At 40.9% G+C, this 110,518-nt stretch overlaps 4 protein-coding genes across 6 annotated transcripts; 1 reads left to right on the top strand and 3 right to left on the bottom strand.

The window, feature by feature from the left end:
• The first annotated feature begins 398 nt into the window (after positions 1-398).
• Positions 399-34,526, top strand: CP (ceruloplasmin). The gene is made up of 19 exons (XM_067554021.1): positions 399-626; positions 5,610-5,854; positions 7,793-8,005; positions 8,560-8,733; positions 9,498-9,752; positions 11,770-11,935; positions 13,018-13,157; positions 14,558-14,698; positions 14,845-15,056; positions 15,671-15,821; positions 17,392-17,604; positions 19,517-19,724; positions 22,446-22,585; positions 26,117-26,245; positions 27,316-27,422; positions 28,218-28,434; positions 29,119-29,258; positions 31,038-31,200; positions 34,240-34,526. The coding sequence occupies exons 1-19, from the start codon at positions 472-474 to the stop codon at positions 34,272-34,274; spliced, it is 3,204 nt and encodes a 1,067-aa protein (XP_067410122.1). The 5' UTR covers positions 399-471; the 3' UTR covers positions 34,275-34,526.
• A 3,999-nt stretch (positions 34,527-38,525) lies between these two features.
• HPS3 (HPS3 biogenesis of lysosomal organelles complex 2 subunit 1) lies at positions 38,526-72,560 on the bottom strand. 2 transcript variants are annotated; one of them, XM_067554144.1, is made up of 18 exons: positions 72,324-72,560; positions 71,107-72,017; positions 69,119-69,613; positions 67,815-68,001; positions 66,301-66,389; positions 65,593-65,785; positions 65,264-65,345; positions 62,139-62,293; positions 60,643-60,751; positions 60,242-60,423; positions 59,744-59,924; positions 58,822-59,052; positions 55,118-55,303; positions 53,289-53,477; positions 52,331-52,435; positions 49,178-49,384; positions 41,137-41,227; positions 38,526-39,770 (listed from the first exon to the last, which is right to left on the bottom strand). In XM_067554144.1, the coding sequence occupies exons 2-18, from the start codon at positions 71,543-71,545 to the stop codon at positions 39,643-39,645; spliced, it is 3,249 nt and encodes a 1,082-aa protein (XP_067410245.1). In that variant the 5' UTR covers positions 71,546-72,017; positions 72,324-72,560; the 3' UTR covers positions 38,526-39,642. The 2 variants fall into 2 exon arrangements, with proteins under 2 accessions (XP_067410245.1, XP_067410328.1); XM_067554227.1 differs by lacking the exons at positions 38,526-39,770; positions 41,137-41,227 and adding an exon at positions 48,207-48,698.
• A 3,165-nt stretch (positions 72,561-75,725) lies between these two features.
• Positions 75,726-85,604, bottom strand: LOC137157122 (tubulin alpha-3 chain). Of its 2 annotated transcripts, none has more exons than XM_067554357.1 (5): positions 85,345-85,604; positions 83,296-83,518; positions 80,846-80,994; positions 78,230-78,910; positions 75,726-76,124 (listed from the first exon to the last, which is right to left on the bottom strand). In XM_067554357.1, exons 1-5 carry the CDS (start codon positions 85,345-85,347, stop codon positions 75,828-75,830), a joined length of 1,353 nt encoding a protein of 450 aa, XP_067410458.1. In that variant the 5' UTR covers positions 85,348-85,604; the 3' UTR covers positions 75,726-75,827. The 2 variants fall into 2 exon arrangements, with proteins under 2 accessions (XP_067410458.1, XP_067410535.1); XM_067554434.1 differs by lacking the exon at positions 85,345-85,604 and adding an exon at positions 84,697-84,789.
• Positions 85,605-94,316: 8,712 nt separating this feature from the next.
• Positions 94,317-95,249, bottom strand: LOC137147479 (G-protein coupled receptor 55-like). Its single transcript, XM_067539647.1, has one exon. The coding sequence runs from the start codon at positions 95,247-95,249 to the stop codon at positions 94,317-94,319; it is 933 nt and encodes a 310-aa protein (XP_067395748.1).
• Between the last annotated feature and the right edge of the window lie 15,269 nt (positions 95,250-110,518).

Here is a 110,518-nt window from a genome sequence, read left to right on the forward strand (position 1 = left end):
ATAGTCAGGGACCACTGATTTTAGTTCTCTTCCAATTGCATTACTGAAGGCAAGCACAGAGTTGAAGGGGTCAAAAACTAAGAGGAAAAGCAAAGAGTTTAATTAGAAGAGATAGGAACTAAATGAGTTCAGAGTCACTGTGATCAATGAGGGGCCCTTTCAAACAGAAACACTTGAAAATGCAACCACCAAATTTATCATCTGGATTGCCCATAAACTAATTTGCATTAGTATCAGATTGGTAAGAAAATGAAGGAACTGTCTTGCCTGATCTACATTACCTGAGCTGACAGTTACTGGAATGAAAACGTCTGTTTACTGTGACAACACAGCTGAAGTATTGTGCAACCTTTTCTTTTGTTGATCAAAGCATATTGGGGACTGGGGAGAAGGGGGAACTGATCTTATAAAGGGAGACAGTGTTTGTCTCATGTTTTATTCCATCATTCCAACACAGTTTATGACTGCAAAATGAAGCTGTTCTTACTAAGCTGCTTGTTGGCTTGTTGTGGTTGCCAAGTCTGGGCAGTGAGCAGAGAATATTACGTTGGGATTACAGAGACCATTTGGAACTATGCACCTGGGAATAAAAATATAATAACTGGGAAGCTTTTTTCAGAAGAAGAGTAAGTAACACTCAATTTGTGCTAAGTACATGTAAATGCTATTGACTGTAAAATAATGGCTGGGTAGACGCTGCTGGTTTAGGGCCTGATCCAAGCCCATTGAAGTAACTGAAAAGATTCCCTATAGTGTGAATAGCCTTTGAATCATGCTCTTATTTGACTGATTTTCTGCAGGGCTTGTAAGGGGACTTCTGTTTTTCCTAACCTGTTAAAAATTCATTTGCATCTATGGAAGAAGAACCTCTCAGCTGACTAGGAACCAATTCACATGGCAAAACTCCCACTGTAATATGGTTACAACAAATGCTTTGCCTGATTACAGATGGCAGGATCAGGACCTGAATGTCTAATGAGGTGTCATTTTGATTATTGATCAATAAATAGATACATATGTGAACACACAACATCTTTAAGGTAGGATTTTTTTTTTTAAATGATGGCTGTTGGAACTCAATTTTACAGCAGTGAAGCTGTGCTATTCAGCCTTGTCTCTAAGCTCTGGCTATTTGCATTTATTTGTCACATCCATTTTAGTTAATCCCTTTTGTACTGAGATATGTATCACTGGTTTAATTTCAGATTATTTTGTTCACAATTCCTTTTACACAGTCGATGTTTCTTCTGTTGTTTTATTTTTAACATTGAGATTATCCTTTCTGTCTGCCACTACAATGGAATCTTATTCCTGTGTGGGACATCAAAATGATCCTGATCTGTTACAAGTAAGAGAAGAACTAACTGCACATCCTGCAATAAACTTTGCATGGACAGACCCTTTCATTCCTCCAGAGCTCCCCAGGGGCTCAATGTAGATGCAGAGTTCCATACACACAGGACTCACTGCAAAATCAGGGACTTAGTCTGTGCTAGTGAAAAAGATACTAGGGAAAGTGCCTTTTCAAAAATAGATACAATTCATGAGGAGGGGAAACGGAAGACATCTCAGAAGAAGAGGAAATGGAAGTAGGAGCATTTGTTAAGAAATCTATTGTAAATAGATTCTGTAGACTGTTTTAAGGAACTTGTATATTTTTGTTGGCAACCACCTGACATTTGCTGTATATTTTTTCTGGATCACCTTTTAATCCCTATATTTAATGGCTTCAGTTTTGCCGGAGGTTTTCTGCTCAGGCCATAAGAGTTTCTACACTATTCAGTTTTAGAATTATACTGTAGTGTAGTGTAGAAAAAAAAAGAGTTTGTTTCTTACATGGCACAGACACTTTGGTATCCCAATGTTATTCATGAAGTGATGAGTTAGATACTAGTATCACAAGGCATGCAATAGTTGGTAAGATGGTTATACACAGACATAAATCAACCATCGTGTGTGAAAATACATCATCTCACTCACACAACTAAATCTGGAACCAAAATTTTCTCTGAAATAAAAGAACCCACCAGCTGTAGGTCAGTAACACACCGCTTTTCTAGTAAGCTGTTTTTGCCACAGAGACATGGACTTAATATGGTTACTGCCATCCCATATTTTACAATATACATAGACCATTATGATAGATTGTTTGACACAGAACCGTTCAGAATCCCAGTATATAGGATTACAATCTACTTAAATTGTAAGCTGTATGGGGCAGGGACCATCTTTTTGTTTAGAGCCTAACAATGGGCATTACTGCCATTCAAATAATATTATTAGTATATAATACACATGCCATAGATAATGGAGTCTGTCGTAACGAGGGAAGGAATATTGGTCAGGGCATGAAAGCTTTCACCTACTTCTGCAGGTATGGAAACTTTTCACTACAGATTGTGAAACTATGTCAAATTTGTCTGTTTTTACATTTTGTTGTAAACTTGAAACCTCACTCCAAATTCATTGAGAACTTTATGAACCTTCCAAATGTAGTGGGGCAGGTTTATAGTTTTAGCCTTGAAACCGAGTGCAACTCATCAGTTTTGGCCAGGTTTTGATTTGTGTCTTTTGTTTGAACCAAAAGAGCTTAAGCTGAAGAAAGGGAGCATAAGTACAACAATGCAGCATCAGCACTGGCTAGGAGCCCAAGTCCTCACATGGGACTTAAACTGGCTCTGAACTATGCAGTGAACTGAGCCATACTGACACAAGAGCATGTGGAATGATTTAATGCTTCTAACTGATAAAGAAAAATAAATCTCAAAAAGTTGGATAGCTTAGAACTATGAGGCTGCAAACTCATGCATATTTGAAGGGTGACATCTGCAAATTTACTCCGTCACCCTCTGAGACACTCACCACCTTCATTTGTCTGAAGAACAGTACTGCACTCTGTTCCCTTCTCTCAATCCCAAGTGAGTTGAAGAGTGGGGGTGTTTGTACAAATGGAGTGAAAGGAGGGCCAAGGTGAACAAGAAGGGTGTGGAAATGAAGGAAAAATGGACAATGGTGAGGAAACATTGGGACAGGTGGAGAAAGGAAAGACAGAAAACTGAATAGAATATAGACAGTGGAAAAAATCAGAAATGAAAGTGTTTTGAATAAAGTTTTAGAGGAAAAAAACATTTTAAAAGGGTGGCAAATTAAGATGGAGGGAAAAAAATGGACAATTAAGAAGAGATGCATCAAATCATATAGAAAAAATGCATCAAAATGAAAATGAGGGAAACTTCCTTTTTTGTGGAAGGGTTAGAATTTTTAACAGCATTTAACTCTAATTTAATGATGGTTTGTCTGTTTCTAGCTTGAAAGCCAAAAATATCTTGGCCTTAGGACATCCCTTCATCAGACATAACCCTCAGGAGATGCTATTGATCAGTCTCATTCCACTGATCAGTCTCATTCTCTTTCAAAGAAGCTGTCAGGCAGGAAGCATAATGCCAGTGATCCAAACAGCCTGATGGAAATGGAATTCTAGTAAATGGTCTGGAATATGAAGAGCAAAATGCTGAGCAATGCTGTCAGATGATGCATTTGCACTCCTCTTATTCACTGTGTGACAAACCACGGAGGACCAAATCTATACCTGGTATAAGTCTACTCACCTCAGTAGAGGTGTACTAATGAATTTGGCCCATCGTATCTTACATTTCATTTTTAACTGCTCCTAAACTCGCACTCTTCTGCCTGAACCTCAGGCTATGAAGACTGGGTTTTTATGAACCCATTATCTATTAGGGGAGAGAAGGAAAAGAAGGACAATGCAATTCTCAACATGAAGTCTTACAGGTAAATATTAATGATTTATACAATCCAAGAAGAGCCATAACATACTGCCTGATTTAGTTGGTGGCTGACAAAGCTTCTTGAAATCTGACTTCCAGTAACTGACCCCTTTGCACTGAGTCTGTGCTCTCCAAGTTACACAGAGCTCCTTATCAGTCCTTTGAAGATATGTGGCTGACGACCATGAGCAAACTATGCCTACCCAGAGTTCCTCCCCACGCTAAATGCTTTGCATTTTGTGCAAGCATTAACTTGCTTCACAATACCATGCAAAGAATTTAAATCCATATTACACATAGGATTAGAAATCAGAGGAATTTTAAACAACTTTTTCCTAATTAGGGGTTCGATTCCTCCCAGAATAATCCTTACTTCAGCAATTAGTTCTCTTGAAATGAATGGAGCAATTGATGTGTGCAGTCATTACATGGATTAGTAAGAGTTGCAGGATTTGGCCCAAATATACTAGTTAACAGTGTTAGCACCATGTTGGCAAGACATGATTCAGTAGAAGCAGTTTCCCTGGTCATTGTAGACAGGGCCTTTTTTTAAACACACTTACTTCCCCTCCACCACCACACTGAAGTCTATGGCAAAACTCCTGCCAACTTCAGTGATAACAGGGTCAGGCTCAGAGTTTTCTTTCAATTGTTACACCTTCATTGTTGTGCCAAGCTCACTCTTTCTCAAGACCAGTCTACACTGAAACAAGTTAAAGTTTATCCCATCCCTCCAGTCATACAAACTTGGACGATTTTGCAAAACAAGACCTAGGGCAGCTTGGAATTGGCTCCTATGTAATATAAGCTATTAAAGCTCAAGGGGAATTAGATAAAAGGTTTTGAATCATCTCTAATAAAATGGGGAACCTACAAAGGACATCTTCCTTTTAAAACCCACAAATTCAAAGGGCACAATCCTGGAGTCTTTATTCAGTGGAGCCAACAGGAGTGAATTTAAAAGTACATACGTGCTAATACTTGCATCACATAAACAACATTAAATTGAGCCAGAATTTTCCTAAGTATAATTAATAATCCCTTCCATAAATACCTGATCCAGGCAAGGATTTAGGGAGATAGTTCTCCTTGACTGGCATAACCTATAGTGCTGTCTGTGTGCAGCCACCTCAATAAAGAATATCCTTAATGTTCTTCTATAACTGAGTAATATCTCTTCCCCTCTTTGACTACAGCCAGTGTAACCTAATAATGGAAGTAACAGTTATACCATTTTTAATGAGAATTAAAGAAGTTAAGGTTTAAATGTAATTTGTTATTTAAATAAAATGTATGCACCTTTGATATAATTTATGAGCAAGACATGCACTATATTTATGAAGACAAAAAGAGATGGAGCCAAAATCCTTGTATTTATATTCCTGCATGGGACAAGGAGATGCAGGATCTTTCTCCTTAGCCAAGTTTTGCTTTAAGGTAAAATAACTCATTTTATTTTAAGATGAAAATTAAATTTATAAGATGTATTAAAAAAGTTGAAAACCATCCATCATTCACCTTGTCTATGTCTGAAGAACTCACAATATACAAAATGACACTATCACCACCCTATGAACAGTAGGCAGAAAAATCTGCTTTAGCATTAAACGGTTTAGTCTCTCCCTTACTTGGGCTGTGAGCTCTTTGGTGCAGAAACTGTCTTTTTATTATGTATTTGTAAAGTGTTTAGCCAATGGGATCCTGATCCATGATTGGGGCTCCTGTGTGCTATCACAATACAAATAATATCCTAGGCATTTTAACAGTTTATTTTTAAAGAATCAGTGTATTCTGACAGGGCTGTATTTATTTTCTCTGCAGACAGGCGAGAGTTTTCCTCCAAAGAGGCCCAGACAGAATAGGAAGCACTTACAAGAAAGCTGTCTACACACAGTTCACTGATAACACCTTTATCACAACAGTTGAGAAGCCTTCCTGGTTGGGGTTCATAGGCCCGGTTATCAAGGCAGAGGTTGGAGATTCCATTATTGTCCATGTGAAAAACTTTGCTTCTAGAGCCTATACTCTTCATCCACATGGTGTGAAATACAGTAAAGAAAATGAAGGTAAGTTTCAGCTGATTCTATCCAGAATTTAGTCAGCACTTCAAAACTCCCATTGACTTCAGTGAGATTCCTCGTAGCAATGAGGACTGTTCAAGTAAGTAAAGGTCATAGAATTAGGATTTAAAAGAGGACTTAATCAAAAGAAGATAGGATTCAATTTAGGGACATTTCTGAGATCACATGGAAGGTTTTTCAAAGGGCAAAATTTGAAATGAATTGGAATCTAAAGTCCTATCAATCTGCAAATAGGACAATTTTTTATCCACGCTTCAACAGACAAGGCTGATAGAGACACAGGGTTACTAACATCAATTTTCTTCAAATTAACTTCACATGGAAAAAGAGATCATTAAGCAATGATAACACCGCATGCATGGACACTAAATGTAAACCCATTTAACTCCAAATAAAAAATACAATGTGAATTTTATTTTTTTAATATGTAAAGAAATAGATATATTTAAAGACATTTCTAGAAGCTACTGTACATTACATAAATTTATAGGGCAAAAATCATGCAAGAGTACTGTAGTGACTAATGTGACCAGTGCTTATTTAATATAGTGATGGGTATTCTATAAATGTCATAGATAACTCAAGAGTTGGAACTGGGCCATGGGTGTAGATCCTCAGCTGGTGTCAATTGTCACAGTTCCATTGCAGTCAATGAAGGCTATGCTTGTGATCTCTACCAGTCAATTCATTTATGCACTGATGAGTTATCACATGTTGAAAGTGAAGCACTTAAAGATGAAAAGGACTAGAGAAATTATTAGCATATATAAATGTCAGTTGTCAGAATTCAAAACATTTGCCTGTAGGAAACATGAACGTTTTTTTTAGGATAATGTTTAGCCCCTAATCTGACTTCCTTCTTGTAAAGCTACTTCTAAAAGGTAGCATGCTAGAGATGGGTTTGAAATTAAGCAAAATGAGTTCCCCCAACCCTACTGTGTGCCAAAGTACTGTGTTGCTGTCATTTATTAAAATAGATTACATCGCATACGGTCTCTCGGAAAATGGAATCTTCTGTTTTTTCAGCACCAGATAAAGGCTAGATTCTGCTTAATTCCTTACTTTGAGTGCTCTCAGTCTCTTCAGGGGGGTTACTGGAGTTAAGTACTATTCAACGTGAGCAAGGGAGCATTATCTAGCGTCAGATTCTCAGTGAACACTGAGAATAAATTAGGTGGGAAGCTATAAATGAATATGCTGTTCTCTCTCAGGTTTCTTTTAAATATTTCATTCAAAAGTACTAATGAAATTCCCTTCAGCCATAACTTTTTATTATGTGAAATTTCTCATTAAATATATAGACATATATATTTTAGACATATCCCAGATGAGCAGAACAGTGAATTATATAAAACATTATGGGTCCTTTTCAAAGCAATGTTTACTTGTTCTAATTTCTACTGTTGTCTCATTTTAGATGTAGTTTTGTGACTTGTAGTCAAGTTATGGGGGGGGGGCAAATGTGATGTAATTTGTAGTAGCCATATCAATTCATATGTAACAGATGTCCAACAAGTCTTTGAGCTGTTATCTTTCCAACAAGAGAACATGTTGCCCCTCTAATAAACTTAGAGCTAGTCCCTGGTCAGATTGAAGTCAATGGCAAAACTCCAATTGACTTCAAAGGGAAGAGGATTAGACCCTTAATCAACAAAGGGAAAAAGATGTATTCATCTGCTCTTTGGAGAATTATTTATTTGGAAGTTTGGGCTACGTTACTGCCAGTTTGTCAACTTCAAAACATTACAGGTGCATGATTACCAACTTTTTATATCATGTAAATTCTCCATTTTACAGAGTCTAAGTCATCTACAGTAGCTTTACCTTAAGCACACACAATCCTACTTGTAGCCTGTCAATCTCATTCCAAACCATGAAGGAGATGTATTACTATTGACTGTATTGCATGTTTATGTTCCCTAGGTGCTTTTTATCCTGACAATACAAACGATTCGCTAAAGAGAGATGATGCTGTGAAGCCTGGAGAACAGTATATTTACAAATGGGAAGTTACAGAAGATCATGGTCCAGCAGAGGGAGATAATAATTGTGTGACAAGGGTTTATCACTCCCACACAGATGCCCCAAAGGATGTTGCCTCTGGACTTGTTGGACCTTTGATAACTTGCAGGAAAGGTAAAAGATATAAAGTATGTGCACAGAAGAAAACATGAAGATAGAAACCAAGTTTCACTCCTCTAAGAGAGAGAGATTATGGTGTAAAGTTGCTGTATACTTTTAAATAGTGATGGTGTTTCATCCCAGAGTTAGCTGCCTTTGAGTAGTAATCCCTGGACATGGTGTAAATTTGTGCACTTTGAATAATTGATATAGCTTGTGAAGTGCTTTGGAATGAAAGGCAGGATATGAATATAAGGTATTGTAGAGTGTGTGTGTTTATACATGTAGCTTTCAAAAGTATATCAGTTACACGTTTTGATATTTTTTAAAGCAAAATCTGGTGAAAGGTGTTTCCTGTCATATTGGGCCTTAGTCAGTAATGAGCAATAACTTTTTAAAATCAAAACACTGTCGTTTCACTCTACATTATATTCCTCTTAGAAAAATCTATAAGAGACAGACATATTTGAAGGCAACCATTAAAAACATTTACCTTAATATTACTATAGCTAAGATTTAAGGAAAAGGAGCATTTCACCAGCCAGTCTATAATAATGACTATTTTTCAGGCACACTGGATGGGGAAAGAGAGAAACATATTGATGCTGAATTTATCCTTATGTTCTCGGTGATGGATGAAAATCTCAGCTGGTATCTGGATGACAATATTGAGAAATATTGCTCTGAACCTGCCAACGTTGACAAGGAGAATGAGGACTTCCAGGAGAGCAATAAAATGCACTGTAAGAATTTTTTTTAAGAACTATTCATCATTGTTGTATCCCATTAACATTCCTCTTTAGAGCAGATAAAGGTGAACTATAGGTAGGTTTTTGAAATGCTTAATTTTTTTTGGATATTTTTATATAAGTGTTCAAAGTGAAGGTTTAGGGCCTGTCTGCTCCTATTGAAATCAATGGGAGTTTTGCCACCGATTTTAGAGTGATCAGGACTGGGGCAATACTTATTAATGCTAGAAACAAAAGAAGTGTAAGTATCTGGCTGGACCAGCAGTATGGGAAAACCAAAACTGTGTAATTGTGACAAAGTGAATATACAGTGGGTCTGATTCACTGGCAAGGCTGCTCCTATTGCTGTTGAATCTGTGCTACATAGGTTTCCCAGACCACTTTTGGCAAAAGTTTATTTCCCCCCCCCTCAGCACTGTGCTCTGTTATTTCAGACTAACAAAACACAGTGTGTGCTTCTTAGTGTCACCACAGAGGCTAGCCTTAAATCTGGCCTGGACTAAATAATCATGGGAAGGACTGATGACCACTTTACAAGTACTAGCCATGTAGATCAGATATGGATTCAGGTTTTGGAACCCTATGACCTGACTTGAAGGATGCTCAGATACAGAATATTGGTTAGGGCTCATCTGTGCATTGTAGTATAGTGGCAGTGATTTTAGCATTACATGGTTGGCAGGGTAACAAGTTTTTGCACAAAGGTCTGAGACCTGTGATGGGGAGTATATAATAAATAACATTTCTTAATTTTTTAGCAATCAATGGATACATGTATGGATATCTTCCCAATCTCACCATGTGTGCAGAAGATAAAGTGAAATGGTACCTTTTCGGCATGGGCAACGAAGCTGATGTCCACTCAGCCTATTTCCATGGACAGGTTTTTACAGAAAAGAATCACCGCATTGACTCCATCAGCCTCTTCCCTGCTACATTTGTTGATGCTCTTATGGTACCGAAGAACCCTGGGGAATGGCTGCTTAGCTGCCAAGTCAACGATCATGTAGAAGGTGTGAAATAAGTTACTATTTAGAATATCTTATAACCTACAAGCGAGTGAGGCATACCTGAGTGCTTTATTTGGCATGCCATGATCATGATAACACCCTCCCACCCCACAAGAATCCCAGTAAATATTATGTAAGTAGATACAAGACCCCAGCCAGAATTGGAATGATCTGACTATTTGAATGAATTGTGCCTGAGCTTACCCTTTACTGACAGTCACTTTTCTGCACGAATGTTGCCATTAGGAAGAACATCATCCGATATGTCAGTATAGTTAAACGCCATTTCCCATTCTCAGCAGCTCATCTAGGAATGCATTACACAAAGGCTGCACCAAAGCCCATTGAAGTCAGTGGACATATTGTCAGTACTTGGATTCAGTAATATGAGGGCAGGAACTGGTACAGCTGAACTGATGCAAATTCCAAATGTAGATGAGCAAAGCCATGATTTACATAGGATAAGTTTACCTCTGCTTGCAAACAGGGCAAACTCAACTAGTGTGAATTGTACCTTCTTTTATCTACATTGATTGCTGGTCCCCAATGGCTGAATTGGGGCTTATTCTAAGTTCAGGCAAGGCCATAATAATTTATTCCCAAGGAGTAGAGGGGAGTCAGGTAAATTCACATTTTAACTTTAAACCTAATGAACTTTTCAGGTTATCAGAAAGAAGGTTTATACTTCCCTTCTCTCTCTCTAGTCCTATAGCTTCCATCATCATTTGTTAACTATATCATGACATCCTATTTATTTCAGCCCACCGCTTTGCGTGGCTCTTTCCACTTCTCTGACTAGGAATTTCCAAAATAAATCACGGATCAAAAAATCCCTGATTAGAATCAGAGTTAATCATGTCCCACTAATAGTTTAGCATGATATTTGGTACCAAGAACCAGCCTACACTGCAGATTCAACTATGCTGTGGAATCAAGTTTCAGTGTGGCTGTCCTGACATAGTTAAAACACAATGACCAAGTTTTTTAAAGATAGAATCCTAAAACGTAGGCTCCTATATTAACATTAGTCACCTAAATAAGTGGCCTGATTTTCAAAAGTGCTGAGCATCCAGCTGGTCTATGGGAGCAGTTTGGTTGCTCAGCATTTTGCAGTATAAACAGGACCTAATTGTAATTTTAAGAACCATTCTGATCTATCAGTGCCTACTGAATTAGAAAGAGACTCCCATTAATGTCAGTGGGCTTTGGATCAGGCCTTTATATATATACTTAGGGCAAAGTACGGAAAAGTATCAGGTGATAAATATATTGACAGAATTGATACCGTACCTCAATGACCATTGTGTGGCTTCTTCACCTCTCCCATCTAAGACCTGGGTCTACACTTAAATATTTTGCTAACATAACTACATCATTTAGTAGTGAGAAGAAAAACAACCAACCAATTCTTCCCTCATCAGACTTCTTACTGACATAACAATGCCAGTAAAAGCTCTACAGTAGATGCAGTTATAACAGCAAAGTCCTTTTTCCAGTATAGTTTATTTCCCGTAGGGAACTGGTCTTTTGCTGGTATAAGATCCATCTCCACTTAGAGATTTTGCTGGTACAGTTATACCCACAAACTGTTTCTAGTTTAGACAAAGCCTAGGAATTTCCCAAATGAGTCACTGACTCTGTTTTCATTCAGAACTTAATCTAATAGCATTTTGGCTAGGCCGAAGCATATCTGGGTTTGTGAGGCTGTTTTCACTCAATCCTAATCTTGTTTGTCACTAATATGAACTGCACCTTCACAAAACAAAGACATCCTTTATCACTACATATCAGCCTACATTGCATATTATACATACTGCTCATTAATTTGGCTTGGATGTGGTGTTCCTTTTAGTTTGCTTTTGTCTGTGATTTATATATCCTACAGTGAAGAGTCCCATGATTTGTCAGAGCGAGGAAACAGACAATTAGAAATGAGAGAAGAAAAAATAGGGCTCACGTAAAATCCCATACCTCCGCTTAAGTAATGCTGTATCTTCCTTTCCCCTCTTCCCCCTCCCAGGTGGCATGCAGGCCCTTTTTGAAGTAAAAGACTGTAAAAAACCTACAACAGATCACAATGAGTATACAAATATAAGACATTACTACATTGCAGCTGAGGAAATTATTTGGAACTATGGCCCGTCTGCAATAAACCATTTTACAGGACAACCATTGATTATTGACAGGTAAATGCCTCCTAGTAAGTAAGAAAACAGCTATAAAATATAGCCACAAATGAACAAGCTTTGTTTACTAAAGCAGATTTGGTTTGAAAATGCTAAAATATACACAGCCATAAGGTGCCATTGTTTTTAAGGAAAAATCTCCCTTATTTTCAGTGCTCCTTAAATACTGATTGCGAGAAACAGCTCACAACAATTATGTCTGTTATTTCCTTTGAGACAGGGAAGTAAGTTTCACTGTAGCATTAATTACTACATTGGAATGAAGAAATGTTGTTGTATCACCATATATAGACAACAACCAGGGTCCCTGAAAATTTCGGGACTGGTCATCCATTAGTCTAAAGGGGTAAGAGAATGGGAATCAAAGGCCAGATCCTCAGCTGAGGTCAGTTTATTGAAATCAGCAGACAACATATATTAGCAGAGGTTCTATCCCTAGTTCTCTACCTGATTCTGCTAACTAAGACCTAGTCAAGTCATTTTCTTCATCTATCAGTTGCGATTAATACTTTGTTACCTCCCTGAGGCTTTTTCAATATCTCTGAAGTGCTGGGAGGTCATGAATGAAAAGGGCAATTAAAAAAAAAAAAATCGCAAAGTAAGCTTTCATGTAATCTGCAAACTGTTTACTTTTTTTTTTTTTTTTTTTTTTTTTTACAGTCTTATTTCTCTTCATGTTCTTGTATAACTCATAATAAAAATATCTTTTTCCTAAAACCAGAATAAAGACTAAGCACTAGCCACCTAATGCAGTATGTGAGAGTGACAAGCTGTGGAGAATTTAATGTATAGATCTGTGAGGCTTTTTCCACATACCCATGATTCCTTTCATTGCAGTATCTGGCTATAATATGACCTAAAGGATAGAGCACTCAAGTGAGACTCAGAAAACCTGGGTTCTATTTCCAGCTCTGGCCCTGGCCTGTGGGTGATCTTGGGCAAGTCACTTCATTGCCCTGTGCCTCAGTTTTCCCAGCTGTAAAATGGGGAGGTTACTGACCTCCTTTGTAAAGCACTTGGAGATCTACTGATGAAAGCACTGTATAAGTTGTTTTTTCCACCATGAAATTTCTTCTGCACAGTGAATCTCAAACATTTTTTGAACAAAATGAAAAAAGAATTGGCGGCTCTTACAAAAAAGTGGTTTATAATGAGTACACCGATGATACCTTCACAAAGCATAAGATGAGGCTCCCCGAGGAACAGCATCTTGGACTCTTAGGTGAGACTGTTTAAAACAATTTAAGGCAAAGCTGGAGTTTGTGAACTCTCTAGGATGAGCCAGCAGCATTTGTAAGCTCCTTGAACATGACTGGTTTGACTGGTAGAGCTTATAAATGCCTCAGGCTTCATATAGGAGAAAGGATGGAAGTGCCAATTTATACTTGCACCGAGTTGGTTAAGTCAGCTCCATGAATGAGGAGGGAGGTGGTGCATGGGATCTGCCTCAGAGCAAAAGAATGAATGGCTGGAGGGCAGCTGATGCCTTCATTGACGGGTTTACTTCTGTTGAGGGGTAAATGAAGATGTACATGAACTAAATTGGAGGAGGCAGAGGTAGAGCTGTAGCAGGTGTCTGTGATGGGCATGGTATGAGGACAAGACAGAGGATGTGCTTTGGCAACAAAAGGATTATGCCTCCTGGGAAGCTAATGGGCTGGGGTTATATGCAGGGATGAATTACACCTGCTGGGAATTAAATGGAGGGGGTTCAGACTGTACCTCTATCATTCTCGGTACTCTCTAGGGCTATGGTTAGCTGAAGAGAAGAGTCTCCACAACCCTTCTAGTCACTGCACCTATTTTCCCTTCAGTTTCCTCTGCCTTCCTTTCCTCCCTATCTAGCCTCTCTTTGCCTCCCACACTCATCCAGTGCCCATAGCTTCTCCCTTAGTGAAGGCTGAAGCCCAACTGCCAGCGAGGCACGACTACAGGCCTCCTGCCCCTGCAGCTATACACGCAGCAATGCATTCATAAGTGTGCACAGCACATTTCATTAGGGTGTGCACCCAGGGAATTTTCATTTTCATCTTTATCAGGGGTGTCAAACTCAATTCCACCAGCGGGCCACATTTGAATCGCCCGCCGGCGGAGTTCTCGCCGCATCCTAGTCTCTGCCACGAAACGTCGCAAGGAATGGTATTTCGGTGGCGGATCGCGGCATGTTCCCATCCTCCACAAAATCTCGCAGCTCCTTCTTTTTTGGCGGCAGCTCACTGTGTCCATCCACCGACAAATTGCACGCCCTTCACTCTTTTGGCAGCAGCTCTACCCTTCAGCATTAGCTGGAAACCACGATATGGTGCCGCGAACCACATCAAAAAGGAACGCCGGCTGGATAAAAAAGGTTCACGGTCCGAATCCGGCCCGCGGGCCATATGTTTGACACCCCTACATTAGGTTGTGCCTAGGCACACCCGGCACACCCTGTCCGCATGCCTATGAATGCATTCTGGATTCCAAAGCACCCTGATCTGAGCCAATTGGCAAAGTGAGTTTGTTAAAGGGCTCAAGAAGGTAAAAGATTCTGTCGTCTTCCACGATCCCTGTGAGAGTCCTTTTGTTTTATGCCCCCACCTGGATCAAAACAGTCTGATCATTAAAATCTGCCCTCTTTACTAGGCCCTGTCATCAAAGCAGAAGTGGGCGACCTCATCAGGGTGACCTTCAAGAATAATGGCAGCCACCCATTCAGCATTCAGCCTCACGGCGTGAGCTACACCAAGGGCAATGAGGGTGCACTGTACCATAGCATCTCTGGAGGTGAATATGGAAGCCAGGAGATCCCTGCAACTTACAGAGGATCAAGCAATTGTATATCTTGATGCATTTGTGATGATAAAAATAGTTGTGTTTATGACCAGGAGGTTAGCTATTGGGCTTGACTTTTAATGCTGATTTTATAACAGGCACTGAAGCTCCTGCTTCACATGTGAGTCCCGGTGCTACATTTACATATGAGTGGAAGGTGTCAGACAATGTGGGTCCCACCCAGGAAGATCCAGACTGCTTAACCTGGCTTTACTATTCAGCTACAGATTCAGTCAAAGACACCAACTCTGGTCTTGTGGGCCCTCTCTTAGTATGCAGGAAAGGAACTCTGCTTCGCTCTGGGAAACAGGTAAATCAAGTGAAAGTGTGTCCATCACTCTAACCCAATCTGCTTTCCCTTCCTGAACCGTGACTTTAAAAGCCTGCTAGACTAAACACACTTGTTTTGGGTGCAAGGTTCGGGAGGGTGGGGAGGCGTGTTTTGTCTTTTTGGGGTGGTGGGATTATTCAGTAGAGGACTGGGAACGGGCTATTTCTAGATCACAGTAAGCAGAAGGTGTATCGCTAGTTAATGGGTGTTTGTTGGACAGTATGAAATGAGTGTCGCAGTCCACTTCCTGGTGGACTGACACACCTCACAATCTACCACTACAGCAGTATCCTGGCTGGCAAATCTCAGAGAGACCAGGAACTTGAATAGATCTAGATACTGAGCCTCTCATTTCCAGAGTTGGCTCCTGTGGGTCAGTAATGAGACACACTGGCAGGATAGTATGGATAGCTACAGATCAGGTTGGGTAGCTAGAGAGTTTTGAGTTCCTCAGATAAAAGGTTCTATCCATCCATATGTATGTCTCTCTTATAGTAAGTTATGGTCATAAAGTAATTTACAAATAGAAGCCCTTTGCTGTCCTTCAGTTTACTCATTTGTATTTTTCTGTTTGTGCTGGTTCTTATCCACAGAAAAATGTAGACAAGGAGTTTTTCCTACTTGTTACAGTGTTTGATGAGAATCTGAGCTGGTACTTGGATGACAATATTGAGACATTTCTAATAAATCCTAATGACATTGACAAGGAAGATGAGGACTTCCAGGAGTCCAACAAGATGCACTGTGAGGACTTTTTTATTATAACTAAATAGGCAAATACTGACAACATGTTGTATAAAGTATCATACACATCCATCTCGGTTCATATTCAAGCAAACTATAACGTGCAGAATTACATTTCTACATGCTTCTCTATATAGAAAATTTAGAAGCTGCGTTGAGATCATTTTGAAAATGTGGCTTAATGATTTTTATGGAATTGCTTGTAAAAAGCTCTTTACACTACAACAGTGTATAAATACAATTTAAAATGTCTCCCTAGCAGATTGCAGCAAAGGAGAAGATTATACTTGATACAGTTTAACCAACTGGTGTAGATGTAGGGAGATTATTATTGTATACTAATTAATGCAAACTGAACATTAAGCATTCATTGAGGATTAACATCTTTATAATGGATCCATTGGGTGACTGATAAAGGTCACTTAAGTAACAGTTTGAGGATGTGTTTGTACTCAGTTATAGTCTGCAACTTCCCTAATATACAGTATAACATACATACAGCTTCCCTTAGGCAATCGCTTAACAATTCACTCCTACCTGACAGTTGCTCAGTGTCTCATGTCAAGTCCATGGTCTCTAGACAGGCGTCTACACCACTGTTAGCACTGATGTGCACCCCTCCTGGCAATCTCAGTAGAGAGAGAGGACTGAATGGGTATGAAGCATTAACTGCACTCAGGGGTGTTCCTTCAAGGGTGGGTTGAAGTACCTGGGCTGGGCACTGTGAGAAAGCTCTCCACCACTGCTGTATGTGTTACGTGGCTGAATGAAGCATCTTCATTTCTAAACTGATTCTAGCACCTTCCATCAGCATTAAATTCACCTTAAAGTGAAGGCAAACTGAGTCTGTAACAACAGCACGATGGAGCTTCGTGCTTATTGTACCTCAATAGCTTCTAGATAAAATACATTCAGATTTCAAGATTTTTTAAAGACGCAAGCTTATTAGCCCTGCAACCTCAACCTAGGACCTGCGCATCAAGCATTCGTTTCTTTTTTGTGCCTCATCACCAAATTCAGAACAGATTTTGCTCGGATTGATACCTATGCAACGCCCATTGCCTTGAAATTAGGCCCCCAGTGACACTTGTGCAGCTCCATTGCCTTCGCTAGGTTTGCACAGGTGTAGCTAATTGGCACCTAAACAATTACATTTAATGCCCAAGAGGAGGTAGAATCTATCTTCTTCTGTCTTAGCATTATTAGCCCTGAAATGATAGGAGGATTAAAACGCAGTGAAAATGTATATTAGTCAGTAACATCTGCACGTGTTCCTGAATACAGAGAGGAAGCTGATCTGTTGAGTAGAAAAGTCCCGTTTTCCCAGTGGCTCATTTCAGAATCATTCTTTCAAAGAAAAGTACAGTACATAATTCAATGTTACTGAATATTTATAAAACACTAGATTTTAAAAGTTGCTTTGTTCTGACTAAATGATAGACGACATTAGTGATACATTTGCCAGGCTAGAAAAACCACATTATCTGATATGTTACTAAAAATGGATGCAACAGAGAATGTGTTACATGCACTAATCAGAATACTTTTGGCTTTCACAACTTTCCTGCAGCCATTAATGGATATATGTATGGAAACCAGCCTGGCCTTGAGATGTGTAAAGGAAACACTGTTTCTTGGCATTTGATTGGCTTGGGATCGGAGGTGGACATCCATGGGATATACTTTTCAGAAAATACTTTCCTAACTAAAGGAACAAGAAGGGACACAGCAAACCTGTTTCCGCATACCTCTCTTACAGTTATCATGAAACCGGACTCTGAAGGTGAATAATGACCATCTTTACTATGCTTCTCTTTTAGCCTGGGCACTTAGGTCTTTGTGGCATTCTCTCTGATATAGACATATAGCATAGCAAAAGTAATATTAGTTTAGACCAGGAAATTCAGTGATCATTTTATGGCAGAATTTTTTCAACAAACCATGTAACACCAGTAGCCAGTGGAGCCCTCCCAGTGCTTCGCAAAGGACAGATTTTAGCGCTCGATTGTTCTTTTACAGTATGCCCTGTGAAAGGTGTGTGTAGCTTTGTTGCTTAGAAGCAGCACAGGGAAGGAATCATAATCCAGGAAGATACACGTCTTTCCCTGTTCCCCATTGGCCATTACTAGTAGTAGATTACTAGAACCCTGCAAATCTACAGATCTCCACGGACCATGTTTGCAGATCAGATGCAGATACAAATTTATCCATGCAGGGCTCTATAGATTACTACCCCCACCCCTGCCCCCCCATGCACCAACTCAGCTGCGTGCTGGCCAGCACACAGGTGGAACCAAAACTCTACCTTTCCTTGCCCCCTTGCTTGGAGGGAGGTGGTGGGTGTGCAGGTCCTGCTGACCCCAGACCCCAGGTGTTGGGAGATTATACAGCGGCACAGAAGAGCTAGAAGTGGAGTCTCCTTGCATCCCTGCATGGCTGGGGGTCACAATCTAGCCGAACTGAACCAAGCAATGAGTTCCAGGGCAAAGAGAAGGGTCTGCAGGTGATTCTAGTTCTGAAGTGGTCCCCAGAATGAAAGCGTGGACCACTATTTTACGGAGTATTGCTTACTGCAAAACACGTTGACAAAGGTGTAACACTGAGAACAGTTTTAGATGTTGGCCCACATCCCCAAAGGCACAGATTTAGGCACTTAAATCCCAGTTTTGGCTCCACAAAACTCCACTGAACGCTGTAGACTCAAAGTCACTCTGTGACTAAGTTTTCAGGATAAAAGTTCCCTCACTATCTTTCTGTCTCTGGGCATGAACACCAGTCCCTCCCTCCAGGCATTGCCCACCTAAGCCACAGAGCAATCCATAAACCAGGGGAAGACAGGCATTCTGTTTCAGTTGCAGGTGGGGCCAGATCTAGTAGGCAGCCTCTGATTATTAAGTACTTATTCACAGTGGAACACTCATGGGGTCTCAGAGAGAGAGAGAGAGAGAGAATGACTCTGTAGCATGTGGTTAGGAAAGTCACCTGGGAAGTGGGAGATCCTGGCTCCAGGACCCCTGCTCCAATCACTCTATCATCATTATTTAACCACAGGAGAACAGCTTCACCAGAACCAGTTGGGAGAGCCCCACATCAGAATATCCCATAGCTCAGTGGTTAGTGTACTTTCCTGAAAGGTCAGAGACCCCTGCTCAAATCCTTTCCCCCAACCATTGGCCGGGGGGGAGGGGGGAAACCAAACCCGGATCTCCCACATCCTAGGCAACCAGCTCTAATCCATGGGCAAAGAATTACAAGGTGGGCACCACTACCACTTATGGCTGTTTTGTGTGGAATGAGGTGGGCACTTAAATCATTCCCACAAGAAACTACTCAGGTACCCAAGTTGCCTGACTCCAGAAGAAGGGTTCCTGTTTGTGGATTGCTAAACCAAGATTGGCACCTTCCTGCAGCCCACATTTTGGTGCCTATTTCTGTGAGAGTGGTGTGGCTTAGCACAATCTAAGGCACCAAGTCTGCAAATATTGACACGTGGTCAATGGTATTACTCACACCAGTAAACTTAGACAAGCACCTTGCATTATACAAGGGCTTATATTCTGTGCTTCAAGGAGTTTATAATCTAAATCAGCACAGATGATATAGCACAGACAGAGATGACACATAGGTAGAGGTTCAATCTCCTAACTGTACAGATTTTCTTTTAATCTCTTTGCTTATTATGTGTCTCTCTGCAGGGGTTTTTGATGTGGAGTGCTTGACAACAGATCACTTCACCGGGGGCATGAAACAGAAATACAAGGTGAAAAAATGCAGTTTGTGGAATTTGATTCCATCGCTATATTTGCATGAAAAGACTTACTATATTGCAGCAGTGGAAGTTGAATGGGACTATTCTCCCAACAGGACATGGGAACAGGAGAAGCATCAATTCCATGAGGAAAGGTAATGATGAATATCCAAAAATACCAACATATGTGAGATTAACTTTTCTTTCAGTTGTCCAGGAGGAGGTGGGGGGAGAAGAAGGGAGAGAAAGTGAGTGAAACAGTGATGGAGGGAAATCTAAATTTGTGATTATTCCACAGTAAGGTGATCAGGGAACTAGTAGATCAGCATTGTCTGCCTCACAGAAGTGCCATAGTCCTTCAGGAAACTTCTTACTGGACAATTGCACTTCATTGTAGCCCCCAGGCTTTGTGCATACGTTATTTATATATACTTGCTATACAGTGCTATAATGATAAACTTTGTTTTATATGTGGTGACTACATGTCCTGTTTTATCCTGATATTGCAACACATATAAAGAGCTTACCTAGTTGCTTGGAGAACCCCATGCAGGGTTCAAAATGGTAAACATTTACCAAGGAAAATTACCCTTTTCTTTCTTCTTTACTTCCCACATATGTATAAATTCCTTTATTTTAACAATGAGAACTATTACCCCATTGCCAGATCTGCTTTACTACGAAGTCTTATCCTAGTTGTATTATTACGAATAAATATTATTGTCGCATTCAGCTGCTTATTTAGTTTGCCCCATTCATAAGCCCATGCCAGTGAGGTAGGGTGTTTTGTGACTACGCCTCCCAGCTGTGGTATTCACTACCTACTAAAATTTTCCAGCTTCCAATACCAGGCAAGGCTAAAGAAATAACACGTAATGGTTTATATTTACACCTGTTAGTTTGCTAATATTTCCATTCAGCTGTTTTCTTCTCACCCCTCCCACTATTCATTGTTTTCTCAATTAACTACCCTGTTCTTCAGCAATTCTCAGTCCCTGCAGAGCTCCACAGGCTTCTTCCTATCCTTAGGGACACTCAGGCCTGGGTCCACAAAGAGATATAGGTATTGTGACTTTGAGAATTGCAACCCCTAACTTTTAGGCACTTTGGGGAAGGGGGAGGGGAATCACTGGAATCCACAGAGACTGAATTATAGGTGCCTAGGTTCCTGGACAATGAATGGGGAGAGATAGGTGCCTAAGTATGGGATCCACAAAAGCCAGCATGCTAAGTGGCAGCCATCTAAGCTAGTCAATGGGAGATGCCAACAAGAGGGGTCCTAAACCCTGCTCCTCCCACAGGTTGGGACCATGATACAGAGGCCTATTGGTGCCAACAGGCAAAGATTGCATTACTCTGTCAGCAACTCTTAATCAGCCTGACAAACTCACTACACCTAACACACTGCTTTCATGGTACTCATCCATAAATAGCATCTTGTAAGGCATCAAATAAAAGCTGGTATCACTGGTTGTTGCTATTATTGTGAAAAATATGTACTGATATTTTTAAAAATTATTCACACACACACACACACACACAATATTTTAAAGTCTAACCAGGCAGAGCTGAGAAACAGTTTTTTCCCCCCAGACAGAGAAGATATGTCTCTCTTGGTCAATTGTAAATTAAGCATTGTAAGCCAAATTTGCATAACCCATAAACAGATACAAGGGAAAAAACACTAGAGAGACTAATCACAAAGGGTTCTAAACAATGAATTTTGGGGTACAAGAGAAAGGCACAAGGACCCCTCTTCTCCTGCATTTACAAGGATAGCTGTGCATTGCAGTTATACTCATGAAAACAGGATTTCAACCAACCATGGTTGAAAAACTGCAAGAAAGGACTTAGTAAGAAATTGCTTTAGACAAGGTTAGCTGGTTAGAGTTATGATTTTTAAATCTAGTAGACGGGTGTTATACTTGTTTTATTTGCAACATATTACCCTTGCTGACTTTCTTTTAAAATCTTAATCTTTGTTAACAATTTATACTTGCTGTCAGTATAAACAGATTACAGTGCTCTGTTTTACTGGAGCTGATACTCAGTTGAACCAAACAAGCTGGTGTGTGTATACTAGCAAACGTGATAATTACTGAGAGTGTCCCATGAGGGGATTAGACACTATAGGGCATAGACATTTCTGAGGTGTCCGGAGTACACCAAATGTTGATCTCCAAGGCAAAGCAAGGGCTGGCAGAGCCCTGAGGAGTTTGTTTGGGTGGCTAACAGACAGTGTCAGGGAGTGTAACACCAGCAAGTCTCTCTCACTGAGGCGGGGTGGGGTGAGGGGTGGGGTAACATGACCCCCAGTCCTGGATACCCTGAGAAAGTATCACAAGCACCTAATTGCAGGCTGCAGGAAGGCATCTACCTCTGCTTGCGATCCACAGCTGGGAACCCGCCTCCTAGAATGAGGTGGATTAGACGCCGAAGCCACTTTTGGTGAGCATGGGTTGAATATCAGCCTAAGACCTCACAAAATGACCAGGGTCTCAGTTTAGCTAGATACATAGGCAGAGATCTAATATTAAGCGCACAGGTCATTTAGATCCATTGAAGTCAAAGCTCACTTGCTTAAGTACCTTGCTGACTCTGAGCCTTTGTGGTTGTAGTCCTCCTAATCTCTGCTGGGATTCTAGCCTCTTCCCAGTGGCTCCATTTTCTTTGTGGGCCAGAGACACATCACAACAAAATATGTCTGTACAGTAGAAATAGCCAGTTCAATGGTACATTTACTGTAACATTTAGCTGTGTTTGCAGTTTTATTATAGTTAACTGTATGGGGCCCTGACAAACAGGTGTGAATCATGCTGTTGGAACACAGAAAGAGGCTTTTACTGAATTCCTGAGTTTGTCTTTTTTCCCCCTAGCCCCGGAAATCCATTTTTAAATAAAGAAGATAAGTTCATTGGCTCAAAATACAAGAAAGTTGTTTATAGGGAATACACGGACAAGACATTCAGGACTCGCAAAGAAAGGACAGAGGAGCAGAAGCATCTGGAAATTCTAGGTATGATCATTCCTGTCATGTCTAAATTCATTATGAAGACTTCATGTATCAGAATACAGTGATTTCTAGTCTACAAAACAAACTGGAGAGTAAGCTGAACAACATTTGACCTGCTTCTACTCGCACCAGCATACCTCCATAGACTTGAACATAATTACTGCTGATTTACATAGATGTGAGACTGGACCTGTGCTTGCTATAGAAGAGAGCTTCCCAGTCTATGAACACATGGATTATATTTAAGAGATATATATATAGCATTATTTTCAAACTTGGCTTAAGGTGAGACAGCTAAATCCATACTGATTACAATAAGAGCTGCAGATGCTCAGCATGTTTGAAAATTAGGCCACCTACTAAGGTGAGTCACTTCAGACACTCAACTTTGAAAGTATTGGTCAGAGTAAATAAACTAATGGATATAGCGGATGTAAGTTATCCATTAGTTTAAATGATCAATTATTTTTTAGCTGCAGTCACACACATTCAGCTATCATTACATTGTAGTCTATGCTTTATGGTACATTTATTTAAGAAAACAAAAGCCATGTTACACCTTAAAAATATACTTTCAGTTATTTTTAGAAGCAAGAGTTTGAGCTCAGTGGACCATTAATATAAAGAACATAAGACCTAAAAATGTCCTGTTTCTGCAATAATACAGGAATAAATACTTCAGGGAGTTGTGATATGGAAGATTTTAATTTCCCAGATATAGATTGGACCCTACCATTATTAGTAGCATTTGTCGTCCAGCTATTCCTGGATATGATAGCCAACAGATTTCTTCACCAAACAAACAGTCACCAAACCAACAAGAAGGGATGCCATTTAGTATTGGTAAGTACTGAGGACCCCAAAGAAGAATGGATTGTAAAGAACCACCTTGGTTCAAGAGATCATGAGAACAAACTGGATGAACAAGAATCTCAAACAGGTTAAGAGAAAGCAGAAAAATCTACAAGAAACGGAAGAAGGGCTGGATCATCAAGGAAAGTTACCTTTTGAATGTCAGAAAATGTAGGGTTAAAGTGAGACTTGCCAAAAGCCAAGCTGAGCTGGACCTTGCAAAAGAAATTAAAACCAATGATTAAAATGGTTCTTTAGTGATATAAATTAGAAGAGGGAAGAAGTGGGACTGCTAAACACAGGGTGGGGATTAAAGATAACATGAGTGTGGCCCAACACCTAAATGAATACTTTCCCTCTGTAAAGGTAATGAGGGTAATGAGGAGATTGGGGGCAGTGATAGGATGACTAATGGAAATGAGGATAAGGAAGTAGAAATGAGCATAGCCAAATGATGGTGGAAGCCAAACTCAAAAGCTTAATGGGACCAGATTGGGAGGCCCAGATAATCTCCATCAAAGATTATTAAAGGTACTGGCACATGATATTGCAAGTCTAATAGCAAAGATTTTTTAATTAATTCATAAACACCAAGTCATACCCTGGAGAACTGCAGATAAAGTACCTATATTTGAGAAAGGGAAAAAAGTGATCTGGGAAACTACAGATGAATAGTTTGACCTCAATTGTATGCAAGGTCTTAGAACAAAATCTTGAAAGACAGAGTAATTAAAGACAGATGTAAATGGTAACTGGGATAAAATACAACATGGTTTTACAAAACGTAGATCATGCCTGATTTTCTTTCTTTGAGAAGATAACCAACTTTCTAGACAAAGGAAATGCAATTTAGCTCATCTACTTGTAATTTAATAAAACTTCTGATGCAGTTCCACATGGGAAATTGTCAGTTAAATTGGAGAGGATGGGGATTAATACAAGAATGGAAAGGTGGGTAAGGAACTAGTTAAAGGGTAAAACTGCAGTGGGTCACACAGAAATATGTCAGGCTGGATGGAGGTTACTAGTGGAGTTCCACAGGGACAGGTCTGGGGGCCAATCTTTTTAACATTTTCATTAATGACCCTGGCACAAAAAGACAATAAGTGTGCTAATAAAATTTGCAGATAAAAAGTTGGGAGGTGTAGTCAATATGGAGAAGGATTGGAATATCATACAAGAAGATTTGGATGACCTTGAAAACTGGAGTGATAAGAAGGGAATGAGATTTTAATAGTGCAAAGTCACACACTTAGGGATGAACAGCAATGCTAAACTGGGACTTACCAGTTGGAAGCAACAGAGTGAGAGCATAAAGACATGGGTATACTGGTCGACCAGAGAATGACTGTGCTGCCAAAGTGATGTGGCCATGAAAGGCTAATTCAATCCTATGATGCATTAGATGGGGTATTTCCAATAGCGATAGGGAAGTGTTATTACATTTGTACGAGGCACTGGTGACACCTCACCTGGAATAATGCATGCAGATCTGGTCTCCCATGTTTAAGAAAGATGAATTCAAACTGGAACAGGTGCAGAGAAGGGCTGCTAGAATGATCAGAGGAATGGAGAACATGCCTTAGTAGAAGAGGCTTAAGGAGCCTGGCTTGTTTAGCTTAACAAAACAGAAGCTAAGAGGAGATGCAACTGCTCTTGATAAACACAAACACAGTGGAGGGAGAGGAGTTATTTAAGTTAAGGGCCAATGTTGGAATAAGAAAAAAAAAGGATATAAACTGGTAGGATTTTAAATTTGACCCCTTTTGGAGAGGCACAGAGCTCCAGCCCTAGGGCTGCTGTAGCAGGGGCACAGAGCCACAGGGCTGGAGGAATTCTGTGCCCCTGCCCATTATTGAGGGGGGCCCATGCTCCTGTTTGCCCCCCTTGTGCACACCCCTGATCAGAGGAGGGAAGCTCTGGAACAGCCTTCGAGGGGATCACTGGGTGCAAAAGGCCCTACTTGTTTCAAGGCTGAGCTTAATAAGTTTTATGGAAGGGATGGTATAAGGTTGCCTACAATGGCATATGGCCCATTTGTTTCTATTAGTAAATACCTTCAATGGCTGGAGATGGCACACTAGATGGAGAGAACTCTGAGTTATTACAGATAATTCATTCAGGGATCTGGCTGGTGGATCTTGCCCACATGTTCAAGGTCTAAATGATCACCATACTTGGGGTCAGGAAGGAATTTTCCCCCAGGTTAAACTGAAAGACTCTGGTTTTGGTTTTTGGGCATCCTCTGCAGCATGGGGCACTGGTCCCTTTCTGGTTTTAAGTAGAATAAATGGTGGATTCTCTGTAATTTCATGGTTTTAAATCAAGAGTGGAGGGTTTCAGTGACTCAGTCAGACATTATGGGGCTATTGCAGGAGGGGTGGGAGAGGTTTTGGGGCCTGTGATGTGCACGAGGTGAAACTAGGTAATCATGATGGTTCCTTCTAGCCTTTAAGTCAGAGTCTAATAACCCATCATCAATTTATAATGAACAAACACAAATTGTGTGTAAATAATAAATCTACTCTTTGCGTAATGAATAATTCACCAGTTTTGTACTCTGGGCCAGGTATTGCAGTGGAGACCTCATGGTTACTTTTGCTGCAACTTCACACACAACATCATTTGGCCTTTTACTGCTTTAGAGCTTGTAAAAATTCATCTCTCTTTTCAACCCAATAGGTCCATTGCTTCTTGCAAACGTTGGAGATAAAGTTACAATTGTTTTTAAGAATTTGGCCAACAGACCTTATTCTATACATGCCCATGGAGTGAAAACTGGCAGTTCCACTGTTGCTGTAACCGACCCAGGTAATCATATCACTTACTCCACTGTTCTCACAGCAAACATCAAGCTACTTAATGAGGCTTAGGGTTGGGGGAGGACCCCCCAAAAAAACCAAAAACTCTTCTTCCACTCAGCCACTGCAGTTTTACAATCAATTATGTTATATTTTCATAGAATGATTGGTTAATTAGTGATTAATGCTCATTTACAGTTACTATTATTGCACTGCATCTTAAGCTAGGTCTACACTTAAAATGCTGCAGTAGCATAACTGCAGCTGTGCCACTATAGTAGTTCTATGTAGACACTCGCTATAGTGATGGAACGAGTTCTCCTGTCACTGTAGTTAATCCACCTCTCAGACAAGCAGTAGCTAAATTGATGGAAGAATTTTTCTGTCAACCTAGTGCTATCTATACCAGGGGTGAGGACATTTTAACTATGATACTGAGTGTGTGGATTTCTCACAACCTGAGCAACATAGGGGTCAACTTAACTTTTTAGTGTAGACTTTGCTTTACTAGAACAGTGCCAGATCTTGCAGTCACATTTCAGTCCTTAAATAGGAGATTTGGCCATGTAAGAATAGCATGATTTGGCCTATGCAATCTGTATGTTTTAAAAGTTATTCTGGGTTCTCTGTATTCGTCATAGAATACAAAAAGTTACTTTTCTAAGTGGTAGAATTGGATAGTGCCATCACACAAAGGGATTTGAGCAAGAAGGCTCAGGAATCTGCAGAAGGGAAACAACAAGTCAGCCAGAGCTGCACTCAGGAAGAGGATGTTCACAGCAAAAATAAGCTGTAAACTAAAATACCATCTGTTTCATGACAACTTCTTAAATAACGACTTTTCCTGAAGGGCAAAGTTATTGTATCATGCTCTAGGTTGTTTAAGAGTCTTACAAACCACGATTTGACCATCCAGGGGAGGAGGGGGAAAATCAAGTAGGTCAATTGTTTTGGACCTAAAATCCTTGACAAATGATTCAAAGGATGTTGTCATCAGCGTCTTTGAATAAATATAGTTGTGGAGAAGGTGAGCACAAAGTGAATACATTTTTTAAATGTACTAATATCTACTTAATTCAGGTGAAACGGGAACATATGTCTGGAAAATCCCTGAGAGATCTGGTTCTGGGAATGGAGATCCCTCTTGTATTCCTTGGGCTTATTACTCAACTGTGGATCAAGTTAAGGTACATTTCTAATGGCAGTTAAACAAAAATACCTTTACAGAGAAAAGGAAAGGAATTTGGCACTCTTCCATTTTCTCTTCTAAAAAGCAGAGCCCCTGCTACAATTGCTATTTCGTTAGACTTGTTATTTTACAGAGCATAATACAAACCAGTAACTCAGCATGGAATTAACAAAGCACATTTCCCTGTGTTTCTGCTATTATGCCAAAACTAATATTTAGAAGCCATCCTAAAAATCCTTGAAAGTTCAAGAGTGATTCCATTAATTCTGATCAGCATCAATAGAGCAGATGTGTAATTGGTCATTTGCACAGAAGACTGCCAGAATGCTACATGCAAATTGAGCACAAGAGTGCAAAAAAAATTCTGAAAGCAGAGGCTATCGTGAATGTGTTTATTGGAATTAAATCACCCTTGAATGGAGACCAAGTACAAAAAATGTCATCTCTAAAGAATTTTGGAGAGAGAGAGGAGCAAGTTAAAACCAGATTAAAATGGAAACTGCTTTGTAACATTAACTCTAGCACCAACTACAGTATATGGAGAGAAGAAACAGGCACTGTTTATGCTCTATTGTACCTTGTGCTATCTGCTGCCCCAAGCATTAAATGAATAACTCTCCTCTTTATCTGTGACATTTCCTTGTTCAATTGTCAATTACTAAATGCCAACAAAAATTCATTCTCAGTCTCAGTAATGATATTGTTCCTAATGAGTATTCCATTCAGATATTAAAGACTATTCTGCTTAGCTAAGGCACCCATGAGAATTTTGTTCCTCCCTTTGTGTTTTCAGGATACCAACAGTGGATTAATAGGTACACTTGTCGTCTGTCTCAAGCAGTATTTGCCCAAATTTCTGTTGCAAAAGAGAGTTCAATTTGCTCTTCTTTTTATGGTTTTTGATGAAAATGAGTCTTGGTACTTGGATGAAAATATCAACATTTATTCTGCCAATCCAGACCAAGTGAACAAAGAAGAGGAGGGATTTATTGAAAGCAATAAAATGCATGGTACTTTTCCAATTTCATTTCAATCTATCTTTGAAATCCATGGCTGTCAAATTTGTCTGAAATCTGATCTTTGGTACTGGGTGTATGTGTGACTTTCCAAGATTTAATGGATGTCGTTATTGGGCCGAAGCCTTGCTCAGACAGGCAAGTACCTTTATTCCTCAGGCCAGCACTTAAGCATATGCTTAAATCCAATTTAAATGAAAAAAAATACTGAAAATAAAACCATATTTTATATCATTCTAATTTTTTACCCATAAAAAGTTATCCAGGTTGAAATCCTAATCCCTAAGATTAAAATGAATTGTTAAATAACATCTGCAAACAAATATGTTGGACCAAGTGATAATAGAAGGCCTAATCCTGAAAGGTACTGAGCATCACCTGATAGCCTCACCTTTCTGTATTCCACAGGAGTTGAAGATTTGCAAGATCTCACAGTATTAGCCCCATTCTAAAGTAGAGCACTCTCCTAGCCCCTTTTCCCACTGAGCAAATGTGGGATGTATCATATCAGATCCTATCGTCATAGATTTCCTTATTTTTGGGGCAGTATGTTCAGTCAGTGCCTTTATTTTTTAAGGAACATGTAAGAAGTTCTGATCGCCTATCACTAGCATTAAACTCTCAAAATTCCTCTGCCATTAAAGCCTAAGTAACAAAAGCAAAATGTTTCCCCCTCAGCCATTAATGGAAAACTGTTTGGAAATTTACATGGTCTTACAATGCATGTTGGAGATACAGTAAGCTGGTATCTGATGGGAATGGGGAATGAAGTAGACATGCATACAGCTCATTTCCATGGCCACAGCTTTGATTATAAGGTAAGATTCCTTTTATGTTCATTTCTTGCTATGTTCCGTCTTTTTATGAGGAATGAGGTGTTACAATATTAAGCCACAGTCTTGTAACTTGAACTTATAGTATTTATATATAAAACTAATATTTGATCAGTCCAAGGAAATTTTATGAGAGCAAGCTAAATAATATTTGATAATGGGATTCAATATAGGTAAGTGTCACATGTTGCTTTTACAATTTCTCTAAATTGCCACACTCATAATAATATGAGAATTGTGCTTCCTCCACCCTTCACACAGCTGTTTTCATTATTTTTTTTTAGAATAGAATTAGAAATTATGAAAGGAAAATATCTGAACAGCTGAATTACTGGATCTGTGAATCATAGAATCAGAGTTGGAAGGGACCTCAGGAGGTCATCTAGTCCAACCCCCCACTCAAAGCAGGACTAACCTCAGCTAAATCATCCCAGTCAGGGTTTTGTCAAGCCGCAGCTTACAAACCTCTAAAGATGGAGATTCAACCACCTCCCTAGGTAACCCATTCCAGTGTTTCACCACCCTCCTAGTGAAAAACATTTTCCTAATATCCAACCTAGACTGCCTCCACTGCAACTTGAGACCATTGCTCCTTGTTCGGTCATCTACTAACATTGAGAACAGCCTAGCTCCATCCTCCCTGGAACCTCCTTTCAGGTAGTTAAAGGCTGCTATCAAATCCCCCCTCATTCTTCTCTTCTGCAGACTAAACAAGCCTAGTTCCCTCAGCCTCTCCCCATAAGTCTTGTGCTCCAACCCCCTAATAATTTTTGTTGCCCTCCGCTGGACTCTCTCCAACTTGTCTACATCCTTTTTGTAGTGTCCAGTTTTGGGCCCCCCACAATACTCCAAATGCGGCCTCACCAATGCTGAATAGAGGGAAATAATCACTTCCCTCGATCTGCTGGCAGTGCTCCTGCTAATGCAGCCCAATATGCTATTAGCCTTCTTGGCAACCAGGGCACACTGCTGACTCATATCCAGCTTCTTATCTGCTGTAATCCCCAGGTCCTTTTCTGCAGAACTTCTGCCTAGCCCATTGGTCCCAAGTCTGTAGCTATGCATGGGATTCTTCCATCCTAAGTGCAGGACTCTGCACTTGGCCTTGTTGAACCTCATCAGATTTCTTTTGTCCCAATCCTCCAATTTGTCTAAGTCACTCTGTATCCTATCCCTACCTTCCAGGGTATCTACCACTCCCCCCAGCTTAGTGTCATCTGCAAACTTGCTGAGGGTGCAATCTCCCCATCCTCCAGATCATTAATGAAGATGTTAAACAAAACCGACCCTTGGGGCACTCCGCTTGTGACCGTCTGCCACCTAGACATGGAGCCATTGATCACTACCCATTGAGCCCGATGCTCTAGCCAGTTCTCTATCCATTTTATAGTCCATTCATCCAACCCATACTTCTTTAATTTGCCAATAAGAATACTGTGGGAGACTGTGAAGTGCGGCTACTCTGGAGTTGACATACTTGGAGGAAGTGCTGCATGTAGCTCAAAAGCTTGTTTCTCTCACCAACAGAAGTTAATCCAATAAAAGATATTACCTCACCCACCTTGGTTCTCTAATCTTCGGGGCCAGATTTTAGTCATTTTCTTCCCATCTAAAGTCCTGTTAAAACCACTGTATGACTCCAGTGAGAGTGAGCATAATGTGTTAGATAAATACACAGTGCTGCACTGATAGATGGCAGTACAGTGGGCTACATTCTCCTCTATCACTTCAGTGTAACTGCTATTGTTACTTTTCCCTTTGAAGCACACTGGAGTTTACCGGGCAGATGTCTATGACCTTTTCCCTGGGACATTTCAAACTGTAGAAATGATTCCAAAGTACCCTGGCACGTGGTTGCTGCACTGTCATGTGACTGACCATATCCATGGTGGCATGGAAACTACCTACACAGTGCTCCCCAAAAAAGGTAAGAATGGTTCATCTAGATCAATCACAGGGACATGTTTAAGGACGCATTACTGAATACAGGGCATCTCCTGAGGGGTGCTGAGCAGCAGATGATCAGGCCCATGGGGAAGAAGAGATATGACAAGGCCCGAGAGCATTACAAAGGACCAAATTCAGCCCTGGGTGAAATTCTGTGCTCTTAGAGGCGCAGTACAGACTTCACAGTCCAGAGAGAAGGCCATGCTAAGATTGCTTTAAGCAACCCTTGCACTCCCATTCTGGAGTGCTCCAGAAACCTGAGCCAGGGCAGCCCTCAGCCTAATTTAGATAGCCTAGGAGAGAGTGGGAGGGCGCGCACGGTTATCTAAATAAGCTTTTGGGACAGTGATTGTCATTTTTATTCCGTGTTTGTACAGTGCCTAGCACAATAGGTCCTGGTCCATAACTAGGGCCCAATACTACCTAGGGCACTGGGGCCCTATAATATCAACACTAAGTTACAGCAGCTGCCTTGGGTGGCCCTTTGGGTAACAACACTACCCAAAATCTCCACAGTGCTACATTCAGAGGTCCTGCCCCAGCATATCCCCTACAGTAAGGCTTATACAAGGGGCCTTGGAAAACAGTCTGCAGCTGTCCTTCTCTGTGCCTGCATCAGGGGAGTTTTCCTGGATTTATCACAGGATTTTAAATCCTCTTTTTGCCTTTTTGGCAGTCTTTTCGGGCATAAAGGGCGCAGAGCAGGGGTGAGAATCTCATTCCACATGTAAGCAGGGGCAGCTAGAGCTGATAAAAGGCTTGATTCTGCAAGCAGCTGAGCACCCACAACGCCATTGGAGACAAACATATTTCTTTTTCAGGTACCATACCAGAAACCTTCAATTCATCTGTAGCCTATTTATTCCTATGTGCTTCTTGATACAAGATTACTATAGTTCTAAGCCAAGGAAAAAGAAAAACAAAACAAAACAGGAGAGTCAAATATTTGGCAGAGCCAATAGAATGCCAAACCTGATAACTTCATGAATTGTCTTATAAAAGGTTGCATTGTCATTTTTATGGACATTGTTGATTAGATTTAGGTGACTTGGGCTCTTAAATCCTATTGACTTTCAATTAGATTTAGGCCCTTTTGAAAATGTTAGTCTGGTTTCTAATCTAACAAAAGTCCAAATTCTTAATTGAAGTTTTTACTATTAAGGTTTAGCAAAAGCTTCCTGCTAACTCTTTGGGCATCAAAGGGAGAGGAGGAAAGGTCACTACAGTAATACAAACAACAGGGCATGCATTATGACGTAAGGAGTAATAATACATCATCTCAGTTACACATATGAATCTGGACTAAGGCCCCAATCTTTACATATGCACATGATTCTGTTGAAATCAATGGAACTGCTCACATGGACAAGTGTTTAGAGGCGTTGGACCACAGTCAGTTGAGTTTCACCAGGTTTACACCAGTGTAAGTGAGAATAAAAACATTAGCCCTTCAGTATTTACTCTTATTCACAAGACAGAATGTTTCAATAGCTAAGTAATACCATTTCTATAGCATTACAGGCCATCTCATGCATTTTATACAAATGTTTTCCCCATAGCTGTTATGTAAAATTAAAAAGCTCCTATAAAAACCAATTTTTTAAAAATAGCAAGTTTTCATAAGGGAGTGCTAATCCTATAGAAAGTGTTAGCCTGTTCTGGAGGTATTGCCTGTGCAAGGAAGCTAAAGAATATAGAACAACTTTTTAAAATGACTGTTTTGCAAAAAGCCTGATTCCCCTTCTCACTCCCATTTGTCCCTCCACAAACTAGAGGAAATGAATGTCGGGGAGGGATCTGTAGGTACAGGATATGACAATGGGCAGAAGACAGATTAAAGAAACAGGAAATATTCTGTTATTCTTGGGAGAGTATTTTAGTTAAGGAGAAGGCTGGCCCTCAACAAAATAAAAAGAAGATAGTACTGAAGTTTTTTCCTATTCACCCTCTCTGCCCCAGATATTTGAGATTGGATTCATCAGCAGTAACGGCCCGAGCCATTCTTGCGCCCCGGGCAGACATTATAATTGCATCGGGTATGCACCCAGGGAATTTCCACTAGGTTGTATACCCATGGAACTTTAACTTTAGCTTTTCAGGGGTGTCAATTTCAATGTTAATTTCGTATTGCCCTCCACCAAGAAAAAAATTGCAGGTTCTTCAGTTTCCGCGCAGCTCTTTACAGGGGTGGCGTTTCACATTGGGATGTCCCGCCCAAGGAATTTTCCCTGTGGCTTACCCTCCGCAGAAAAGAAGCGCGGCTGTTGCCCCATCAGACCTTGGCTCGGGCCGGCCCTGTTCATCAGACAAAATTTTCTGTCATGAATGGGATTGTTCAGAAAGACAAAGGGTTTGCAGAATAGGTCCTCATTAAAAACAAGTTTTCCTATTTAAAACAAACACCATGAGTCAGTATTTGAGGAACAATTAACTAATCTTACTTTGAAATCAAATGAGGACCAAAAAACAAATCCAAACACTCCTGAAAAATTTTACTGTTTTAGAAAGGGGTAAAAGATGTTGAGCTTAAAGTAAGCATCACAATTAAAAATGCCTGCAAGTAAGTAGTAAAGCCTCTTTAACCCTTTATCTATACTTAAAAGTAATAGATGTTGAAATGTGTACATGATCTAGCTTGAATACCAGAAAATGCATTAACATTTCTGTATATAAATCTTGTTTAGAAAATTAAGTACAAGTATAGATTATACCAAACCTGTATAGCAAGTGAAAGTTGATTACACAATATGCTATGAGCTATGTAAAACAGACTTTAACCGACACGCCTATGTAGTAAAATGGATCCCTCATAATGATATAGAGATTGAGTCAAGCCACAACATATAGCCCAGTCTGAACTCCTAACGTTTTAGGAGTGGGTTTTGGATTTAGATCCCAACTTCCCAAAAGAATGGGTGCATGGAGATAAGCCTAACCAAAAATTATTTATCTTAAAACACACTGAAAATAGCTTGTTGCATTGATAAGAGGTTTACAAAAATACTTTTCCCCTTTGCAGAGCGCTGGTCTTTGTTTCCAAGGATATTGGATTAATTCACACATAAAATCGCAACAGACTGAAGGAATTGGCTCATCACAAAGGATTCTCCAAAGTCTTCACTTGATGAAACACTTAAGAAAGAAGTGGTCCAGATGACCTCTCTCAACTTGGTGGGCCACAAAATGAAGCCTTTTGTGAACCAAGAAGGACCCTGGTAATGCACAGACCATAGTTTAGAGCAGCTATGTGAACACACAGCCTATAAATTACTCTTTGCATAAAGAAAATAAAAAACCCTCTTGTATAATTAACTACTGAACATTCTAGGTGGTTCTTGGTCCAGCCATTTGCTGTTTCTGTAACTTTTGTATAAAAGTGGCAGTTGCCATTTAGCACCCAAAGAACTGCATATATAACTAGGCATTAATTTTCACTACTCAGCACATTTGTGACACAGGGTGCTCTACTCACCACTAGGGCACCTCCTCTCAGCAGCTCTGGGAATTAGCTCTGCCAATCTGATGCCTCTGCCTTTGGGTGCTCACTCCTTGTCTCCAGACTTGACTCCTCCCTCTTTGTGGCTTAGCCCTCTGGCCAGGTCATCATAGTTTTCCCCTTCGGGGTGGTGGGGGGGGGGCACTAGGAGAGTAGTGAAGTCTCTCTGTATTGGCTCTCCTAAGCAGTCTTCCAATTCACTGCCCAGGCTGTACCATTCTCCCAGTGGCTGACAGGTGAACCCAGCCCCATCCTGTTCTCTGGGTTCCATCCCAGGGATCCTACAGCCAGCAGCTGAGGTCTGCACTGTCCCACACCTTGCTGCAGTTTCCCTAGACTGCTTCATACATTGCCTCGCCCAGGCTCCTTCTCTAGCCTTCTCCAGGTATGCCCCTCTCTCCTCAGCCTCAGAGAAAGTAACTGCAGTCCCAGTTTGCCTTCAGTAACCCAGCTTTATACAAGTTGTGCCTGTTCCTGTCCAGGTGAGCTTCATCCTTTAAATTAGTTCTCATTCCTCCCTGGCTCCTCCTCCAGGTGCAGGCTAGGCAGTTAATTGGCTGATCAGCCACCTTAACCACTTCAGGGGCTGGTGTGGGATGAACACCCCTTCCCAGTGTGTGACTACACATTAAAACATTAGATCAGTTTCATGTAGTTCTGTCCCAGCTGTTTTAATCAGCATTCAACAGTCACAGGTGTCTTAGGCCTCATTGGAAATGAACTGATAAAGAAGCATTTGAGGTGGGATCCACAAAAGTATTTAGGCACCTAAAGACCAGTTCTGACTCCACTGTGACTCAAAAAGTGTCCATTCAACACTGAAGGTGCCTAAACTCACTCAGCACCTAAGTTTTTTCAAACCCAGGTCCCTGGGTGCATATCTTGGTCTCTGGGCATGACCAGTGCTGCCTCCCTCTATGCACCCATCTCCCACCTAAGCCCCAGAGCTACCCACAAACCCAGGGAAGACAGGCATTCAACTATCAAAGGCACAGGCAGGACCTGATCTGGCAAGTGTATTCAGAGGGTGCCTACTAGATTAGATCCCCTTCAAAAGCCTGCTGAAGAAGGAAGTGGTGGTGGTGCCCAACTTATTTTTAGCCCAGTGGTTAGAGCGCTCAACTGGAACATAAGAAAATCAGGTTCAATTTCCCCCCATCTGCCAGAAGTGGGGAAAGGCTGTGAACAGGGATCTCCCACCTCTCAGGGGAGGTCTCTAATCACTGAGCTCTGGGATGTTTTCATGGGGGGATCTCGGTGTCTCCAGTTGAAGCTGTTCCCCTGTAGATAACTACTGGAAGAATGATTGGAGCAGGATGGCGTCTGCCACCTCCCACATGAGAGCCCTAAACACCAGCCCAAAGGGTCATTCCTACGCACGCTCTCTGGCCCAAAGAGTCATCATGAGTTAGCGCAGACCCTTGGACGTGCTAGATGCTGAACAATTCCCACTAACTCCTATTTAACATACAGCCCAAGCAACTGGAGTGTGTGCTCAGGAGCTCATAATTGTACCCCTCTGGCTGTTATGGGAGAGGGGAATCAACAGTGCCATGCCAATCACACCCACCCCTGCTGCAGCTGAAGCTTGCCCCCACTGCATGGGTTTGTGGCGAGAACCACACAGTTGTGGTTCATTAGCCCCTTTACATGTTAGAGTGCCGGGGAACCTCCTGTGCAATGGAGGCACGTTGGTTCCATTGCACAAGGTGGTGGTGGTGAAGAAAGGAAGCTTCTGCTTTTCAGGTACCACTTCTATTGTTTAGCTATGCAGACATATCATCTGAGGGAGAGAGCTCAGATTGCCAGACTAAATATCTCCTCTGCGGAGAGCACTATATCTAAACAGTTAAGTGGATGCTGCTGAAGACACATGTTTTACAAGATATAGGATTACAATAGACAAGACATGGAGGAAATAATTCTGTATTCCCTGTCTGCTGGAGAACTGCTTTAGGTCTACCAGTACATAGAAACTGTGACACTATTTGAAACTCTTAATTTTCAAACTAAAGCAAAATATTTCCCAAAGTTTAACAATGCCTCCATCGCTACATATGATTCACCAATGCTTTCCTTAAAGGGCACAATCTTGCTTTCTTTAAAGCGGAAGTAATTGTACTGAAATCACTGGAGTCACACAAACGTAAAATGATCATTTAAAGTAGAATCAGAGCCTCAATTTAGCTATCACAGACATTCCAGGTCATAGGTTATCTAGACTTGTTATAGTCTGTCTCTTTTTCCAGCAGAAAGATGGTTTGTTTGTTTGTTTTTTAAAAAGGCCTGCTCTACCCTATAAAGCTAAGTCAACCCAGCTACATCACTCAGGGTGTGAAAAAATCCACATGAATGACAGTCAAATTGACCTAACTCCCTGTGTAAACAGTGCTAGGTTGTTGGAAGAATCCTTCTGTCTACTTAGATAGCGCCTGTCAGAGAGATGAACTACCTATGCCAAATGGAGAGCGCCTCCCACTGCTGCAATGAGTGTCTACATTGAAGCGCTTCAGTGGCGCAGCTGTAGCGTTTCAAGTGTAGACACACTAAGTATTTGGAATCTGGAGGATACTGCCAAATGGCTGTGTGGGAGTCTAAGTGTATGCCTACACTTAAAACACTAAAGTGCCACAGCTGCACCACCGTAGTGCTTCAGTGTAGACACTACCCACTACAGCAACAGGAGGGGGTTCTCCCTTTGCTGTAGTTAATCTACCTCCGACACATGGTAGCTAGGTAAACCGAGGAATTCTTCCATTGGCCTAGCATTGCCTACACCAGTGATTAGCTCTGCCAACGTACGTCTCTCATGAGAGAATTTTTCACCCCCCGAGGGACGTAGCTTTGCTAATATATGTTTGTGGCATAGACTAGCCCTAAGCAACGTCCGTGCTTTTGTGAGATTAGTTACGTGTGGTCAGTTGGCTTGCGTGTCCAGCTCTGCACAACTAGCTGGTTCGCAGAACTTGACAGCACTGCCCAGCGTTAAGTGCTGAAGGCTGGAATGTCGGTGCCTCAATGACGCTGTTTTTGGCTGCTTAGTGCTTCTGTCCTTGGAAAGAGTATGGCTTGTTAATTCAGCAGACCTCGATGTTACTTATCAAGAAAGACCACAGGCACAATTTGATGGTGAAGGAACTCAGCCAGGTTTATTGTCAATGAAGACTGGTACTGCTGCCCTAGCTCCATGGTTACAGGTAAACTAAACACATGTATGCCTGTTACAATGGATTCAATTCAGGCAGCAGCAAGAATTTCTGCTGCTCCCTCAGCTGTGCAAAGGATTAAGGTGAAGTACCCTTGCATATATCGGCCGAGACAAACAACTGGACTGCACAACTTACATACCACCTTACGTATTTCATGGCATCTGTTTGATACCGCCCCTTATCCAAGATATCAGGAACAAAACATCCCTATTCATTATTTTGTCAAACCATTTTATCTTGTAACAGTTTGAGATGTATCTATACTAGCTGGAATATATTTACGTAAATATCTAGTGCCTAGTATACTAGCAACAACTTTGCCAAGTTCATGTACTGGACATTGAACTTGTAAACCTCTGCTCTGATACATGGCCTGACTTCGGTTCACAGCCTCTGGTTCAGGCCTCAGATCTTGCACCAGGCATAGTGCTCCAGGCTCTCTCTAGTCTCTACTACAACATGAAATCCAATTAGTCAGCTAATTAGAGTCTCAGATGGTTAATCCTTATTGTGATAGTCTGATTGCAATTAGCTAACAGCTGTTTAGAACCGAGTTGTTAGTAACACTGTATAAAGAACCGTTCTCTTACCATTTTGAAGAATATTGGAAAACAGTTTAATACAATGAATATGAGATGCTCAACCCTAATCATCACCATTCAGACAATCATCATGATAATACCCCCCCCCCCATCGAATTGCAGTTGAAAGACCAAAAAGGCATTTCTACTCAGAAGGGGGGGGGGGGAGGAGGAGGAGAAGAGAAAGACCTTATAGTTGAGAACCCTTTTCAGAAACATCAGACAGCTAGTTTGGTGGTCCAGCTAGAAAATAACGTAGCTAGAAAGAAGTAAACTAAGAGTAAAGATACTTGTTGTCCATATATAGTGATGGGAGAAAGAGAAACGAACAGCAGTAAACATTTGTTGCCCCATACCACTTACAGAAAGACAGTTATTTCTCTTGGGAAACTATTTTCTACACACCTGATGAATAACACTAGATCCAGCAAAGTCCTTAAGCAGGTGGAGAACTCTAAGCACACAAGCAGTCCCCTTAACTTGTTCTTCCAACTGGAATTCTTTGAGACATCTCCCATGTTTATAGATATGCACATGCTTGAGTAGTTCATTTGAATTCAAGTTGGAAGAACAAGTCAATGAGACTTTGCAGATGCTTAAAGACACCCATGAGCTTAAGTATTTTTATGGATTCAGATCTAACTAGCTAAAGACATGGGATCCAAAAGCGACAGCTTCCATTCCCTACTTCACTTTTACATGAGCACTACAGCAGGATAGAATTTTATGCAACTTTAAGTAGTACAATATTCTTTCTACCATTCTGGCTATATTTTTCTCTATTAAGAATTAACATGCTCACTCAGGAAATGTCTGAGCTGTATCACTTATTTGGCTTAACACCACAATATTCAGTCCCACATGATAAAACAGGGATTCTTTCAATTTGCCAGTATCAGTGACATTTTATCACAGGAAATGCTTTTCTTTCATCTACAGAACTAATATTCTATCTCAAGTGGTGACTGTCATCGCATTATACAATATAATGAGGCCAAAACCAAGAGGTCAGTTTTTACAATAAACCCACATAGTTTTGAAAGTTGGTAGACTCCCACAAACACTTTATGTACAATTCCACCATTTAGTTTTGCCTATTTATTCCAGTGCTTTCAAGTCCACACTTTTCGTTGTGTTTAGGTCACCAATTTCCTTTTGCTGCACTGAAGAAGATGTGGCAGGAAAAATGCTGCAGTCCCATCCTCTGGTAGAACATTAAGGAAATCCTTTAGTTCCAGTTCCATGGCAACAACTGATAAAGTTTCTGCACAGGGAAAGAGTACCATGTTTAAAATCATCTATATTAAGTGCAACATATTATAGATCTGATCTTTAACTTAACTAAATCAGCAAAATATCTAAATATTAGATTTACTGTCAACTGACAGTAGATTTAGGAGAAAGACCTACATAGTAGATACATTTGACAATTGGGGAATCATTTTAAAAGTGAAGGTAGTATTTCAGGTTTATTTATGGATAAAGTATTGAGACACACCACTATGTTTATCTGTACTAATCACCTCAACATATGAAGCCAAATCTCATCTAGCACCTTCAGTGCTGTATAAAATTGGAAGGAAGCTTTAAAATAGAGCTATGCTGATGGTGAAATTCAGCAGCTGGGACTTAGATTGTTCTCAATGAGACAAAGCTATTTGACTGTAGGCTCTCCTGTTCCAATATCTATTACAATGATATGATAATGGTCAAACAACGAGCATCTGACAACAGAAGTTTACCATCTCCTGTGCTTCTTACAGCGACTGTTGCCGTATTCTCTATGGCAAACTAGTAGTGACACTCCTCTATTCACACATAACACCTGCACAAAGGGTCTTATGGAAAAATGACTAATATTTTAGTCAGCATTCTGAGTGAGCTATGAAAGAGTCAAACCATCTAGTCTATTATTTATTTCCTCCACAATGAGTAACGGGACCATGGCAGCTGCTTGGCTGGTCACTGCCCCTTCAGCCAAGTTTCCAGAGGAAGAAGAAAAAAGTTCCAGTGTCAGGAAGAGGAAAATCAAACAGTCGGGGGGGTGAGGGGGGGGGTCACTTCCTTTGGCTAAGGATACAAAAACCCCAGAACAAATACTAGACTGCTTCCTTCTGTGTAATCCCAGTGACCACAAGCAACACAGCTTGGCTTCCTTCAGCCAAGAGTCCAGTTGTGAAGAAAGACAGTCCTTATTGTGGCTAGAGTCTCTGCACACCAGTATAGTTCTCAATACAAACCAGGCAGTTATTTCCACAAGCATTCCTTTCACCTGGCTTGGTTATGGAAAGGAGTTACTGCACTTTACTTTCAACTGATAGTTCTGTGATGTCTTTCCCTCTATTTATATCTGGAATAATCTTTAATTCTGATCATGCATAAATAGTTAAAAAATAAGGATATATGCAATAATTTTGGCACGTGAATACTTATTGCATGTTCCACAGTACTGCTCTGCTAGTCTCTGCTGAGTTACACTAGCATTATATGTACAGAAAGACTCTCCTCCCAACTGAATGATGGTAAAATGCAATGTCACAGCAATTTCTAGAGGAAACAGCTTTCTAATCCCTTGGAGGCAGCACAAAGGCTTGTGTGTATGGCATTCAGTTGCAAATCAAGTTCTTTACCTTTCAGCGAGGAGATGAGAATGGAGTAGTCATCCCCAGCATATCTGGTTCGTTTACAAAGTTCAGGAAGCAGTTTATTCCACCACAGAGCCTAACTCATCCAAAAATAAACCCACAGCAGAAAAATAAGTTAGTGATGACTATGAATGACATGAACACAAATTTTATTTTTAATAAGTACTTTGAATTAACATCAAAGACTATATAAAAAAGTGGTGTAAATTGAGATGGGCCTAGTATTTAGTCTGTACAGTGCTTTGAAATGCAATGTTTTCAGACTTCAGCATGAGCTTTTTTTTTTTTTTTTTAAACTCAAATTAGAGTGATGGCACCCCCTAGCGCCACAAAAGATAAGGCTGCACCTGTTTCTGAGAGGCTGGGCATGCGGTTCAGACAAAACAAGCTCGCATAATTAGTTCAGGGGAAAAATAAAAGTTAATGCAGTATTATGGTTATGGATTTAACAAATAAATTAAGTCTCATTATAGCCCTGTGCAGTGTGGGTAAAAGTGTTACTATGGGAACTTTATGCTTTTATGTTTATTGGAGGTGGAAAGACTATGTCAAGAATCTTAATATTGCATTAATACGGCATTTTAATTTTAATAATGCAAAAAAGCATTTAATTTTGGGTTTACAAAGAGTGAGGGGAAGGAAACCCTCCCCCTCTTTGCCCTCTCAAACTCTGTAGGTCTGTTTCTCTTCTCCCATTAATCTTTGCCTGCAGTATTGTAAGGCTACGATTAGTGCAGAAATTGGTTTTCTCTGTTCCACTTCCTGATCACACGTCTGCATATAAGCCCCAACTGTAATGACTGGGGTTTCCGTCACACCTGCTGAAGTATCTCCACCTTTGCTCATGTGTTCAGCAGAAGTTATGTCCACTATTAACTGAACATTTTTCACAATGAAGGGAGGTAAACAGCAGGCCCCCCAAGATTTTGTACTGGGACCAGTGCTGTTCAACATGTTCATAAATGATCTGGAAAATGGAGTAAGCAGTGAAGTGGCAAAAGTTTGCAGACAATACAAAATTACTCAAGATAGTTAAGTCCAAATGCGGACTGTGAAGTATTACAGGAGGGATCTCACAAAACTGGATTACTGGGCAACAAAAGGGCAGATGAAATTCAATGTTGATAAGTACAAAATAATGCACATTGGAAAACATAATCCCAACTACACATACAAAATGATGGGTTCTCGGTTAGCTCTTAGCACTCAAGAAAGATCTTGGAAAGGTCATTGTGGAAAGTTTTCTGAAAACATCTGCTCAATATGCAGCATCAGTTTAAAAAGGCTAACGTTAAGAAGCATTAGGAAAAACAGGGTTACTTACCAGTAACTGTTGTTCTTTGAGATGTGTTGCTCATATCCATTCCATTATAGGTGTGTGCGCGTCCTGTGCACAGATTCCCAGAACTTTTTCCCTTAGCAGCCCCGCAGGGTTGGCTCAGGCACCCCCTGGAGTGCCGCGCTCATGGCGTAGTATATAGGGTGCTGCCGACCCCGCGTGGCCCTCAGTCCCTTCTTTCTGCCAACTCCGACAGTGGAGACGAAGGGTGGGTGTGGAATGGATATGATCAACACATCTCGAAGAACAACAGTTACTGGTAACTAACTCTGTTTTCTCTCTTCAAGTGATTGCTCATATCCATTCCAGTATAGGTGATTAAATAGCCATACCTTGGAGTTGGGTAGGAGTTAGCGTCGAGCCGCCCTTGCCAGCACAGCTCTGCCAAAGCCCGCGTCCTCTCTTGCCTATTGTACGATGGCGTAGTGGGACGTGAAGGTGTGGACCAACGACCAAGTCGCTGCTCTGCAGATGTCCTGCAGGGGCACTCTTCCCAGGAAGGCCGCAGATGAGGCCTGGGCTCTGGTTGAGTGTGCTGTCACAGCTCCTGGAAGCGGCACCTTCGCTTGCTTGTAACAGGTCCTGATACAGGCGGTGATCCAGGTGGAGATGCGCTGGGTGGAGCAGGTGAGCCTTTCATCCGGTCCACCACTGCCACGAACAGCTGCGTTGACTTCTGGAATGGCCTGGTCTGCTCAATGTAGTAGGCCAGGGCTCGTCTGACATCTAAGGAGTGCCATCTCCGCTACTCCTCCGAACCGTGTGGTTTAGGAAAAAACATGGGGAGGAAGATATCCTGGTTACAATGAAACAGACACCACCTTAGGCAGGAAAATTGGGTGGGGTCTCAGTTGGACCTTATCTTTGTAGAAGACCGTGTAGAGGGGCTCCGAGGTCAAAGCTTTTATCTCGGAGATCCTCCTAGCCGATGTAATTGCCACCAGGAAGGCTACCTTCCAAGAAAGGACGAGCAGCGGGCATGTAGCCATGGGCTCGAAGGGGGGTGTTCTGTCAACATGGTGAGGACCAGGATTAAATCCCAGGGAGGCACCGGGTCATGGACCTGTGGGTATAGCCTCTCTACCCCCTTAAGGAACCTGACTGACATGGGGTGAGAACAGGGATCATCCTTCCATAGGCTGGTGGAAGGCCGAGACAGCCGCCAGGTGCACCTTCAGGGAGGCCAGTGCTAGACCCTGGAGCTTTAGATGGAGCAGATACTCCAAAATTGCCTGTATGGGTGAACCACTCAGTGGGATACCCCGGGATTCTGCCCAACAGGTAAAACGCTTCCACTTGGTCCTGTACACCACCTGAGTGGAAGATTTTCTGCTGCCGAGCAGAACCTACTGGACCTGCGAGGAGCAGGCTCTCTCTCCCTCCGTCAGCCACGGAGTCTCCATGCCGTCAGGTGGAGGGAAGCCAGGTCCAGGTGCAGTAGGCAACCCTGGTCCTGGGAGAGCAGGTCGTAGCGCCTCGGGAGCGGGATCGGCGGATTGATGGACAGGTTGAGCAGCATGTTGTACCAGTGCTGCCGCGGCCAAGCTGGTGCAATCAGTATCATGTCCACTCTGTCCCTCTTGATTTTCAAGAGGACCTTGGGTAGGAGCAGAATGGGGGGAAACGCATACGTGAGGGTCCCCGTCCAGTCTAGAAGGAACGCGTTGGAGAGGGAGCCCGGCTCGCGACCTTGGAGCGAGCAGAACCTCGGACACTTCCTGTTCCAGGATGACACGAACAAGTCCAGTTGGGGAGTTCCCCACTTCCAGAAGATTGAATCTACCACCTCCTGGTGCAGTGACCAATCATGGTGGGGTAAGAACGACCTGCTGAGGCGGTCCGGCTCGTCGTTCCTGACCCCGGGGAGGTGAGAGGCAGAGATGTGGAAGTCGTGCCTCACAGCGAAATCCCACAGTCGCGTAGCCTCCTGGCATAAAGCCGAGGAGCGCGCTCCCCCCTGCCTGTTCATATAGAACCTGGCCGCAGTATTGTCCGTGAGGACGTGAATCATCTTGCCCTTTAGGAACCTGAGGAAGACCTTGCAGGCCAGGCGGACTGCCCTCAGCTCCCTGACATTGATATGGAGGGCTCTTTTGTCCAGTGACGAGAGCCCTTGAGTGCTCAAGTCTTGACTGATGTGGGCCCCCCATCCCACATCTGAGGCGTCTGTTATGAGAGTCACTGAAGGAGCCAAGTCTCTGAAGGGGACACCCTTCAGAACCTCCCTCGGGTTCCTCCACCAGTCTAGGGAGGACAGTACCTGGGTGGGAACTGTGACCACACTGTTCAACAAATGTCTGGCTGGTACATATACTGAGGCCAACCACCCTTGAAGAGGCCCGAGTTTGAGGCGAGCCATCCTCACTACATACGTGCACGCCGCCACGTGTCCCAACAGCTGCAGGCAGTACTTGGCTGTCGTCGTGGGGGACCTGTGCAATTCGGTAATTATGGCAGCCATGATCTCGAACCGAGGCCGTGGGAGAAAGGCTCTGGCCTGGGCAGCATCTAGGGTGGCCCCTATGAAATCTATGCGCTGCATCGGGGTGAGCGTGGACTTCTGCTCGTTGATGAGCAGCCCCAGTCTGGTGCATGTTGCACAGGTGAGTGTTAGGCTGTTCCTCACATGAGCCCTGGACCTGCCCCGGATCAGCCAGTCGTCCAGGTATGGAAAGATCTGGACTCCTTTGCGGCGGAGATAGGCCGCTACCACGGCCATACACTTCGTAAAGACCCTGGGGGCTGACGAAAGGCCAAATAGCAGGGCCAAGAATTGGTACTGGGAGCCTGCTACCACGAACCTGAGTAACCTTCTGTGACCGGGGAGGATAGAGATATGGAAATATGCATCTTTGAGGTCGAGGGCAACATACCAGTCTCCTGGATCTAGGGTGGGAATGATAGAGGCTAGGGAAACCATGTGAAACCTGATGCGTCTGATGAATCTGTACAGACAACGGAGGTCTAATACGGGCCTCAGACCCCCCTTGGCCTTGGTGATCAGGAAGTATCGTAAATAAAATCCCCTCCCCCGTTCCTGTGGATGAACTTCTTCTACCGCTCCGAGCGAGAGGAGGGAGTTGACCTCCTGTACGAGCAGCTGCTCGTGAGCGGGGTCCCTGAAGAGGGACTGAATAGGGGGAGAGTCCGGGGGGAAGGCCGTAAGCTGAAGGGCATAGCCCCTGAGGACTACGCTGAGGACCCAACGGTCCGAGGTGATGGATTCCCATTTGGCATAATAGGGCCAAAGCCTGTGGGTAAAGGGACGGGAGAGATCCAGGGGCAATGAAGGAGTGCCACCCTCGTGCGCACCGTCAAAACCGTTTATTCCCATTGTTGCCCTTGCTTGGGCGCCCTAAAGCGATCCCGACCCCTCCTGGGTCTGGGCCTGGCCTGGGAGATGGCGGTGGTTACCTCTAGGCCTGAGGCCGAGATTGATGTCTCGCGGCCAGTGGGGTGTAGAGCCCTAGGGACCTAAGGGTGTCCCAGGAACCTTTTAGGGCCTGGAGCTTCTCATCTGTCTTTTGAGAGAAGTGTCCTTCCCCTTCAAAACGGGAGGTCCTGTATTTCTTGCTGGACCTCCTGGGATAATCCTGAAGATTGCAGCCAGGAGCAGCGGCGCATGACGATGGCCGAAGCCATCACCCTGGTGGCGGCATCCACCACATCGCTGGTTGATTGTAATGCCACATTCGCCACTGCCGCTCCTTCCTGGGTCACAGTGGCAAAGTCCGCGGCCTGATCTGGTGGCAGCCCCGACTGGAATCTCTGTAGTGAGGACCACAAGTTGAGGTTGTACCTCCCCAGGAGCGCCTGGCGGTTGGTGACATATAGTTGCAGTGCTGCAGTGGAGTAAACCTTACAGACAAAAAGGTCCAGCTTCTTACTGTCCTTATCTTTTGGGGTGCTGTCCTGGCCGCCCTGTTGGTCGCGCTGGTTGACAGCGTCAACAACCAGTGTACCCGGGGCAGGGTGGGTATACAAGAAGTCAAACCCCTCCTTGGGGACGTAGTATTTCCTCTCCGCGGCCTTAGAGATAGGAGCCACGGAAGAGGGGCCTTGGCGAGTTTCATAACCCTCTCATACACCGGGAGGGCAACACACAATGGCCCCGCGAAGCCAGATGACCCAAAGAGATAGTCTTCCTCCTCGGACATCTCTTTGAGGTCTACGTTGAGATTGTCCACCACCCGCTTTAGCAGGTCCTGAAGTCAAAGAGGGGGGGCTTTACGGTCCCTAGCCGCTGCCTCATCTGGGGAGGAGGAGGAAGACTGCAGGAGGGGCCCCGTGGGGTCTGAACCCTTGATCTTTTCTGGTGACGTTTCCCACCTCGGGAGTGGGAGCGGTGCCTCCTAGGTCTCCTCGAGACGGAGCGAGACCAAAGCCTACTCTGCGGTACTGAGGCAGGCGGTGCCAGAGCCAGCGGTGCTGAGGCCGGCGGTGCGGCGACCTTCGCCCGCGTCGGAGACCGTGATCCTTCCAGGCTACACACCGGAGTACGGACTCCATCAGGATAGCCTTCAGCCGGGCATCCTGCTCTTTTTGGGTGCGTGGCTTGAAGGCTTTACAGATTTTACATTTCTCTCATCTGTGCTGCTCTCCGAGGCAGCAGTCGTGAGGATCACTCATGGAGAAAACTTTAGCACACATGGTGCAGGCTTTGAAGCCAGTGGAGCCAGGCATGGCTCTAACGTAGCCCCGAAAGGCGCTTGTTTACTATCTACTAAGGAGTTGTAAAATATCACAATCAACTAAACAAAGAAAGCACTAAAATGCTAAGGGAGGCTACTTGCGATATGCAAGAGGCAGACGTTCCAGCAACCATCACAGGCGGAAAGAAGGAACTGAGGGCCACGCGGGGTTGGCAGCGCCCTATCTACTGCGCCATGAGCGTGGCACTCCAGGGGGCGCCTGAGCCGACCCTGCGGGGCTGCTAAGGGAAAAAAGTTCTGGGAATCTGTGCACAGGACGTGCACACACCTATAATGGAATGGATTTAAGCAATCACTCAGAGAGAAGGGACAGATATTATAGAAATCCATGCTATGCTCACACTTGAACATGCAGTTCTGATCAGCCCATCTCAAAATAGGATACATTAGAATTGGAAAAAGTACTAAGAAGGGCAACAAAAAATGATTGGGGTACAGAACAGCTTCCATATGAGGAGAGATTAAAAAGACCAGGTCTGTTTAGCTTAAAAAAGAGACAACTAAGGGGGTGGGGGGAGGAGGGGAATATGATAGAAGCCTATACAATCATGACTGGTGTGGAGAAAGTGAATAAGAAAGTGTTATTTACCCTTTCACATAATACAAGAACCATGGGACACCCAATGAAATTAATAGGAAGCAGGTTTAAAAACAAACAAAAGAAGTACTTCTTCACACACCACACAGTCAACCTGTGAAACTCATTGCTAGGGGATTTTGTGAAGCCCAAAAATATAACTGACTTTAAAAAAGAATTAGACAAGCTCATGGACGATAGATGCATCAGTGGCTATTAGCCAAGATGGCCAGAGATGCAACCCCATGCTCCGGGTGTCCCTAAACCTCTGTGTCAGAAGCTGGGACAGGACAACAGGGGATCGATCACTCAATAATTGCCCTGTTCTGTTCCCTCTGAAGCATCTGGCACCGGCCACTGTTGGAAGACAGGGTAATGGGCTAGATAGATCATTGGGTTTACCCAGAATGGCCATTCTTATGTTAGCAGTTAATTGGCAGGAAGTGGGGGGAAAACATGGCAGTACTGCAGGAGCTTTGACCAGGATTGAAGAGATCAAGTCCTTCCCCAAACCTTATTTATCAGCCTTGGGGGAAGGAAGCATGAATAGAATCAAGTTCCCTAACCCCCTCATCAATGGTGCAATACCAGGCAATAAAACTACAGTTCAGATTTTATTAGGGAGCAGGGAACATATTGAATCATGATATTCGGAGGCATTAATGATGATTTTTCCCCCTTTTTAATGTGGTTTCACATGTAAAGGTTCAGCTATTTCTGAGTTACTTGTAAGCCAAAATTTAGACTGTTTTCTCTGTTTACAGCAGATAAGTGTACTATTCCTCTCTCTGCTTGCAAGTAACTCAGCCATTTGAAATTTTTTTTCCACACACTTAATATAAAATAAAATCACACCTTCAGGATGAAACCAATCTGGAAAATCTCAGCCCAAAACGTTTTTCAGAAAGCGGGTCTAAAACTGATGTATAATCAACATATATAAATCAATATTTCTAAATAACTTTAACCAGGAGAATCTGCAGTAAAATCTACCATCATAAAAACACAAAAGCAAAAAAGCTACATTTATATGAATGTGACTTGAACTGTCAATGAAATCTCTGAATTTTAGGGGTAAGGATGGAACTCCTACTTTGTCTCATTAAAGGTGTCTAGGCAACAGGTATTTATGACTTTAGTGCTACAACACTTAGGCAAAGGGGTCTAAGGCAACCCTGCTCCATTAAAGTCAATGGGAGTTTGGCTATAAAATCCACTACAAGCAGTTTCAGGCTCAGAGTAAGTTAAGGATCAAAGTTTCAATTTTAATAGTAAACCCTGCCATTTGATTACCTCTGCAGTGTAATACAAATTCTCCTAGGCACAGCTAACAACTAGTGAAAAGGAAGAGAAAGAAAGACTACAATAAATTACTAGATTAGCATTTTAAAAGCTCACCCGATTTTCATCTTTCAGCTCATGCTGGGCGTATGGTAGAAGTGCTTCAGGACACTTTTCTAGGAGCTTGTCAATGGATTTCTCATACTCTCCTACCCGTGTAGTGCAAAGAACACAGACACTGAGATCAGCATTATGGTCTTCTGATAATGACTCCAAGAAAGGCAGAACTGAAGCTACGTCGACTGATGGACCACATAAGAGAGACTGAAGACAAGAGGAAAACTTGCCATTTGAATAGCTAAACAGATAAAATGCTCACACACACAAAATAAAGAAAAAAATAAATTTAAGACTTACTGATACTGCTTGGTTAAACAATTAAGCCAAAAACACTGAACAGAATGTCAGTATACATGACCATTATTTACATAAAGCTCTCAGCATTTCAACATTCTTCTTTCATAGTTCAGTTTGACTGACAGAAGTATTGTTTTAGCAATAACTTTACAACACATCTATATTCATTAGCAACACATGGGGCTATTTAGCAAGAGGTTTAAACAAACAGTCTTGCTTCATTTAGACCCCATGCAAACTAAACTCTGCCCACCCTAAGAATCAGAATCACTTAAGAATTTATGCTGGATTGTTTGATCCTCAAACAGGGCCTCCACTAATCTGGTGTCAGTCCTGTACTCAGGGCATGTCTACACTCCAAAATTAAGTCGGCTGAAGTTAAAGCAACATACAGCCACCGCTGTAATTAAAGCAGTGTTTCTTGTCCACACTATGCTCCTTCTGTTGATGGTGTGTGTTCTGACCAGGAGCACTTCCACTGATTTAACTATGTGTGGCATTGAGCAGGGCTGGTAGCTGGAGCCCTCTCGGGGCTGGTGGGGCTCCAGCTGCAAGGGGCTGACAGCCAACAGGTGATTTAAGTAATGCAGTGTCTACACAGACACTATGTTGCCCCTAACTACATCAATTTAAGCACAACACTGCTTGCAGAGGTGGAGTTATTAAGTGGGTGTAGTGGGCAACTTACCGCAGTGGGAGCTATGTTTTAGTGTAGACATTTGCAGAGTTAGGTTGATATAAGTTACTTTACGGCGACCTAACTGTAGTGCAGACCAGGCCTCAGTCACCTGAGCTGCTATCGCTCTACAACAAAGTACACAACCTTGGTATTGACAGTTCACCCCGAAAGCCCTTGATAAGAACTACTGTTTGTCTCTGACAGATGGGGCATTTCTCAATTCACATGGTCCTATGTCACAGATCCTAGCAAATGCCCCCCAGCAGCTACCCAGCTGGACTGCTCTGAAGGGAATACAAGCCTCTGATGCTCTGCATCCCCAGGAGGTTTGAAGCTCCTAGAGCCTCAGCAGGCAGCAGCACTGGTTCCTCCTCTGGCCTCTCTGGTGCATTTCGTGGGCATTGACTCTTAGTTACCCCTTCTTGGAAGTGGAACTCCTCGGCCTACCTGCCCTAGGTTCTTCACTGACAACACACCACTCCCCCAGAACTCCACCAAAGGCGTGATGCTTCTGGTTTACAGTTTAACTCTCTCAGGGGCCACAGTAGTTGTGAAGCAGTCACCACACAGATTTCAATATCCTGACACCTTTATGCTCTTTTATATTTAATCATGTAAAGCTCATATAAAACAATCATCTCACACCAAAAATGTCCCTGGTAACTTTCCCACCTTCGCTGCTTCTTTCTGAAGTAAATTGAACTGGTTTTCTAAGGACTCAGCTCAGCCACTGCTCCAGATGTTTGCACCTAAGTACCTTCTTATTGCATCTGCCTGGTGCATACATACTACAGGGCACATCAGCAATGATGCAGCCCAACATACATATAGCACTCAGGACACAGCAGTTTTTTACAGTATCAACCAAAATTCATAAATTGCACAGAGAGAGAGCCCCAAATCATTACACCCTCTTGAAAATATCTATTGGTGTGGTGGTGGTAACCCCCTCACCCCCCAAGGAAGATGCATTTCATGCTATGTTTATAGTTCTTGATACATCCAACATCTCCTCCCAATTCCAGCCACTAAACTACCTTATGTTTGTCCAGCATGGCAGGACATATGCAATATCCCATCCCTGAACACCCTGTCTTGGCTGATCCATGGATTAGACACAAGGACAACCTGAAAGTCATGAAACAGCATGCGACAACTAAGACTGACTCTACAAGTTGCTGAGCATCCATCACACCTGTTGAGTTCAACAGGCACGGTCAGTGCTCAGGACAAAAGCTCTACAAAGAAAGGTAATTCCATTTGGCAAATGATTTTGATATTTCAAAAATTTAGTTTTGTTCCAATTTGGAATGAAAACCAAAAATTTCAAAATTCTCTGTGAAAGCCCTGAGATCCCTGGCTCAGAGGTAGTCTGCATGGCTGGCTGTCCGAGACCCTGAAATCCTGGGAACCCAGGCTGATGGGAAGCTGCAAGTTAGCTGCTTCCAAGCTCTTGGCTCCCCATCAGCCCACCACGAAGGCTGCTGAGGGACCAGGATGGCAAGAAAACGAAAAACCACACACACACACACCACACACACCCCTTGATAGAAGCCTGCCTGCTTTCCATCTGACCTTATTGAGATTAAACCATTTCAGAATGCTCTGATTTCAACTAACTGCCATTCTCCACTGGAAAAATGTTTCATTGGAGAATTTCTGACCAGCTGTACTCAAGACCACTCAGGATCAAGTTCAAGTCTCCCTCTCACCACTGAGAATGGGAATTCCTAAACCACCACCATATGTCCTGGACTCCTCATAGACAGAAAAAGATGCTAAAGACTCCATACTCGCCACCCATTTCGACTCCTTCATTCTTTAACCCTCAAAGAAGCTTCTTCTGCCCATTCTGGCAGCTCTCTCTACAGGGCTTGGAGAAAGTCCAGTTGCTCCAACCAAGCCAAATATTAATCTCTAGTCACATGTGTAACCTAACAAAAAGATTTAAATGGTTGCATGATTGAAGCACTGAAATCCATTTTACACAAATTAAGACAAATACACTAAAAGTTGAAGAAAAACAGACATTCAAAAGGCCTCAATTCTGCAAACCCTTGTGCACACAAACTTTGATGGGACAACTCAGATGTTTAAAAAGGTAAGGATATGCTTATTTGTTCACAGAAGTAGGGGCCTAAGTTGTAGAGAGAGAAGACATAAGGGCATCATACCTGTAGTTTTGAAAGATCTTCAGGATATTTATCACATGCAGTTCCTGATGACATTATGAAGGTCACCCAAGGGAAAATTAATCCATAATGATTACAGGAGTTTATCTAGAAAAAAAATTTCAAACCAAGAACTCTTTTTAGTCACATATGAAACCCATTCCAGTAAAGGAAATCTCTGAATAAAGGATGCCATTTTAGAAAATACTTGTGTCTTGGGAAAACATTTCAAACTAGAATAGTGGAATGAAGTATGCATTGAAGCCTAATGAGGTTCAATGATTTATTTCACATTTGTTAGTTCAGAAGCCTCTCCTACCACCAATCAAACAATGCAAGGCTCTAGCTGTTCACACGATGCCAGTTACTCCATTATTAACCCAGTTAAAACTACGTGAGCAGTTCAGCTGACACCTTTCCTTCTTGTTTCTTAGATAATGCATCTAAAACTGTGTTCAATTTTCACCCTTAAGGGCTAGGAAATCCAGGTTCTCCTGAAGTTAGGTCTCTCACTGAGCTCCAGATTAACAGATGATCAAAATCCACTTTTGCTTTCAGAACTCAAGTTCTAAATATTCTGAAGAATTTCACATGCATCGGTTCCCTGTATTCTGGGTCAAGTTCATCCTTGAAAAACTGCAATGTTAAACTGAAGGTTATCTAGTTTCATGACCATGCCCATTGATGTCAGGAATTGGAACTGTCTTGTGGAAAATGCACATGTGTGAATGGGAAACCGTTAAAACAGCAGCATTAAGAACCTGTTAATCAAAAGCCAGCAGTTCTTTGCTAGAATTACCATTTGATAACTCAACACTTAAGCTTACCTGGATTCTCACTACTTTTAAGGACAGTTTTTCCAAAATTAAAGCATTCCAAAATGGTTTTATGACTGAATATTCCCTTATACACACACGCTGTCTGTCTGTCGTGCAAATGTACATGCACAGTGTATAGTTACCAGATCCTCTGTTGTTTTCAATGGCTTGGTATCAGGAAGCTGCTTCCTCGATAGTCTCCAAATGTACTGTGAAGTAAGCTTGAACAAGAGCTCATGGAATATTTCTTTCGAAGGACCTGCTACAAGGAGGGCTTCCCAGAAATCTACTAAGAGCTGAGGGGTAGTATCTTCATTCTTCTCACAAAGCATCTGAACAACATAGAAGATTCAGCTATTAGTGTAATAGTTATCTTGATTTTCATTGTCTCATTGTTTACTTATACTCCCTTGTCTATCTATATGCAACAGTGTCATGTCTAAAATTGTATGTTTCTTGGGGTAGGGGACAATCTTTGTTCTGTTTGTACAGCACCTACCACAATGGGGTATTGGTCCACAACTAGGGCTCATAGGCGCTAAGGTAATATAAATAAAATAAATAAATAAATAAATAAATAAATAAAACAGCAGCAACAGAAGTCTGAATGAACAAAAAAAAAGTTTCCCTGTACTCATCATAGTTGGGTTTGTTTCTGTTTTTTGTGTAATCCTGATGTATTCCTAGTTTGTGAGATCACCGATACTGTGGTGATGGACAACAAAGAAATGTATGCAACATATTTAAACTCTTGATTCCTTAATGTAGAGGTTTGGTTTGCAAGAAACTTATTCCTCAAGGAGTTTTTAATTCCGCTATCAATGGTAGTCATACCATAAAGTGTTTAAAGAGCCAAAATGCTGGCACCATCTGAAATAAATAAAAGTCTTCTTTGAAGAGTCATTCTAATCAGAGAATTGGGGCTAACTTAAAAGAAGCACTCCCCAATTCACTTGCCAGTGAGAGCTAATGGTAGGGCACCGTGAGGCGTTTGGAGGACTTCCTCAGTGGGGACCCCTTCACCAATGAACCATTTCTTGTGTTTTTAAATGCTGGCTTGATAGGTTAGGAACCTTGATTACTGCATTTACATTGAACCCCTAAACTTGAAACCGCCCACATTAACCTTAACCAGCTAGATCTTTAATTTCATAAGTGAATATTTCTGATGAAAATACTTCAGAATGATAGAAGTGAGATCACAACAGGCCCAGGGGAGGGTGGATGGGGGTTATTTGGCTCCAAAATGAGAGATCCCTATAATGAAGAATAGGGAAGATCTGTGGAGCAAGGAACTCTTTAGTTCTAATCCCTGCTCTGACATAAGCTTCTTTTCAGGCCAGGAATAAGCCATTTGTTTTAGTTTTTCCATCTATTATGTGGGGATAGACCCACCTCTCTCTCAGGTTTCTGAAGATTAATTGCTTCATTTGTACTATGTTTTGAATATGGACATAGAAGCTTTGTCCTTATGAAGCATTATATAGCGTCTCATCTAACTATATCCTTTTCTAAAGGATTTGTATGATAGATTATTAATCCTGGCTGCAATTTTCAGAAGTGGCTTAAGGGAGGTATTTACTCAGCTCCTATTAAGTTTTGACAGGCGTAGGGTGCCTACCTCCCTTAGATGCCTTTGAAAATCCCAGTCTCCAAGATTAGTGTGTGTTTAGTTGGACTGACAGGAGCAGAACAGAGATGAATTTAATGCATGTCTTTGGCTGAATTTAATGGCTGGGGCCTTCCATGAAAAGAACCAGTCGTACTCCAGTTAAAATTTCTATCAAGCTTGGGGATAGAAGCCGCTGGGCTTTCATAATGTTTTCCTGCTGTAACTCCAAGAATGATTCTTGATTGTTTTGGTCATCTCTAGTTGTTAACATCAGGCATGTGAACATGGCTTTGTCGAAGCTAAACCAAAACAAAAAACAAAAAACCCCACCATGCAACAATTCTGCAAAAACAGACAAACCTTGAAGTAAAAGTCTGCTTCTTCCAATTCAATTTTACTGTTCTCATATAAAGCCAACATCGAAGCCACCAGCAACCCAGGCTGCGTCTCCTTGAGGTGAACAGCAAGTTCAGTTGGAACAGTCTGCCCTTCTCTCTGCTGCCTCAGAAGTCTTGGTTCCCCAATAAAGCCACATGCCAATCTCATCTACAGACACAGCCATTTACAAGTTAGGCAAAGAATCCAACCCCTCCAGAACAGAGGGCTTACTCAAGCAATCAGACTTATATAGGTGCAGTGCAGGGAGGATAGAGAGTGAATTGTAACCTTCTCACAAGGCTAAGCCCTGGGACTGTAGTGCAGCTCCCTATAGCTACTACTTCAAGCTATGCAGAGGAGTAATGGCTGCAGGCACTCGCATGGGTGCTAGAGCCACTGGGTCTGTGGAATCATGGATCTCAGCCATATGTAGCCCCCAGTGCTGCCCTATACATGGCTGGCATCCAAGGCATGCCAGGGTTGCAGGCCCAACACATGCCTTATATGGAACAAGGACTTTGTACAGGTCCTCCATACTTTACCACTAATGCTGTAAGATTTTATTACTTTTGTTCTTGCTCACGCTCTTAGGGATCTTCCCAGTTCCAGAAGTCTGGACTTTATTCACTATATATGCAGAAAACCAGACAACTCTAAAGCCAAAACCAGTGCATTAGGTGTTTTTGCAAACTCCACCCAAATGGCTTTCAATGGGATTTGTGCTCCCAAGTCAATTAGGTGCTTTTGAAATACTACCCATGAATAATAAAAATTAATTTGCAGCAAGATATACTGTAATAGCCCCTTGCTTCCAGAGGTTAACGGTAATTGGGATAAAATACAGCATGACTTTACAATAGCTCATGCCAGACCAACCTCATCTCCTTTTTTGAGAAGATAACAGATTTTTTTAGTCAAAGGGAATGCAGTGGATCTAATTTACCTAGATTTCAGTAAGGCATTTGATACGGTTCCACATGGGGAATTATTAGTTAAAACTGGAAAAGATGGGGATTAATATGAAAACTGAAAGGATGAAGAATTGGTTAAAGGGGAGACTAAAATGGGTCATACTGAAAGGTGAACTGTCAGGCTAGAGAGAGGTTACTGGTGGAATTCCTCAGGGTTCGGTCTTGGGACCAATCTTATTTAGCCTTTTTATTACTGACCTTGGCACAAAAAGTGGGAATGTGCTAATAAAGTTTGCGGATGACAAAGCTGGGAGGTATTGCCAATACAGAGAAGGATCGGGATATCATACAGGGAGATCTGGACGACCTTGTAAACTGGAGTAATAGAAATAGGATGAAATATAATAGTGGAAAGTGTAAGATCATACATTTAGGGACTAAATGACAAGAATTTCTGCTATAAACTGGGGACAAATCCGTTGGAAGTGACAGAGGAGAAGGAGGACCTGGGCATATTGGTTGATCACAGGATGACTATGAGCTGCCAATGTGATGTGGCCGTGAAAAAAGCTAATGTGGTCCTTGGATGCATCAGATGAGGTATTTCCAATAGAAATAGGCAAGTGTTAGTACCGTTATACAAGGTACTGGTGAGATCTCATCTGGAATACTTTGTGAAGTTCTGGGTCCCCCATGCTTATGAAAGATGAATTCAAACTGGAACAGGTGCAGAGAAGGGCTACTACGATGATCCACGGAATGGAAAACCTGCCTTATGAGAGGAGACTCGAAGAGCTTGGCTTATTTAGCCTAACCAAAAGATTGAGGGAAGATATGATTGTCCTCTATAAATACATCAGAGGGATAAGTATCAGGGACGGAGAGGAGTTATTTAAGTTCAGCACCACTGTGGACACAGAAACTAATGGATATAAGCTGGCCATCAGGAAGTTTAGACTTGAAATTAGATGCAGATTTCTAACCATCAGAGGAGTGAAGTTCTGGAATAGCCTCCCAAGGGGAACAGTGGGGGCAAAAAGCCTAGCTGGCTTCAAAACTGAGCTTGATAAATTGGTGGAGGGGATGGTATGATGGGACAGTTTAGTTTGGCAATTGACTGATCTTTGACTACTGGTGGTAAATATGCTGATGGGATGTTAGATGGGGTGGATTCTGAGGCATTACAGAGACTTCTTTCTTGGGAGTCTGGCTGGTGAGTCTTGCCCACATGCTCAGGGTTTAACTGATCGCCATATTTGGGGTCGGGAAGGAATTTTCCCCCAGGGCAAATCGGCAAAAGCTCTGGGGTTTTTTTGCCTTCCTCTATAGCATGGGGCATGGCTCAGTTGCTGGTGGATTCTCTGTACTTACAGTCTTTAAATCATGATTTGAGGACTTTAATAACTCAGTCATAGGTTAGAGGTTTATTACAGGGTGAAGTTCTGTGGTCTGTGTTGTGCAGGTCAGACTAGATGATCATATTGGTCCTTTTGACCTTAGAGTCTATAACCCTGACAGATTCAGGAAAAATACTTGTTATTCATCAGCTACTGCTGTTTATGCAGCAAATGGAAGTTAACATATTAACCCGGCCTCTGAGGCCATCTTTACTTGCTCTAGGTTCTCTCTCCCTTGTTCATCCTTTATATTACTTCATCAGTACTGTTGCATCCAGTGAGAGAGCAATGAGCATGCTGTGCCACAGAAGAGACAGCAGGTGGTGCAGAACACCAGTGTAATGGATGCTCCTAACATACCCTAACTTCCACATTCTGCAGTTCAGAAATCATGGCTGAGTATGTAGTTAGTGATGGCTCTAGCATCAGCCCCAGGCTGTGATATACCCTATGGTTCTTATTTTCTGCCAAAATTTAGACACTTCTGACTTCCCTTCCAAAGCCATTTATAAACAATGACTAAAAATACAAAAGGGATGCGCTCACTCAAGAGCCTGACAGTCCAATCTCCCTTGCCCTTTTGCAATACTTGGCTTTAAGCATCCTGATCAAACCTACCGCCAACTACTAATTTGTGGCTTTTAACTTCACATATGGCAATTTGGACTGAAACATCGACATCAGGGTCAGATTTAGTCTGTGTATAATGGTTTCCTTTCAAAGTGTCTGTAAATCCACAGAAGTCTGATATTAACCCCTGCTGCACTACATTTCCTTCATTTAAGCAGGATTCTTACTCTGACTGCACTAAAGCACACTCTCCCCCTCCCTCAGTAAGGATAAAGTGCCTTTATTACAGTCGAACACAGGGTGGAGATTGGGGACAGTGGATTGGATACAGGGAACTCTACATCCATGACATGGACATCCTGCCCACAGCTCTTTGCACACAAATACCAAGGGCTTTCGGTGTGCAAGCCAAGGGTCAGGTAGGACAACTCTGGTGGGAGGAGGGGAAAGGAAAGGAGCACCGAGGCTACAATGCTCCAACTAATAATAATTCATTTACTTTGACTTAAGTGTTAAGTGCTTTGTGATTAAAGTATTTTAAATGTTTAGTATTAAAGTAATAATATTTTAATTATATGCCCATATGTATAAGGGAAGTCTAGCTTCCCTACAGAACAACCTAAACAAACCCAACACATACCTCATCAACGCACCTCTCCTCTCAGATACCCAATAAAGACCATTCAGTGTGTGAGGGAAGACAGGATTTCCCTATGATGAGACAACTTTGTGGCAAACCTGCTGAGTTGGGTTTAACAGAGAATCTGGTACTAAATGAGAAGGTGGCCACATGGGCAGCATTGTGTACCTCTGTATGACAGTCCATCTCATTTTCATATGCCTCTAGGTCTCCCATTTTCAGAGCCATGGCAGCTTTGGTTAGGGTCACTGCCACTGATGGCACAATCTGTTCCACTTGCTGCAAAAACTCCATTGCCATCAAGGGACATGCATTCTGCATGCAGGGACTGCAGAGCACATGGGGCAGCTGGTTTGGTTCAGCAAGATGGAATATTTGGAGCACTATGGCTGCTGATTCCTATTAAAATAAAAGCCATTTAAAATAATCTTAGCCTCCTACATGTACATTAGAATGAATAAATAAAATCAAGCTGCTGGTGTGCAGAAATGGTACAGACTTGCTTTCAAACATAGGGGCAATATTGTAGCTGCTAAGCTACTGCCCACAGTGGTAGGAGCAAAGGAACTCCACCTGACAGCATGTCCCCAGAGACATTCTTCCAACAACCAAAATTCCTCTGAGGGGCTGGAAGAGCAGGGATGGGGTTTCAGCACCCTTTAAAGGTGGCATTTGGAGATGTGACTATGGCTTGGTTCATTACAGTGATAAGGGTAGCAAAAAAAAAAAAAAAAAAAAAGTTTGGACCTAGACTTTCCTGGCATATTAGTATCTCCATTCTTGGTCAGAACCCTATCTCTGGCAAGCATTCATGCATCATGATGGCAAAAACCACAAACGCATTTTTCTGAGGAGAGTCCTGAATAGGAAATGTTGCTAAGCTCTGTGTTTACAGAAATTATTTCTTGTTTATATTGTCAGCAAAACTAAGATGGGTCTCCTTGTGCCTCTAACATGCAAAGGAGAATAATCATGAAACAAGAGATCGGGAGCCTTCCAAATTTTAAGCAACGCTTCCCTTTGTAAGTGTCCCAAGTTCCTCCAGAATAGGAAATAAGCAGTAGATTAAAGAGAAAGTTCCTATTCTTACTTTGCTTAGCTCTTCATTTAAATCTTCATAAAGAGAATGGTTTAAGTAAAAGATAAATCCTTTTTCATATTTCTGTGGTCCATCCTCTACCGCTGAGTCTATTCTCTTCAAAACTTCAGTTATGGATAAACCAGACATCTTGTAGTAAGGCAGGGCAAGATGGGAATCCTTTGTGTTAAACCTGAAAGCAATGGGGGAAGAAAAAAGAGCAGACTTTTGCAGCAGTAATTTTACAGAAAAAAGGATTTCACCCTGATCTGTAAAACGTTTGAGGCTGGAGACATTTCAGCATCTACGCATTTCTATTCCATGCTTAAACAAAGACCAAGTCTCATGAAGGAGAGACCAAGCTGAGATGAAAAATCTTTACAGTCTGCCAAGAGATTATTTATGCAGTGCAAGTGTAAAATGGGGACAAGAACAAGTGATCCCAGTTTCTTAAATTGACCTAGGAGAGCATTCTGGGAAACCAAATTTAACACCTTTCAAAATACAAACCTGCTGTAACAGTCTCCTAGGTGAGCACAACTTTCTCTGAATGCTGCCAGGAGCATCTCTTTCTCTTCTGATTCCATCAGACTGGGGTCCATTAGAGCTGCTCTGACTAACAAATGAGCCTCACTTAGAAGATGGATGCAACTCTCCGTTCTTACATTTTCATACGTTTTACTATAGTCTACCTAGAACAAATTAAAGAAATACTTAAGTCTTTAGCCCACAAGGCAGAATGTTTATAAGCATTTTTAAAGTTGGCAGAAGCCATTTTAAATCTTGATTGATTACATGTTGCAGTAGATGCATGAATAAATGATAGGATATCCAGAACAAAGGAGTATCTCACATCTAATCTACAAGATGATGCTTTTATCACCAATAATCAAACAGGAATTGAGCAATACCATTTCTTTGTAAAGTTGAATGGTTGAAATAGTGTTCACAATATATAAATTCCAGCCAGGTTCTGACTCAGGTGGAGTCTTGAGTTTGACACTATCTGCCTTTCTGGAACTGAAACGAGAGAAGGAAAAGAATGGTGCCATTGCTGTTCAAATACAAATTACGTGACTAAACAGAAGCTTTATATTAAAGACTTACTCAACTGATATCTGCATGAAGTGAACAGAATTAGGAACTCACTCACATGAATAGATCTCTTTTAGAGCCTGTCTACACTTGAAAGTTAGTTTGGATTAAGGCGGGGCATGAATTTAAAGTGCAATAGCTATTCCTAAATAACTCCAAGTGTAGATAAGCCCATAGTCCATAAGGTCTTTTCGGCAGGAACCGTGGGTAGATCCTTAGCTGGACAATTTACACCACAGACTTTAATGGAGCCAGAGATTTACAACAGCCGAGGATCTGCACTTGTGTTTTTACTTGCATGTCATGCAGCATTCGGCACACTTCTGCCACTTCAGAAACTATTACAGAGGTCACTATAAGACAGTGAGTCAAAAAACTTGAAAATCTTGAATATTAATTTTTCATCTCAATATTGGCAAGGTCTTTAATATTTTGACGTTCTAGTATTCTGGGAGGTCACAACTTAGTTCACTAATTTTGGATAGTTGTACTTATGCCATTTTCTTATTTGATTAGATGTGAAGTAGTTTAGATACTTTTCTATTCAACTGAATATAGCCGCTGAAATAAAGAGTTAGAGGTTTGAATCAATTTGATTGATAATGTGTTGTTCAGATAGCTGTGGCAGAGAATTCTATTAAAAGTCCTTGCTATACAGAAAATAGTGTGTTAGACTGCACGTTCACTTAGAATTGTGCAACCCCAAATGACTTCATATGGGGAACACAGCACATTTTGGCCCCATGCTGCTATTTTTGTTATACCTCACTACAATGATGCGTTGGACTTTGTTCTCTGGGACAGAAGTACACGGCGCTCCCCAGAATCCAACCCCAACCTTTGGCAATATATACCCCAAAATCCCACAAGGGAATGTACAAGAACTACACCTTGTTCTGTGCTGTGATGCATCTATTTCAGTATTCTATCATTGTCACGCAGAAATGCAAATCTATCTATGATGGTGAAAGACAGTAGGGATAGAAAAAGCATATATAGATTTCTAATAGATTGTAACACTGCCTCTTAGGACAACAATTTTTCATCATCTTGAGAAATTTACACACTAGGTTACAGACACTTATAAGCCTTGCTCTACCCTTTCCACACTTTTACAAGACAATCCATTGGAATAAGGACCATTTCATTTGGTGTGTTACAGATCAATAAAAATTCATAATCTTGATTACTATTTGGATCCTTAGATTAATCATATTTCCAACAGATACAGCCCTTTCATACATACTCCTTCAATCCCAACAAGCCAAGATTGCCTCTTTCATGAAATTGAACATTGAATTATAGCACTTACAGGACCCTTCTTGGTGGCTTTCTTCTTTCAGTAATATCTTCACTATCTGCCTTAGTCAGAAGAATTATGTGGTTGTTGAAGTGACAAATAGCTTTCAGCCCTATAAACAGCTGCATTCTTAATGCACAGACATCCAGAGACACAGGTGGACAAGCCTATAAAGGAAATGATTACTTTAGGGTTAAACTTTAGAACCAGAGGGTCCATAATTAACAAGATAGGAACAAAAATCTGAATTTATAGGCACTTTATAACTTTAAACTTTTTAAAACTAATTTAAAATTACATAAAATCTATATTAAAAGAACATTAATATTATAAAGTTAGAAAATGCCAGAATTAAGGTTGCATATAAACTGACAGTCATAAAAGTCTTTGTTTTTCTTTTTTTAAAAACATTGGCAAAACATATATTTCCCTAACTATTTTTAGAAGTGGCCGAACAGGTTTAGCTGAAACTTCCCTCAAAAATTCAGCCTGAGGCATCCAGCAAGGAAAATTTCAGCCTGAATGAGCTTATGTTTGGCAAAGTTATATGCAACTTAAAACAGCAGGATGGATTAAAAAAACAAAGTTTGTTTGGGTTTGTTTTTTAGGGAACAAAAAAAATCAAAATCTGATTTTATTTAAATAGTTTATAGTGAATTTTGTCTTTAACATAGGTTGTCATAAATTTCAAATTTATTTTAAAAAGGTTTATAAAATAAACCTATCATTTAATTTAAAAAGCTAGCATCAATGAGACCTTAATTTTTTAGGACTTAAAAGGTGCTGCTTTTTAAATCGTATATAGAATCAGAGGAAGACGTCTACGTTTTGAAGTCAACTCAAGCTACATGAATGTGTCACAATGTTATGTACTGCAGAAAGTATGTATGTTATTTTCAGTCTTTACAATGGAGCAAATACTGGTATTTACATTTTTCCAGATGTAAATATTTTCAGCTTCTGTTGTGAGGAAAGCTTTTGATTTTAATTACTTTTGGCTTCAATTTAGCTAGCAGAAAGAATATTTTCTTCATTTGGACTAGTTGGGAAAAAAAAACAAAAAACAAGAAAGCTTGTTTTCATCTTACAATCTATGAATAAAATCCGTGAGGGAGAGGGGCAGATTTACTAATTCTGACAATTTGAAGGACATGAGGCTAGATTTTCAGAGATATTTATGCACCTAAATATGCAGAACGGCATCTAAAAGGGCCTAAAGCAGGTTAGGCACCTAAGTTACACGGCTTCCAATGACAGTTAGGTATGTAACCTGCTTCAAACACCTTTGAAAACACTACTATGGGCCCAAAATAGCTTTAAAAATCTAGCCCATGGCAACCAGAAATAGTCAATTAACTAATTACACTTAAGATTTCCTCTGTTTACTAAATCAAGTTTTGAAATACAAAAATGGCTTTTGATAAATATACTTTTTCTTGCATACCCAGCCCATTTCAGATAGCTTGACGTAACGGATACATTTTAAAATGCTGTTTTTGTGCAACTTTAATCCAATTCTAATTTCCATCCAATTGCAGCTTCCAAGGGGGAAAAAAAAGTGCATCGTTCACCATTTTCTAACACAATAAAAGTGGAAAAATTAAGACTCTGAGTAAGTACATGTTAAGCTATGTAACTAATTGCTTAAATAAATGTGTATAGATGCACTGCAATCACCTGGTTAGCAAGAAGTACCAAATTTAGTGTAAAGGCTATATTAGCTGCAAATCAATATGCTTTAATGATTGTACCAATCAATGAGTATGAATGAAGAGTAGCTAAAAAGAACAAATGCAAAACGAGATTAAAATTGATTATTTAAACAGAAAAGTTTCCTGCTTGCTGATTTAAATTGTGATTAAAATTAATTATTTAAAAACCAGCCAACTAAAACAACCCTCAACTGGACAACAGGGTATTATATTATAACAGAAAGTCTCATGCAACCTTAACTATAGGAATCACAACATGAGATGCTTATAGTATATAAAACTAACAAAAACATTTACAAACTATTATGTGTAATGGTAACACTTAATTGCTGACTCGCTCAACTCTTAAACTGGTTTCCATCTCCCTCTATCATATAAGCACCATTTTATCCTGTATGTTGGGACTAAGGCAAATTAGTTTTCCTGAACAACATTTTGGATGACCAGTTTGAGGAGAATGAGAAGATGACTTGTCCCCAAATGATTAAACTGGCATAAAATGAATCCTATAAATCCATCCACTTAGTCAAGCAAGAATACCTGGTTATATTGACTATCAATCAAGTATATTATGTGCTTCTTCAAGAAATCTCCAAGATTTTTGCTAGGTTATTTTAGTCACACACCTCCTCAGTTCAGACTGGCACATGCCACTTATGTGAAAGTCGCTCCCATATTGAAAAATACCTTCTATTTCATGGTATAGTGCTTGTTCAGAGCTCAACTTCCCTCTCTCGGCAACCTACATGCCAACCAATATATTTGAAAAGCATATAGGAAAGTCCCATAAAATATGCTTTAGCCTGTCTGTCCTAATAATAAATATATACATATTACTTCAGTCCTGAATAATTCAGCAGTTTACCACAAACAAATTTGGAGAAGGGGAACAGTCTAAGCCTTTAATGGACTGAAAACCTTCCTTGCCAAGACAAACTCAGAGTCCTATATTTCTCCTACAACAGCTGAGCACACTTCAAAAACAGCTGAGAAGAGAGGGCTTTGAGATATATTTGCTACATCACTTTAGGCTTCAGAAAGGTCATCAGCTGCCACAAGATGATCTTTGAACCCTGAATTCAGGTCTTGGCAAGAAAGTAGTCAATTATCTTCAAGTTACAAAAAAATAAATCCACATTTGTAAGCCTTCATAAATATTCTGTAATGATTTAGAGTCTTAAGGAGCCATCGTAGATCCTGTTTCAGCTACAACTTCCACAATCAGTAGAACAGAGGAATGTGCCACTGTGAAATATTAAAATCAAATCATTAATGCTTTCTTCTGTTATTAAGTTCTATAGGCTGAAGCTATTAAATAAGATTTAAAGAGAAGGCATACAGCAGTGTGAAGATGATAAATGCCTTTTTGGTACCCACATTTGCTTTTTAAGTTTTGCCTCTGTCATGAGACTATTAGGAGCGCACCTTCATGATTGTATCAATATATGGGTCCTCCTCACGAGCTGCCGCTGCACTGCATCGCACTGTGAAACACTGCAAGCTGTTACTAAGGCAGAGAAAAGACAATATTGATTAAAAAGAAGATTGCTTAGTTATTGCCAATCAGGAGTACAAAATATTCAAAAGTTTCCCTTGTGTGGAATGGGCCATAGAGTGGAAGCAGAAGACCTGTAACACTATCACATAAGCAAACCTAGGAAGTTGCAAAGAAGGGTGTGATGAAGATATTTAGGGAAATGATGAAAAGCAGAAAAGATCAGTGAACACAAGGATCAAAGTTATAAACACAGTACCTTGTAATAACATGTAGGAACTGTGGGGTAAGAACTGCTTGCTGAGATTTCTCTGAGTATTGGTAGGTAGAAAGCAGCTCTACTAAATTCCCAACTGCATAGAGATAGCCAACATGTGGCAAGGAGAAAAAACAGAAGACACTCAGCAATTCTTTCTTGGCTGCAGTTTTCCCATTGGCCATCATGGAACTACCTGTATGTAACAATAAAAGAAAAGTATTGCTAATGTTTGATTTATCGTGTACTTAACATTCCTATCTAGAGGGATTGGGAACGTTTACTCTACTCCAACTACATAAATGAAGTTTTGACTGCTGGTTGTAGTCAGAGGCAGCCCAGCATCTTGTGATAACGTTAATAGTAATTTAATTTAAACAACATAGCATTTATGAGCAACTCTCATGTGTCATAAAATGTCAATTTACCACACAAACTTAATTTTTCTAAGTCAATTTTTTATTAATACTCAACAGATTAAGTTTGGCATAAACTTTGTGACAACATTAAAGAGTTTGTAGCTCTATTTTTCTTATTGGAAGCTCAGCACAAGTTATTGAAAAGGAGGAAGTAATTTTTTTCTTCCATGAAATGTGCAACTGAAAAAAAAAGAAACAGTGTATAAGAGGAGGAATACAAAGCAGGTTTTCCCCTAGGCCTTCTGTGGCAAAAAAAAAAAAAATCGCAGTCTGCATATAGGCATACATTTACCTGTCTGGTACATAGGCAGCAGCTGAAGAGAGTGCAACTTGGTCTCTTCAACAGAGGAGACAAAAGACGACAAATCTGGAGTAAAATGTCTAGAGAAAAGTCATGGGATATCAATGAGAAACCACTTCAAGACATTTAACTAGGACAAGTGAACAGCAATAACGCTAGAAATAATAGCTGTTTTAAGACCCCATTAGTTATTAAACACTATGTTCTTAGAAGTCCAACTGCAGTAGATGCTGGTTTGCAGCAACACTTTGTAAGAGCAATTGCCCTGGGAACACTTTCCCTACTGTGAATTGTCAACACTTCCCATAACAGCAAGAGCCGCTTAGGAGCAACATAGCAAAAGGGCACTGATGTGTTGCTACTAATGAATCTACTGTACTAGCATTTTTAATATAACTAGGTGTGATGAGTTTCCCCACCCAACTAATGAAATGGTTAATGGGGGCCTGAGTGACCAATTAACACACCTGGTTGTACCTGGAGGGAAGGCCACCTGCAGTCAAAGAGGAGTCCCAGCTGGGGGAGGAGTTGAGTGGGTTCTATAGAGGGAGGATGCTCAGAATAGAAGATGACTGCCATGAGAGAGGGGAAGAATGCGGTAGTCTCTCTCAGAGTACTAGAGAGCAGAGGAGCTGCAGGAGGGAGTTTATCCCCAGCCATGATGGGAGAGACCAGTGGGAGTGAAAGACTCTGGAAGTGGGCCTGAGAGAAGGTCAACCCATAGGCAAATGGTCTGGGTGGGAGGGGGAGAGTGGAGTTGAGGATCCAAACTAGGAGCAAGACTTCAGGGAGACAGCCCTGGAAAGTCAGCATTCTGAACATGAAGGATGAGCTGGGGATGACCCAGGATGGGTTAAAAAAATTCACCTTTGAAACTCAGGCCCCAAGTGTTTTGACTGAGGTCACACAGCAAGTTAACAGCAGAGACTCAGGCCCTCTTGATTGGAATATGCAATCTCAACCAATAAGGACCATAACCTGAAGCAGTACCTGCACCAGAACAAAGGTCCAACACAGTGGGAAAAGTGCATTTCCTGGATCAGTGAGCCAGACAGTGCCAAGCCATTGCAGGGACTCAGTGCCCTTCTCCATACTACAAGAGACGCTGCTGTGGAGGCTCTGTACACTGCCCCAGAGACAGACAGTATGGGAAGTAGGGATGTTAAACACAGCCAGAAGATTTATATACACAGCAAATCCAAAGCTAAATTCCATTTTAGAGTGGAGCAGCATGCCACGTTCCCTGTAGAAACTCTCTGTAGGCTAGCTAGATGGATATGAAAGTCCTGAGGAATGGGACAAGGATAGGTTTGAGGATATCTTCCCTCAATGCTTCAGAGCAATTTCATTAAACCAAAACCTGTTTACTCAGGCTTTGTTCTATTTATAAGGATGCTGCCCTATAGGAAGTGAACTATGGCTTATTTCCATGCCACCAAATGGCAAAATATCAACACAGTATAGGAACACACAAGCCACATAGTAGCACATGCAATTTTTATTACCTGTATAGGAGATACTGCACTTGGAAATATTCTGTATCTTCCTTTGCTAACCCTGTTGATTCCAGTGTTACCAGTATTCCGCATAGTCTGCTTTTCTCCCCAAGTAATTCCATAGGCTTCTGACAGATGACAAAGTCATCTGATTCAAGCTGGGAAGAAAAGGCTGAAGAAACTTCATCTTTTACACCTTAATTAAAATAAAATATTTGTATAATTTTACAAACCAATACCCAGGCAAAACTCAACAATAAGAGTGAGATTACAGTGTGTTCACTTAAATACTTTAAGGGCAGCGACATAATTTGTATCAGCCTCAAACTATAGAGATTTTGGGTTTTTGTTTGTTAATAAAACTGTCAGTCCTTTTCAATCTTTAAATGTTAGAGAACCTAAGAGTCAAGGGTTATGACACAGAACTATATTTCCCAATATAGAGAAAGTGCAGTATGATTTCTGGAGGAAGCACAGATTTTTATATTAAAATTGTGTGGACATTCAGAAGTGTGTCTGCCCTACAGGCAGTAACACTATACTGAAAAAAGCAGCTAGAATGGAGTGCTGAATGTGGTCTTAGCCTCACTTTTGCTCAAGCAAGTAGAGCCCAAAAGCACTCAGAAAGAGGTCTGAAATTGTCAGTTAAACTGTAAATCATATAAGGACAACTACAGGCACGCATCCAGTCACCTGAGGATGTTCAGACCCATCCTCGCAAGCTATGAGAAATTTAAATGTGAAACCTGTCAACTTGCCTTCTCCCGTCTTTCCACTAGGATTTAATTTTTATGATAGACCATCTTTTATACAATACATCCTGAATTATTTGAATTTTTTAATTCCTTTTAAAATAAATGTATTTGTACGGCACCATGTTAATATCTATAGGGTTTTTAAGCGACCGAGAAACTGACTAGACAGGGAAACATTGAAGCTAACTATATACAAAGTGCTGACAAATATTCAAGTGTTAGTTCAGTTTTTTGCTTTAATTCATTGCAGTTATAGGCCCTGATCCTGAAAGCATTTATGCAAGAGGTGCATACTTTTATGCATGAGAATAATCTCAATGAGGAACAGCTAAGCACATGTGCAAGTGTTTGCAGGACTGGGGAATAGTAATTCTGGTGTTACATGTAACTATAAAAGGTACAAACTTTTTAGACAGAAATGTGATATTCCAGCTGATGGTGTCCCTCTAAGATATTCTGAAAAAGTTTGTAGAGAATCCAACTTCCTTGTGCACAGTTTGAAGTCAATAAAAGTCAATCTCCAGATCTATGAAAAGGAAAATTAAATTCCATATTTACCTTCATCTACAAGCTTTTCCAGTGCTCTGACTTTACCTGCACATACTTCAGTGCTAGCTGCACCTTTTTGAACAGGTTCCAGCTTCAGGATTAAAACATCCAACTCTGTTATTAGAGCTATGTACCCAGCACAAAATGCTACTTCTGTAGGGGTAACATTATCGATGTGCAAAATTAAGGAGAGTTCAAAGTCCAATGTAGTCAGATCGTGATTTATGACAAGATATTTCAATCCGAATATGACCAATTTATTTTTGCAGCCAACAAGAAGATCTCCATTTACAGGACAACACGAAAAGCACAATGGTGGGTCCGAAAGAGGCATTTCCACAATTGACATCTGGACTTTAGAAGGTTCACTATACGACTCTTCCACCTTGTGACCCACCATCCGAACACACACTCGAGTGTTCTCTGTTGACATACATCTCCAGTTCATATAAGCTCGTAGGAACGTGGCCTTGTTTTTCTCCTCAATTGTCACTAAATAGTCTCCTGAAAAAAGAGCAACAATACTGTGATAACACTAACCCATAGATTAGACATAACAATTTATGCTGTTTGCAAGCTATTGCTTTCATTAAAAGAGTTGTGGAATTAAACAAATTTGTAAAATCTGTATGAAGTTTTATTCTCATTACCAGTTAATTTTATAAACTCCTACATCATCATATAAGCAACAATAGTGATACAGGAGTCCTACCCCAATAAAATATAATTTGTTGGCTACAGTTCTGAGCTGTTATCAGCAGTACTTAATGATAATTCACATTAAAAATATTATGATTTATCTGGGAAAGCACACACTTGAGAAGTTCAAATAAATCTGAAGTATCTCAATTAACTTTAGAGAGTGTACTAGTACATACGTTCTGAACATTTTTAAAAACTATAATTGAATCTAGACTTTGGTAGTTGCACAAAGAATGTAGGATCATTAGTACTCATCAGGAGTCAGCCAGAATGCCAACACTGTGCTCAGTGAAGACAATAGGAAGTCAGGTAGAGAAGCCAGCAGGAGTCAATATCTCAAAGAGATATTGCTGGGCAAGTTCAAGTCTGGCTAAGGACACTTTCACTACGCACAAGAGAATGCTCCGAAACCAAGCGAGGGAAAGTATACACACTTCACCTCTTAAAAAAAGAAAGGTGTAAGAACACTAGGCACACTTTCTCCAGCACTCCTGAGCACCTCTGCCTCCTTCCCACTCCATAGGCAAAAATCATCCACTACTCACTACAGTTCTGTATCCCTGGCTCCGTTACTCCTCTAGTTCTAGCTGATAAAGCCAAAGCAGAGTTCTTAGAATTCAGTGGTTCTTTCTAACCTTTTTGTCTACGGTACTTGAGAGCTCATCCAGTCCCTGATCCTGCACTCAGATCTCCGTGATGAGTCCCTTGAACACAGAAGGTAAAATCCCCTCCCACCCATCGCCATCATTCTCAACAAAGGAGAATCAAATACAGACATGCACCTTGCACTGAAAGAATATCCTTTCGTTCTGGGGGAGGGCTTCTCCAATGAACAGGGGAAGCAACTGAAAAACAGGAGCGGAAGGTGGAACAAACAGAAGAAACACCACCCGAAGAACAGCTCTGGACAACTGGAAAGTTTGTCTCTCTCACCAACAGAAATTGGTCCAATAAAAGATACAACATCACCCAGCTCGTCTCAGAAGACACAAGTCATTTTCAGTGGCACAGGGCTCAGGAAGTGCTGTACTTCCCTATCTGCCCCACCACTGCAGGTTGCCACTGGCCCAGTCCTTTTCGGTGCCACCCTGAGTTTTGCAAGACGAGACTGCAGTCACGGGGCGGCCCCATAACCTGTGAACGGTCAGCCCGAAACAACGTCGCTTTGGGATAACGCACACCACCCCCACCGCACATCAGCGTTCCCACGGGACGCCAGCCGGACACGACGGCTCTGTGAAGACGCACAGGAGTTTGCCCCGTGGAGCTAGTGCCGCCCCCGGCCCAGCTCTTACCCTCCTCGCTGTATGCCATGCGCAGCACCCGGCCCAGCGTGTTGAAGCAGCCCAGCGGTTCGCAGAACTCCTGGTCGCCCACGGCAAACACCTCTATCTTGCAGCCGGCCGCCGCGCACGCCACCAGCAGCGCGTCCCGCCCGCAGCAAAACAGCGCCGGCTCCTGCTTGCTGGGCACCACCTGCTGCGAGCCGAATGGATGCAGATTATAGAGCTGCACCATGGTGCCCGCCTGAGCCGGAGAGCGGCACCCCGCATCCCACGGCTCAGAACAGGCTACAGCCCGGGGACGCCCAGACACCGACTCCTGCACAGAGAGCAGGGGAGACCAGACGGTCCCTTCCGCAATATGCGCCGCCCCGTCCGGGTCAGGTGGGGGAGAAGACAGGCCTCGGCACCGCCCGGCCGGCCACTGCTTCCCAAAGAGGAATGCCTGCATTAATTTACGCAGGCATGTGTGTTAGCATGTCTGGGTGCGTGGCGTGCACTACTGTTAGTGTCCACATCCGTGTTAATGTGTGCAGGCCATGTGTGTCAGTGTTTGCATATGTGTGCGTGCAAGTGTGCTTGCACAGCTATTAGTGTCTGCATCTGTGGGGGGGTTAGTGTGGGCTTCACAGTATGGATGTGTATCTGTGTTGGCCTATCTGTCAGTGTGTACTTATATGTCTTGACAGGTATAATACATCTGAGGCAGACTTGGAGAGATACATATTTCTGAGTGATAGGCCAAACACAAAAAGGACTTTGGATGTGGCTGAAGCAGGGTTGAAAATAGTGGTTTTTGGAGCAAACAGAGAAGTTGCCGCTGAATAAAGATGTTGAGACACAGGGGTTTAGCTGGAGTTCAGAAAGCAGAATCAGGTGTGATGCTTGTTGTTTCTTTTATCTTTAGTGGAAGGTGAAAATACCTGTGAGTAAAATAGAGTAGGAATAAAGTAATCTGTGTCTGCTCTTTGCTCTTCCTATGAAGAATTAAACTACCCCAAAAGCCCAACTTTTCTTCAGCCACTCAGAAGTCTGCACAATGAGGAACATAGTGAAGAATCCTAGAACTTAAAAGCAAAGAAATAGCAAGTTTTTCAGTGTATTCTTCTCTTTGTTAGGCACATTGTATCTCCTGTGTACACTTAAGATGTTCAGCAAATAAACATTTACAAATAACTCTAAAATACACTTAATTTACCTTTGGCTGGCTTTATAAGTACTTTACTGACCTGTATGTAGAACCTAAAACATTTTTAGCTGTGCATTTTATATTTCCCCCTTCAGCTTGTAAAGCTTTTCCTTTTGTGCCAGGAATCTCTCTATAGAAACAAAATTTGAGGTTCTCTAACATCTCAGGGATACAGAATCAGTTACAACCAAATAGTCAGTAGGATCTTCAGCTGAGAGTCATATGATTATCTGTATAAATCAACATGAATTGCATTTGCTGTCACATGACATTTCAAAAGTTTTCTCTAAGCCAGTGATTCTCAACCTATTTACCATTGTGAGCCATACATGTAGCTCTCTATGTGTTATATAGGCCACCCCATGTGTGGGCCACACCTGTATGACCCTGAGGATATCACATAAATCATAGCTGTGGGCTAATTGGGCTGCCAACCACGGCTCTAATCCCTTAATGGGACATGATCTAAAAGGCCTATTCGAACTGACTAAAGCCCTTTCACAAAGGAAACTTCAGTATAATGAAAAGATCCTTTAATTTGTCTAAAGATGTATTTCCAGCCACTTTAAAAAAGAAAACTGTTAAAGGAAGCAAGGGAAAAATTTTAAATTATACAACAATTTCAGGCAGTATAGACCAGTTGATAGGGCCATAAACTGGGAATCAGGAGACAAAAATTCTGTTCTAGGCTTTTTATGTGACTTTGGCCATGCTGTGTGTCTGGGTTTCCCCTCTGTAAAATTGAGATAATGATATAGATTTAATACCTGTGTAAAGCACTTTGTAATCTATGAATGAAAAGTACCATATAAATGCTATTTTCTACATAAAAATAATAATAAAAAGCAACACTTTGGAAGGAATATTTGAAATATCAATAGGGTATTTATTAGAATAGTAAAATTACCCCCATGTGAAAAGTTAGTTTCTATAGTAAAGTAGAACAGGATTCTTGTAAATAAAATTGCTCTCATAAGAGAGATCCATTTGGTGAAGATGGATCCCCTAAACAAGAGTCTTTAAGTAAAATGAGAGTCCTTCTATTTACTTCAATGGGCTTTAGATTCTAGCTTAAATGCACTGAGAGAATCACTAGTTCACTAATTTTATTTTTTGGAGAAAATATGATTTTCATGAGTAGGAATTTTGAAAATATGGAATTTTAAAAACAGACATCTTAAACTTGGCAATCTTTCAGTGTTCTGTCATCAAAGGAAAATCAAATCAATAGGGACATCTGCTGGTCAGAAAGCAGTACTCCAAGAACATTTCCTTTGCACACTTTTGTCCTATTTTTCCTTTTGAAAATTGCAGCCTTTATTTGAATAGTTCACTAGTAAATAATTTAATAATGGCTAATTCAGTTCATAAATGTAACATCTATAGTAACTACAGACAAGTAAAATGAAATATTTATTTATATACCATACTATTCAGTGGTCTTTTAACCAACTGTATGTATATTTCTGATTCTTCTGTGAATTCCCATTACATAGGAAAAACAGGGTTTCTAAAATCCCTATCTCGTAAATTATGCCAATTTGTATCAGAGAGGGGCATGTGGGGTGGATCAGAGGGTGTAATGCTCTGAAATGTGCAGACAATGCCTATTGCTGTCTCCATGGAATGTCACTGTAGTTCTGATCACAGAACACCTGTAGAGGCCTTTCCCAGGTTTTGGGGGAATGAAAACTCGGGTGGAATATTACATAGAGGATTTATAATGGCACTGGAGTTTCCAAATCCTTTTACTCTGGGAATGCAAGTACTGAGATTCTTCCTGACCCCCTGCGAATACAAGTGAGGGAAGGCTTCTGGCATCCTCTTTCCCATTGCACATCTATACAGCTCATCAAAATCCAGCCAGTAATGTTCTGAATGTATCAAAGTAACATCTACTCATGTTCTTACCTGTGTTCATACATGACAGGCAACATTCCATACTTATATCCCTAAACATATTACCCACCTAATGCCTATGTAATTACTATGTTGATATCAACACAAAAAAATGAACTTCTGTAATTTGGGCCTTGGGAGAAATACATGAGAAATGGCCACAGGTACACATTTCTGTGCACACATAGAATATTAAGAGTTGGAAGGGACCGCAGGAGGTCATCTAGTCCAACCCCCTGCTCAAAGCAGGACTAACCTCAGCTAAATCATCCCAGCCAGGGTTTTGTTAAACCGCAACTTAAAAACCTCTCAAGATGGAGATTCCACTCCTCCCGAAGTATACTGATTTACTTTTAGAATATCCCTTTAGAGACTACTGTATTGATGATTTCTGGCTTTGAATGATTCCTTCCTGTTTTCAACATCAGGGCAGGCTCAGTGAATTAGGATTTAAGAGGAAAGATGGACAAATATACTGTGGCTGATGCAGGTGGTCTGATCATAAGCCACCAGTCTATGTTTGCCTAGTTGAGGGAGGCAGTCCATCTCTCATGTATTTGAAAGACTAAGAATCTTATGCCATCTGAGGACAGAGATTCTGCCTTGTTCACTATTCTCAATTTCCAAATCTTCACTATCTAAGCCTTTAATTTGCACAATAGCTCAGTTCTTTGCTCCAGCACTGTCCCAGTGAAAGCATTAGGAAGTATTGTGCCTCCAGGTGATATGCCTTCTGCAGTGCCCAGATATTAGGCTCAAGGGAGATGAACCTTTAAAAAAAAAATCTCTAGGGTAATATGCATTTCCCTCTGGCAAGCGGTGCAGGCAGGGAGTACGACTATGCACTGTACCTTCTTCATTCCCTAGGGACAATCTGCATTCCAAGGGATGCTGGCAGGGACTGCATCTGCAGCTGTCTTCTGCTCAGGGAGAATAAATGAGCTGGGAGCAGAGGTTCTTGCACACTCATAGATGGATCACCCATAAACTGGACTATACTCTTCTCTGTTTGACATTTCCATATCTTCATCAAGATATATGGTGCTTGTGAAAAATGAATAAACTAGTTCAGACAAAGTTAGAGTATCCTGAACCCATGTCCCAACCTGTACCAAGGCAGCAGAAGTAAATGATAATAGTGTTTATTCACAATATGGTCTTTCTAATACAATAGGGCCTCTTCCCTGTAAAAATCACCCTCCCCCAGCCACAAATCTTGAAATGTGATTACTAGGCCCTGCAGGTCTAGCAGTCACTCTATTGGGGTTCAGCTGTTGCTAAACTGCATCTTTTGTGGTTTGTAATTGTACATTTTATTCCAGAAGCACTAAAGAGCATGCTAAACCACCATTTTGATGTACCTTGTAGATTATTTATATTTGGTTAGTATAAAACTCCATCTTACCATCAGGCCACATCCTTCTCTTGTTGCTTCTGACAAGTACTTCTGAAGTACAGCTTTTATTAATTAACTGATCAGCCTAATAATACTCCTGGTTTGGGTTTGTTTTTTGGGGGGGTAAATAAACCACTGAATCAAAAATACTTTTATAACATTTAAACTTTTATTTGAAAACCAAACAAGTAAACTGAATTAAGAAAAAAAATCTGTATTGAAATACGTTTTCTGACTTTAATCTATCCTTTAATATTCCTCCCCTTCTTCAGCTTCTGCTTCCACAGAATCTACACCTACTTCTTCATAATCTTTCTCAAGAGCAGCCAAATCTTCCCGGGCTTCAGAAAATTCTCCTTCTTCCATCCCTTCTCCAACATACCAGTGTACGAAGGCACGTTTAGCATACATCAAATCAAATTTATGGTCAAGACGAGCCCAGGCTTCTGCAATAGCAGTTGTATTACTCAGCATACACACAGCACGCTGCACCTTGGCCAAGTCGCCTCCTGGCACTACAGTTGGAGGCTGGTAGTTAATGCCCACCTTTGAGAGAAAACAGCAACCTCAAATTAGTATGTCAAAGTATCCATTTTCTTCTATTTTCTTCATAATTTGTTTAGCAAACTGAGGCATGCTAGCAATACCGTGTAAGAGAAATTACCACTCTTTGTGCTGGCACAATATTGCCAACCCTAAATAGTCAAAAATAATAAATCCAGCTCCTGAAAACTGTGAGATTGTCTTTTTTTTTTTAAAAAAAATCACTAGATTAAAAACAATTATACATGCTGGGTTTTTTTTGTATTTGCCTCTTGTTTTTTGAGACTTTAGTATGCCCTTGTTTCATGTTTTTGAGCTTCTCTCTCAAACCATGAGGGCTCCTTTTTTTTTTTTTTTTTTTTTTTAAATAAAAGCTGCAATTCTCATGCAATATCATGATTTCAGCAGCTGGAATTTAAGAAAAACACTAAACAGTGAGACTCACAATAAAATGTTGAGTTGGCAACTATATCCATCACAAATAACATCTCGGCTTCCGAGAACCAGCATATGTATTTTAGCATATCTAATTTTGCCTTACAGCCCTGGCTCTGCCACTCTGGGTCATGCTGAATTAGACCGTTGTTTAATGTTGAATGAGTAAATTAACTGAACTGGCAGGGTCCTTACGTGAACTCAGTTTCCTATCCTCTTACTCTAGAACTTATAAGCTGCCACTAATGTTTACTCATCAGCCTCCAGTGTTAGCACAGCTCTGAGTGAAAAAGCTATATTGTTTGGTGCTTCAGCAATAGAATTAACTAAATGCCAATTACAGGGCCAAATTCTATTACATCTATGTAAAACCACTGAAGAAAATGGGTTTGGGCCAAGGACAACTCAGGATAGTTTGGTGACCAGACTTTTCTAAGTGATGATGCATTAGCCAGAAAGAACACAGCTTGTCTTTCAAATGTCAGGCTCAATTTGAGGGTTTTGAAGAGATGACTAGGGCAGACTCTATGGAAAAGTCTACTAACAGAGAGTGGGGAGGGCAAAGGAAACTACTCAAGCCAGGAGAACTGACAACACTATCCTGAAAAGGACAGAAGGCTCTTTCTGTATTTGGTCTTCCTTGCCCTGCAATGCATGGACACTTGATCTCGCTTGACAGCTAAATATTAATCTACCAGGTGCTGAGTGTGAACCACCAGTGAGCTGGTAAACCAAGACATGGCTTGAAAACTTGATGCTGACCTGGGTAAGGAACCATGTTACCATTTCATCATCTGCTTCCCTTAAAAACACTGGTTTAAAAAAATCTTTGATAAATTGAAATGTTAGATTAAGTAGCTAAATTCTCAGAGCAAGATTTTAAAAAATAACCTAAGTCCATATTCAGGTACCTGAATAAATAAGTTGCCTGATTTTCAAAAATCCTGAGTACCACGCTCTTCTTAATTAAGTAATTTAATGAGAGTTGTAGGATGCTCAGCACTCTGAAAATCAGAACATTTTTCGGTGGCGGGTATTGTATGGCCCCTGTGAAGGGCATGTTACGAGAATTTTGCCCGTCACCATCAATGAGTTTGACACCCCTGATTTAGAGTATGTAATTTGGGGGGAAAAGAGAGCGAGTGGTGTTAATTACTGGTAGTGTGTTTGTGGTTAAATTACTTTTCTCAATACTTCTCAGTTCCCTGAATGGCAAAGTTTTTTAAAGCCCCGTGCAAAGGAAAAGTGTGTCAAAATCCTGCATTTCCATTTAATAACTGAGTGCTTGTGTATTTTGCACCATTCTCCTATTGCATATTCCTTTAAAAAATTGTTTAAGTATATTAGTACCTCAAATTAGCTTAATTATGCAATTTGCATTTATGTTGAAAATGCACTTAAGTACATCCAGTTAAAGATGGCAATATCCCTGGGTAATTTCATTTAGGTAAGATAGGTTATGACTTAAAAATAAACTGTAAAAAAAATATAGGTCTGATCACCAAGCTGCTACCCATTTTTGCAGGCCTTCCTTATGCATATTTAAAAGGTAACCTAATATGTGAATAGAACGTACGTCAGTGTGGACACTATTGCATTGTAGTATGAAAACTACCCCCAAAATGTTTCTCTGACAATTACTAAACTAAGCAATGTGACAAGTTTCTAAATACCTTGAATCCAGTAGGACACCAATCCACAAACTGAATGGTTCGCTTAGTCTTGATAGTGGCAATGGCTGCATTAACATCTTTGGGTACAACATCACCCCTGTATAACATACAGCAGGCCATATACTTGCCATGGCGAGGGTCACATTTTACCATCTGGTTGGCTGGCTCAAAACAAGCATTTGTAATTTCAGCCACAGACAACTGCTCATGGTATGCTTTTTCAGCAGAGATAACAGGTGCATAGGTTGCCAGCGGGAAATGGATTCGTGGATATGGGACAAGATTAGTCTGAAACTCTGTCAAATCTACATTGAGGGCTCCATCAAAACGCAGTGAAGCTGTGATGGATGAGACAATTTGCCCAATAAGTCGATTTAGGTTGGTGTAAGTAGGACGCTCAATGTCAAGATTGCGACGACATATGTCATAAATGGCTTCATTGTCTACCATAAAGGCACAGTCAGAATGCTCCAATGTTGTGTGTGTAGTTAGGATGGAGTTGTAGGGTTCTACCACAGCAGTAGAAACCTGTGGTGCTGGGTAAATGGCAAACTCTAGTTTGGATTTTTTGCCATAATCAACAGAAAGCCTTTCCATGAGTAGAGATGCAAACCCAGAGCCAGTGCCTCCTCCAAAACTATGGAAGATGAGGAAACCCTGCAGCCCAGTGCACAGATCAGCCTAGAGGGGGAAAAAAAACCAAAACAAAGAATGTAGGAAGGAAAGGTCATTGAGGTCAAAGGACATGATTCAAATTAACACTAGTGAAAGCATAAATGAAAGCAGATTATTATCCACAGCTATGTGAATGTAAATGGATTCTATTCTAGTTTGCATGTATCAATACAATTAAGTCAATTCCAAATGCAAGGCCAAATTCTGCCCTTAGTTATATTTGTGCAGTTTCACTGAAGACTATGAGATTTTACAGATATAGTTGGGCAAAAGATAGCCAGTATACTTTTTTTTTGTGATGGTGTGCTGATGTATAAGCAACAAACTACCCAGTTTAACTCTCCAGATAGATGCCATAGAGTTGTTAGTTAGGAAAAGATGTTTTTATTTACATGTAAGCCAAGCAAATTTGATATGGGTGCATGCTGAAACATTTGAACCCTATTATGTCAATTTGGATCACTTTTCAAAGCAAAACTGCATTTTAGGCCTCAAATATACTCCCAGTATAGTCAAGAGCAAAATTCCAGTTGATCTAAATATGGGCAGGATTAGACCAAGTATTTTATTACAGTTGCACATAAAAGTACTGCTACAGTTAGACTTTGTATTTATAAACTTGCATAAAAATTCACACCTAGCAAAATCTTGGTTTTAGCATTAAAACCATTCATGCAAGTTCATTTTGAATGGAACCATGCCTTCATATGCATGCCCTGCAATACAATTTCAGTCAGTTAAAATTAGGGAACTACTTTTAAATACCCAGGTTTTAAATTAAATAGTTCTAAGATTTTAACACATTGAAATTATTGCAAGACATACATAGGAAGACAGTTCAATTCAAAAGGGTCATGACTGCATGTCAATGCAATGAAACTATTACTGGTTTACACTGTTTGAGAGATTTTAACATACCTTGCTGAGATCACTTCAGATGACAGCGTTTCAGGTTCTGGGATTTTAATATATTGTTCATATTGGATTGGGCAGCTATTTACCACAAGAAAAGATTACAGGCAAAGTTTTCAAGAGCATCTAAATCAGTGGTTCTTAACCTTTCCAAACTACTGTACCCCTGAAGCCTGAGTCCCACCCCCACGGGGCTGAGGCATGTAACTTAATTTCATGGCGCCCCTGTGGCTCCAGGCAATTGCCTTTCTTGCCACCCCCAATACCAGCTCTGCACTTGCGACCCCTCTAAAACGCCAGGTTAAGAAACACTGATCTAAATGATTTAGGTACCCCAATCCCATTTTCAAAAGAGATTTATACTCTAATCCCAGTGTCATGAATACTTTGAGGGTATAATTTTCAAAAGCACCTAAATGACTTAGGAACCCAAGTTCCATTTGGGGACCGGAATCTGAAAAGCTATTGTCTGAAGTGATCTCAGCAAGGTATGTTAAAATATCTTAAGTAGCATAAGCCAGCAATGCAGTTTCATTGCATTGACATGCAGTCACCACCCTTTTGAACTGAACTGTCTTCCTATACATGTCTTGCAATACAATTTCAATATATTAAAATCTTAGAACTACTTACTTAGGAATCCAAGTCCCAAATGGGATCTAAGTCATTTAGGTGCTTTTGAAAATTATACCCTCAAAGTATTCATGGTGCCGTGAGTAGACTACAACTACCATCTGCAAAAATTTCATAGTATAATGATCACTGACAGAGGTTACTGATTTCTACAGGAAAAAAATACTGTACTTCATATCCATTTCTTTGAGTCTAAATAATATTGATGAAAAATTTTCAACCAATGAAATGAGTCAAAGAAAGGAATCGCATAACAAACTGATACTCTATAACTAGAAAGGATTGGGCATACAAGAAACACACCAGAACCTTCAGTTTTATGTGTCAATTATATATGGCAAGAGAGAGATCTGATGCAGATATTTTAAATACTGATCTTGCTGTTTCAACTCCTACCAGCTTGCGAATGCGATCTAGCACTAGATCAACAATCTCTTTTCCAATAGTGTAATGGCCTCTGGCATAATTATTAGCTGCATCCTCTTTTCCAGTAATGAGTTGCTCAGGATGGAATAGTTGCCTGTAAGTGCCTGTACGTACTTCATCTACAAAAATACAAAATTTTTAGATGTAAATTTGGTCTGTTTCATTCTTTATCAATAAAAATTTTGGTGTGCTATCTCAGCACATCTTACTTCATGTTTATGTAGGTCCACAGGGGAGGAGATGGTACAAGGAGCCTCCTGTGCTAGATATACATACACACACACCCTATGTGGCTTGTGAAAGGTCTGATAACTTCAAAACCTTTGCTCAGGAGACATCATGATGTACTTACAAAGAGGTGTTTGTGGCAGGTGTTCCCTATGACCACCAAGGAACTCTGGGAACTACATTGGGGGCCCACTCATGTCTTTAGATTGCTGTTAGAGACTGAGCTGAACTTTGCTTGCAGCTAAGCATAGATATCCAATAGACCACAGGAAAAAAAAAAAAGGATACTGTTAACATAAATGGGAGATGCAAAGCCCAATTTCCTCAATTGCAAAATCTGATATGCCTACTTTGTACTTTCCCTCATGCACAGCTACATATTCTAATAAGAGAAAAATCTCTCAGACCCTTACTTTACTGTTTCCTTTACTTTACTTGCTTGAAGGGTTTTAAGAGTAGGAGGCTTTTTTATTTTTTAAGTGGCTCAAACAGTATGTAAAGGTGTTAGAGAGCATGCAGGACAATAGTTATGCTAAGCCATAGTGTCTTGTTAGATATAACCATGGAAATGCAATACTGTGACATCAGTAAAACACATTTTTTAAAAAATCCCATTATTTTAAAGGATGGAAGGAAAAGTAATTTGGGCAGGGGGAAAAGAAGATTTTTATATTTCTTCTTTTTTAAGTGATAGAACTCTTGGAGAATGTATAGCACAAGGGCAACAAACACTAGTAATTGTATTTGTCCTTCTTGTCTCTCCACTTGTGCATTTGCTTCTCCTCCAGGCCACTGTACTTAATCTTCATAACTGAGGAAGGCAAACTGGGATTCTTAAAACAGCTCCCAAGGCTATCATTCAATCTGCTTTTAAGAATATATTTCTACTGCACTGATGTTGGGCAGGGCACTATGGAGGAAATAAGTGGTTATTTCTATCTAAAAGCAGGGATAGGTGGACCATGGGCCAAATCCAGACTGCCAGATGATTTTGAACAAACCCTGAAATCTTTTTATTTACTTATCTTTTGTTTTGTTTTCTCTAGAGACCTTGACAAAAAATAATTGACTACCCCTGATCTAAAAGGTGGCAAGGAGAAACAGTAGAAGTGACATTTCAAAAGAAAACCAATGCTTCCTCTTTCAATCAAGCTCTAAGCAGCTTTTTCAAAGGATATGTTCCAAAATCCTTAAAAATATTTTTGTATTAAAAAAAAAATTAGAAAGCCAACCTCTAGAAATAACCCAGATAATGAGGGTGTGCTTCCCAGGAGGCTCCAGGACTGGGCAAGCCGCTGGGCTCTCTGGGCACTGGACTTTGAGCCGGGGAGAGGAGTGGCCACCTGGACAAGTTGCAGGTGGCTGCTACCTGGCTGCCAGCCTGGGAGGTGGGCGACTGCCACCCAATCCGAGCTGGGGGCGTAGGAGGCTTCCGTGCAGGCTGAAACCCAGGGATATGGGCAGGCGGCAGGTAGCTGCTGCCCATCTTCAAGCTAGGACATGGGAGGCCGTCTCTTGGTTCAGAGCCAGGGCACGGGTGGCAGCCACCCAGCTGCGAGCCCAGCTCGCAAGGCACTGGAGGCTGCCACCGGGCTCCCACCTGGGAGCTGGAACTGGGCGGCTGCCACCTGGCTTCCCAAAAAGCCAGCAGCTGCCGCCCAGCTTCCCAGGACTGGGGTGGCTGCCGTCTACCTCCCAGCTGGGAGCTGGGACAGGGCAGGAAGTTGGCAGCTGTAGCCTGCCTTCCCCAGAAGTCAGTAGCTGCTGTGTGCCTCCCTTCACTGGGTTTTTCGCCACATACCCTCTGCCCCACAGGTTGAGAAATTATGTTTTAAGGGACATATTCAATATAATTTCAGGTACAACACTAGCCCCTGAATCCCCAGTTAATATTCTTTGTGGATTTTCATATTTTCCCAATTTTGGGGGTTTTTTTTGGTTTTTTTTTTAAATCTTTGCTACCCACACAAATTCAAAGGGAAAATATTTTTAGCCTCTTTCAAATACAATAGTCTTATTAGTTTAGCAGAAACAATATGCAGACAAATTTATTTTTAAGTTTATAGCATCCATTTAAGATTATCACTGTCTAAAAGGTGGACTGTTCCCATTTAATTTGAAAAACTAAAATGTAAAAACAAACTATAATGAAGTACTCTTAAGTAAGAGATCTCTTGCTGTCATATACATACCAACCACAGTTGGTTCAAGGTCCACAAAAACAGCTCTGGGAACATGTTTACCAGCCCCTGTCTCACTGAAGAAAGTATTGAATGAATCATCTCCACCTCCAATGGTTTTGTCACTGGGCATCTGACCATCAGGCTGGATTCCATGTTCAAGACAATATAATTCCCAGCATGCATTGCCAATCTGAACACCAGCCTGACCAACATGGATAGAGATACATTCACGCTGTAAAAGAGGATGAAACAGTGAAGAGATTCATTTCACAGACTAAGGTCAGAGGAACTACTCTGATTACCTAGTCTGTTATAGCACAGGCCACAGAACTTCCCCAAAATAATTCCCAGAATGTATTTCTTGGAAAAACATCCAATATTGATTTAAATATTGTCAATGATGGAGAATTCACCATGACCCTTGGTAAATTGGTCCAACAGCTAAATAATAAAGTCTTGTGCAGTTACCTCCGTCTTCCAGTTTTGACCCTCATGAATAAAATTAGCTGAACAATTTATATTACCTCACATTTCCTTTCCAGCATGCTGTGTACATATTACCATTGACACATGGCCCTTTAGCATCCTTTGCACCTTTAATTTGCATGTTATTTTTAATTTAATATTATATATTCAGGGCAAAAATGTCTATATAAATGATCCCCAACACCTACAACGTCTTGTCTAATGATGCATTATATAAAAGGTAGCAGAGCCTACTGAACAAGTTACCCTTTCTTAGTTTAATCAACTGTACTATAAATACTAAATCTCCTTCTGGTAATTTGCCTGGCAATTCTTTATTCTATGGCTTCCCTATTGGATCCTTTGAGGGTCCCGCACCAAGTCTCCTAATCTGCCTTTACCTATACCCCGCTGAATCTAAACAAGCCTCATGTATGTTTACCATTATTTCCTCAGCAATATTCTCCCCACCTTAACAGGCAGCAAATCTCCTTCTATTATTCTACCCAGAAATGTTACCCTTTAACTCCTGAATGTGTCATTTTACCAGCTCAGGAGCTGTTACCCTTTAAACCTATAACTATCACCCCATAATTCACTCCCTGTACTATGCACGCATGCACCTTTATCTCAGCCCCCTAACAACTATTTGGCACCAGGACCCTCTATCAAGGAGTAAATAGTTTGGTGGGTATAGGGGAGGTTGCAGGAAAAAAGGGTTCCCTTGCGCCTGTGTTCCCTCTTCTGCACGCAGCCCCACCTGCGATTGCGTCTCTCCCCATATTCTCCTTGATCTCACCCCTGCTGCCACCTCACTCCCGACCTCTCGACTCCCCCAGAACTTTCTCGGTCAAGGACGCCTCTCACTACTCTACTCCTTGCCCCTTTTCCAAACCGCTGGCCCCGCTTCAAGTCCTCCCGGCCTCGGCCCCACTGGCTCCCCACCATGGCGGGAAGCGTCGAGTCTCGAAGTACAGAGTCTGCGTGCGTCCAGAACCAGGGCCCACACAACGAGCCTCAGAAGGCGCGAAACCTGCAACCGCCTCTAGTCCACACGTGGTGCCACCCCACTGGCTGCCAGACAGACTCCCGCCCCGATTGGCTGCGCACTAAGGAGGCGGGGCCACTTTCGCCTTAAGTCAAACTAACGCCTGGCTGGCGAGCAAATATTCGCACGCATGCGCCTTCCCCTCTGCTCTCAGCGCGGCCTTCCCACGTGCTTTGCTCCGGCCGGCCTGTCAGTCCTCCTCTCCTAAGATACTGCAGGGCGACATACAAGTCTGGCTCCCCGTACGCCTCTGCCTGCGAGGCGCCAACAGCTTCCCCTCGCGCCTGCCGCCTGCGTGCGCTGCTACTAGCCGCACTGACTGTGCCGGCGGTCGGTTCACTCGCTCCTCCAATCACCACCCCGCAGTCCTCTCAAGCGCTTCACGACGCCCACCGAACTGCTCCCTGTCCCCATCTTCGCTCTCCTTAACGGTCACTGCGGCTCTCTCGCCGCAGCGATTCCCCTCAATCCACCCCTACGGCTCCTTTCAGCCGGCTGCACGGTTCCCCTCCCGCAGTCCAAACCCCGCGTCCCCCGCTCCCCACCATGGTGCCTCGCCAATGTGGAGCGTCTCAAAACCGCTTGTTTACGCCCGCCTCTGCTTCTAAGCGCGCTCGCCAAAGCCAACCGTCGCGACTCGCTGCTGCCTAACCGCTGCCCCTCGTCTGGTGCGTTTCCCTCGTCCGCATCCACACGCGATGTCACCCCATTGGTTGGGGCCACTTCTCGCGCTCCGCCCCTAACCAGTCATTGGCTAGGTGCGCGCCTCGGCCACGTGGGGCTGGGACAATTTGTGTTGTTTCGGCGGCAGCGCAGTTGGTCCTAACGTGTTGTAATTAAAAAAAAAAAAAAAAAAAAGACCTCTGCGTGGTCGTGGTCTTTGTCTTTTTATTCATTCGTGAGCTGCCCCGTCCACGCGGTGCCTGAGCCTGGCGGCTGCGCGCGCACACTAATTAGAGTTCGTTCGTATTCTCCTGCATGTGCTGGGTTAGGTGTATGAACCCTGCCCCCGTAGTTTCCACTCAGATCAGCCTCTGTGCTCCCATCACTTCAAACCACCTTCGTTCAGCCCTCACCTCCCCCCCCCCAGTTCAGCCTTTCCCAGCCTCACTCCCGGGTTCTTCAGGCCCCTCTGCCCTGCTGGGGGGCTGCAGCAGAGTCCCCTCTCCACTTTCCCAGGCTGGTAGGGGCTGCTCCAGAGGCTATTCATCCCCTCTGCTCCACCCAGGCTGGGTGCTGCAGGCGTGACAGCCTGTCTTTCTCAGAGGAAGTGGGGAAGTGGGGCTGAGCTGCAGGTCCCTCTACTTCCTCCACTCCTCTCCCTGCCTGTGAGAGTGGCCAGTGGGGAGGAGAGACTGTCAGCTTCTAACATGGCTGAACTTTGCCAGAAATGCTCTGTGGACTGGGACTTTGAAATCCAACCACTTGCAAAAAAATGGCTAGAGTTGGCAATAGTGCGAGCTTGCGAGCCTGGGGCTCTAGGAGGCACCATGATCAAACTCTACTGGCCACTTTCCCTTTCTGTGTAACAATAGCTACTCTCCTCCACACAATGCAATGGCCACTCTTATCAGTTCTCTGTACCCTTTTCCCACTTCCTCTTTTTGTGAATGTCCTTGGGGCAGCTTCCCACGATTCACACTAATGATTGTAGAGTATAGGAACAGGCATACCTTTACATCGTTGTGAGCCCTATACTGGCATTCACTGTACTCTATTTTAGAAGCTGATGGAAAGTTGCCAAGGAGCAATATACATAAGTAACTAGGCCTTACATGTTTGTATACAGTTAATAAACACAGTTATTTGGAACTTAACTGTGCACCTGTGGTTTCCTCACATTGTGTAAGGAGTAAAGACCACAGAAAGGTTTCTGCCCTCTTTGGGTAATAGCATCTTTCAACTTGGAGGATGCTAGATAGGGAAAAGATATCCCTCCTTAGATCCTCCCTTAAAGCACTGTTTCACCACATGAATGGCATAGTGGAATTAAGTCCGTTACATAGTCATAAAATGCAGAAGTGAATCAGGCTCAGGGAGTTTAAGCTGACGTAACTTGCGTGCCTAGGGAACAGAATAGACTAATGTAGCAATATAAATACATTATACATAAAATATACACGTTTGGGCCTAAAGTACTTGACAGTGCCCCTTTTCATTATACATATTTATTTACTTTGTAAAATCACCCATCACAAAAATACTCAGTGTCAATATTGTAAGTCATCCACCATTAACTATATACCCTCAACACAATAACCAACCTCAGACAGAAATACCTGAGAAAATAGATGGCCCTTTTGCTTGTGTTCTGAAGATCAATAGTCTTTGGCTCTTTTGACCAGTTGGTGAAGTGAGTTCTAGAGACAGGGAATCTCCACTGAAAATACCCTACCCCTAAATTATCATATCTAGCAGTAGTCAGCAAAAGTGTCTTAGTTGAATGGCACATGGGTGAAGAGGAGGTCATGTAGTCAGGATCAAACCATGTAGACTAAGGTCAACACATTGCATTGGGAGCCAAGGATTTGAAATAGAGAATTTGTGCAGTCTTTAGAGAATTGTGTGGTGCTTGCATCTCATATCATTAAGAAACTGAGCAACAGTAATATAATCAGGTCAGTAATGAATGGACAGCTGTGAAAAAGTTTCCATCAGCAATAGTGGCTTTTTTATTAAATCACAAGTTTGGTTAATAAAGAAACTGTGTTGACACAATACACTTATGTAAGGTATTTGACTTATTCCTACATGACATTCTAATATAAAAAATTAACACTATACAAAATCAATGTAGCCTATATTACATGGATTAAAAATTGGCTATCTGATAGATCACAAGAAGTAATTGTAAATGGGGAATCATCATCCATTGGGGGTGTTGCCAGTGAGGTCCCACAGGGATCTGTTCTTGGTCCTGTGCTATTCAATATCTTTATCAATGACTTGAAAGAAAATTTTTGAATAATTGCAGGTAAAATGTGAAGATGAAACAAACTGGTGAAGTGTTATATAATGTTTGGGACAGGTCAGTGAGGCAGACCAATCTGGATTGCTAAGTAAAGTGGGCTCATTTGCAGAACGTATGTTTTAATACAGCCAAATGCAAAGTCATACATCTAGGAACAAAGAATGTAGGACACTCTTACAAGATGTATCTTGGAATACAGTCACACTGAAAAGGACTTACGGGGTTGTGACGGTGGCCCCTGGAGGGGCCACACTGAGATTGCTCATTCAGGGCAAACTGCAAAGAATGAGGCAGGTAATTCCCAAAACTGGTGGTTATTCTAATAATTAGATTCGCCAAGCCAGCAACAAAACAGCTTCTATAATACCTCATTGGTTACCCAGAAGCCCCAAATCACAGTTCCCTTAAAGCAACCCAGCCCTGAGCTTCAACCCTGTCAGCCAGATCAAATACGATGAGGATTACTAAAAATCTTCTTCACCATATATAAAGTTCTACTAATCCCAAAGGATCGGACATATTACCCACCAGGTCAATGAATATTTCAGATCTTACCCAAATACATGAACTAAAATAAGATTTATTTAAAAAAAGAAAAGAGACAGTATTGGCTAAAATATCATTATACATACAAACATGGATAAAGTTCTTGGCCAGTTTCTTACTAGAGATGGTGATCTGCTGAGTCGCAAAAAGCTCTTTCTAGAATTATTTCATCAGGTTATCGTCCAAAGTGGCAGTCCAAATGCAGAGTCAGTATAATTTCTTCCATGAGAAATAGCAGGGTAATCTAGACTAGAGTTGGAGATCTAAGTCTTGTGTCTCAAGATTCCGCTGACTAAGTTTAAGCAGATCTGAGATGAAAGGATTGGAGCCCTAGAGTCTTTTATAGATCTTTGCCAGGCTCTTGACACAACAGGCATTCCTTGAATAGTATAGAATAATAATGCACATTGTCCTTTGAAGTAAAACCTCCCATTTCCTATGTATACACAGGTGCATTGATTAGCATAAGGTCATTATCCATTCAAAGGTAGTTTACTACAAATTTCAAAGAGAAATAAAGACAATGATATTATTACACCCAAGTTTAATCTAAATGTTAATATTCCTTTTTGATCTCCGAATCAATATAACATAGTAATAGACAGGAAAAGCAGTTTACCATCTACTAGCTAATAAAATTATATTGTCAAGCTTTCAACAGATAAACACAGACAAAAATATTTTGTATTTAATTCTAATTATTTAACAAGATAGACTTGCATTTCAAACACATGGGTCTACTAACATGGGTTGGCTAATTATTTACGAGGAATGGCCCTTATTACCATTTCAATACTTTTCTAACATGTCTTTGAAGGTTGAATTTGGGTCTTTTAGCCTGCTACTGGCTTAACCCTTTTTGGCTCAGTGTCACAGGAGTCATGACAGATAACCAAATGAACACAAGCTTCTAGTATCAGGCTGTAGCTAAGAGGGTGATGTGTAAGAGGGGAATATCAAGTTGGTATTATCTCTGTATATGACATAAGTGAGACTATTAGTGAAATACTGTTTTTATTTCTTGTATCCACACTTCAATAGGGATGGTGAAATATTTGAAAGGGCTCAGAAAAGAGTTACTAAAATGATTCAATCTCTGGAGAACATGCCTCATTGTGAGAGACGTAAGAAGTTCAGTTTATTTAATTTTTATTCAAGAAAAGATTAAGGATAACAAATACTTTTTCTTTTTTTTCCCCAGAAGCTGGGAACAGGTGACAGGGGTTGGATCACTTGATGATTACCTGTTCTGTTCATTTCTTTTGAAGTACTTGGCATTGACCACTGTTGGAGGACAGGATACTAGGCTACATTGACCATTGGTTTGTATGACAGGGTGCTGGAAGCAACCAGGCTGATTCACCTGCCACTGATGCGCTAATTAGAAGTAATGGGAAGAGGCTGAGTAAAGCCTGCATACGATGTTTTAAGGAGGAGCAACTGCTGGGGTTGTTAGGCCAGGCTTCATAAATCTCCCAAGAAGGACGTTGGGGGGAGTGGCAAACAACCAGCAGAGAGCAAAGCTGTAGCAGAAAGCAAGCTTCCATTGACCAGAAACTGGAGCAGTGAGGCCCCTGGGGCTATTAGGCTGGAGTGTATATTAGTAGATGGTGGAGGGATATGTTTGTAAATAAAGAGCACTGATGGGAACATGAAGCTGACGTCTCTGCATGGTTTGTAGGGGCAGAGGACCTGACCAGCAAGGGGGCCAATAGGGCTGTTCTTATTTTCTTAATAAGAGGAAGAGATTTCTGACAGCAGATAGCTCTCAAATCTAGTAAAACTAGGCACAATGAAATGCAAGGTTGGAATTAAAGCTAAACTGATTCAAACTAAATTTAAGACATATTTTTAACAGTGAGGATAATTAACTCTTGGAACAATTTACGTAGGGATATGGAGTCTTCATCTCCTGAAGTCTTTAAATCAAGACTGATTATCTTTCAAAAAGAGATACTATAGCTCAAACAGAGGTTTTGGGTTTGATATAGAAATTACAGGGAGAGGGTCTTTGGCCTGTCTTACTAAACAATCATAATGGTCCCTTCTTGCCTTAAAATCTATTAATCACATAACTAGGTGCAGATAAAATTGGTTTTCACCAATGTTATCACCTGAGAGTCCAGAATGAATGTCATCCCAAAAGAATTCAGATAAAATACAGACTGCTCTTAAAGTGTTTAATTATTTGAATAAACTTTTATTCAAAATTGCAGAGGAAAGCAGAGTTGAAAATGTGAAATTTTAAATGGATCCTTATTTTTTTTTCTGTTATCACTTGATTTTTTTCACCTAGATGATACTTCATTAACGTCTTAATACACCTGGGATCCCAATGGGAGTTTTTGGTGTGCAAGAATTTCAGGCTCCTATTGTGACTATATATGGCAGAATGTGTTAGAAATAAACAGTAGAGGAAAAAGCTCTTCTCATTTTGCTCAGAACAACTTGAAAGTTCAAATGGCAAAAAACATTGACTCAGAAAGGCCACTGTGGGTTTTTTTTGTTTTTAACGTCAAACACATTTCAAAGTTTATTCATCATGAAGAGTGTTTCAGAATTTTCAGTCTGCTGTGCTGAGCAAAAAAGGTGTTCTTATACTTTAGGAGTCTGCCTCTGAATCTTGATTTCATGTTACTGTGGGCAGACAGTTCCGTTTGTCTCTGTCTCAAAATGGGAAATTGTATGTGTCTGTGCTTCAAGCAGAAAAGAAAAACTATAACCCTCAAACTTTACAAAGCTGTAAACCACTTATACAATATGTTCTATTAAAATGACATTCCTAAAATAGTTCTGGATTTCAGGGATTGTATTTTACTTTTTCATAAGATTTTCAACATTTAACAACAATTTGCATTAAAGAAAGTTATACTCAAAATCATAACTAAAAATTGAAATTTTACCTACCACGGCTGATTATGATTTTATTTTTCTAAAAGTGCAGTTCATCTCTGAAAAGTAGTGATACAAAAATAGCATCTTCTTGCTGAATAGTACTACCAGATCTGCCCTGGTGTGTATTTGGAATCCTATCTGCTTAAGTTAGTGATGAAAAGATTTGACTAATCTAAACTCCTCCTGTTTGTACAGACTCAGCACTGCTATGAGGGAGTGAGCTGGATTCTATCCCTTCTCACGCTCCATTACCAGAATTTCTAAATAAATCCAGGCCACGCTCCGCTTTCATCTACATGTGTGATAGAGGACATAATCTGAAGACAAGGGAGTTATACAAATGTATCTCGGGTCAGCAAAATCTTTCTTACTGGTGATGACCATGAATAACAAAAGAAATAACCCAGCCTGAAATTGTAGAGCTAACAACTAGGAAAACTATGTATTTATTCATAAACTGAACAAATCTGAGTTGCAAAACATTCAGACACAATAAATATGGAATCCCATGATGCTATTTTCAAAGCCAAATTTCTGAGATAGACCATAATTTCATTTTTAAAAGTTAAATTGAATTCTCACTAGATATAGAACCCCAATCCTTGCAGATCTGTATACAGAGTTCTCTTAATCTCCTCAAGAAGCTTCTCTGATTATGCACTTCTACACCCTGCATACTTCCATCTGCATTTGAGGGACAGAGGGCAACCTGGGACTGTGGCCAGTGGTGTGACTAAATGGGTGTCTTTTTTTTGGTGTTGGCAGGCTCAGGAAGTTAAGACTCTTCCTGTAAGAGCTCCCTGTGAGAGCAACCAAATATTTCCTTCCTTTGCCTGCTGAGTCTGTGCATCTACCCTTCTTAAACAGGTACTGCTGCTCAGGTGATAAGTAAAAAATCATCTGCTAACCAGAGCCTTTCTGCAGTGGCTCTGACACCAGATGCAGTGGCTCTGATCAGTGGCCTGGGGTCACAGATTGTCCTTCCTGGCTGCCAGAGGACTTTTTTTTTGCCTGAGACACTGAATTTCTTCAGTTTTGCTGCTCCTACTTACAAGGTGCCTCTAGTATCTTTGCTACTTACATCAGCAACACTTAGAAAAGATCTTTTTAAAGCAAAAGAAGAAATTAATTTTCATACAGATTGTTCTCAACTTAATTTTCAAATAAACAAAAATTAAAGAACTTAAAGAAAGATCAATATTGTTTTGACTGTAGCTTTTAAAAAGTTATGTTTTATTTACAAAGAGTGCTAAATTATTTAAGTTGTAATATAAGTTGTCAGATAATTGGTTGCATAATATGAAAGAGGAGTGATGGAACTCATGGAATTTCTTAGGGAATAAAATGGATGGGTGAAGGAGTTTATAGATTTAGAAATTATTTTTCCATGTATTTTCTAGTTATCTGAAATTTGTGACCTCTTCTTCTCTTCCTATGAGTTTATTTCTGGTGATTAATTTGTGCTTTACTGCTACAATTATTAGTATCACATTTCCTTCTGGAGAGTACAAACTGACTAATTTTTATAACCGTTTTTGGAAGAAAATGTCCAGTCCAGGCACTGAAAGCAGTAAGTCAGTCTTAAGGATGCAAATGAGCCTGCAAATGTTATGACATTGCAGAGTAATCCCAAGAAATTCAAAGAAGATATTGTTTTCTAATACTACAATTTAAATAAAAACGTGTGTTAAATGTTTAAAAATAAGAATACTTATTGCCCACATAGATTTTTAGCTGACAATTTGCTAAGTAACATGGCTACTGCAGACAGAAATGATTCATTACATCCTCAAGAATATGAGTTTCTGAAACTGCAGCACTAAGAAAGCCACATTTGGTATTCTGACTGCCCCAATTACAAGTGACAATAGAGCCCTTTGCATGTAATAGAGTTCTTTGTATGTATTGTATTAGTTATGATCATCCTCCTAATATTGATTAACACATCTTAGGTCATACATATGCGTCTGATACAGGCATATATGTAGCTGCACAAATGCAGTTAGTCGATATCACTGATCAACTGCCTATGCAATTCTTTTAGAAACCAGCACAATTGTGCCCTTTTAGAGAAATCAATTTCTTTCCAAATATGAAAAAAATTGATTTACTCCAAGGACTAAGGATCTTCTTATGTAAAGAGTCAGGAAGAGCAACTTGTTATGATGGGGTTAAAAGGTCATGACAAATAAATTTCATAACACTGAAAGTCTCTGATTGTAGAAATGAGTCATATGCCTTTATAATACTCTTGTATGCCTTGTACTATATCTTTGCCTTAAGTATAAATATGTTAGATTATCCCACAATTCCTTTAATATGTTTCAATAAGAGCACTGGTCTAATTTTTTCACATGGACAATTCATGCCAAAATTGCAGAAACATCCCACGCTGGTTTGAAAAGTTCTGACAGAGACATTCACAAAGCCCTAACTACAGTTGCTCCCGTTGAGTATTCTGAAAACCATCACTATATGAAGCAAAGGCCAGATAATTGATAGTGGTCATGCTGACTCAGTTTTGACTGGACTCCAAGTTTGGGTTTTTTTTAAAAAGCCAAGTGCACAACTGCATGCCTCATTTGTGTTCACAATTACCTCTAAAGATGGAGAAGAGCTTCAGAGAAATAGTGCTGCTTCTGACCCATTCCTAACAATTTCTGTTTATTTCTGCAAGGGTGCATTTGGGAGAAATGAATGAGTTCAACTGGCCTTTAGACTACAAGGATTCTTCTACTTTGGCAAATTTATTTCAGATTTTTAAGAGATAGCCTATAGTTTGAGATGATAAAATTCTCTCCTATTATGCCTTGAGCCATCTTATTTTTGTTCTTTATTTTTATATTTTCTTTATATTTTGTTTCAAAGGAAAGAAAGAAATTCAGTTTTACAAGGCTTACAATATTTTTCTCTGTGTATATACACTCACAAACATTTGCAAGCATGCCCACATTCTGCCCCCTCCCCCCCTACAAATACACATATGCACACACACAAAATTTCTGGGGCAATGTTATTTAAAAACAATAAACTTCGGTTTTGTCAGAAATCTATTTGACAAGCTTTTTCTGAGGAAACTACACTATTCTATAGCATGAAGTTCAATCATCCATCATTGGCCTGAGTGACAGAAAATGGTTTCACTAAGTCCTTGAAGTAAGTTTTCTTGCGAAATTCTTTTGCAGCAAAGTAATAACAGATGGCATCCAGGCAGCAGTTGACATTGGCTAAACACGTCGCCACCTGAATGAAGAGGCTAATGCTTTGTTTCATACTGCAGTCCACAATGATGTGCTGCCTTACCATGAACTGTAGAAAGATCCCCAGATGGACTGGCGTGAAACAGAACACGAACACTGTGAGATTAGCTGCAATGATCCATACACCAGTAACATGCTCAGCCCTCTCTTTTCCTTGGTTTTTATGCTTTAGAAGAGTTTGGATGCTCTTAACAGAACAATAAACCATCACAGCCAATGGGATGAGAAATCCAAAGATTTCAACTGAGAGGATGACCGGCACGCCCCATGTGTGATTTGACATATTGTGGAAGCATCTGAACCTGTCAGTGTTTTCAAACTTATAGATGGGGATGCTACTGAGCCAAACTGCAACCCAAATGCAGCAGCATGCCATGCCTGCCCTCCTGGGGGATCGGAAAATCCTAGCTTTTAAAGGGTGCCTTATAGCAATATATCTGTCTAAGCTAATGCAGGCAATGAGGAAAATACTTCCATACATATTGACAAAGTAGAGAGATTCTATAAATGGGCACAAAAACCACTGCGCCTTTGATATGGAGTTGTACATCCTGAAAGGAAGAGAGAGAAGAACAAGAAGATCTGCAAGAGCAAGGTTTATCATGTAGACTGATGATTCTGTCCATTTCTTCCAAGAGCAGCAGAATACCCACAGAGCTAGGAAATTGAGAATCAAACCAAGAATGAAGGTTGGTATGTAGATCACCAGCTGGAGATATTTCATTATGATATCAACATGGCCAAAGACGCATTCCATGCTGAAGTTGCTGGCATTCATTTCTCTTCTAAAACACACATAGAAGATTAAAATAACACTATATTTCTATATTGCAAATAGATAACATATTAATGGGTAAACATTTTCAAAAGTGGCTAAATGTCATTTTCAAAAGTGACTTAGGTGCCTCAGGACTGGTCTGCACTGAAAACCTCTACCATTGCTGTAGTGTATATCTGCACTGAAGCCCTATAGTGGTATAGTCGCAGCACTGCAGCTGTGCCGCTGTAGCATTTTAAATGTAGACATAGCCTAAGTCTCATTAACTTTTGAAAATGGGACTTAGGGCCAGATTTTTAAATGTAGTTAGGTGCCTAAAGAGGCAGATATATGCCTAGTGGGATTTTCAAAGAGCCTAGGCACCTAACTTTTTTTTGTTGTATAGTAGGTATTAAGCACTCTTCATTTAAAGGTAAACTAGATCTGAGTGAATACCTCAGAAAACTGAGTGAAAAATCACAAAAACAGAATTAATTTAAGCTCTGTTCATAACCCTGACTGTGTAAATTTCCTTTTGAATATTTCAGTGAAAGTATTCAGCTAGTAAAATTATTGATGGAAATAACCAATTCAAAGAAAACATTAGCAAATATTCACAGAGAGCAAATTTCTAATTTGAAATTTCAAGTACTCACACTGGAAACCAGATTCTCAGTTATGCTTGTTCATATTATGCAACAGTAGTATCTTTCACCTAACTTATGACAAAATGAGACTGATAGCGAGATAAGGATGACATCCTCATCAAAAGTGATGTAATTGGCTATGATTTCACAGGAAATGACGATGTCTTGGAAACAGCATTAAACTGCAGTTCTTTCAGGGTCTGGCCTAACCTCTTCTGCCACCTGTTCCCCAAACCAAAGGCCCATCTAACCTAAGAAGGGAAACCAATAGACTGATAAGTAGTACCACCCATAGAAATGATAAAGAAATATAGCTAAAAGTGTGAAAAAAGCTAAAATGTAAAAAAAAAGAAAATATGTTCTAAAATATTTGCAAAGAGATCTTTAAATGAAAAAATGGATGTTTGTAGAAGGTTGCAATCTTGGCCCTGGTCTACACTTACCTGGAGATTCAGCGGCAATCAACAGGAGTTACGAAAACTACGCAGAGTAGCTTGCGTAACTCACGTCGACTGCTCTGCTTACCTTCTGCACGGTGTCTTCACTGCACTGCACTGACGGGAACCACGTTTCTGTCGATGCAGCGCTACGCTATTTGAGGGGGTGGTTTTACTCAGTTGACTTCCTGATCGATTGAGTGGGTCTACACTGACTGCTCAATCGATCCAGAAAGATCAATCTGGCGGTGGTGACTTTGCTGCCATCAGTATAGACATACCCTAAGTGTTAACCAAACACACCTGCTTTACCTGCAGAGGGAAAACAAAGGGTTTGGTGCATACAACCCTTTTAAAAATTAATTTGTGTAAATTTATTATTTTTGTGAAATCACTGTTATAAAACCAAGTGTATCTACAAGTGGCATTTTTGTATTTCTGTGCATGTTTGTCTAACTTCCTATTTTCTATTTGGGTGTACTGATACGGTTTTGCTACTGATGTTCACAGAGCCCCTGCGTGAATTTGCAAAATTGGTAAAGCCTCTCTGTTAGGTAAAATCTGTATGTGCATTAACTTTTCCACAAAAACTGTGTGCAGTTTTCCCTGTGTTTCTGAAATGTTAATCCTAACAGACCGTTGTATAAAGAGAGGTGGTGAGTGGAGGAAGATGGTGTGAATTGTTCACAGTTTATGGGCTGAAACTTAATCCCATCCTGACTCAGTGTCTGTAGACAAAAAGTATTAGGCTATAGATGTAGTCTTGCAATGAGGTCTTTCGACAACCCTGAAGAAGTCAGAAAGAAAGCCAGCTTTTTCTTGTAAGCAGTCTGACCTCCTGATATTTGCAGTTTTTCTTTTAAACTAATTATCTTCCAGTATGTATTTTCATGTGAGGTATGTGTGTTCGTGAGAAGTTTGTATCTACAGGATTCATGCTTTTTATTTTGTATTTTGCTAAATGAGCCAAATACATTAATAATGCAAAATATGTACTGCTAAAGCATTTAAGATAGGTTGAGAATGTTTTGTTTGTATTTACTGCCACAAAACTACTAAAAGAAACTTTACATAGTACTTCCACACTATTTTTATTTTACTTATTAAATCCAAGTTTAATAATTTTAATAAAATTACATTCTATTATTTGAAAACACAATAAAATATTGTGTATTCCTGTCTATGAGTAACTTAAATTATGGTAGAGTTACAGGTTTAATTTACAAAACGGGGACAGTGTGTGATAAGAACAGTCAAAAATGTTATCACCTCTTTTAGTGAGAAAAGTTTAAACAAAGACTGCATTTTGTTTCTTCAAGGAGCTTTCCTTAAGAGTCTGGTATGGTTAAAACAATTGATATCTATAGTTTCCTTTTTCATCTATTAGTTTGCAGCCACACCGAGAACCTGTTTTTATATTTTCTGTGTGTATTTGTGAGTGACTTAATTAGGTAATAAAAACAAACTGATTGAGAAGTATGCATGCCTAAGTGGCTTCTTTATACACTATATAAGTTGGTTTGAATTTGAATGGATGTTTGAATGTTCTGGGGCAGGACAAAGGTTAGTGCTCTGTGTTTGTGATGTAGGTTTTATTAAATTAATTTTAAAACAAAATTAAATGTATGTCTGGGTGTTTGCTGTGTATGTGTATGGTTTTAAAAAATAAGTTTGATAACATTACATATGAAAACCTGCCAGGACATTTTGCCCAATTCCCTCTCTCTTGAGGCCAGGGCCAGAGCTTGTATATACTTAATAATATTATCTCTACACCTATAACAATTAAAAAAAGAATGATAACATATTCCTGCTTGCATGGCTTTTAATTTTAATAATATAAGTTGTAGACTTTACAGGTGCTTTCTCCTTTAATTATTATAAGGAGTATTAAATATGACTATAAAAAGCAGATTATTTTTGTCTTTAAAATCAGGTATGAGTAAGAAAATTAATGCAAGATTTATTTCAAGAGCCACATCCCTCAAGTTGCTGTGGCCACAGTGCTAGGAATATATCCTCATGTGTCTGAAGTTAAATAAAGACAGACATCTATGAAGAGCTTTTGCAATTGCATGCAATAAATGTATTTATTCACTTTGGTTGCAAAAACATATAACTTCTAATTAAGTAAAATGTGGTGACATAGTGCTTGTATTAGGAAAGAGGAGTCAAAGAAGATGAACTGGTTTAAAATAATAATAATAGTAACAGTAATAATAATTGCCAGAACTTTTACAAAAACAGTATGAACAGCTACTGAGAATTACATCCTATAATGTCTCAGCTCTACTGTATTTTCTTAACTTTTGTATCTGTTTCTTCTTTTTTAATATTTATATAAGATTATCAACAATTCTATTTATCTTTAAATAAAAAGTTTAATAACTGTTTTCTAAAACAAATATATTTAGTTTAGTATAAGATAGCATGAATACCTAGGTCTTTTACAATTTTATCTCCAATTATTCATGTGGGAATATACTTTGGGGCAATTTAGTGAATATTCAGATTTACAAGCATCCATTTTTTCCTTTACAGGTTTCTTTACATCATTTTAAAACATTATTGTCTTTTTATATTTTAGGTTTTTTCATGCTTTTAGCTGTGTTTCTTTATCATTTCTAGGGATGGTGCTACTTATCAGTCATTGATATAGGATTTCTGGATCATATACTAAATCCTTTTGGTCTCTTTGTGGGTAAAGGAAGGTCTTGAGTCAGCCCCCCTCCAGTTAAAACACATTAGGCTATTTTTGGTTAGCACTTAGATTCTATCAGGACTTCTTTACAAACACACATTTTTTCCCTTACAAATCTCTTTGCAAATATTTAAAAATGCTTCTCTGTTCCTCTTTAGGTTTTAGCTTTTCTCATTGTTTAGCTGCTGTTCTTTATCATTTCTGTGGTGGTGATACATATAAATCATTGGCTTAAAGTTATGGGTCACATACTAAATCCTATTGGCTACCCTCTTTAGATAAGGAAGGTCTTGGGGTATTATTAGGGGTTTGATCATGACCCTCCTTCAATTAACACATTGGAGAAATTTAGCTAACATTTAGAACCTAAGAGGCTTTTGTTTTTACAAATATCTGTTTTGCTTTGCAGGTCTCTTTTTATGTACTTTAAACCTCTCTCTTTTTACATGCTAGCTTTCTCACTATTTTAGCTGTTTCTCTTTGGCATTTCTATGGGTGCTGCAACATATCAGACAACAGTTTAGGGATCTGAGGCCATGAACCAAATCCTATTGGTTCCCCTCACTAATTAAGGTGGACCTTTGGGTTGTGGGTTGGGTGATGTAAGGAGTTAGGCCAGACCCTGGAAATGCAAACATTTAGTTTATAACATCATTTCTGAGACATCAACATAGCAGGTGAAATGTTCGGTGACACCATCAGCCTTCTCTCTCCTTCAATCTCTTATCTCACCCATCTATCTCATTTTGACAAAAGCTAAGGGCAAGATATTATTTGTGACTTATCCCACTAATGAAAAATGATCAGCACCTCTCAGACTTTGAATTTCACACTTGAATATTTTACTGCAGATTCCTTGCAGAGCACACTTTATTTACCACAAGTATTTGGAAACTAATTTTTGATTTATGAATAAATTTGCAAAAATCATAGACAATTCACAAACAGAAAAAAGGCAAAAATGTGTGACATTAACTGCTTTACCATAGTTAATATTACTACGGTAGTCATGATATTCCTCATTTTGTGCTAGATTGTATGCAAGTAAGGAGTCCAATGGCTTAGTCCCCTCTACACTGTCCACAATACTTGAGGGAATTAATCTGCATGATTCACTAATCCTCTCCAATGCTTGTTTGGGGCATTTTGGCTCTGCACAGCCTCATAAACAAAGATTTGGCTTAAAAGCCAGTGTAGCCCTTCAAGTATAGAGAATACCACAAATGCCACTAATAAAGTAAATTGCAGTAAACCAGGAAACATCATGCATTTATGGTTACCAATGTGCAATATAGACTGTGTGCATGTCTTTGTAAAGCTAAAATTGGAGCTGATCTGGTGGTACTGTGGATCCACACAAATAAATGGAAACTACTGATTCAGAATCAGTTTGCACCTATTAAATTCTCTTACCATATAATCTAGATCTTGATACAAAGTGTAGGTGTAGTTTTAAATAGAAAAGAAACTAAAGGTTAACTGATGACAACTGAAAAACAAGTGCCCAGTCATATTAATCTAATTGCAATAATTATATAACATTTTTGCAATACAGTAACTGCTGGAAATTCTGTTCACAATCAACACCAATATTACATCAGTAAAATGGAGAGAGAGAGAGAGCAGAATTTGACTCACGCTTTTTATGGTAGATTCCTGTTATAGTCAATAACATGACATTAAGTATTGTTAATTTTTGCACTTAAATAGAATTTATTTCTGTTTTCTAGATCATTATTCATGTTACAAGGACACAATTTTTGGGTGTCAACTGGAGACAAAGGTAGTGAACAGGAGAATGGTACTACTCTGTACAACAATTAACAAATGTCCCATGTATTTTCCATGTAATTACATTATATTTACATGTTTTTCCTTTTATACTAAAGTGTTAATAATTTGATCATAATATTTATTTCTATTCATCACTAAATCCCAGAAATATGTCTTCTGCTGTAAGACAAACAGAACACAGTGCATCTGATCTTTTCTATTTATTTTTATCAGAAATAATCATCAGACTAGGTTAAAATTAGTGTTCTGCTAATTTTAATATTCCTGTTAAACTCTTTAAAATTATAACCTGAATTAAAATATGAGTTACTTTACCTTAATTTTCAGCAACCAAATTTGAAGGGACTGCTTCAGACAAGCTTATTTTATAGAATAAGTCTATCATAAACACCTTACTTCCGAATTATCTGCTAAATAGCATTTGTCCACCACATCCTTTTTGCTGTTCGGAAAAACAAACACCAACAACAACCCAAAGTATTTGCTACATTGCAGTTTACTTCTCATGTTGCTTTAACAAATAAGTGAAGATGAAAGAAAGGTTTGAATTTATGGTATTGAATCCTCATTGTTTCCAGGAAGCATTGGCCACAACAGAAGTGAATAAATTGCCATAATCCCACTGAAGTCACTAGGATGTTCCACTAAAGTCAACAGAGCTATGCTGATTTACACTAGCTCAGAATCTGGCCCATGTGTTTCTAATTAAGGTACTATGTGCATGCAGGGCATGTAAAGACAAAGTGTCACCTTGTTATTTCATAATATAGAACTTGCTTATTATCCTGTTTGCTTTTCAATCTTTTAATGTGGACATTTTAAAAATTGGGGCTGCACAAATATACATGAATCACATGTACATTGGTTCCAGCTCACCAATACACTACAGCTACTTTGTGCTGCTCAGATGGCCAGGCAATTTATCTGGATTTGTGGCTGTTTTGCATGACTAAAATGGCTCAAAGTATCCAGAGTGTACTGATGAATCAGGCCCTTAGCATACTTACCCATACCAAGACTGGCACAGTCTTTGTAATCCATTCTAGGAGATGTATCAGGATCAAATCTTTCAGGAACCATCTTGAAAAGGAAACATGTTGAGATTGTTTGTTTAAAATACCTATTACAGTATATAAAGCTCTTTAGTTCATAAAAAAATAGTAATAATAATATATGGTTAGACTGCCAAATTAGTGGGGTGAATGCCAGTCCACTGAGATTTTGATAGACAACACCAGCTAATTTGACAGCCATCTGCTGACAAAAATGTATAGTCACTACAAATGTGTGGTGGATATAAATCTGGGACCTAAAGGTAAAAGGCTTCAGATCTCATTAATAATCTTTTAAGCCTTCCAGACTCCCTTTGTTTAAAATGTCAAATGTCACATTGCAAATTAAATAGGATGGGTCTGACTTCCATTCAGTTACACTTTTACCGCAGTGTAACTCCATTTAAATTAATGGAGTTACACACACACAAAACTGGTATAAGAGTGGATGATCGGATCCAATATGTGCTAAATGTTCTCCAGTATACAGATATCAGAAAGGCCTACTGTATCTCAAAATCAACTAAGTTATATCTGAAGAACTTTTCCTTAAGAATAGTCTCATTTTAATAGGTCATTAACATCCTCATACATTGCAAATTCTGATTAAAGTATAATAGATTTTTTTTCCTCCATTCCCATTATGCCTTCAAATTTAACAGCTGAACACTAGGGCCAGATCTTCATCTGATGTAAATCAACATAACTGCTTTGAAATCAGTGAAGCAAGCAAACTTGATATATACCAGCTGAGGATCGGACCCTATGTCATTTGATATTTGTACTGTTAATTTTTCTTTGACTCTTTAATTACTTCTCTTGTGGCTGGATTCTCTCAATTACACCAGTGTTACCTGCAAAAATCTAGGGCACCCCACCATATCTTACCAAGGACTCAAGATGTGACTCGGTTAATTTAGGTACCTCCGCTCTTTCCCTACTGAGGGCTTGGGAGTCTATGGGTCTGCAGGACCTTTTCCCAGTGAAAGAGCCTTACACAGCTGTGCTTTCAACATCTGTTTATTAACAACACACAGAGAATACGTATGCCAAGCAAATCTATTGTGCTCACCACTCCCAATATACAGACAAACTTCACCTGATGGCCAGTCAGGATCCACTCGTCTGGGGGTGCCAGTGATGCCTCTGTACGTCACGGTCATGCAGAGGAGTAAGAGTTCTGGAAGCTTGATGTTGAACTGCAGTCCGGAGATAGTTCCCCAAAGAGCATTGTTTTTCATTTGCATTATATAGGTAAAACTAATTCCCTCCTTTAAATTTACTAAACATCATTCAACACCACGAGGTAACAAAATTTAACCAGTCATACACTGCTGCCAATGTGTGGATTGTAATTATAAGGAAAGGTTATATTTGTGAATCAAAAGTTATGTATTGTGTGCAAAACTCTGGGGATGTGTGCACTCAGATTGAAATGCTGGGTGCAGGCTGAAGTGTGTGTGCACACCCAGGTAGGGAAAAGGAAGCTTTCCCATTGGTCAACTGGGGAATATTTAAGACTTTGGACAGTGCTGAGTGGAGCTGTCCTTCTGAATGGCAGCCACAAAAGCTGTACCTTTCTTGTAAGATCCATGGATCAAGAACAGAAGAAGACCAACCTATCTGTTCCTGTTACTCCTCATTTATCAGTCTGTTCCTGCTCCTCATCTTCGCTCCTCTGTGTCCCCAATCTGCTCCGTTCCTGTTGGGTTACCTGATTCTTATCTCTATAGAAGGATGGTAACGTACTGATTGATGTTATTGTCCCTATATCCATGGGTTTCTGTTCATGGTAAGGCCCCTGGCTTTAAACCATTTGGGTTAACCCACAAGCTATTTTGTTTTGTTGTTTATACATTTCAGTTAATAAACTGTTCTACTTGTTTTACACCTTTACCTGCTGTGTGATGGTGATTGCTTACTTAATTCTTCCCCGGTGATTAGACACAGGAAAGGGTGGAGGGCCTGGGGAAAAGACAGGTCCTTAGTAAAAATTACTTTCCCAGGGCACCCTTTGTAGAAGAATTATGCAACATTTTGGTGTAACTGAATTGGCTTTTGATATTTTACCAGCTATCTCTGTATCTCTGGCAATATACAAAAGGTTTTTCCACCTGTGACTGAGACAAAAGAAAGAGAAATAAATGAGAAATAAAAGTTCATGTGCTCATAGGTGCTGAAACTAGGGTTGCTGGGGGTACTGCTGCACACCCTGGCTTGAAGTGCTTTCCATCATATCCAGGGTTTACAGTTTGGTTCAATGGCTCTCAGCACCCCCACTATAAAAACTGTTCTAGCACCACTGCATGTGCTTCTTTTCCTTTTCATCTACTAATGTGATCAGCTTCCTCCATTGGGTCCTTTTCTGCTATCACGTAACATGTAAGTGTCTGGTCACAACTTTCAAAGCTCTGTGTGGCTCTGCATCTCCCCATTTATCCTCCCGAGTCAAGGTTTGAATGGTCCACATTTCTTCCACTATGCCAGTGTTTCCAGCCTTATCTTCCTGCTTGTCAGCTTTTTGCACAATCACCTTGTATGGGGGTAGTCAGCCCACTAAGGGCAGTATTGCTTACTGCTCAGTCTCTCCAGTCACATAGCACAGTCCTGCAAGAGTTTGGGGTGGTCTTTTACACAAAACCTAGGGAGATATGGGGAGAAAGGAAAGGGGTGCCTGGAAGAAGTAGCATTTAGAAGGAATCCTCTTACTGAATCTTTAAGGACCCAAGATCTGGAGCCTGGCAGAGAGGGTAGGGCAATGCTTCCTCTCACCCAGCCAATAAGGGATGAGCTGGGAGAAGGGGCCAGTATAAATCCTGCTTCCTCTTTCATAGCCTGGGAGATGTTTGTAAAAACTACAAGGAGTAAGAAGAGTTCTGAGTTCACAGGGAGAGCCTCAGAGTGGAGAGACTGATTGGGAAAAGGACCAACTGGGGGACATGCTGCCTGAGGCTCTACAGCTAGCCTAAAGTGCAACTCTAGTGCCATAAATGAGAGGTTGGAGGCTCCTGTTTTAAGGAGAGGGACAGAGGGATTGGCTGAAATACAGCTCAGCTCTAACAGGAGGGCTGGGACTTCCAGAACGGGGTGGAAAGTGACCAGGACACCTACATGGACTCAGTGAGTGTGAATTTAAGTGGCTAAATAAGTGAGTTACCCTCTGTAGAATGAGTGAATAAACCAGCTCCCACGAAGAGGGGTTGAACTAATCTGATCTGGGTGTTTGTCTCAAAAGATCCAAGGGGGGCAGAGTGCAATGCAGCTGCAGGGCCAGGAGAGGCCACAAAGGGGTATGCTGAAGAGGCATCTTCTATGACATAACTCCATAACTTCTTCCATGGAGAAGTGTGGTCTATCTAAAATGTGATACAACCTTCTGCTGCTCATCCACAAGGCCATTATCCTGTTTAAAGATGCACTTCTGATGTGTGTTTTACAGTGAACAGAACCAAATTATATATAAACTGCCTATTGTTCTCTTTCCTCTAATCTGTCTCCTTGTCCATCTGTTTTTAGATTGTGTGCTCCTTGGGACAAGGACCCTCCTTCATGACTATTTGGCACATCATGAGAGCTACAGTAAATAATTAATAAAAATGGGTCAAAATACCCATAGACTGTCATTTAAATTCCACAGTGCTAAATCCAGCATTTTCAAATTTATTTCCATCATGGATTAATGAATTAGTGTAGCAAAAGCTAATGTCCCTATTCTATTCTTCTAAGTTTTCCCATGCATTTTTCTAGTCTAATGCTTTGAAAGAGGGTATGCAGTTGGGATGGTACTTTGCTCTCTTGATAGCTGCACTGTACCACTGTCTAAGGTGTTCTAAGTGGAATTTAGGACAAGTGTTCTATTTCACTTTCAAAATTGTAGCAGCAGTCAGTTTTCATCTAATTAAAGGAAAGGCATATGCACATCTCTATTTCAATGCCTAAAAACACATCAAATTCAAAGACAAGCTAGAATGCTCCCATATGATTCTGTCCCTCAAGAGAACTCTCATGGAAACTGTCTACAGCCCTATTTTTGCTGCAGCAAATTAGTTTTCCACTGATTTGGAGGTTGCTGGGATTTGCATATCTTCTGAGGCTGGTTCTAGAATTTAGAGAAACCCCAGGAACAAATACAACTTCTAATCTTCCTAAAAGAAGGTGGTCTAATTTTATGCAACAGGATCGAGAACTGTTGGTGCAGCAGGTCACCAACTACTAAACCATTCTGTATGCAGGTGGAACAGGACCTTGATGAAACCTAAACAGTAACCTCTTCTTAGTTTATACCTCTTGAGAGCGTAATGGAGCAGAGGAGCATGGACAAAGTTATCAGCCAGATTTGATACCTTTGACATCATGCTAGCCTAAAAGGGACAGGGCCACAACCCCTCAACTCCATTCCTGGGCAACACCTATTGCATGCTGTCATAAGGTGTTGAAATGGCCATGCCACATGTTACTTCAGGAGGCATTATGTCTGTTGCCAGCACATTGCCTCTTGGAGATCCCACTGCGCCTCCACATGATCCCTGTAACTTCAAATAAGGCAGAAGCAGTGAATTCCTAAACTATAAAGAGTCTGAGTTCCTTTGTATTATTTATTTATATTTGCTCTATTTTGACAATCAAAATGTAAACATAATTCTCTCCAAAATATCAGTGAGTTTTAAAGGAAAATTGTCTTGGCATCCTAGTTATTGACAATACATCATATTGTTTACAAACTGTAGTACATTTCAACTGAGTATTAGTAAGAGAAATTGAAAGGCAGCCTGGTCCTGTGGATTCAGCGTGCAGCAGGAAGTTGACATTCCTGAGCTCTAATCCAGCTGCTGGCACTGCTGTAGTGCATGACCATGGGCAAATCACAGAGACCAGCAGTTTCAAACTTTCATGCTGAAACTTGGCCTGACTTGCAGGTGTACTAAGCACCTGCAATTCCCACTGTTCAAACCTCTTGAGATCAAGCCTTTCACAAGGAATAGGAAATCTAGTCCAAATTAGTAACTGCAGGACAGGATGGAACAGAGATTTTGAAGAAATAAAATACAGAGTTTGAGTAGTTGGTGGTAGCTGTGCAGTTGCAAACTTCACATTTACCTAATGCCGAAATCAGTCTCAATCTATCTAAAACAAGGAAGTGAAGTCAAAAAGACAGACAGAGTTAATAGGCTTTGAGACAGGCCTTCCTTGCACCAGTCTAATTACATCAACATAGTTACATCAATTGCAGTTTCCTTAATGTAGAAATGGCTTGAATTTTTACTATATGAAAAGTTGCTTCAGTTTTTCTAATATTACACCTGCCTAACAGAGTTTCTCTCACAATTTGAGATGTGTTGAAGAGATAAGCTTACTATGAAATGTTTTTACTAGTATCACATATATTGATTTGGAAGTAAATAGAACTGGAATACAGTATTATTCCATTTGTGTGCTGCTGCAGTTATGCTTGTTCAGAAGTTCCAATCTGTTGGATTCCTACTTTTTAAATCACTACAAGGCACTGCACGCAGTCACTGTGATCAAATAGAAATAATACAGTATATGCTACTGATAAAATAGGAAAAGAAATCTAGTTTAAGGAAATGCTTACAGGTATCTCTCCACTGGATTCAAAGACAAATTAATTACTGATTTTAGGTGATGAATGGATTGGTAGAGGGAAAAGTACACAGCAGTGCCATCTTGTGGGAATTATATGTATGAAATGGACTAGATTATGCAAGAAGAGAGATGAAAGATTTCTCATTTATTAAAGCTTGAAAGTAAATAATTTACCTAAGTCCTGATTTTACTTCCCTCTCTCCGTCCTGCACTCAAAAATATAAATTCTTTGGCTTAAATAATGATAATTTAGTCCTTGTCCACCATTACTTCCATTTTTGCAAATGAGTCTGACTGAGAGAGAGTCTTCAACATACCGGCTGCAGTGGGGAGCAACGGGGAGCAATCTTGTGCAAACTGATGCGTAAGCTGCTCTCATTTATTTTCCAAAGGAAGTGTCAATAAAACTTTACTAAAAATAACAGATCTGAAAATGACTCTTGATCCCTGCATCCAGCAGTTGTATTCTTATATGGAACTACTGATGTGCTATGGTTCATTCACTGCCCAATGACAAATGCAATGCCTCAGAGTACTGGATGGATCTAAACAGTTATGCAGTCTGCTACACCCCTTTACAGGGGCAATATGCACTCCTGTGTGTTGCACCCAGCCACATTGGTCATTCCAGATGGGGGGGTCTTGGCCATAATCCTGCCCCTACAGTCCTACTATATTATTAATTATTATTATTATTATTGTTGTTTGTATCACAACAGCAACTAGAGGCCCCCGTCCTGGTGGAGTAGCCACCATTTATATATATATATACACTAAAAATAAATTCTCTTCCACAAAGAGCTAACAAAATGAGCTTGTAAGATGAAACACAATAGGTGGCTTCAACAAACAGAAGGGGAGAAGTGGAGAAGGCGGAGCATGAGGAAATGGTAGCTCAGGGTTCTGGGAAGTGGAAAGCCAAGTCCTGATGGCTACTGTCTCCTCACCAGGGCTCCTCTCTTCCCCTCCCCTACCATCACAGAGACTGGGACTGGCTGGGACTCCAGGGCTCCCAAGCTTTTGACTTCCCATCAGTCTGCCAGGAAGCCCAGGCTCTCCCACACTTTGTCAGATGCGAGCTGCCAACGAGGCAGGTGAAATGGCAGGAAATCAGGCAGGTTTGTGACAGAAACCTGCTTGCCAGGCAGACCCTTCCTGGGAGACAAGGTTTTGCAGAACCTGCCTGGGTTCCATCAGAACTTTGTTGAAACCATCTCCACAGAATGTTTCGATTTCGACAAATCAGCAAATTCCCATGGAAAAAATGTTTCACCAGATTTTTTCTGACCATCTTTAATAAGCAGCTTCATGATTAGGACTGCAAATTTGTCATGGGGTAGGGGGAGTCATGGGTAGCATGATATTCCCAATTGTCTGACTTTTTTCTTTGTGTGTGATTCATCCTGCAGCAGTGGCTCTTGCTGCTCCAGTCCTGAAGGGCTGGGCCCACCAAAAGATCAAGACGGGGGGTGGGCCAAACCTGAGCAGCACTATAACCCTGTGAGCCAAGTTGTAGTGCCTGGGGCAGGTCACTGGCCACAGCCTTGTGGGACATGGGAGCCACAGGAGTTGCCAGTGGGGGTGAGTGTGGGGTGCTGGCCCAGCCCCACAAGACACCAGCCACCCCTCTGCAACCCACTGAGGCTTCTCCTCTGCACCTGACCAGGATTAAAGTTGAGGAGCCAGGGGTAGAGGGTGCTGCTGCGTAACCTGCCCCTTCGGTGTGGTGAGGAGGGGGGCAATTTTTATCAAAACTCAGGGAGCTGTCATGGTAAATTTAGTAATCTGTGACTGACTAAATTTACTGTGACTGCTTGGGGATGAGTCAGTGGCACAACTATGGGCACCTGCATGGCCCCACTGTATGCCAACATTTTTATGACTGACCTAGAACACCGCTTCCTCAAAACTCGTCCCCAAGCACCTCTCCTTTACCTACACTACATTGATGACATTTTCATCATCTGGACCCACAGGAGAGTCCCTCGAAGAATTCCACCAGGATTTCAATAAGTTCCACCCCACCATCAACCTCAGCCTGGACCAGTCCACACAAGAAATTCACTTCCTGGACACTACAATACAAATAAAGGATGGTCACAGTAATATCACCCTATACCAAAAAACAACTGACTGCAATACATATCTTCATGCCTCCAGCTTCCACCCTGGACACATTACACGATCCATTGTCTACAGCCAAGCCCTAAGATACAACTGGATTTGCTCCGATTCCTCAGACAGAGACAAACACCTACGGGATCTCCATAAAACATTCTTGAAACTACAATACCCACCTGGAGAGGTGAAGAAACAAATTAACAGAGCCAGACAGGTACCCAGAAGTCACCTACTACAGGACAGACCCAACAAAGAAAACGACAGAACACCACTGGCCATCACCTACAGCCCCCAGCTAAAATCTCTCCAACACATCATTAAGGATCTACAACCTATCCTAGCAGATGATCCCTCACATGCTCAAGCCGTGGGAAGCAGACCTAACCTTGCTTACAGACAGCTCCCCAACCTGAAGCAAATACTCACCAGCAACCATACACCATACAACAAGAACCAATTAACTAACCCAGGAACCTATCCCTGCAACAAACCCGTTGCCAGCTCTGCTCGCACATCGACTCTAGTGACACCATCACAGGCCCTAACCACATCAGCCACACCATCAGAAGCTCATTCACCTGCACATCTACTAATGTAATATATGCCATCATGTTCCAGCAATGCCCCTTTGCCATGTACATTGGCCAAACCGGACTGTCACTACGCAAAAGAATAAATGGACACAAATCAGACATAAAAAATGGTGACATCCATAAACCAGTTGGAGAGCACTTCAATCTCCCAGGACATTCTGTAGCTGACTTGAAAGTTGCCATACTTCTACAAAAAAACTTCAAAAACAGACTTCAGGGAGAAACTGCAGAGCTGGAACTCATCTGCAAACTTGACACAATGAAACTGGGTCTGAATAGGGACTTGGAATGGTTCTCTCATTACAAGAAGTAATTGTCACTGTTCACACATTCTCACCTTC

This window comes from Emydura macquarii, unplaced genomic scaffold (assembly GCF_026122565.2).
Source record: "Emydura macquarii macquarii isolate MOO-44397 ecotype Brisbane River unplaced genomic scaffold, CSIRO-AGI_Emac_v2 contig_18, whole genome shotgun sequence".
Taxonomy (NCBI): domain Eukaryota; kingdom Metazoa; phylum Chordata; order Testudines; family Chelidae; genus Emydura; species Emydura macquarii.

Excerpts from the sequence above, each read along its gene's own strand:
- CP (XM_067554021.1), top strand. The coding sequence starts at position 472 with ATGAAGCTGTTCTTACTAAGCTGCTTGTTGGCTTGTTGTGGTTGCCAA. Across the intron at positions 8,734-9,497 it reads GGAGAGCAATAAAATGCACT|CAATCAATGGATACATGTAT; the intron begins GTAAGAATTTTT and ends TTAATTTTTTAG. Across the intron at positions 31,201-34,239 it reads CACAGTGCTCCCCAAAAAAG|AGCGCTGGTCTTTGTTTCCA; the intron begins GTAAGAATGGTT and ends TCCCCTTTGCAG.
- HPS3 (XM_067554144.1), bottom strand. The coding sequence starts at position 71,545 with ATGCAGGCATTCCTCTTTGGGAAGCAGTGGCCGGCCGGGCGGTGCCGA. Across the intron at positions 66,390-67,814 it reads GTGCAGTATCTCCTATACAG|ACATTTTACTCCAGATTTGT; the intron begins GTAATAAAAATT and ends ACTTTTCTCTAG. Across the intron at positions 65,786-66,300 it reads GCTGCCTATGTACCAGACAG|GTAGTTCCATGATGGCCAAT; the intron begins GTAAATGTATGC and ends TGTTACATACAG.
- LOC137157122 (XM_067554357.1), bottom strand. Across the intron at positions 80,995-83,295 it reads CCTTGAACCAACTGTGGTTG|ATGAAGTACGTACAGGCACT; the intron begins GTATGTATATGA and ends GTATTTTTGTAG. Across the intron at positions 78,911-80,845 it reads TAGATCGCATTCGCAAGCTG|GCTGATCTGTGCACTGGGCT; the intron begins GTAGGAGTTGAA and ends TTCCCCCTCTAG.
- LOC137147479 (XM_067539647.1), bottom strand. The coding sequence starts at position 95,249 with ATGAATGCCAGCAACTTCAGCATGGAATGCGTCTTTGGCCATGTTGAT.